Source organism: Leptosomus discolor, chromosome 4, assembly GCF_034619465.1.
Source record: "Leptosomus discolor isolate bLepDis1 chromosome 4, bLepDis1.hap2, whole genome shotgun sequence".
In the NCBI taxonomy this organism is placed as follows: Eukaryota; Metazoa; Chordata; class Aves; order Leptosomiformes; family Leptosomidae; genus Leptosomus; species Leptosomus discolor.
Window position 1 is genome coordinate 35,929,106 of NC_141394.1, and position 144,179 is coordinate 36,073,284.

At 37.5% G+C, this 144,179-nt stretch overlaps 2 protein-coding genes across 3 annotated transcripts; one reads left to right on the forward strand and one right to left on the reverse strand.

Annotated features, from left to right (window-relative positions):
* The first annotated feature begins 27,247 nt into the window (after positions 1 to 27,247).
* On the forward strand, positions 27,248 to 43,089 carry AGA (aspartylglucosaminidase). Its single transcript, XM_009957720.2, has 9 exons — positions 27,248 to 27,392; positions 29,081 to 29,234; positions 29,879 to 29,991; positions 35,036 to 35,148; positions 36,123 to 36,237; positions 38,201 to 38,276; positions 39,130 to 39,237; positions 41,978 to 42,111; positions 42,941 to 43,089. The coding sequence occupies exons 1-9, from the start codon at positions 27,248 to 27,250 to the stop codon at positions 43,039 to 43,041; spliced, it is 1,059 nt and encodes a 352-aa protein (XP_009956022.2). The 3' UTR covers positions 43,042 to 43,089.
* Positions 43,090 to 63,653: 20,564 nt separating this feature from the next.
* NEIL3 (nei like DNA glycosylase 3) lies at positions 63,654 to 87,295 on the reverse strand. 2 transcript variants are annotated; one of them, XM_086464424.1, is made up of 10 exons: positions 87,179 to 87,295; positions 83,859 to 83,974; positions 79,387 to 79,521; positions 77,615 to 77,828; positions 76,433 to 76,507; positions 73,631 to 73,797; positions 70,244 to 70,413; positions 66,701 to 67,103; positions 64,655 to 64,787; positions 63,654 to 63,830 (listed from the first exon to the last, which is right to left on the reverse strand). In XM_086464424.1, the coding sequence occupies exons 1-10, from the start codon at positions 87,293 to 87,295 to the stop codon at positions 63,654 to 63,656; spliced, it is 1,707 nt and encodes a 568-aa protein (XP_086320550.1). The 2 variants fall into 2 exon arrangements, with proteins under 2 accessions (XP_086320550.1, XP_086320549.1); XM_086464423.1 differs by having other exon boundaries at positions 64,655 to 64,829.
* Between the last annotated feature and the right edge of the window lie 56,884 nt (positions 87,296 to 144,179).

Here is a 144,179-nt window from a genome sequence, read left to right on the forward strand (position 1 = left end):
TGCTGAAGTACCACACATACTAATTTTTCAACAATTGTTAACATAATAGGTGCCAAAGAAAAATATTTATGATGGTGAAAGCAAAGTAATAAGGAACAGCGATATTAAAGTAATCTATGAGAGATCCCTCTAGCATCCTAATCTATCTATCTTCCATGACATCTGTATTTATTTACATTATTTACATGTATTTATTTACATACTATTTAGAAAACTCAGAATCCATTATAATAATATAATGTAGGAATGGAATATAAAAGGAGAAATAGCCCCTACTGGCTGCTTGATTCAGTTTTTTTCATTTTCAAAGTATCTGTTGCATACTCTTCTGAGCTCAGAGTTAAAAGCAATTGCAAGTGACAATGTTATTCAGGATAAAGAAATTAATCTTATATCATTTAAAACTGTCTATTGTTAATCTTGTATTCCTTGTTTTGGGTCTCTGCTTCTGACAATGTCCATGACCTTGTCAGGCTTAGAAGGATACACTTGACTAGAACATGCAAAACATTTGACTCTCAAGGACAAGAACACTGAGTATCTCCAAATGCATTGTTTAGTGAGACTATCTAGAATAGCAACAACTGTTGTATCTTGAAAACATGCATTATTTCCAAGAAAAAAAGCATATACATACATGGGGTATACACTTACATACACATATATGCATTTACGTATGTATTTAAAAATACAAAAGAGTATACATTAAGTACATGAGCTGTACCTGGGGTTTTCTAATGAAAATTTGGAAATCTAAGCCTTGCATTGAAAACACATCATAGATTGTAATAGTAGCTCAATTTATAATTAATGCCATAGGCCTGGCTCCAAATGTTTTTTCAAGTACATGGGATATCAAAATAGCAATCTGAATTCTGCATCTTTTACACATTTTTTTCTGTTTTTTTTTTTTTCCATTTAGAATGATTTTGGAATCCTATTTCATTCATCTAAGCACAGTGATAAAATCTTTTTTCCTTACATATTTCTTACCTTCTGATAATTCCATGTGAAGAAAGTTACTTTCAAGTCCCCCCCGCCATTTTCCAAGATATTCAGCTGCTACCAAGAAATGACAGTCCTCTTTTCCCTGTTTCATTTTCACAGAACACATCCTGATCCACAATTTTCTTTTAAAACAAGTGGCCTTGCACACACTGTTACTCTCCTGTACAGTTGATTCTGTGGTGAAAGGTATTGAAACAATTCTCAGTAAAATCACCTTGAGTGTTGCTAGGCCTTGTTGCTATAATAGAAAGCTTGAACACATTAATTGGGAAAAAAATGATACAAATGATGTCTGCATAAGTACCTCTGTAATACGAAACGTTATCAGTTGTATTTATGAAGGGTCTGTTAACGAAAACATCACAATAATAATAAGTGATACACAAAAAGAATGGGAAAGGCCGAACATTGTTAAATACATATATACACGCTATTGTATAGAATATTGAATTGAACTGAGATCCTGAACTGATTGTATAATTATTTCCCAATTCAATAATTATTTTATTATTTATTCTGAGTTGTAATGTAAGTTTCAAACTTCCTATCAAAGCAGTTTACAGAAATTTTAGAGCAGAATTTGAATCCAGCTTCACCAGATGAAATCAGTAAGAGGTAAACAAAGGAGCACAGAGAATTTATACGCCGTTATATTTGAAATACCCACACAGTCTGCTGAGAGGAGCATCTTACGTAAGTGGAACTTATTTTTTAGTTGTGGCTAAAGAGGGTATACTTGTCTTCTTTTCCACCTGCCCTGGCTAGCCAGCATTTCCGAGAAAAAGAGAGGCAGGCAGCTGGAGCAGAGGCAGAGCTGGCGTGCGACCAGGCTTTGAGGAAACAGGGAGGGAAGAAGTACTCAGGATAAATGGAGCAATTGTCTCAGAGATGTGAATCTCAGAAATGGAGTAAAAGAGCCCAGGTATGTTCAGAGGTAATTGCATAGAATAATAGAGATTGGTTTCTCCTAAGTAATATAACCTTAGGGAAGAGAATGTTTTTACCATTGATAGCAAAAGCAAGGCAGGCTGCAGAGAAATTATATAAAGAAGGGGCGTGGGTTTGGGTTTTTCTTTTCCTCTCATGTGCTTAATCCAAACTTTTTGCAGTTTCTGTCTGAATTCAGGGTACTTCACTACGCCTCACTGTCTTCCCCACTTACAGTAGGATTGGGTTGTCTTTCCACTGCCTTTCAGTGGCACATTTGTTCTTGAGTCAGTTTTGAACGTCTGCTTCAGAAAGGGACATATCTGTGAAAGTATCTGTACACCCAATGATTTGGAGGAAGGCCCAGTGGAATTCCACCTGTTTCCCAAGAAAATCTCATCAAGCACTAAAAGAATCAGGTGATTCTGAAAAATTTCTGCTATGTACCCTATTTTGGGTTTTAATAACTCAGTTTTAAAAACTCTGTTTCTTAACCAGGCTGATAAAGCCAGAGGCCAAGTCAAACTGCGTATATGCTGGCTGTAGACTGTGAGTAAAGGGCAGGTGGCAGGGAGAGAAAGGAAGGGGGGGGGGGAAAAACAAACAGAAGAAAAAACCTGAAACAATATTGGTTTTGACTTTGCATAGACACATTCTGATAAGAATTTTAATACAACATATATGAAGCCCAAATTCCTCTCTTATTTGCACTGATAGCTAGAGGAAATGTTTTGACTGACAGGAAGTCAGTTCATGTTCTGATATAGAGCTTTTCATTACTACAGTGTTATACAGGTTCAGCACGAATCCCTGAGAGCAAATCCCCAGTATATCCTTGCACGTTGTTCTTTTCACTCCTGATGGCTGAAATCCTAATTGAAATCTTCTGTTTATTTATTTATTTTCTAAATCTTTCTTTCTCTCACTCGAACCTCAAGTGATTTCATTATGATTTCTATCTTTTAATGACTGCTTGACCAGCTCTGGGTTTCACCTTGTCCACGCTAATGGAAATATTCTGATGATTGTTATGGAGCCAACTATACAAGCAGTAAAGGCTCACTTTGGTGTGTTTACAGGACTGGTCTTTTCGTTGGTAAAGTATTCAGGTTTAAATATTAAAGAGACTTGTTTTTAACCAGCAGATTGGTTGAATGATATAACTGCAAGGAGCTATGTTTATTTCTAGTATAAATCCCATGATGAAATGGCTGGGCAACGAAAATCATCAGGATATGGCTAGGATATTGTTAGAGGTGAATCAACAGCTACAGAGTTCACTTGACAAAGGAATTGCAGTAAGCCAGCAGGAGAAAATTTCGATTGTATGGCAGAAAAGTGGGTGCCAGGGTGGCCAGTGAAGCATAATAAGAGCTCTTTCTATCAGCCCCCTGCCCCCCAAAAACCAAAACAAACCAACAATAACAACAACAAAACAGTAATTACACTCTCTTTTTTCACCAAATGGGGAAATCATTTTTCCAGCCAATCCACCACGGCCTCCCTGGAGTGCTAACCATTTAGAAATGTGTTAGGAAGAACCACACCTGAAAAGAAACCTGCATTGCCATTTCTACAAGTGGAAGAAAGCTCCAAATGTAAACAATCCCCTCTGCATCATCAGAGGGAGAACGTCAGGGAATTTTTGCTATGGATTATGGGGTTCCACAGAAAATCCTCTGTCTCCTCAAGGGTCTGAACTCAAGTTGAACCTCATGATTGATTGCTAAGCAAAAGGAAAAGTATGCCCTTTAATTATATTGTTATACTTCTGACTTGCCCAGAAGGAGTTACAAAATAATAAAAAACTCCACTATTTTAGAGGTTTGCGGTGGGTTTTTTTTTGTGATGGAAAGAGAAAGAAAATAAGAGCTCATGAGAAAGCCTCTTCTCATACTGTAGTCTCCTATAACCAAGGGGTTCAAAGGTTTGGATAAAGACTGACATTTTTACTCTTTCATAATCAGAAATTTAAAAAGCTATCTTATTTTAATTTCATGACCACCCTGCTGCTACTATAATTAATACATACTATTATACTGATATTCTAAGGCACAGTCCTACTAGGTATTAAGCAAGTCTAAGTATCTCACAGGAACAGATTATACTGTTGCGTGAGTTATTGGGATCTGTTTGAAAAGGCAGTACTGGAGAAGGCTGAAACAATAATAATGAAGGCCTTAAATTAATACAGAAGCTTTTTATTCCAGATGATCACAGTTTCTTCAGTCATATGTACACATGCATGTAAACAGATACAGGTACACATATACATGTATTTGGATACAGAAACTTTTAAACAGAGCACAAAATTCTTAACACAGGAAGAGATAACCACATCACTATTGTGAGGATGAAGAACTGCATCAGAGCTAAATTATAATATTTTTAAGCTTTTCAAAAGAAGAAAAAAATCTTTAAAAGTATGTCTCAATTCACCAACCTCTGTTTTTAAAATCTTACCCAACAGATAGAGAAGGCACCCAGACACAGAGTAGTTAAATTCACTTCTCTGGTAATGTAGTTAATTTTTTATTCTGCCAGGATAACGCACAATGAAGCAGTAAAACTGGGCTGCAATTCTGTAGCATTTAAAGGAGAATTTCTACTGCAGCTTACAGAAAAATCACACTATTGTCATCTTGATGAGGAGCTTGTTCATCTTTTTACGAAAGCCTAGAATGACCCAAAAATGCTGAATGTCTTCTAAAATAATCTTGATCTTAGAACAGGTATCTTTATTACATCAGAAAGAACCTTGGGAGGGGGCACCCATCTGTATTTTAAGGAATTTTAATTACACAGAGCAGACAACATTTCTATACTCTGATATGAGCAACTCATTTGCTATTAATTAGTGTTTTAAAACCTCAATAATAGCATGAAATGTATTATTTTTTGTATCAAACAGAGTATCTAACTCATGCACTTACTTTCAGCCAGATCTGTAAAGTTAAGATATGAAGCAAGTTGAGGCAAAGTTCAGTTGCTATCTCTCACTACCTAAAAACCACAGAAAAAGAAAGGTAACATTGTCAGTGTTTTCTGACTTTAACTCAGTTGGGAGGCATCAGTGGTAAGTTTCAACTGCCGAGATGCATTTGATGAAAATCTTAAAAGCAATTGAGTAGTCTAAACTGTTGACTTTTAAGAATTTGTATTGCGAATTACTCTTTGAAGGCTCTTTACCTGGCTGGCTTTGAACTGCCATTGTGCTAAGCTTCCTGTATTTGGAGATAACAAAAATTAACTTTTCAAAGATTCAATGGTCTGGAAACTGGGAAGTTATTTAAAAGGTTTAGTTCCAAGAGTACAGCAACACCCTGAACCCTTAATTATTGGAGACAATCTTTAATGCTTATCATCCAAATAAGAACGCGTCTATTCATCATTTTTTAAACAGATAATCTGAGCTCTTTCATTTGTGGATTAGTTGGACATTTGTTTTCACAGAATTTTATGGATGATTTGATATTACCTTTGAAAGGCGGTGGGCTACTGCTGTATTTACTTCATTTTCTTTTTATCCCTGAAGATTTTTTTACACAGTCATTAGGAGCACAAAAGTAGCTTCATGGTGAGCTTATCCCTTTCATTTTGTAAGGCATTCCTTAAAGGTAAGATACATATTTTTTTTTTATTTCTAAACATAAAGAGCCTGATCCTGCGTGATAATGAGTGCTTTTAGCTCCCTTCGAAGCTAACAGGCAGCAAGTCTGCTCAGCATACTGCAGAAGCTACCCAGTAGGATGCAAATCTGGGCTCCGAGTAATTTAAAAAGACAGTATGTGTTTCAAGTCCCATTCAAACCGTATTTCTTCACAAGAAATTTATTTCAACATGACTTAAAGACAAATCAGGTATTCACCTTCTTTCCTGTGGCATATGAAGCCACAGATTTAACAAACTCAGGACACGTTTACTGCAGCAAGATGGCCACTGCAGTGCTAGCCCATTCGATCTACCTAGTAAGAAACAATATTAATTACAGCACCATGTTAATTACAGCATCATGTTAATTACATCAAGGAGATGTGGGTATAAACCTTATTACTACCAGAATCTTGCCTGAACTTGAAGAAATGCAATTGTTTTTAACATCTGAAATACCAATGTTTGAGATTTATCCTTTGCTTCAGCATCCAGTACTGTTTGAAAGAATACAGATGTTTCTTATTATGATTAGGGCTCTTCCTACAGTATTTCATAGGAATCTTTGCCAGTTTTGCATAATAGAGGGCTCATAGATTGCAAACAGCTACCTACAAACTCAGACAGATAGCAGACAAGCCAAAGTATACAATTCAAATCCAGGTTGCAGCTTTTTGCCATGAAACATCAATACAATGTAAAAATAGGGTTGTCTCAGGAAACAAAACAAAACAAAACAAAAAGAATTTTTTGCAAGATACTTGTTTTAAAAAGACATAGTACCAAAAATGGACTCTAACTTTTCTGAGGAAGAATGACAGTTTGAAGCTGCATGAATGTTTCTATTAAAAAAAAATAATTATTGAAAATCGTTTTCTTTACAGACTCTCTACAGTCCGCAAATGTGAAAGAAATGTTTTGGTTAATCAGAGCCTACCTCCATTACTGAAAAGCCTTAATACTCTCAGCAGCCATAATACAAATCTATTCTCAGGTCACTAGCAGAGTCAGCAGAGCAGGGCTGAAAATTGCTAAATCAAACATCAGAACAGCTCCAGTTAACATCCAATTTGAGTAGGACAACATTTGTAATCTCTAATACTTTTCTAACTCTCCTAATCTACAGAGGCAATGTGGTATAGCATACACCAAGAAGGACAGAAGTCCACAAAGGAGTGGAAATCTTTTCCTCTCTAACTGACAGGACATAATGCCAGATGGCCTTGACCTTTAAACAACTCTTCAAACACACATGCATAGTTTGGGAGGTGAAGAATGGACAGCATGTAGCATTCCTAGTGATTTCTAGAGTTGTTGATGAGGGGAAATAAGATCATTTGAGTTTTCCCTTCCTTTCCCCTTACCCTGTCTCCCCCTCAGCCCGTAAACCCACTGCCTCATACTTTGTCTCTCAGAAGGGACATGCGCTTGGACTGGCTGGCAGAAAACATAGGAAATGCAGCCAAATACATGGCTATTCTGAACTAATGTCTTGCATTGTAATTATGTCTTAAACAAAAGGGAAATAAGTATGAAATATGTTTAGCACACAAAGACTTATGAATTTAGCTAGGTTTTATCATACCTTTAAAATAAAAAGTAAAAATCCAGGTTATGATTCTGACAAGCTGGCTCAGCACCATGATGGTTGGATGTCCACACACCTTAACTCCTGGACTCCCAGAGGTTCCCTGACCAGGGGTATTTCTGTATTCACCATGGCATTACTCTGAGCAAAGCAGACTAGCAGAAGGAAAAGCTGGAACAGACTAAACTAGAGATAGTCTAAAACCAACCAGACAGGAATATATTCAGGCAATGCCACAAGAGTAATAGAAATAAAAAAAGGGGTTTTATTTTTCTTTTCCTCCACACAGCTGCAAAATACTGACTGGCAGGGATCAATATCGATTCACTGGATGAAATGCTGGATTCACTAAACCTGGAAAGATGAAAATGACAATGATAAGAGTGAAAATATGCTTCTGAAAACTACTGGAACACTATTGTTCTTCTCTGTTGAAGACAATTGCCCTTTGTTCATCAAATGTAAATCTAATCCATGGCAACTTTCATAATAAGGACTCATGAGTAGGTGTAAATGAAAGAAGAGTCTCTGTTATTTAAATTGAAATCCTCTTGCAATTCCTTGGTATGTAAATTGCAGATTATGTTTTACACTGATAGAGATGGTATAAAAAGATCTGGCAGAGTCTAAAGGGACCTTTTGAATTGTTCTAAGATGCACAACTTCTGAATTTGGCCTTGAATGCAGACACAGAGGCAAACACAGAAAGGAAAATTTAACCGCTGGTGGAGAAACTTTGAATGTGTCTATAGGCAGTGTGGAAATGAACAAGCACAGCAAGGAAGATGATACATCCTCCCTTACATTCAGGGTCAAACAAGAATATCAGTAAAGAAAGACATTACACTTTATGTGGAAAAGAAAGTTTCACCAAACTGCTTAAGATCTGACAGGACTGCTAGCAGTAAAATGTCCCCAAATGACAGCAAGACCTAACACCTTGTGAAATCCAACTCTGCTTAGTACCACTGGAGATGTAAAGCACAAAAATCCATGAAAGTGACGTGACACAGGAAACCTTTAAGTCTATAATGGTGACAAGGATTTTTTTATCAAAAAAAATTCCACAGAAGTATAAGCTTGTTAGTCTTTAGGGACATAACGTATGGCCTAGCCTTTTAAAACATCCTTGTTTCTTAACTGAGAAACCAAGCACTTTAGACTTGGGAGCTGCAAACTTCAGCAGGTCTGCTAATAACAGTATATTGAACTTGTGTGAAAGTTTAATACTCTGGCCTTTCTTCACCTACTGCAGATGATACATGCTATGCTTGAGGATAACATTTTTTATATTGTCACAATCATAGAAACTGCAACTGACAAGAAGAAACTAGAGGGTGGGCTAAATAAAAAGGGTATGTATCATCCTGGCTTTGAAAGTACTATTACATATGCATGCAACAGAATACCTGTATTGAAAGTTAAACGCTAGAAAATAACAGAAAAGTAATATACAGTATCCTGGCTGTGAGCAAGGATGACAGAATGATGAAGCACTCAGGGATCAATCCATAACGTTATTAAGTTATCAAGCTGCCTATATTCATTCATTTCTGTGGAAAATCAGATACTAAATAGGTAGAAGCCAGTGTGGATGTAGGACTTTTTCTATTTTTTTTCTTTTTGTTTTTACCATGCCTTTCATAACAGAGCCTAAATGTAGAGATATTTTCCACTAATCATGCTTAGCAGTAGAAACATTGTTTCAAAATGTAGGCTCAGTACTAAAGGTGCAAATATATACATAGCATGAGAAGCATATAATGATCAAAAGAGGGAAGGATAGGGACAGAAGAAAGACAGAAACACAGCAGCCAATAAACCTGTGTAATAATTTTCAAAGCAAAACTATTTTTATAAGCCATTTTAGATAAAAAGGTCTTGTTTGCACAGCGAATTCTGTATGGATTTCTGCAAAATATGCAATCAATATAAACGAAGTGGTTTGTATCCTATTCCAAACTATAGAAGGAAGAACGAGCACAACTGCATAACTAAAGATGTCCTTCCTATCCTATCTGTGATATACAAAAACTGTAGGTAAGGTAGGTGTATCCTTTTGACAGAGAGCAACATCTGTATCAGAAACACTTCTGTTATCTTGTGAAATTTCTTTGTATAAAAATCTTCTTATGACTGAAATAATCAGAAATGCCAATGCTATTGCTGACATTAGAAAAGCCCTCTTGTAAAGTACAGGGATGCTGCAACTCTGAAATGGTTAAAAAAATAAAAACAAACAACAAAACAGAAGGCTTAGAACGTTCTATTAAATGTATCCTGACACAAACAGAGATGCTGGTGACAGAAAGAAAAGCAACCCACCACCACAGTCTTGACCTCGAGTCAATGACGAGACTGACACTCCAAATCTGTTCTGGCAAAGTGCATTCCATAGCTGCATGAAGAAGCTATAGGAAAGAGTGCTTTATAATTCTCACTCTGAACAAATGAAAGCCCAACATTTTTACAATTGAGTAAAATTGGGCCTGGACAATAGGGAACCAAAAACTCATTTGGATACATGTGGTTTTTTTAAAACACATCACCAGGGTCTTCAAATCGATCCAGTACCTAATGGCAGGCAGCACTGAGATCTCAGTACAGAGACATATGATGACTGGCTATTGTGCATGCTTAAAATCTCAGTGGTCACATTATTGTACAAGTTCTTGTTTTGTGAAAGGAGGGCTGAGTGAGACCTGCAAGCAGGGAATTACAGTAATCCAGACAAGATGTCACAGAAGCATGAATTAATGTTTCAGTACCTCTATGTGACAAAGCTCTCAAACTTGTTATATTTCTGGGTTGATAATAGGAGTTTTGTTCCCCCTGAATGCACATGATCTCCGAAGGAAAGCCCTCAATTAAAGTTTACCTCTACAGATGAAGACCAAGCAGTATTTATGTGTGGTACAGTGAAGGAACAAATCTTCAGACACAGTGTTAACAGCATTATTAAGCACAGTGGTCTCATCTTTTTCATGTTTAAAGCAATTTTGGGGCAGTCAGAACTACACTTCATAAGAAATGGGGATCAGATGCTCCTATTGAGTCTGTAGCAAAATAATGTAAGTCCAATAGCTGTGCAAGCTTTTTACTTCTACTCTTCTCATCTTCCCCTGGATCTTATTATCCGCTTTTGTCTACGATCCTTAATCAGACACAAAGCAGTTTAAACTGCTGTATGACCTGAGAGATGACTTCTTTATCACCTCTGCACTTTTATAACATAAGTAAGTGATGGACAAATTATATAAGAAAGCCTAGACTGTGACCTGAGCTAATAATTTTTGTGGACTAAGTCCTGGCATTGTAAGTCTTGCACAGTGCTTGTTCAGGTAAAATGCACACAGCAGTGAGAAAGAACTTTATGATCATCAAGTCCAAATAAAAGCAGAGTAGAGACCTCAAGATTTGGCCCTTTTTGATCTTCTACTTAGAATTTCTTGCAAGCATATTGGGACATGTTTTCAAAAGCATTCAAAAGAGTGAAAGTCCTCTCTATGCTGTTTTATAAACCACTAGAGTTCGGTGCCTACATTATTGGGATATTTTCCAAATAAATCCAATATTTTACATACTAGCACATCAAGTTTGTCAATAAAATACCAAAACCTTTAGCTTCACAAATTACTTTGGTTAGAAGAGGCAGGGTTAATACTAAAATATCTCTAATGCTTCTTGTCATTTTATAAGGGCTGTGCTTTGCAAACAAACTTGGTGGTGCTTACAGTACCAAAAACTACCATATATTCAGAGATACAGTCATCAGTCAACAGGCTTCACCGACAAAGCTAAAAATGAGCACAAACTTTTTATTTCTCTTAATCAGAATATCCCAAGTAAAAGGGCTGAGGGCGCTCTTTCCCAGAAGATCCTCAGCTTCAGTATCCAGGTGTGAAACTCATCACCTTTCAGACTACGGGGGGTTCACTATGTAGGGGTGTGGGACACACTATGGGATGCAACGAAGAACATTTTGGAAAGCAGCTCAGCAGGAAAAGACTTGGTTCCAGCGGGCAGCAAGCTGAACACCAGCCAACAATGTGCCCTTGCAGCAAAGGCAGCTAACAGGGCAGGCTGAGCTCCAGCATTAGGAGAAGTGCTGCCAGCAGGTCGAGGGAGGTGATCCTTCCCTTCTACTCAACACTGACAACACCACACCTGGAGTAATGTGTCCAATTCTGGGCTCACCACCACAAGGGAGACATGGACATACTGGAGAGAGTCCGGCGAAGGGCCACAAAGATGACTAAGGCACTGGAGCATCTCTCCTATGAGGGAAGGTTGAGAGAGCTGGGACTGTTCAGCCTGGAGAAGAGCAGGCTCGGGGGGGATATCTCATCAATGTATATAAATACCTGAAGAGAAAATGTAAAGAGGACAGAGCCAGGCCCATTTCAGTGGTGCTTGGAGACAGGACGAGAAGCAATAGGCACAAACTCTTCCCTCTGAACAACAGGAAATACTTTTTCACTCTGAGGGTGATCGAGCACTGGCACAGGCTGTACACAGAGAGATTGCAGAGACTCCATCCCTGGAGATATCGAAACGGTCCTGGGCTACGGGCTTTAGGTGGCCCTGCTCAAGCAAGGGTGTTGGACCAGATGACCTCCAGAAGTCCTTCCCAACCTCAACCATTCTGTGGTTCTGTGAACTGGAGCGGGGCTGCAGCCTCAGGAGTTTCTATGCTCAGGTCCTTGCAACTGGAAAGACTGGTATCCAGGAGCAGCTACTGGGCAGACTGAGCATCTGAGCCTTACTACTGGAGGGATCCACACAACACATATGCTTATATATATATACATATAAATTTCCACTAACGGACCTTTACCCTGCTCAGCCAGGGAGGGGAGCAGGATGAAGCCACTGGTGCTGTCTGTGTTCATGTGAGTGCTCTGTGTGTCTGTCTGTGGTCTGAGTGGACAGCCATGTATACACGCGGGTATGTGGTCTATCCAGGTGCTCTGTGTGATTGTGCATACTGGGAAGACATTTTCAGACTTGCTACTTGTTGGACCTGGGGGCTCTGCAGTAGTCTCACCACCCTCAGGCTGTCAGATCCAGCATGACATATTTTCCTCTAACACAACCAGTTAAGATAAATTCAGAGCTGTTAATTTTGTAGCTTCCCTTCATCTGTACCTCTGACTTAAGTCAGCTTTTTTTTTCCATTCTATTTCATCTCTTCTGTAAATTCATAAAGCTGGCAAGACGTAACAACAGCTCTGCTCAGCTCAATAAATATGGATCCAAATGTAGAAAAAAAACCAAGCAGTAGTTACTGTTTGTTATTACCAGTTACATGCTTCATCAAGAACTTCTGTTATCAATCCTCAAAAGCCCTAAGAATCCTGGCAGTAGACTCTGACCAGTTTCAATCCCCAGTATGCATAATGTAAATACCTTTGCTGCTATATTCTAGGAGTGTTAGCCGCTCTTAGGGGCATATGTTATGTTCATAGACTGTACAGTTTCTTTCTGTTAATTCTTTCGTTATCATAAAACGGCTGTTTTCTTATCAGCAGCTTGGAAAGTCAGCTTCATTGGAATAAACAATGCACAGGATAATTTTTGCCTGTCAGTAGTTTTGAACGGTTTTCCACTACTTAAAAGCTCTTTTGTCTGTCGTCTGAATGTCCAGGATTCAGCAATCATCCTCAATGCAAAACAGAAAGCTTTTCTTAATAATTTTCAAATAAATTTATCTTTCTCTTTTACCTACTGTTTTTAAAAGCCTTTTCGTATAGTCAAGTCATATTTTCAAACTTCCTTCTCCTATTAGGAAGACAGAAATTCATATTTTTATTTAGCTGAAAACTGAGATTTTTTCTTGATGACATGATTCTCAAAGTAAGCTTTTAAGAGAAACAACAAGTATTGCAAGATTCACAATGCAATAATGATGGATAGTGTCATGGCATAGGCTTTAAATTAACTAAATATATATGTATCTTGTTGCAGAACCAGGGCCACAGTCATTACAGTTTGGTGTCTCCACTTCATCCATGTACAGAAGAAGTGCAAAGGAAGCTGAAAACAGAGAGTAAACTTACTAGCAGGCATATTAACCCAAAACAAGGGACTACAGGGAATAAAAATACATTTAAGTCAAATCAGGAGCAGATTTGAGAAATTTATGTTCTTCTTGTAAAAAAAAATGTTTTGCATTTATGTTCATCCTGTAAAAACCATTTTGCACTTCTGTTGACCAACATAAAGCTAATAAAACTCTACTCTCCAAATATCCAGTTAAAAACTTTGTAAATTCAATCTCAAAAAGACTTATCCATGTATGTATCTAAAAACTATGTGAAGAAATGCCTTGCTGTAAAAAAAAAAAGAAACTTGGATAACCTCCATTGGGAAATCTTTTCCTGTTCTTCAGTGCAATATACCAAGATTTATATCCAGGTCAATTGCTCAGAGACAAAGGGTTAATAATCAGCTCCTGTGTAATGAAATTATTTCTAATTATTCACTTTGCAGCCAAAGTAGGGATGACTTGAGAACAAATACATTTTAAAGATTCAGACTTCACTCAGGTAAATAATCCAGGTTTCTACTTGGCTTTCCAAACGAAGCTACTGGTTATGTGACTGAATTTTTACATGAAAGCAAGCAAAAACACTACAAGTTACAGTTCCATGATATTCTGGTTTGGTTTGGCCATCTGTATGAGTTATTTTACTGAGTGATACATAGAAATTATTATCTAATCTACATAGATGTTAAAACCAGAAAAATTTCACACTATATAACATTCTGGATGGAAATGCTGTTGTAGTAACTGCTGTGCTGTAAGCCGGCATTTTGTAACAACAGCTCCTTCCTTGTGTCACTGCTCTTGAATGAAGCTGTCAAAGACAGCATGGGATATGAACAAGACCTCATCAGTCAAAAACATATTTCACAGATGTTGCAAGTAGTGGCAGCTTTAATGCTTGTTGGCTGGAGGGAATCTCAACTGAAAAACCTCTAGCAGGCTTCTGTGCAACTGCATGTGTAACTGTGCTTGCATGCATACAACTTAATGGAGACCTCACTCAGGGCTCAGGAGTGTCCTAAAACTGTGCATTCACGCTCTATCACATACATAGAGATAAAGATGGAAATTTATCACATATTTTAACAAGGTGTTACATGTTAGGAACTTCATTGGTCATCCCCTTTCTTGCAGAGCCTGTAGCAACTCAGACAACACAAATACGCTGTTCAGAGTTGTGGAAGTTTTGCAGAGTTTTTACAGGTGGCTGGACCTTTTTTTCTCTTTTCCAGTACTCAATAAATAAATATTGTTGGTTTGTTAGTTTTACCCTGATAATGAACAACCTATATTGTTCTTAAACTTCTGTTGCATTATGTTGCCACTGGACATTCCTATTAAAACAGAATGATGAAGAAAGGTTTTAGTAGGGTTTATAATGTTCTGGTGGGGTTGGACCCCACTATTCCCAAGGTAAGAGCCACCTCTGGTTGCAAAAGACTCCTGATGTTTTGGAGATTTGTTTACTTTTAATATGGACAGCAAAAAAACCCATGAAATATAGTACAAATTCTCCTGAATTGCAGCATACATTTTAATAATAGCTAATAACTATTTCTTAGGTGGTCCCCTAAAAAATACAAATCATAAGCATTGGAAATAACAGGGCTAATCCAAAACTAATTAAATGTCCCATATAATTATTGTCTACTTGACAATTACAGCAGGGGTACAATCTATCAAAGGAATGGAGGGATAATTGAGACAATTTGACAGAAAGTGCTCAGGACAAGAAAGTGCTGGGTCAGACAGACTAAACCATCAGTGTTATAAAGCACCATGGCAGCAAAATCTTCTGAATATAAACAGTACACAATGCCCTAGAGTAAAAAGTGTGGACAGCTTAAGAGACAACAGATTAACCAGTCAAGTCACATAATGAAATTTGAAAAAGCAAATGGTTGCCTACAGAGAACTGGGCAGACAAGCTGCCCCACATGAGGTCATTCTGAAAACCAGTAAAAATTGAATCTCCCTTATATAAAGTATTTCATTAATTCACAAGTCAAATGAGAAAAAGAATATCTTGGCTTTATATAATATAGTATCTATATTTTAACAAAAGGAAGATTTAATATTGAAATTATCAAATCATACAGGCAGCTTATCCATTGCATGCACAGTGAATCTTAAAACGGGAATTGCAACTATTCCTGCTGGTGGTCTCCATCTCTGCAGTGTCTTCTTCTGGCCCTGCAGTGCAGACCTTGTTCTGCTGCAGGTCTCCAGGAGAGCTGCCAGCTATCACCAGCGCCACTAGGCTGGTGCTCCTGCTACCTCTAGCCCACGTCCCAGGGTCTCCTCAGGGCACTTTCCAAAGCATCAGTGTTTTGAGAAAAGAGAGACAACCCAAAGAACTCAAAGATGAAGCTATCTACATTCTTCTGCTCTGAACGAGTCTCCACATCAGTGCTTAGAGCTCTGATGCAACCAGAGCAAGAAACACTTCAGAAACTCATCCTAATCAAGTATATCTAATTCCTGACTGTAATCAGGCTTCTCTCACTGACTGAAATTAACTCTACCCACTGAGTGATAGAGCTGCATGTGTTCCTTTTTGCACTACACTGCATTCCTGACACTTCACGTATAAGAGGTGATGCGGTCCACTGCCTGTCCTGAGCTACCTCTAAATATCTCATGTGACTCTTGTGGGCTCTGCAATCTACTGCAACCTCATGTATTTTCTACTTAAGGTATAGATACAGTATGAATTCTTACGAGCATAAAATCAAAAAGTAGGACTATGAATTAATCAACATTTCTTTATTGAAATCCAGTGTAAAACATTTATCTAGGGCAGTTATTTCTGATCAGTACAGCGCTGCTATAAACCTGCTACAAATTACGTACCACATTGCCACCTAGTGAAAAAATCTGGAAATTCAACTAAAATAAAATAACGTGTACAGCCGTATTTTTGTGTACGGGTATCCTGAAAATTCACATCTCTGTCTCCCTTGTGATAGTTATATGGTTCGTAAGTAGGTATTCACCGACCATCTCAATCTTTGTGCCTATGTGAGTGTTTGTGCATGTATACATTGCCCTGCCTAACCACAATGCACACATGCATAACTATGAGTGTATTCGCAATATATCCACTTCAATGGATGTAAGTTTTACCCTGTAAAATATATATATGCTGCCACCAATGTCAAGCAAGTACAGAAAACTTATGTGGTGCCGTCTGTCATGCTTATCATCAAAGTACCTATGCCCAGGTGATACTAAATCTGGTTTGTTCAGAGTGATGAGGAAGTCTAAACTCTGCTTAGATAGAAACGTAGCACCCATCAGACTGTGCTGGTTTACTTGGACACTGCTACCAACAAGCTGGCCTACCAGAAGATATGCCTTGGTTTCTAACACAGAGTCTGGAGATAAAAGATCTGCAGAGGAGCTCCTGGACTGACAAATTGCAAGTGATATCTTGACAACCACCGTATGAGCTTTCATGCCGTGCTCAAGGCAATTTAAGGACTTACATGGGACACAGCAATGCCAGACAAGAGTAGACAAGACGATAATGTGATCAAAGATTACGAAGGCATAAGGCAGTGCTGCACTGAAAATTCTTGAATGCACTCAGTCTCCCTGACTGTCAGTTGAGTTCTTCCTCACCTCTACTCTCCACCAAGCAAGCAAGGTCATGACCTGAGAAGTTTAAGGACCAGTTTGTCGTTATTTTTTCCAGCAGGAAACATCCAGTTCCTAAGCAAAAGATGACAGAATTAATTACATGACAGGGGTTGCTTGTAATAAATTTGGAATACTCTGCATCATTAAAGAAAGAGACTAATTTAATGCTATAGCTGTTGGAATATTTTGTGAGTGTGTCTATATAGAAGGATACACACAAAAATACAATTCCTAATAAATGTGAAACAAGTGTAAATTATTAATGGCATATATGTCAGTCCAGATTTTTTTCCTAGCATTGCTGAGTTGGTAATTAGGATTTCACATTACTGAAGTAGTAAAAAGCAAAGTATGCTTCACTAGCAGCTGGAAATGGAAGAAATTCCTCACAATGGTCATCGATTTTAAGGGGATACACACAGGTATTAGGGTGCAATTAAGTAGTAACCCATAATTTATAATTTTGGGGCTTCAAAGTCTGTTTGCTTGCATGCATAGATATATTTACAATGTTTATTGCCCTCTAGAACAGTAGTGGACAATCCAAACGCAGCTGATCCAGCCATGTACCTAATTACTAAGTCATTTGCTGCTCAAGGGTCATTTTCAGCAGCATATTTCCTCAGCTGGTTTCATTCTTTTGGTAAAAAATAATAAGAATGTAGTCAAATACATACACTGTATAGAACCAGATGTTGCTTATATTTCACAAGTTAAACAATGAAAAATGCTGCTTAAAAGCCCACACATATCTTACAATATCGAATGGCGAGGAAGTTCCACATTCCATCTGGTTTTCAAGGGAATTTTATTATATCTTTCAGATATATTTTTCAGCTTCTGGGTATTATGTTTATTACATGGTTTGATTTGTAATCTGTTTTTCTCCTTGACTGAAATCTGGTTTTATGACTGAGACACTGAAATAACATACTCTTTCATCTGCCAGTTCTTGCAGACTGTAGATAGAATCATAATTTTGTAGACTAGCAGGAGTCTGTATTTGCTACTTCAAAGCCAAATATGTGCAAAGTTAATGAATGTAGGCTCTTTCAACACAAGCAGAGGCATTGCCTGTAACTAATGCTTGTATAGTTCTAGGAGTAAATACTAGACAAAAACGACCCTTTTTTGGAATATCTTTTAATTAACAAAAAAATAAATTGCAGAAAAAAAACATGCCAAACTTTTAAAACTACAGACTAACTCATTACACACTATCTGATCTATTTAATATATGATTAATAGTCCAGATTATATATCAAATTGCTGAACAGACTTAGTGTCTATGTATTTTCACATACTTATGTAGAAATAGACGTCACATATGACACTATAGCAGTATACACATCACTATTACAGAAAAAATTGAATGATAAAAATAGTAAGTTTAACTGTGAATATATACATTACAAGAAAGAAAACCAAAACTGCTGAGGTGATAAACATCGTAAAATGAATTGACATCAGCCATTGTTTAAAGGAGGTGAATCCTTTGCCAGAGTAAGCACCTGAAAGAACGGCCCATCACTATCGTACATTGTTGGAGCCATTTTTAACAAAGCACTGGGCTGGTATTTTTAGTATTAGAAAATAACGCACTCCTTGATTCTGTACGCTTTTTTTGCATATAGTAAACACAATCCATACCTCTGATAAGAAATTATACACTATTAGAATGCATATTTGATCGGAGCAAACTCTGACAAGAACAATGAATAAAACATAATACACAATTTTAGAAATCGAGTTAGAGAAAGGTGATGGCACAGTTTCAGACACAGCTCAGATGACGGCAACCACCTTTATTCCCAGAACAGTTTTAGTGGTTAAAGTAGCTCCCAGGTGGTACATAGCCATGATCATATTTCCAATTCAAAGATTGCTGAAATTAACAAATGTTAGAGAAGATTTCTGAACAAATAATTAAATGTATTTTCTCTCAAAGTCTGTAACTAGTGTCATCATAAACAGTATTTGCTGGGATAGACCTTTTGGAAAAAAAAATCATCAAATAATGTGTCTTCATCCATAAGGTATTAAGTCAAAACTTCAAATTCACTGTTCATGGGAAATTCTTACAATTTGAGAAAGAAATTAACAAAATAAATGACAGGGAACAATCAGCCACATTTTATTCAGTTTGTTAAAACACAGGGCAGGGGCAGCTTCTCAGGATGCCCTGCTCCTCCTCCCTGCTGCCATATTCCTAATAACTTGTGGTTTAATGAAAAGACATGTATTCAAAAAACATTTTAGTTGTCATGTGTGGGTTTTTCTGAAGAAACTATGCTTTATCAGCTAATTATGTGCTTTTATCATTATTATTATTTCAATAGCTATGCATGCAATTCTTTAACGGTGTACAAAAGATTGTTAGACACATTTTTTGCACTGAGATCACACTGTATAAAATCCACATAGAAGAAAAAGACATGCACAATAGAAAAGAAAAAATATTTCAAAAAAGTTCATGTAAGGCAACTTTGGTAGACAGAAGTGAAGACTCCTAGGCTCTTAAGCAGGGTGGAGGTACCTCAGTTGTCCATGCCCCATTCTATATAGCTCTGCTCATTCTCTCTGTCTTCTCTAATGTGTACAGCTATTCCATAGTGATTCTCACAGCCACACTAAATCTCCGTGCTTCATTTGTCTTTCCTAGAGATGCTCTTTAGCTGTGCAGGCACTGGTGGATGCCAGGAGACAAGAGTCCTCTGAACGTATTTACATGTGGGTCTTACTGATGTGAAAGAGGCATGGGCTGCAGGTCGTTTTGCACATCTCTCAAAAGCAGAAGATGCAGATCTAGACCCAGTGTCCAGATAGTTCTACACTTAAGTTCAGGCTGTTCAGTTCAGAATTGTAGAAACATAGAACCATTTAGGTTGGAAAAGACCCTTAAGATCATCAAGTCCAACTGTTAACCTAACACTACCAAGTCCATCACTAAACCATGTCCCTAAGCACCACATTAATTAGTTCACTGCTGTCTGTTCAGGGGATTATATTTCAAAGAAACATTTTGAGATTTCAGTCAGATTTAAGTCAGTTGTTCAGAAACTAGCATAGGCATGGCCATACTTGCAAAAAGTTTTGGATTCCTACTTCCCATTGTGTCTGTAGTTTCACATAGTTGGTAGTTTGGGAACCAAAGCACGAGTCAGGACCTTAAAATATTTTTGTGGATCTGGGCTAAGTCCATGACTCTACTGCAAACTATCATGTACTTGAAATGTCATATGGTACTCTCTCTAAATATAAATTTGTAAATATAAATTATGTTTTTTCGCACTACATCTCTGGTAACTCTGCTTACAGGGGAGTCAGACATGATTATATGAGTCCTATTATGTGAAGCAACATAAGCATGAAAATCCTGGGTGTTTTCTGGTGAATGAATTGTCAGTAACAAGGGTTAATCCAAGCAGAAATACACCATCTATTAGTCTTAAAACAGATTTCACAAAAACAAGCTAATGGAGTAATTCCAGTAGAATAGGACACCCCTATATTTGTATTGCTTGTGATTATGAATTTGAATCTCCAGCTGAAATATAGTCAACTACATCCAGCTACCATTTGGTAATCCATAACAGATATCCCCCAAGCTGCACAGCTGTCCTTCATGTATATGAACGCAAAGAACACATGGTAGAATTATAAATGCATTTGAATAAACAGGGGAAAAGCTGTCAACATAGTTCCTCTCAGTAAAATATGTGTCGCATTTATGCACATATATATTTTCAGTGAAAGCTCTGGCAGATTCTCTTTGCACCCAAATCCAAAAAGCATTATTTCTATTTAGAAGCTTGATCACTTGTATTGAGTCACAATAAATCTGGTACCAAAGCAACTCACAATTAAGACCTGTTTGGATGGAAGTCTGTACAGTAACACCACAGTTCCAGTATGACATCATCCAAGGCTTTTCATCAAGTCTAACAGTTCCTCTAAGTAAAGTCTAAGTGATATTATTGCTGTACTGACTGACAAGGTTGTCAAATTTCAATTTTGGAACAAAACTAGATTTGCTTCTACATAAAGAGCAGCTAGAGAGCTACTTGGAAAATGAGCAGATAATAGAGATACTGGACTTGACCAATGTTAGCATTTTAGTTTAGTGCTGGTTTTGTTTAGTATTTCAGAAAATGTTTTTTTGAAAAGGTGTATATGAATGTTTTTATGAAAGTCAAGACAATGTAAAGATGACCACAGACTATCATAAATTAACTCAATTTATGTCTCAACTGTCTCACACACCATGACACGTACTGTTACAGACTAAGGGTCCTCTAGGTCAGAAGGTTAGATGTGTATGCCTTTTTTCTCAAAAGACCACCTAAGTGGTTGACCAACTTGCATGGCATAGAGCTCTGGGCAATTGCCCTGTGTGCCTTGTAGGTGAACTAGTTCTGATGATGAGGGAGTAGCCATTTATCAGATACTTCTCCAATGAAGCCAGTGGGGCCATCCACAGCAGTAAGGGTCTGAAAAGTCAGTTTAGCTATTATTTATTCACAATCTGAATTTGTATTTATGCTACAAAAGCAACGTAGCCTCCCCTTTCAACACAACTCTGAAGTCTAAGTCTAAAAGGGAATTGTAAAATCACAACCCTGGAGAGAAGAAAACATAGGAAGAGATATATTTTATTGAGATTTATCTAGGGTTATGTGATGAGTTTAACTCATAACATTATTCCAGAAGTGAATATCAACAATGACTGCAAATGCAACAACTCCTTTCTCTCAAATAAATTTGAGAGACATTTATATATAATGAAGACACACAAAATCTGAAGCAAAATTCTGCTCTTGTTTCAATCTACACAGTCTCCTTTGCATCCTTCAGTGTTGCACTTGTGTGACCAGGAAAGGTTGAGATTGTTATACTCAAATAATCAGACTAAATCCTTGCAAAGTAAGTAGACTCATACCTGCTGCCCTATCCATTGGCTTGCCCCCTTGCATCTAAGCATCATATGCTATGATTTAATCAGTACAGAAGGTTAATTTCTGGCACAAAAATGAACTTTAAAATGTAGAGGTACCTCGTAACTTTGTATTTCTGTGCTTTGTATCTCAGACATTTCATCTTAAAATATAGTTGGTAAAATGCTATCAAGAAGGCTTTTGTTCTGAGATTCTAGTTTGTCAGTCTGAAGCCCCAAAAAATGTATTTCCCACTTAATAACCCCTGTGGTTGGTATCAGAATCCAGTGGAACTTGCAAAGGACAGTAACTGAACGGTTGGTACACTGCTGAAACAGATTTTCAGAACGACATTGACCTGATCTGTACACTTCTTCAATGGCTTAGAAACGCTGCAGAGCTGTGGATACATCTAGTTCAGACACCATGGAGTAGGAACTAGCTCTTTATCACTTCTCAACCCTGTTCTCAAAATCTGTCTTCAAAGTTTTTCAACGGTTTTTACAGTGAACACTATGGAGCTGTGATACCTCAGCAAGCTTTATTTGGATGAGCTTGAGTGCGAGACACAGAAGCCAGTAGAAAACAAGGGGCTGGGTTTGTACAGACTAACTATACATGGAAAAACACAGAACGGTATTAGTGTGACCTAACAAAAACTACACAGAAAACAACTTGGGCAGAGGACTAGCCATAGACATCACACCATTTTCTTTTTAAAGTCAAAGTTTACACACTGTAAATTAACTCCCAAAGCAATTATTTATTGCTTTGGGGTGTTCTAACCATGAAAACATCACAGTCTGGCACATGCTGACACAACCTCTAGTCCTAGATAATCCTAACTCAGTGAGGATCCTGTTTAAAAAATTCGGTAAGTGTACCTAAGTCACATGAAGTAGATGTAGACATTCTAAGGTGACATATTTCTAAAATAGTATTTGTGTAATACAAGTTTCTGGTTACCTTCCTTTCAACATTGAAAATTTTAAGTATGCTCATTTAACAATGTCAAGATAACTTTCAGACTTGAGGGAAACAAGCAATAACTTGCTATATTTGTCCAACAACTTTATTATTGCAATGGATCACATTTACGAAGACATCATAAAGTTACAAGGAGTTGTAATAATAAAAGCAGTTCCAACAATGTAAAGGGGTCCACCACATGTTCCATATGATAACTTTATTACTGCAGTGGACCAGTATAACGATTACAAATAGGAAATACATTACATATAGCTTGTTTTGAGACAGAATGCTACAATAGGCCAAAATAATACTGTAAGAACATATTATCCTGTGACATGTAACAATTATTTTTAGGTTACCAAATAAGAAAGTAAGCTACTCTAACTTCGCAATCTGATAAAAAAAGTGGTAACAAAAGCAAGTGTAGCAATGGAAACATGACTATTTATTATTGTTTAGTTATTATTACTGGCTGCTTGGTTATTATAATTAGCATCTGTATTTTTTCTCATTATAGATATTAATGCTTATTAACATATTGTCAAGGATCAAAGAGTGAAGCTAGGACACACTGATATACGCTGTACAAACTAAAAATGAACTGACAACCCATACCTGAAAGACCTAACAGTACAAGTAAAAGGAACACATAACACATGGGAAAAGGTGGTTGGGGAAGACATGAAGACATGAAAACAGTACAGGAAGCAGAGGTCTGGAGATGATGTGATTTAAACGTTACACATTTTGACAGACCTCACACTGATGCTGAGTTTTACGGAGGATTCGGGTAAGGATAACTACGTTGCTTTGAAAATGTTTATAGATAGCTCTTCTCAAGCATGAGAGAGGGCATAAGGTTCTTTCCTAGAAGATTGAAGAGGTAGATGATGGAGACATTCACCGTGAATAAACCTTTTCATCCTTTCCAGTGTTGTTCAGTGAATGAGAGAATATATGTATTGTAAGAAGCCATAAAAAGGATCGAAAGAGAAAAAAAAAAAAGAATTTTAAAAACTGAGTGTAAAGTGCTTCCACAAATCTACCCAAAACAGAAAACCACAACACAGGGTCATTTAAAAATATATTTTAATTAGAAGCATGATGGATTCAAAATCCTAGGTGTCAAAAAATACCTCACACTTAAGTAAGCTGAAACAGTTGTAAATCAAAGAGTTGATTATTTTTATTAAGAAAATTATTCTCATTTGCTTTTTGTGTGTTTGTGTATGTTAATATCAGTAAGTGTAAGTAAAATCAAGATTAAAATGTAAACAAATTACAGCTATAACTACAATACTTAATTAGATTTCAAAGCAGACTTACAGAAAATTTGAGACAGCAAAAAGGAGGTAGGCTTGCATTTTTGAACAGATGGTGCTAGATAAGGTCACACAGATATAATTGAGGTCAGAATTTGGCCACTGTAGGAACAGGCACTCTCAGTGAAAGAGGTGAATTTCCTCTTGTGCTTTTCATTAATTACTCAGTGCCATTCAGTCACAGTGCTGCCTGTTGTAGATCATCTCAGTAATCCCTCGTCCACACAAGTCTGTCTCGAGAATATTCTTTCAATATTACGCATTTGAAGAAAAATTCAGTTTGTGGAAACACTGATTTGCTGCTTAGCCACAGACCCGAAAGTCTACTGATATCACCATTTATCTATCATAGCTACAGTCTCTAAGGTAACAAGTATTTGGGGACAGAGAGAAGAAGGTGCATTTTCACTTCTGATGTAGGAAGAACTGAGATCAAACAACAGCTAATAGCAAGTTTTAAATTCAAAGACAAATTTTAAAATACTTTATAGCAGAGACAGAAGGCAAATCAAGAACCTGGATGGATGTAGCAGAACCAACTTGCAGAGCTGTCTTGGACAGACACTGATCAAGTTCTGCTTTCAGCATGTAAAACCAGAGTTTTATCAACCTTGCTGTTGATTTTACACACTGTATCTGAGAGCAGTGTTTGCTTTGTTAGGTTTTGCACAATTAGCATAAAAATACATGATGTTAAATAATGTTGTATACAGTAAAGCACAGATTCATTATTGCATTTATTTCTAGCAGGAAGTCATTTACGTTTGAATGCCAGTTACAACGCATACCACAGAAATCAAACCGACCGAGTTTCTACTTGGGCCTCAAAGCATAATGTTATGCTGTTCCAAGTAGTACAAAATATTCTCTCCACAGCTGTGCAGGCTCAGCCTGCAGATGCAACCATCACAGTCAATACTTTCATTTGAATGACACCCATATCAAAGTGTTTTTCTTTCATAATGGTCTGTTTTATCTGACTAAAATATCTGAAAAATATCTTTAATATACCAATTTTAAGAACATTTGATTAGATTTTCCTTTTCACTTAATTACTAAATCACTTCCTTGAAAACATTACCCTCTGTTTTCTTTCAGCTAAGTTTAATTCAGAGCTGTACTTTGGCTCTTTTCCCTTCCCCAACAGCTTTACACAGAAATACATGACAGAACTAAGTAATATCAGAAATAAATGAGCTAACACTATTTACCTGAGTAAGGGTTTCTCTAGACTACTTGTAGTTTTGCTTTTGGGAACTGGCTGAAACCAAGGCCACGCTATTACTAAAGTCACACCCAATACTGTATTTTATTATTTTGTGACTTTGGTAATAAAGGATAATGCATTTCTTTTGTGACCACCATTTAATTCCAAATATATGGATCATATTGTTATCATAAAAATAACATGCTTCAGGCTTTTTAAAACAGCCTGGGTGCACTTACAATTGATGTATGCCTACAAGCTTGAGCTTGTCACACATGAGGTCCAAGCATCTCCTCTTACTACAAATATAGGACCAGTGACAATGCTGGTAAAGCCTAATTGAGTTTGGTCCATCATATATTCATAGAATCATTAGGTTGGAATAGACTTCTGAGATCATCAAGTCCAACCGTTGACCTAATACCACCATGCCCACTAAACCACGTCCTGAAGTGCTGTATCTACACGTTTTTTGAACACGTCCAGGGATGGTGACCCCACCACTTCCCTAGGCAGCCTGTTCCAATGTTTGACCACTCTTTCGGTAAAGAAATTCTTCCTAATGTCCATTCTAAACCTCCCCTGGCACAACTTGAGGCCATTTCCTCTTGTCCTATCACTCGCTACTTGGGAGAAGAGACCGACCCCCACCTCACTACAACCTCCTTTCAGGTAGTTGAAGAGAGCGATAAGGTCTCCCCTCAGCCTCCTCTTCTCCAAGCTAAATCACCCCAGTCCCCTCAGACGCTCCTCATAAGGGTTGCTCTCGAGACCCTTCATCAGCTTCGTTGTCCTTCTCTGGACACGCTCCAGCACCTCAATGTCCTTCTTGCAGTGAGGGGCCCAAAGCTGCACACAGTATTCGAGGGGCGGCCTCACCAGTGCTGAGTACAGGGGCACAAGCACTTCCCTGCTCCTGCTGGCCACACCATTGCTGATACAGGCCAGGATGCTGTTGCTCTTCTTGGCCACCTGGGCACACTGCTGGCTCATGAAAATATTGGAAAGGATTAATGAGAATGACCTGAAAAAGTAAAAAAAAAAATCATATTTTATATCAACTTCTGCCGGTAGAAGCAGAACACACCTTTTTTCACGTTTTTCAGAAATAATACCTGGTTGATGATCAGCAACTTCTTGGACATCATCAGCCCTGAACACAAATTGGTGCATTACACTGACAGCAGGTGAGCCTACGGACCTGACAACAGCCAAGACTACCATGGCAACGTGTCAAATGGCTTTAAATGATTGCTAATGGCTTATAATGAAAAGCTTCAATGGCAGGGGCAGAATTAAGAAATTACTTCTTATACATTTTATGATCTCTATAAAGCAAGGCTTTTTACAAATTCTTGCACAAGCTCTTCGCTACAGTAGATCCCAAACCGATCCCCTGGCAGAAACATCTCTGTGCCATTAAGGCACCTTTGACAAAAACATTGAGCGTTAACAAGGCGACACGTAAAGATGCCCCATGTGAATCCCACATGCATATGGTGAAGGTGGCTTTCAAACACACTTTTATCTAGTGCACTTGAAGTCCCTACTGGGACCCACCACCGCAGCTCTTCCCCGACACTCCCGCACCACGGGTTTCACGGAGGGACCCTGACCTCCATGCGAGGAGGCTGGCCTCAACGCGCAGCCGGCCATAACAACAAATACAAACTGTATTTTAACCTGCTGTGGGCCGTGGCCTTCGCTGGGAGGCATTGAGGCTTTTCCCCGCCACAAACACGCTCCTCAGGAGGCCGAGAGGGGGCCCCGCCCTCTGCTGACGCGGCAGCACTCACACGCCGCCGGGGCCGCATCGCTCCTCCGGGGCTGGCCGCGCCCTGCGCCGCCGCCCTCAACGGCCCGCAGCCGTATCGCTCCGCCGCGGCTGGGCCATGTGCGCATGCGCCTCCGCCGCCGCCTGATTGGTGGCGGCAGGGCTGGGTGGTGATGGCGGCGGGACTCGGCGGGGGCCGGTGGTGTATGGCGGTCGCGCCTCTCCTGCTCGTCGTGTTGCAGCTGGCGGGCGCCGCCTCAGCCGCCGCCCTGCCCGTAGTCATCAACACCTGGGCGTTTAGGAAGGCCGCAGAGACAGGTGCCCCGGCGGGGGGCCGGGCCAGGGCGGGCCGGGCAGTACCGTACATGCAGTACAGTACCGTACCGTACCGGGTAGTGGTGTACCGCTCGCTCGGTATTCCTCCTGCTGAGGGGCCGCGGGGAGGGCTTTGGGTCTTGGCTTAAAATAAGTCTTCTAGGCGTGCCCGCGGTTCTGTATGGCAATAAGTAGCGGGCTGTGACCCTGCTTCCGTTGAAGGGCTGGGGCTGCCGCGGGCCCGGGTTCCCTCCTGCCTGCTCTGCTCCGCCACGGCTCGGAGCGAACCCGGTGCCGGCAGGGAGTCTGCGGGCTGGGAAAGGGCCTAAAGAGGTTATGAGCTGTGGAAAAACTAGATTAAAAACATTCTTTCGCTAATAACGTGGCTTACACTCTTGTGGCTGTTTGCAGTGGTGACTTGTTTTTAGTGGTGCGCTGCTGAGATTCTTGCCCTCAAAGATTTAGAAAGCTCTGAATATTCTTTTTGGAGCTCTGTGTTGTTTAGTCGTGTGTTATTGACAGTCAAAACAGGTTTTTCCTATGGCAACATAAAGTAGTTGTGGATAGTGATTTTAAAAGACTCATAGGCTATCTTAGCATAGCTGAGTTGTAAATAACCCCTTGTTAGGGAAGGCTTGCTAGTGAAATGGGTTACCTATAAAGCCTTGTATAGGTCAGAAGTGAAATATGGTCATGAAAACTGCAAGGCCCTTGCTTTTGTACCTTTTGGAAGCCTGTGTTAAGGCTAATCACAGTAATAAAGGTAATAGGAATGGAAGCAGTGCTTCTCACACTGAAGTTCGTAGTCTTTACTATAGATGGATGTTGGGTATTAAGTCTTACCTTTTCTTTGGTGCAGGTGGTTTCATGCCACATTTATCAAGATGAGGCTTTTTGCGATGGTTGAGGTGGTGTAATAGTTCTGGCAAAAAGAGTTGGACTGTGTGCTTCTGCTGCCTCCCGTGTGCTGGGTCTGGCATGTCACGGAGCACCAGAGCCAGCACAAGGAGGAAGAAGCAGGATTCCAACTCAGTAACAGCAAGCTCACGCATCTTGGAAAATCTTGCCTGAGGTCTGACCTTGTGAAATTTCACATGTGCAAAACCTTCAGGCACCGTTTATTCAAGTCATGTCGTTTGGCACGTCCGTAATGTCTTATGAAATTGTACCATGAGCTAGATCCTAAAGAATAGAAGACTAAAGGTTGAACAGAAGAAGGTGGAGACTGAAACTTTTTATATTGTTTATATTGTTTCCACTTTCTTTTTGTTCTTATGTAGTTACTGATGTAGGTTTAAATATTTTTATTCTGCAGCTGGACACTTAGTATTCTCACATGAAGCTTTTGAGGGCTGCTTGTTATAACTTCTCTTTCCTTTTTTTTTTTTTTTTTGTAATTATATAGAAGTTGTGATGATTGTTGGTAAATAATACCTTTGCAGTCAGAAAAAAAATCTTCATTTCTCATCAGAAGCACTAATCAGATATGTAAGAGAAACAATATTTAGAAGAGTAATGCTTTACATTCTTTTGAATATAATTATATTTTGACTTTATTTCACCTATAACTTATAGTGTAATTTTTTTATCCACTTACATAGTGTGTTTTCATCGTGCCCGTCTTTACGACATTCTTTAAAGCAGTAGTGGAGACTTCACTGGTGACATTTAATTATTTGTGTTTACTACAGCTTGGAGAGTATTACAATCGGGAGGTTCCGAGCTGGATGCGGTTGAGAGAGGCTGTGGTCAGTGTGAGATTGACCAATGTGATGGGAGCGTGGGATATGGAGGAAGCCCAGATGAAAGTGGAGAAACAACACTGGATGCAATGATTATGGATGGGTAAGAAAACTGCATGGAGAAAAGAGGGATCCCTGTAATTTTTAGCACACTTCAGTGTAAGGGTTGTTACAGAGATCTTGTTGGTTTAGGGATGACTGTGGGACAAGTTGTGTTAACTTGTGGAACTAGGAAAAATATCTAATTGGTGGAAGAGTAGCTGAGCACGTTTGTTATTGAGTCTTTACATGTGGTGCAGTAATCCTGCTCTAGATACAGCAGTTGCAAAGCAGATGGCTTGTAGCATTGTAAGCTCTCCCTTTAGATTCATTCAGTAAATATTTCACTTCTGGAGCAGTTGTCTTCTATACTTTATTTACCATTTAAAGCTGTCCTGATTAAAAAGTAGCTGCAAATGTTTGCTTTGTGTTATGAGTTTATGTAACAAAATAGCTACTCTACTGAAAACGTTACTGTGGATCGAGTTATGGTTACTTGAGCAACATCCTAGTGCCTGTGAAAGGAAACAATGTATGTATGAAGTTTTTCCCTACTAGTGTGATGCCATCTGTCTATGGCATAGAACAATTAAAGCAATATGTTAAAGGAGAAAGCTTTCTAATTTAGATGAGAACAGGTTTTGTCTGATAAAAAATGTACAATTATTGTCATATTTTTAATAAGTTTAAAATATTTTTTGTTTTCAGCAACTCTATGGAAGTTGGGGCAGTTGCAGATCTCAGGCACATAAAAAATGCCATTGGTGTAGCACGAAAGGTCATTGAATACACTAAACATACATTATTAGTGGGAGAGTCAGGTAACTATTCCTTTTACTGTTTCCAAGTCATACTCTCTTCTTAAAATGCTTCCTGTTAAAATTGTCACATATTAATCTTGGTAATATAGGTGAAGAGATTCCCTGACAATCAGATGAATCTAGTCAAATAGTTCAGAAGCGTTTATTCTCTTATTCCATGTGTATGAATTAGGTTTTATTCCATTATTTGCACATGACAAGAAAAACACAATTTTATGGTCTTTCCACTAATTTAACTGCAAATATTAACTTGTAATCCCAAGCCTTTGATAATATCACTAATATGAAAGGTACTATAGAAGCTGTTAGATGTAAATATTTCATTTAAAACCATGGGGTAACTTTTTCTAAGGTATGACAGAAGTAGTAGACACTGCAGTTATATTCTACTATTCTAGTACATATTGAGCACGATTAGTATATTTCATAGTTTAAAAATATTGGTGAGAATTTGAATTTAAAAAATTACATTAGGGACTGTACTCCTAGGCATGCCTAAAGAGCAACAGCAAACTCAAGGGATAGTTGAGCTTTTAAAATATGAGATGCTGCTGTTAGAATAATACTGCTTTCAAGAGAGATGTACATTCCAGGGAGGTATATGAGTAATGAGTGGAAAGTTACTTGGCTCACAGTTAAGGACTTTTAAAATGTATGTGTGTGCTCAAAGAAATGTGTAGATAAGTGTGGAAATTGACATCTGAGTGTTAAGGGTGAGTCAAGTGCTTTGAAATTGATAAGAAAAGATAAGATTCTTGAATGAATTAATGTGTACAGAATGATAGAGAAATAAGGGCAACAGCAGGTTTTTTCATGGACTAAAATAAGGAGTAGAGGAAGGTGAGGACAGTGTTTGACAGAAGGTCTGAAAAAGAGAGGTAGATTTGCAGATTCTATTTAATTTGAGCAGTTGGCTGTGATTAGGTTACAAATGGTTTTGGTAAGAGATATTTCACAGGTGATGCTGAAAAAGAAATTGGACAGGTGTTAAATAGAGGAGGAAGAAATGATCATAATACTCCTTTCCCTGTCATTGGTAGGTACCAAAATATTTTTAACTTTTAGTAGAATTGAGCAGAAAAGATAAGGAAGATAAAGGAACAGAAGAATTAAAGTGCTGATTTAAAATATATTTTCCAGCATAAGAAGATGGCTTTTTGCATAATGGGGTCATGTGGACAAGGCTGTTAAGCTGAGTCCTTACTGTCAGTGAGAACTTCCTTAGAAGCCATGGTCTATCAGCAGTGGCAAAAGAAAGACACAAAAGCTGAAGATATAGAATCATAAAATGGTTTGGGTTGGAAGGGACCTTAAAGACCATCTAGTTCTAGCCCCCCTGCCATGGGCAGGGACACCTCCCACCAGACCAGGTTGCTCAAAGCCCCATCCAACCTGGCCTTGAACACTGCCAGGGAGGGGGCAGCCACAGCTTCTCTGGGCAACCTGTTCCAGTGTCTCACCACCCTCACAGTAAGGAATTTCTTCCTAATATCTAATCTAAATCTCCCCTCTTTCAGTTTGAAACTGTTATATCTGAGTAAAAATTGGAGATGGTCATAAATGTTAGTGAATGAATCAAAGCAGTGGAGAAATTGAGGAAGAACAGTATTTCTTGTGAAGGAATGTATTTTCTGTGGAAATAAGAACATGGATAAAGGAAACTAAACTTGGATAAACTTCACTACGAGGTGAAGATTGATAAAGAGAAAAAGCTATAGCTTCAGAAGAATACATTTAAACCTTCAAATCAGCATGCGAGAGAAATGAGTTGCTTTTCTAAAGAAAAGTATTTACATTTTCACCAGAAAAGCTAGCTAAAATAATAAAACCTTTTCATATAAACACTTATACTCTTCATGTTTTTTTATTCAAGATGCAAAATTGCTGAGGTTATTCCTTATTTTTTTCCCAGTAACTAAACTGCACTTTTATTTGAGTAAGTTTAGTGGTATAATCCAGGAAAGTCTTCCTGCCTCCTGAAATTTCATTTCTACGAGTGGTTGACACCAGAGAAGAGGACGCAAGCCGAGGCATGCACTGATTCTGTTTAGTTGATCATTTTTAAGTGTGCAACTAGTACATTGTTCCTGGCAGTAAAGTTTTAATGAAAGTAACATGACACTTTTGTTTTCAGTTTCAGTTTTGTTTTTCAGATTAAAACATCGATGGAATCTGTGATATGACACCTGAATAGTCCTCACATTTCTGCTTATTTTGACTCAAAAAATTAAAGTTTAGGTAATTTAAATCTCTATGGTTCACAGAGAACTTAAGGAAGAGGTGGTATTACAGAATCACAGAATGATTGAGGTTGGCAGGTCTTCTGGTCATACCCACCTGCTCAAGCAGAGGCCCCTAGATCCAGTTGCCCAGGACGATGTCTAGACAGCTTTTGAATATCTCCAAGGAGGGGGACTCCATAACCTCTGAGCAATTTGGTCACCCTCAGGGTGTAGAAGCCTTTTTTGCTGTTCAGAGGGAACCTCCTATGTTTCAGTTTGTGCCTGCTGCCTCTCGTCCTGTCTCCAGGCACCGCTGGAATGGGCCTGGCTCTGTCCTCTTTACATTTGCTCTTCAGGTATTTATATACATTGATGAGATATCCCCCCCGAGCCTGCTCTTCTCCAGGCTGAACAGTCCCAGCTCTCTCAACCTTCCCTCATAGGAGAGATGCTCCAGTGCCTTAGTCATCTTTGTGGCCCTTCGCCGGACTCTCTCCAGTATGTCCATGTCTCCCTTGTGGTGGTGAGCCCAGAATTGGACACATTACTCCAGGTGTGGTGTTGTCAGTGTTGAGTAGAAGGGAAGGATCACCTCCCTCGACCTGCTGGCAGCACTTCTCCTAATGCTGGAGCTCAGCCTGCCCTGTTAGCTGCCTTTGCTGCAAGGGCACATTGTTGGCTGGTGTTCAGCTTGCTGCCCGCTGGAACCAAGTCTTTTCCTGCTGAGCTGCTTTCCCCCTAGGTGGCCGTAGCATGTACTGGTGCATGGGGTTGTTCCTCCCCAGGTGTGGGACATTGCACTTCTCTTTGTTGCCCTGTATGAGGTCCTTATCAGCATATTTCTCCAGCCTGTTGAGATAACTCTGGATGCCAGCATAAACCCCTGGTGCTTCAGCCTCTCCTCCCGGTTTTGTATTATCTACAAAATTTGCTGAGGGTACATACACTCTGCCCCATCATCAAGATATTAATGAAGATATTGAACGTTAATGGACCCAAAATTGACCCCAGTGGTATACGGCTAGTTACTGGCTGCCACTGGACTTCCTACCATGGATCACCACACTCTGAGCTAAGCCCTTCAGCCAGTTTTCAGTCCATGTCACTGTCTGCTCATGCATCCAATACTTCATCAGCTTCTCTTTCAGGATCTTAGAGGAGACAGTGTCAAAAGCCTTAGAGAAGTCAAGGCAGACGATATCCACTGCTCTCCCCTCATTTACCAAACCAGTTGTTTCAGCGTAGAAGGTTATCGGGGTGACCAAGCATTAGTTCCCTTTTGTGAAGCCATGCTGACTACTCCCAGTCACCTTCTTGTCCTTCATGTGCTCAGAAATGGTTTCCAGGGTTAGTTGTTTCATCGTCGTCTCGGTGAACGAGGTGAGGCTGACCAACCTGTAGTTCCCTGCTTCCTACTTCTTGTCCTTAATGTAGCTTTTGTTGAACGGATAGAGATAACAACACTGATCAGTTTTTGCACTGTTAAAAGAACTTCTTTCTCCATTCATTGTCTAATTTCTTTAGGACAGGTCTTGAAAAACTAGCAACAGAGGCCATATATACTAATGTAGAACTGAGTCTGGTGAGGGACATTCAGTGCAAAATTGTGAGGAGAAAAAGAATTATTTTGTTTGTCATCTGCCGAGAAATTTTCAGGTTTGTCTCTAACAAATAGGACTGTTTCATAATCGCAGTGTGCCTGACCTTTTCCCTTTTTGTCCTAGCAATACTTAGACCAATAATCCAAGTTAAAAGTTCAGGGAGTAAAAAGGAGCAACTCTGCTTCCTGAAATAGAAACAAGGCTTCAAAATTCATGAAATAATGACTGACAAACATGGACAAGCACAGTTTTGCCTTAAAACCAAAACAAACAAAAAGGAAAACCAACAAAAAACCCCTGCCTGTTTGCTCTAGAAATGGGAAAATAAATATCTATTTGATTGAAGCTGTCAGTTTTCTTACCCTCTGAGTGCAGAGACTTTAATTGTGTCAGTTTTTGAGAAAAACACAGAAAAGCTGTCTAGAAATAATTGAAGGTTTTTCTTAATTCTTGGACTAGAGAAGCTTGTTCAGCTGTGTCTTATAGTGACATTATTATCAAGGATTGGTAATACAAATTATTCAAGCATCTGAATCTAGCAGCAATGTCTGTTACTAGGTAATATCAAAGGTATCTACAACTAAAAGATGAGAGAACAGTTCTGTTTCTTCTTTTCCCTTTTCCCTAACTATAAAAGCTGTTTTTAGAAGTGCAGCATTCTTCCATTGCTTGTGTTGGTATTTCTTTTGCTCCTTTGACACATGCTGAAGAGGGAAGCAGTCACTTTTAAAGCTGCAAGGGAAAAGTGTAATATGATGTAAGCTGGTGGATTGATTTCTGCAAATGTCAGTGGTTTAGTGGCAGATGTTGTGACACTGTTACTTTCATTTCATAAAAGACTAGCTTTTTAAGGAAAATACACTGTTAATTTGTATCGCTTATTTAAATATTTGAGACACAGCTCAGGTCACTCTTGCGCCAGGTATTTGTGTCCAGTTGATTTACAGAGTTGAATTTGTTTCTCTTTCAATGTTAAACCTGCATATGTTAACATAGTTTCAGTGAATTGCGGAAATTTGATATTGCCAGTAAAAGGAGAGTTTGTTACTGCAATTGTACATCACTATAATGGCTGATGCTGGCCTCTGAAGAACTATTTCTCATCTCCATGGAGAATATAGGATTTCTTGATTTCTAGATGAGATTACATGAATGCATTATCGTAAAATATATAAAAATGTGAATAAATTAATGGTTTTGGTTTTATTGTTGCTTTTAAAGCCTCCCTGTTTGCTGTAAGAATGGGGTTTCCATATGAAGATTTAACTACCCAAAATTCTCTTTCGGAGTATTCGAAGTGGCTCAATGAAAGCTGTCAGCCAAACTACTGGAAGGTACAGTGCAGTGGTGGTGAAGTGGGGGGTTAGAAAGTCAGTAACACAACATTATCTCTTCCTTTCAGCTTATGTTGAAGTTGTGCTTTACATGTGAAGAAAAAAAAAAGATTTGTGTATTGAACAGAACAAACTTGGAGTTACCAAGCATTTGGTAGACTCGGGAAGAGTATGTGTCTAGCTCTTATTTCTTAAATCCTGCTGGTTTTGACGTTTCTGCAGTAGCATCTGATGGGGGAATTTGTTTGTTTGTTTTAGCTCTAAATTTAAGCAGGACTTTTCAAACTGAACAAAGTAGTGCATGTGTTTCTTGATGCATATATAAATTTCTGAAAGAATATCTTACTGTAGCAGTTAAGGTCCTTAAATAGAGTGGCTTTATGCAGACATGTGAACACATCAGATTAGTGTAGCTGTCCATGTTAAACTTGCCTATTGTGTTGAGGCTTTTTTGTTTGGGATTGGTGTTGGTTTGGGATTGGTGTTGCAGATTTCTGCATGTTTGTACACTGTACGTTGTTTCTTGGATATGAAATGCTGCATTGCTGAACCGTTTTAATTCAATATGTATTCCGGTTTTCGGTTGAGAAAATATCTTGACTGTGATACTGACTTGATGTAATATTTTGACTTGACATTAGTAAAACAAGCTCAGTTCATCTGGTTGGGTTTTTTTATTGAAAACTTTCTTATTTTGCTGAAGAATTAGCGTTTTTTTTTTTTTACTAGTCTATTGAGCTAAAGAGGATCTTTAATTTGAACAACATAACTTTCTAGAAGGAAAAACTTTTTACCTGAAGTCAGTCTTTATTCTTTAAGTGAAACAACTTGCAGTATTTCAGTACGGTTGTGTAATTTAGGTATTGGGCATTTGATACATGTGTAGTAGATTGTAACTATTGATTGTAGTATTTTTAAGTTTATATGTAATGAAGCATAATATATTATTCATGCAAATAACAAAATAATTACAGAATGTGGTACCAGACTCTTCAAAATCCTGTGGACCATACAAACGGCCTGAAAAAGTAACTTATAAAGAAGAACAGACCATCTCACAAAGAAGCGTTCATAATCATGATACTATTGGTAACAACCTATAATGACTCCGCTTTTTTTTTTTTTAATCCCTCATTCCCTTGCAGATTAAATCATACTGAGTTTAAAGAACGGTGTTCCATATAGGCATTATTTCCTGTTTATAGTGTTTTCAAGATTGGGTTACTTATGTGTTAGGATGGACTGCCTGAAAGTAGGATTTTGGGGGGGGGGGGAGTTTCTTCTAGTGCACTGGCTGCTTGCTTCATTTTTTGCCCTTAGCTATGTATTCATTGCCCTACTGCTCTTCCCTTGGATATCTTGGCGTAATTGCTTGGGCAGCTATGGATGCTTAGAAAACTGATCAAGGTTAAAAATAATTATTTTTATCTCAATTGTGGTTAACTTAGGTCAAGTCTCCCGTGTAGCTGTCAGACCAACTTAAAAGGCTTTGCAGTGGTGAAAGAAATGAGTAAACGGTTAGTCCTGTTGCCAACTAAAAACAGTGTTTGTCAAACAGTCCTTAAACTTATAAAATAAAGCTTAGTTTCATTTTCCTTCTCTTCTGACTTTTGACTAAATCAATAAATTTCTACAGAAACTGCTATGCATAAAACAGGTTAGGAGTAGTAGTCCCTGAAGACTTCTAAGAGTTTACTGATTGAGGACTGTTAATTACTAAGCCTATAAGCTGATTAATGAGCAGATCAGACAAAGGACTGGAGCAGTTAGATTCATGTCTTTCAAAGCTTTATACTTTGTAGTTTTGAAACTTACATTTTTGTTTTAATCTGGATTTTTCTCAGTTCAGAACTTTTTGTCTGACAGTATTTGCGATACCAAGAATTAACAAGTTGTTTCAAGTATGAATCTTTCTTCTTTGCTTCTCGTCCACCCTACTAATAACCAATTAATGTTCTACAGGAGCCAGGCAACCTATCAAATTCTTAAGTTGGTAGCTAGCTTTCTTTACTGGGATATGCAGTCTTTGAAATGTTCTAGAAAACTCAGTTAACTGTGGAGTGTCAGGATGAGAGGGGAATTGCTAAATACGGTTCAGGAATTGAAGGGTCATTAAGTAGTCCTAAACTGTGTTGTAGTAAATGATGACCCTTATATTTGTACTTCAGGTTCCCCTGCTCCATGGTTTTTATGTATGAAATGTCTCCTTGTCTAACACATTTTGAGAAGAGTCTTTATTCAGAATGCGTTTGGGAACTTGGTAGGGACTGATGCCCTTCCAGTCTTTTCGTAGAGTCAGTACGTCTCTGCTTTTAGCTTCTACTGGTTAGGAAACTTTTCTAGGAGAAGGAGGTATTGCTTAGTGAGATCAGAGAATTTGAATTCTGCTTCTTGGCTTTCACTTTGTAGTAGAGTTTGATGTCAGCAGCAATTTCTACCCTCTCTTAAAGAGATGAAGTCTTGCTTTATGGAGAAGCAGCTAATCTCAAATCCTGTTCCAAGTGCCAATCTAAGCTAATGGGGCTGTGGCTTCCTTATCAGCAAAAAATTAGCAAGGAGTAGGCTCATCCACACATTTCACTGCATGTCATGTAATTCTTGTTACTTCGGTAGGCAGTGTTTCACCTTCTGCCAAATTTAAGTTCAGTCTGACTTTTTTTTCAGTCTCACTCAAGCACCATTTATAATTTCCAGACTTTGTTGTCCTGATGGTACCAGTGCAGGATGTGATGACACCAGGTACTGGTTAACATAGGTGTGAATTTATATCAGAAGATAATGGCTGCTTGGGCAGCGGTAGCAGACAGCTCTGAACAGTGTGACACTCACTGTTCTAGATTCCATTCTGAGCTCTTCTAATACCTCCAAAAGGTTTCCAAATGTGTTTTACAAAGAACTTTTTTTTCTTTAAGACTATGATTTTTCTGTGTTTCAGGATATCAGTAATTTGGATAGTCTGGGTATCATGGTTCTGTTTGATAACCATAGTGCCAATTTAACAAATCTGTTAGGAGTGTTTCTGAATATGTTTCATCCCTATTGGAAATTTTAGGTATGGTTGTAATTGGTGGGAGCGGAACTGTTGCTTCTGGGACGTCTACTAATGGTGCAGCCCACAAAATTCCAGGGTTAGTATCTTTGTTTTTACCAAAAAAAAAAAAAAAATCTTTTTTTCCCTATCTCATTTCCTATGTTAAGCTGATCTAAAGGTTATATGTTTTAGATTGCGATGATCACAAAATGGCCTTGCTTATTTCTGTAAATCCTAACACTGAGAAACTGATTCAGTTGCAAGATGATTTATGTGTATTTGAGGGAATGCTTGGTTTTCAGCTCACTTAATTCACCATACAGAGACACAAACAACTGGTACAGTTGTGAGGCAACTTGTAAGGCAAGGCACCAGGGATGAATGAACATTCTGTAGAGGTGCACAGCCTCCAAAGCAATTTACATAGAATCAGAGCCACAGGCCTGTATTTTGTCTCTGAGATATTTTTTCTACCCAGTTAGGAATCTTGTGTGTCAACCAAGTTGGACAATTTCTGGATTTAGCAACAAGTTATTGAGCATACTAATGTCCCCGGCTACTTACTGTTGCCCACTGGCTAAACCTTACTGCCCTAATGATAGTCAGTATAATAACAAACAGTTGTGCGTTGGAGGTGGGTTAAGCCTCGGGTCAGTCAGGTTATCACAGATCACTTTTATCAGTAGTTTTAAGACAAGACTTCCAACTGCAGCAGTGACCTCTTTACCAGATCTGTTCTCCTGTGAGTTTAACACTAACCCAGCTGGAGGCAGTAAGATTGACAAAATTAAAAGCGTGCCTAAGTCCTAAGAACTTGCCAATATCAGGCCAAGAGCTATTACATCAATGCAATCCCACTGGAATTAGTAAATTACAGTTTTCTGTAGTTTCCACGTTTTGTTTTGGTTTTGGTTTTTTTTTTTCTTTTTTTTTTCTGTTTTTCACTACAGCCGTGTAGGTGATTCTCCAATAGCTGGAGCAGGATCCTATGCGGATAGTACAGCCGGAGGAGCTGCAGCCACTGGGGATGGTGACATCATGATGCGCTTCTTGCCCAGGTATGTCCTTAGGGCAGACTTTGCTAGTTTTCTGTAGCAAAATGTGGACTCATCAAATGAAGTAATTGATTAAAAAGACAGCCTCACTTACTGGCTGCTGAAGTGGGAGTAAAGGAAGGACTGGAAGGGTAAAGAACAGTAGCAGAATTCAATCATCCTTATGATCTGTCTTAAAAACAGTGACTTCTTAAATATCTTGATGACAGATCCCCTTAATACTGCCAAGCTGTGAGCAAACAGGCAGCAGGTAATGAGTATGTTCCCAACCTGCATGTTTTTTAACAGAACTGATGAGCTTTCTCCTCAAAAGTGTTTTGTTGTGTGGGAAATAAGTGTTATAAATTGTAGAAAGGATGAGGGACGAGTCTGGGATTAATTTGGGAGGGTGGGGAGGTGTTACTGTAACAATCCTATGTAATTGTATCTAATTTGAAACTGGAAGAGGTGTTTTAGTGCTGTAGTTGCAGTTGCATAGCCTGTGTAAAATCTGATGTTCATCATTGAGTCTTGACAGTCATTCTTGTGGGTCGGTCTCAGCAGGAGTGAGTTATGGAACATAATGGGCACTGATGCTTGAAGGAATATATAGCAGTGGCCTTCATACTACTCAGGTGCGTTTTCTGAAACTCTGGCAGTTATGAATGCCTACTAGCTGTTGCATATTTACAGATGTCCTCAATGAGGTTCAAGCTGTTACAAGCCAGTCTTGAAACAAAAGGCAATTGACAACTTCAGGAATTATCCTGAAGTATCAGATACCAACAGTAGTAGCGAGTTGAATTCCACTATGAGGTTAATCAGTAAAACCTTACATTACAGTTCAGCCTGAAGGATTTGGATGTAATGCTTAAAACATTTTGTGTTAGCACCAATAGGTTTTAGAAAACACCTCAGACTAGATGGTTAATCACAGGTTCCTTGTAGATACAGATCTTTCCTAGTTCCATTTATTTAGATAGTCCCACATGAAAACAAAGACTAGAGATGACCTGCCAGAAGTGAAGGAAGTGTCAAATAAATGGCAAAATTGCTGATATTTTCTGTTCAACTTCTTTCAGATAGTAGTATCTACTGAGTTTTTGGTTAGTGAAGGGACCCCTGTGAAATACAGTTTTATGTTCAGGTAATTATCTTCAGATAACTTGAACCTATTTGATGGTTAGAATAAATCAAAGATAATAGGGAGTCTAAAAATGCAGGAAAGTTCTCTTCTGCGGTACTTTGCTAACATCTATAGTTAATGCTATCTGTAGATGAGTCTTAGTGTAACAAGAGTTGGTCTTGGTATTTGTATCTTTCATCAAAACAAAATCTAGTGTTCTTTGCTTATAAGTCGTATTATGCCTTATCTTTTAATCTTCAGGTTCTAAATGAAAACAACAACAAAAGGAGGGTTTTTTTGCCTCAGAGTATTTTGGAAATGCAACTGATTCATCTCAAGCAGTGCCCATATAGTCACTTATCTAATGATACTGTAGATACAAAGGAAGCTCATTTTGATTGCTCTTCTATTTAGAGTTAAGATTTTTTTTTTTAATTGGCTTGCAAAAAATTTGAAAGTGCCCCAAAGTCTTGATCAAAACATTGTACTTTCTGACGTGGTTTAACCCCAGCAGGCAACTAATTCCCACACAGCCACTTGCTCACTCGCCCCTCCTCTGGTGGGATGAGGGAGAGAATAAGGAAGAGTAAAAGTGAGAAAACTTGTGGTTTAAGATAAAGACAGTTTAATAAGTAAAGCAAAAGCCTCACATGCAAGCAAAGCAAAACAAGGAATTAATTCACCACTTCACATCGACGGGCGGGTGTTCAGCCATCTCCAGGAAAGCAGGGCTCCATCACACGTAGCAGTTACCTGAGAAGACAAGTGGCATGACTCTGAATGTTCCCACTTGCTTCCTCCTTTTCCCCTGCAGCTTTTATTGCTGATTGTGATGTCATATGGTGTGGGATATCCCTGTGGTCAGTTGGGGTCAGCTGTCCTGGCTGTGTCCCCTCCCAACTTCTTGTCCACCCTCAGCCCACTCACTGGTGCAGTGGCATAAGGAGCAGAAAAGGTCTTGACACTGTATAAGCCCTGCTCAGCAATAACTAAAACATTCCTGTGTTACCAGCCCTGTTTCCAGCACAAATCCAAAGCAAAGCCCCATACTAGCGATTATGAAGAAAATTAATTCTACCCCAGCCAAAACCAGCACACCTTCGTATTCACAAAGTAAAGACAATGTGTTAATTTTGAGGTTTTCAGAAAAAAGTTTTTTATGAAAGATTTTTTTAATGCTTACTGAAATCAATAATTTAACTGACCTCCAATATTACGTTACTGATTTCTTCAAAAAATTATCTTGACATTGTCCTTTTTGAAAACTAGTAATAAATTTTAGTGTCAAACTTAGTCATGCAATGAAAAATAAAAGCCACTGTCTCGTAACTGCTTCTTTGCAGTTCTTTAACTGACCTGTTGCTTAGCCTCTTCTACTGCAAATGATTGGAGAGTTATCCCAGGTTCAGTCCTGCCTTAGAGTGATAGATGGTATAGATGACATCTTGCAGCCCCTTTTAGTCCTGTTTCAAGTTACTTTTATGTAGAACTTGAGTAATAATTGCCAATATGAAGTATGGCTAAAGATTATTTATCGTATGTTCTCATTATTCAAAGAGGTCACAATGTCTCAATGGTATTTTAGAATACATAACCTGAGTATGGCTAACTGTCTGGGTGTGGGGTTGGTTTTTGTAGTTATCAAGCTGTGGAGTATATGAGGATGGGAACAGACCCAGCAGTTGCCTGTCAGAAAGTTATTTCCAGAATCCAGAAGTATGCTCCAAAGTTCTTTGGTGCTGTTATATGTGCCAATACAACTGGAAGTTATGGTATGTATTTTGCATAACAGATGAAGTTTGTTGACCCTGACTAGGTCACAGAAGTACAAAACCGAAGGTGGATTTTAAAGCAGAAGTCTTTAGTTATTCTTTGAACACTGCAGCAATACTGGCCATTCATAATATCAACTGCTGGTTAGCAGGGCAACTGTGTCCTAGTGTGGACTTGAGATATTTTAATTTTTCCTCTGCATTTTGATGTCTTAGACTTTCACAAAGTTTATGCAAGTCTTAGTATAAAAATCAAAAATATTTACAACTTCATGTGTTTTCCTGGACTGTGTATGATTAATCTGAAGGTTTTAAAAAAGAATGCTTTGCCTCCCCTAGATACGGCATAAGGCAGGGAATGTGACTATTAAACATAGCTTCAAAGCAACCCAAGATCAGTCATTGTGCCAGGCATCTCATTAGCAAACTCTTAGATCAGTAGGAAGTACAATTTGCTAATCAACATGGCTTATTTAGTTAGACTGCTTATTGCTGTTCTTTGATCTCTTATTTCCCACAGTTCTGTGTTTAAGAGATTAGTGTTGGAGGAACTCATTAAGTTAATCAGGATTGAAAGAGAGATTTTCCTTACGTTACTGTTTTGAATTGTATTATAAGGGCATTAATTGCACTACAGCAGTCAGTAGCACTGCATATTTACTTAAAAATTAAATGCTTTCAAGATGTCTTGGGTTAAACAGATTGTAAAAGAATAATGACATCATTGTAGTAGAATTAGTAAGTGGGTCTTTAGATGATAAAGTACAATGACAAAGACGCTAATACTAAATGCAGCAAATTACACCTCCTTTCTTTCTTTCTTTCCTAGGTGCTGCATGTAATAAAATTCCAGGATTCACTCAGTTTCACTTCATGGTTTCTAGCCCTTTGCTAAGCCAGCCAACTGAGCAAGTAGTAGATTGCATTTAATTCTTTCTGTCCTATTGATGTCTAAACTAAGAGGAGGAAAGTGCTAAGGTTACCCAGGTGTTACTGGTTAAAAAGGTTGTTCACTTTCATTGTTTCATAACTATGTGAACAAATACAAAGGTATGTTGATGGTGCCTTATTTTCAATATCTTCTACTTCATTATGGCTTTCTGTAGTGCAGCTGAGCGTAATCTGTAGTTTCCTAATCTAATTATCTTGGTAATTTATTTTTATATGATTGTAGACTGGTACTATAATATAGAGCATGGTTTAAAAACCTGACTGTGTACTTTCAGGGAAGAGAGCATAGTTGCAAAATTATAGTTAGTGCTGACACTTTCACAGTTAGCATAGGCAATTCCTCTCTTTAAAAATCTGCATCTAAGTGAAATGGTTGAAATTGATGTGCTTCACTACTGAGTGACTTAAGTCGTGAATTTAATAGGTGTTTAATAGGCATCCCAACTCAATTCTTAAACTTTTGTGAACCTGACAATCAAACTGTGGTTCTAAATACCAAAAAGTTATCTGTTGTGTATGTACTTCCAAGTAATGCCAAGTATCACCTGCTTTTTGGGGAAAGTAAAAAATCTTTCAAAGAGAGTTCGTAAAGTGGACAAGTGGTCATATGTGTGCAAAGAGACCAAGTGTCCAATGGTTCTTTTAGTCTGCCCGTTTTCATAAGTAGCCAAAAGTGATGAATAGTAAACATTGAACTGGATTTTCACTTTGCCATTTAAAAGCATACTTGGCAGAAATCTGGAATAAAGAGAGCCCTGGGAGGGGCTCTGCTTCTACATGTGAGACTTATTTTGAGACTATTTAATTGCCTTTCTAAGATGTAGTCCAGGTTTTCTTTTCTCTTGAAAAGAAAATTGCATGCAAATGCCGGCAAGCCAGGAAAAAGGGGGTTGAAGAGTAGCGGAGAAGATTTCAGAGCTTTAATTAAGAGATAAGGAGCGTCTCCTTGTGGATGTTTCTAACTTGTTTCACAACAGCTGAGAATGTTTGAATAGGGAGGATATCCAAACATCCCTGGCAGTGCAAGCCTTCATGGAGTATTGCGTTGACTCTGGGTGTGAAGATGGGTGGAAATCTTCCTGTCACTTTTTTTTTTTTGTAGCGGAAGTTAAGTTATGAATCTTAATCACAGTGACTTCCTTGTCAGTCACTGGTGTGACTGTGTGCTTGCCCTTCCCTGTAGCCCATTTACCCCTGCAAAGGAACAGTTGAATACCTAGAGCATGACAGTTACCTACAGCTAACAAAGCTGGTTTTGTCAGTTTCTGTGTCTAGAGATATCAGGATGTGTTTGTCATAGAACTTCAGCATCTTGAAGATTGTTCCATAGGTATTTGAAGATCTGTTTTGATTGTTTTCTCAACTTGGTGGCTTACTGATCATTTGAATCTTTGCTAAACTTGAGCTAGGAAAAGTTAAAAGGGGGGAGTGAGTAAAATGAGCATGTCTTGTCATAAACACTTTAATTATCTTTGTCTACTTGAATAAAATAATTGAGTAATAAAAGCACACCTTAATGTGTCATTTATAAGTAAGGTTGTTTAGATGCTTGTGTACTGTGCCTTACATTCTGAGTTGGTATCTTTAAAAGCTGGAAAAAACCATTCAAACTGGAATAACCATGTTTAATGGCCTGTGTTGAACTTCATCAACAAAGTCATTTATTTGGAGGAATCACTTCTGCCACTAGATTCTTAGAGCATCTTATAGCGCAGAGTTCACTGCAGAGTTCACTGCAGACCACAAGCAACTCTCATCAAAGGAGCTCTTACCGAATGTACCTGTAGTCGTTCAAGATAAGTTTTCTACCTGTCCTACCTACAACCCTTCTGCCACGGCTGCTGTGTCTTCAGTTAACTCGGGCAATCAAGCACCGATAGGTGAATAAAATCCCAATGATTGTTACTTTGAAGATAGCACTGTGGATTGTGAATGTAGAAGATTCAGTACTGGCAGCTGAGTGGTAACATCTCAAACCACTGCAGCTGAATCCACCAGGATTCATTTTGGAAAGAGGCTGGGAACATCCATGGCTTGCTTTCTAGTGTGCTTATGCCACCCTGTGCTAGCTACTGTACGAGATTGAGTGCCCATGTTGAAAGATCGTGAGTGCTCTGTAACAGTGTACCCAAGAGCACTGTTACAGTCTTAACTGTGACTGCATAGTCAGCTCATTGGTATGTGAGAACAAAATTACTTGTCTCCATGAGATGTGTATTAATACATGTGGTTTAATAATGTAGGTTGCTTTGTGATGCTAAATTAGTTATAATAGAGAGGATTAGTTTGTGTAAACTATTTTTAATACACTGTCAAATTAAGAGTATATTAATTACAGTATTTATAAATGTACCATTCTGATGTTATGGATAGAATTCTGAATTTAAAAAATAATGTGCTTAATATTTTGTCTTTAAAATGTTTCTTTAAAGGTTGTAGTGCTGTTCTCTTATGCTTAGCAGACACGTGAGTTTTTTTAAGAAATATTTTTACATGTACAAACCCTTGCCAAAAGTAAGCAAAAATTCCATGACTGTTTCTGCTGGGGTTGCAAAAAAAAAAAAAAAAAAAAAAAAAAACAAAAAACACAACAAACCCCCAGAATCTTACTGTTTCTGATTTCAAGCAATTCTGTGGGTTTAAGTTCTTACTATCCACCTTTTACTACAAAAAGCAGAAAAAACCTACACAGAATAAGAGTATTTGCAAGTTAGTGGTACAGTTGATGCATCCTGTCTGTAAAGTTGTGGGGCTTTAAGTCTAACTATGTTTTAAGTTTATTAACTTCTAGCTACCCTACTTTTTTCTGTTTCTAAATCTTCCCAAATTATCGCTTCATCTAATGTAGACACGATAAGAATCTTAGCTCAATGGTGTGACTAATAAAGCAAACTGCCCTGTTTTTGCACAGCACTGAATTGTTCTTTAATAAAGTAATCTGTATGAACTGTGACAAAATTTTCTATGCACTTACTGAAGAAAACTTCCTTGTCATTTCACCATTTGTAGGTTACCACTGAAATATGTCCTTTTGTCTGCCTCAATCAGGAATAATTCAGAGTTTCAGAGAATTCAAGGTTGGTCTTTCAGATGGAATTTACAAGTAATACTATATAAACTGGAGTGAATCTATTGTCTTTTCACAGGGTAAAAACAACAGTGGTGCTGTTCGCTTTTTAACTTAAGTTCTTCTATTAGCATTTGTTGTTTGGGTTTAGTTATGTGACTGTTGTAACTCAACAACTCTCTTCATCCTTATTTTGAAACAGAGAACACGTGTAGGATTTCAGTGCTATTATCTGTAGTCTGTGTGGGTGACAACACATCAGTGATGCAGTTAAATTTACTATAATGGGTATGTTATACATTAACCACTGAACTACAGATGTTCTCACTGGGCGGTCTCTTCATTCATTCGTGAAAGTTCCATTAAATTTACAGCACTTACAAACATTACTGAAATGTCCACGGAGCAGATGTGGCAGAATCTCTGGATTTTGTGTGTAGTTTTGGTGTCATTGTTTAAGCTGCTGAGTCAGGCAGCAAACATTTTTAGATGTTTGTGCATTTAACAGTATTAGTTGTGTTTTCATTTTCTTCTTTCCCACCCCCACCCCACCCCCACCCCACCCCCCCCCCCCGACAGATGGAATCAACGTAGGTAAATACACTTGCTGGTGCAGTGCTCTCCTGGTCTGATTAGCTAAGTTTACAGTGTCAGGTGGTGGTCTGTGAAATAAAAGCAATAGCAACTTCAAAGTGTGCCAGTTATTCAGGGAATTCCTGTTACTGGTGACTTTTTTTTTTCTAATAGAATAGGGCAAAATCTTTTAAAGTTTCTGATTATACTTTTCCCAGGTAGAGCTTAAAAAAAAACAATTGCATTGTACATGTCAGGGTTTTTTATTGGTTAGAAATGGTGATTTCGGAGGTCTGTGTGGCAAAAACTTTTATGTGTTAGAAGAACAGGAAGGTTTCGCATACTTTCCAGGCAGCTTCAGAAATGCGTTTCAGCTCTAATTCTGTTTGTTGCTAAATTATTATTTTTGATTGCTGGTGTGGTGTAAAATATAAAAGTGGTGAGCTCTGCCACTTGAATGTAGTTGTGAAGTGGGGTTGCATTTTATATTTCTGCTTTCTTAGCATTTCTCATTTAAAGATCCTAAGGAGTAAGAAATTCAATTTAGCAAGAAATCCAGTGGCCTTGGTTTATTTGAATATTCTTATGTACAGATGGGAAGAACCTGAAGTTGTTACTTTTCCAAGAAAAGCATACAGAGATTGTTGCAGAACCTAACCCTCCTAACAGGAGAAAGGCTTTTTGTGAAAGAGTGTCCGCTTAAATCTGATCTTCCAACTGCATTTGCAGACTGTATTTAGCCTTTGTAGGATGTCAGGGTAACTGAAGAGGAAAAATGCACTGTGATACTCTGACTTTGGCACTTTAGGTTTTTGTTGTTACAAGATCAAAACCTTTTACGATACTTCTCTGTTGAAGGGTTAGTACTTGAATTCACAAATATATATGGTCTCAGTCACAGATGAGCTTGTCAAATACTGACAGATTTTTTGTAAATTTCCCCTACTGATTAATTTCTTGTAAAAGAAATTAAATTACATATTTACATATAGACACATGTTACAGTAGTATTTCATAATATATTAAGCAACCATAATATTAGATCAGCTTGTACTTGCAAAACTTAAATGGGAAATATAAACTACATGATTTCTCTCACAGAATTTTAGAATCTGGATGTTTTGTTGTTTGAAAGTCTGAAGAATGTTTGCCTTCATGTTAACTTCCACAGGCTATGTTACCTCATTAATTTTCCTCATAGCCTTCATTTAAATTGCTGTATAGGTTCTCTGTTGTTGCACAGGAACTTGACAAATTGGATTCTCTTCAGCTTTTCAGGAAAAATAAGTTTTTTAGGCAAGTTGTTTTTTCTTGTCACCCAAATTCTCCTGCACCCCTTCCTGTCCCTCACTCCTGCCCCATGCAGAAGTAATTTAATCTGAGGCTTAAAGTAGGTTTTAGGATGACTTTTGCTAAGGGCTGGTATCAATGCTGAATCCATTTCACAAAAACTTCACAAAATCACCTCTAAACCAAGTAGATGTATTGCTTATACTTGCTACAAACTACAGACATTTCTGAAGTTCTTTCTGGTCTGTCTAAAGCTGCCTTCTCTGTATAGACATGCTCCTTTTCCTACCTCCCACCTCTGAAATCAGAAGAATATTGGTAGGGTTTTTTTTTTCCTGTTCTCCTGCCAGTAATGGTACTTTATACCTTTTCTTCAGATGTGTAGTTTGTTGTTTTATAAATGTCTTCTCCATGGTAATTTGCTTTCTTGTTGCTGTCAGCAGACCTGTGTCATTATAACAGCTTTCTTGACATACTCTAACTATACCCATCAGGATTTAACTGTTGGTTAATTTTCTTTCTGAAGTTTGCTTCATGCGTGATGTAGACTGTCTTGTGTTATTATTTTGCCAAGTAGTGTGTGGCGGGGAGTATCCAAGTTCTGGATGTGAAGACTTCTTAAAGGTGATGTAATTCCTCAAGAAGTTAGTAATTTTTCTTGATGTTTGAGAAGCCTACTGTCTACCTTTATTGCGGTGAGGTGGGAATTAAGGTGGGAGTTGGTTTTTGTATTTTTAAATACAAAAATTAATAGATAATACTGTGTTGTCCTGAATTAACTAATAGTGAGTTAGTGAGTTAGTTAAATGCTGGCTACAGGAATTCCATTTTTGAGGGCTGAGGGAGGTGTTACTCAAACTGAGAGACAGTATCACAGCAGATTCCAGTATCACAGTACTGCAGATTTAGGATTATACTTGGCAAGGTCATGAATGCTTGTTGTTCATAAGTAGATGCTTGATGGTGTATGTGGTTATTTATTAAATACAATGTGATAAGCTATTTGAAAATAAAAATGGTTGTGCTGCTAGCTTAATACTACTCCTGGGTATTCATTGTTATGAGAAAAATTCAGAGGCAAATTATCATAGATCGTCTGCGAGGATGCAGGTTGGGTTGGCGGGCTAATACATGAAGAAGTATAAAGGAACTGAAACTTCCCATAAATTAGTATTTTTATCTGCAGCACTTTTCCTGAGCATTGAGGAGCAACATAGAACTGACCGTTTCCTACTTGTGTTGCGTTCTTTATTTATGTAAGATTTTTTTTTCTGAAGGATTTACAGTAATAGATGAAGTAAAGCATTATAGATGAAAAAATGAATGTAAAAAGTGTTATGAACAAGTTAATTCACATGCAGACAAATGTCTTTGCTAATTTGGTTGCTGAAGACTAATTTGTATGTTTTAAAGTAGAAAATAAATTACATTGGAGTAGCCACAGTGTTAACAAACTAACTGTTTAAATTCAATCTATACCCATTCTTATGAATCTGTCAACATGAAAAGTCCTGTGATCTCGCATCTCAACAAGAGGTATGACAATTTTTGTTCCTGCTTAGTGAAAGTGCTAGCCCCACAAAGTGGGTCTTTGGGGGGTGACATCACTTTGCCACATGGGCTTAAGGGTGTTAATGGCCTTTACCTGATTTCCGCGGTGCTACTTCTCCCTGCCCCCTGTATCTCTTTGCTGGAGGTTACTGTTCCTGTACCAGGACTGGCAGACTAAAGCGTATGCATTCACCCAGGCAGCTTCGTGCCAAATCCAGCAGTTTAACCTCACTGACCTCCGTGTGCACTTTGCACTGAGAATAGCAGATGCCTGCTCCCCATTCCACTGTCTCTGTTGTGGAGTTCCTAACTTCTGATCAATGAGCAGTACAAACAGCTCCAGGACAATTTGACTGCAGCTGTTTGTGGGACTACGCATCAAAGCCCTCAGCTGTGTACATAATACCATCTTCACTCCTGTGAACTGAGCTGCTAGGCTCATAGTCACAGCAGTGGTAATAAAATCCACAAAAAGCAACTATACCGAACAGAGAACAATTAGGTAACAGTGAAGTGCTGGAGACAAGGTTATGTTTAAAGCTTTGCCCATCTCTGGAGTATGATTTCAGCTGGATAAAGATTTTGCTGCCCTAAAAGGAGTGGTGCTACCCATATCCTCCAGTATGCATTGTCTCTTCTGTTAAGCAATTGATTTTGGTGATTGTGCAGCTCCACAAAATGAATCAGCTTCCTGGTCTGGCTGAAAGCTAATCTTCATTTTTCAGAGCATGAGTAAGCAAGCTGTTCTGTTTTTACTGTACAGCCGCCCAGCTGCTGATACCAACACAAGGCAGACTGTAGGAATACACAGTCGTGCACTGAGGAGCACAGGAAATCATCCAGCTGATGACAGCACATACTTAGGTTGGCCAAAGAAGACTTCACAATTTTCCTGCAGACTGAAGTAAGGTGCCTGTCTCTGCAGGTTTCATGATTCAACCCTCAAGCTAGATGCCCATCCTACTATTTCTCCCCAGTAAAATTCAGCGAAAGACATGAGAAATCAGGATTTGAGTCCATGACTCTTGCTACTACAGGGAGCATTCTCATCAACAGGCTGTTGTCATGTTCTCTGTGTTCTCTCTTCTGTCATGTAAATATTCAATTTACCATGGGTTTCCCATCTTCAGGATGGGAAAGCAGAGTCTCCATACAACCTTTTTCTGATGGCCTTCTCTTTGTTAAAATGTGAATTTGAATTTCTTCTGACTGAGGAGGCTTTACAACTTCGATCTCATACTTCAGAGCGACTGCTCTTGCTACAATGTTTTGTGAAAATGTAAGCACTATGAACTCAATCTCCTTGACTGGGTATTTAATTGAAACTCACCATCAGATGTGCTTTGTGTTAACACCACTGTGTGTTGGACAGACTACTATATTGGGTTGTCACGGATTTCTGTCACAGGGTTGTCTGGTTACTGAATCACAGTGAGGTTTAGGCAAGACACAAGTGCCAATATGCTCAGCAGAGCTAAGATAACATCTCCAATCGCATTCAAGAACAGAGCTGTAACCCTCTCACTTAATTTGAAAAATCAAGTCTCTTTCAGAATTGAGAATAGAAGTTTGATCTTGCATAAAGTTGTATAACAATAATGTGGCACCTCACTATGACAAATGTAAGTGCTAATGCCAGATAAATATTCCAGCTGTCACTTATAATTGTCATTTTATGTACCTTTGGTCTGTCTTAGCTAGTCATAGTATGCCAATCAATGTTCTACTTAACCATTATGTTCTGTTTTGTAGCTGTGATTTTTCCGGATTTAGCATTTGGAAAGAACTTCAAATTCACTCTAGAAGTTGAGGCAATCTGGTCATATAATAGACCATCTCATATAAGCACCTTTAAAGTATTTCTCACAGTGAATAACAAAATCACTGAGCAATACAGAACTACTGAAACCTTTAGTCTCGGTATGCAAAGATTAGTGTTCCATCCTTAGAAACAGAGATGATGCCCTTTCTTTGGAAGATCCAAAAGTGACTTACGAGTCCAGTGTTTTAAGCTTTATGGGAACCTCACTACTTTATCTCAAGTGCTGCTTTCTAACCTCATAAGTGTCCCAAATCTTCTATACACATTTCTGTTAGTGGAGATTCATAAAACCAGTAACTCCTAATGCCAGGAAGCTAATAGGCCCTCAAGCTCTGGTCATTCTCTTAATTCTTCTAACCCCAGGGCCTGATGCAATGAGGATGCTGACACACTGAATGCTGCTCACAGATGGCTAGAGTGAGTTTGTGCATCTGTGGCTAGTTGCACTTGCTTGTTCTAAAGACTGTGTTATATATGAAACATGAAAATCTATGTTCAAATAGTAACCCGCCTGATTATCCTAGAACACTGAGGCTGAAGAATATTTTCCTTCTTATTTCCCCTATAAAAAGCAGCAATTCATTTACACAAGATGAAACAGTTTCAGCAAGAAATGTGAGATGGTGAGGAAGATAGCATATGAGGATCTGCTTCTCTAGGAAGACAGAAGTAAGATCCATGAGGATGCACATCCCGACATACATGTGTTCATCTGCCAGTATTGGTGAGGTAGTACACAGTACCAAGCATTCCTTGAATACCAGCAGAGCTCAGAAAATGGGCTAAGTTCCTGAGCATTTCACTAACAATAGGACATTAAGCACAAATGTGGATTTCTGACATCAAGGATCTTCTATCAGTGAGGTTCCTTCAAGTTCCCCTCTATTAAATTTTCATGGTAGTAAGTGTCTATTCCCAGGGATGTTACAAAGGGAGATGACTTAATGACAAACAGCAGCCCTGTCTCATGCTGAAGCACCACAGAGTTACAAGTTAGGTATTCTTCTCCAGTGCCCATGGAATGCAATTGAGTAGACTTTATTCTCAAACCAAATGCACAAGATTGCCACACTAGGCACAGTCTTTCCCTTTAAGCAATCACATTTTCAGGCCTGCTGTCCCCTATGTGTGGAGAACAATACATATCTCTTCCTTTTACACTGTTGTATAAATATCAGTGTTTTTAATGAAGTTGTGTCAATGTTAGCAGCCTATCCATGGGAGAACAATTTTAAAGATATCATTGTAATCAGAGTAATTAATTAGTGAACAGTAAGTCTTTCTTACATCCAGGAATGTTTCCTTTAGCGTACCTAAAGGTGTTACCAGGACCTGAGTTTGGATGTGATACTTCAGAGCAAGCTACCTAGTAAAGCAGTGTTACAGCCTGAAGAGAAAAGTGGATGTACTGCACACTGGGTAGGTGAGAGCTTGTGATTGCCATGTATGTTAATCATACGGCCAAGCACACAAGATACATATTTCATGATATTTTATAACTGTAAGAGCTACATTCATTAATTTTTATTTCAGGGAATAAGTGGGAATTGTTTTGTTTTCTTCTGCAATCTGAATAACTACTTTCCTGAATCTTGCCTGCCTTAACTTAACCCTTATTTGGGGAGTCTTCTGAAAGTTCTAGAGAAAGTGTAGTTTTACCTCTTATCAGTTTAAAAATAAACTAATTTAAAAAAGAAGCTTTGATTGTTCATGTACCAAAGTAGAGAATTAGGGGCAGCTGGAAGGACCATGAAGAAATTATAATGGAATAAATTATCATTATGGCAAAAATTAAGTGTGAATGGTCATATAGGGCATTTGCAGGTCATTCCTGTTGACCTTACTGTCTACTTCCAATGCAAAACTTTCTACTGTTTGCAACATCTAGGAAACAATATTTTCAGTGAATATGAACAGTATTCCCTAACTTAGCTGCTTTCAATAAAGCAAGATAAAAATTCTAAATAACTTGATTTTAAATACAGGGGGTTAGTTTGGTGTACCTTTCATTCTCAGAGTCGAATGCAGCGGTGCTTTTTTAGCACTTAACAGCTACTGTGAATGGTTCTTGACTTGCTGCTTCTTGACGGCTGAGCCTGCAGCACTGCCATAGAAGTAGAAGCTGAGAGCTGCAGATCATCTCTTCTTGCCCAAGTGTCATTCTTGCTCCTGGGATACAATCCCAGCCTCAGTTGCAAGTTTTTCATCAGTAAGTGCTTCAATTAAGCAGCCTAAGCAATCTGTAAATATAGATTGAATATAATCACCTAAGCTATCATTAATAGATTCCTCTCAATCAGCAGAGCCTGCTGGCTGATTGTCACCTGAAACCTTGCAATTAACACAATGACTAGTATTTTTGACAAAATAGCTGAGTGTGGCTTGATTAATAGGGCTACCTCGGGAATGGCCTTTTCTGGTATTTATTACCATCAAAGCTGTCAGTCCTGCATATTGGGTTATTTTGAAGAGGCTTTACAACAGGTACAGCTAAATGGATATTTGTAATATAGGTTTTATCTGGCTTCTGGATATTTGAGTAACAAAGTTCAATTGCTTAAATTTTTTCATGTGCTTCATGTATTGATACAATAATAAATTAAAAATAAATTTAATCTATCTTGTGCAATGAATCAAAGGCTTTAAACTGAATTAGAAATTGATGTATACTAGGTAACACCCAGATCTAGATTGTGTAGAGCAGTGAGGGGAAAACAAAGTTGGTCGAATTGCAGATGATTATTGTTATCAGGGGCTGTATTCAGTACTGCAAACCTAATGTATTACGTTCAAACTATTACATTCAGACTGGTCAGCCTCACCTCCATCCTTGGAAAGGTGATGGAAGAACATATTCTCAGCACTGTCTCTAGGCATATCAAGGATAAGAGGGTCATTAGGAGCAGTCAGCATGGCTTTCCCAAGGGGAAGCCATGTCTGACCAACCTGATAGCCTTTTATGAAGACATAACCAGGTGGACAGATGACAGTGGTGCAGTGGAGGTGGTTCATCTTGATTTCAGTAAAGCATTTGACACAGTCTCCCACAGCATCCTTGCAGCTAAACTGGGGAAGTGTGGTCTGGATGATGGGGTAGTGAGGTGGATTGTGAATTGGTTGAAGGAAAGAAGTCAGAGAGTTGTGGTCAATGGGACAGAGTCTAGTTGGAGGCCTGTATCTAGTGGAGTCCCTCAGGGGTTGGTACTGGGACCAGTACTCTTCAATATACTCATCAATGACCTGGACAAGGGAACAGAGTGCACTGTCAGCACGTTTGCTGATGACACACAACTGGGAGGAGTGGCTGACACACCAGAAGGCTGTGCTGCCATTCAGCGAGACCTGGACAGGCTGGAGAGCTGGGCAGGGAGAAATGGAATGAACTACAACAAGGGCAAGTGTAGAGTCTTGCATCTGGGAAAGAACAACTCCATGTACCAGTACAGGCTGGAGACTGAGCTGTTAGAGAGTAGCGTAGGGGAAAGGGACCTGGGCGTCCTGGTGCACAGCAGGATGAGCATGAGCCAGCAAGGTGCCTTTGTGGCCAAGAAGGTCAATGGCATCCTGGGGTGTATTAGAAGGGGTGTGGTCAGTAGGTCAAGAGAGGTTCTCCTCCCCCTCTCCTCTGCCCTGATGAGACCTCATCTGGAATAGTGTGTCCAGTTCTGGGCCCCTCAGTTCAAGAAGGACAGGGAACTGCTTGAAAGAGTCCAGTGCAGAGCCACAGAGATGATGAAGGTGGTGGAACAGCTCCCTTCTGATAAAAGGCTGAGGGAGCTGGGTCTCCCTAGCTTGGAGGAGACTGAGGGGTGACCTCATTAATGTTTATAAATACATAAAGGGCGAGTGTCAGGAGGATGGAGTCAGGTTCTTCTCGGTGATGTCCAATGATAGGATAAGGGGCAACAGGTGCAAGCTGGAGCACAGGAGGTTCCACATTAACATACAGAAAGACTTTTTCACTGTGAGGGTGGCAGAGCACTGGAACAGGCTGCCCGGGGAGGTTGTGGAGTCTCCTTCTCCGGAGACATTCAAAACCTGCCTGGATGCATTCCTGTGTGATCTACTCTAGGTGGTCCTGCTCTGGCAGGGGGGTTGGACTAGATGATCTTTCGAGGTCCCTTCCAACCCCTAACATTCTGTGCTTCTGTGAAGCTAGCATCGCATTGTAAGCTGGGATTTGCTAGTTATAGGTTAGTAACCAAACCACTTTTTTTGCTTCCCTCTGTGTGCACTACATTTTCAGGGTTTTATTTCCCCCTGCCTGAATTCCACCTTCTGTTTTGTCCCATAACTGCTTTCCTCCTGCTATTTTAACCCATAACTACATAATTCCTGTTCTAATTTATCAAAACAAGTTATAATTATCAAAACATAAACAGCTGAAACTGCAAATAACATGAGCTATCAGAGAATGCGAAGGACAAACTGTCTATTGTATGTATACGGTAAGGTAAAGAAAACCAATAGCAGTAAGTGCATTATTTTTTCTTTGTACAAATGGATTTTAAGCTTGCTTGTGCATTCTAGTATTGAGTGCATTTTTTACTTTTATATTGTTCACCTACAAAGCCCAGCATTTGCTTAAATGTCATTTCACAGTTACAATCAAAGCAAATTACACTGTTACCTTCAAGACCACTTCATGTGGAAAACCATCCTTAAGAAGTACAACCTACCCTCTTTGCCTTCAGAGTGGAACTTTTGCTAAATGTTTTTTTTCACATTCATAGACCTTCAGTACTGCTATAGTAATGAGTTTAAATTCTGTATTGTAAACTTGCTCTTCAAATGTAATCTAGATTTAAAATTGAAATTTAAATTTTAGCTTCCATTTATATTTTGTAACTTGAGTGTTTTTTTCTAACGACATTTCAAAAAATTAATTTTTATGTTTAAAATCATCCTGAAGTTCTAGAACATATTAATTTATTATTAAGTGCTTGAATTTTTATTTAACTTGTTTCTTTTTGATTAAAATCTTAGGTTTTTGCTGGTGTAGAATTATTTATAGCCCAAGAAATGTAGTCTGAATTATTTTTATGAGAGATTTTACACTGGTTTTTCTCTCATTCTTAATGGACATTGCCTTAGGTTTGAAATAATATCAGCCTAGGCCAATATTCTGCTTTCCCACAGAATCAACTAGCTGGAGTGAAAGTGCCTGGCAAATGCTGCCTAATTGAATTGGGGGTACCAAAGCTGGCTATTCCTGTGTGGGGCTGCATTGTGTTTTCTGGATAAAGCTTAAAATACATTTGCATGTTTTCCCTATTTCAAGTCTTTTTTTAACTTTTCCATGCTACAGTGTCCTGGCCTCTAACAAATGATGAGGCTTTTTTTTTTTTTTTTTTTTTTTTTGCATGTCAAAACATTACTGTCACTGTCATTGTGATCAAGTATTTCCTGGGCCAGAACAAGAGAGAGGAGTTATGTTTCAAGGAAATAGCCACAAAGAAGTTCTAGAATAAGTGTACTCAGAGGAAGATGAGTGGACATTAATACACTTAAATGGATTATAGGAGCATTATAATCCACCTGGTTTCTCTAAAAGGGTAGGCATTAGATGGTTACTGTAATCCTTTCTAGATTTAAAGATATGTGAATAGATCCTTCTGAGGAATATGATTCTGTCAAAAGTGCGATATATAGAAATAAATTTTTCATTAATTATAAGCTTCTTCCCCATCTGTCTTCCTGGATCCTATGACCAAAATGTGAGGGCAACTCCTATTCAGGTTGCTGCCCAGTGCAGGATGTATACACAGATTTCTCCAAAAATCTGCATTTGCTGTGCATAAACCACAAACTAGTGGAATACAGGCAAGTTCTTATCCAAAGATGTGATGCTCAAGCTGCTGTGGTAAGGCCCACTTTGAGTACTGTATCTTTGGAGCTGGCTGGAATCAGCCTGGAGCACAGAACTGTCAGTAAAATTTATGCATACGCCAGTTTTTAATCTAGCAAAATGTGCAGTTGGATTTACTCATAATCTGAGATTAAAACTTGTTTAATCTAAGCACAGAGCATTCACTTCTGGAACTGCACATTGCAGTTAACTTGTTTAGTTGATCTAAATACAGATTGAGATAATACAGGTAGGTGTGTGAAAGACCACGTAGACATATGATATCTGAAGGTTTCTGATACAATATCTGACTTAGGTTTCTGGGCTGCCTTCTGCCAAAACAGAGGAACTCTTGCTTCACTTTTCCCTTCAAAGTTCCTAGCTACACAGTTTCACCCCATGTTTAAATCAGGCTCTACTGCTTGTCAGTGCCTCCTGAGAGGTCTGTCTTTACTCTGCCAACACTCTGTTAAGGTCCCACCTGAAACCTTAGCATTGAAAGAAGACTAGTGTTAGGATCTTTTCACAGTACAATCACACGATGTGACTAATAGCTAGAAGACAGTCATGTTGACTGAAGTTGATTTTCTAATAAAAATCATAAAGCATACGAACTCTGCAGAGGCCTGCACTGCGTATAGGAATGGCAATTCAGTAAGTAACTAAAGCACTATGTTTAGACAATGCTGTGTACACTTACAATCCAACTCAGCCATAAGTGTGCATTTTTAGTAAGCTTTTATCTGGAAAATAGTTTTATCTTTGGGTTCTCTCCTTAGATTGGATTTTATTTCATTTTTCCACTAAAATAACGTATAGCACACTTCCACACTTTTCTAAATGGATTTTGAATGTATGTTTTGAATATTCAAGTAAAAATTTGACATAATAAACAACCTTTTAGGCATCAGAGGAATAAAAAAGACAGATATGCAGCATATTAAGTTACACTAGATGCTGAACTCTGTCATCAGCAAATGTCAATACAAATGTAGCTGACAGCAAGTTAAATTGCACAGTGTAGAAAGGTACAAGAAAGATGTCGAAAAGAGTTTTAAATCTTCTAGAAATTTTGTTCGGAAAGAAGGCCTGCAGTTGCTATGAAGTCCATGAAAGATTTTGCCATACCTTTTGATTCCATGTGAAAGATACTTAGCCACTAATGATGAACATTCATACAGATATTCCACTTCTTTGAAAGTCCCCTTCCATCATCAAGCGAAAACACTCTTACGTTTTCCATTCCAGAAAAGCAAGTGAGGACTAGAAACATTTTAGATGGAAAGGTAGATGCAGAAATAGTTGTATATGTGTAATTGTAAAGGTCTGTAGTCACAGCTGTGACATAGTCATGTCTCAAAATTTGAGTGCGTATTTTTGATGTAAATTTATTTCTCCCTCAGAATTACTCATATAAGACCACTGCTTCAGCCCTCAATCTATTTGCTGAATTTGCATTGCCATCAAATGGTAGTTGTGCACGTATAGGTTAAGAAAAATGCATGTCTGTCTTTAACAAATAGCTGGTTATAAAAGTATAAAGGGTATAAAGGCATAAAACTGGGCATAAAATTTGTTGATTCTAACCCGAATGTCACAAATTGGAAAATAAATGTTACTTTCAAAGTGAAACACATACTCTGCCTAAACTTACTTAAACTGTAATAGTAACTAAAGTGCTACCATTAAGCAGAAACTGGGTATGGTATTAGCATTTTCTAGGTTTAAAATTTTTACTTCACAACTCGTGTGACCTTGATTTGATCCTCCAAAAATAGTTTTACATAGCATCTCAGCTGAGTTCAGAGAGCTTTATGAGGTTAGCTTTGTGGTACATAAAACCAGAAAAAGTGTTTTCTGCATAAGGTTCAGGAAAGGTTTCCGTTATGAGTCATGCTATCACTTTGTAATATTAATGTCTAAAAAAAGCTCCTAAAAATTGTAAGTAAGGGTACTTAGAAGTCAGCTTTACTGGAAGACTCCTTTTTATTACAGAGCTGCCATCACCACCTTGTTCAGAATGCACCTAGTCAAAGCGGCTTCTATGAGCCTGTCAGTCCTGACAGCCTCCTGGCAATAGCAGACGCTGGCAATACATCCTATTTCTCTTAGCTGTACAGGTTAAAGTACCAACTCTGCATTGGAACCCTAAGGCCTTTAAAAGGGGCTGTATTTTTTTAGAAGCTGTTTACATTGACTTTCATAAGGAATATAAATGACAGAAATGTTTGGGATAGACAATTCACTCTTTTAACTTAGGCTTTGTTATCCTCTTTAGCCTTTGCAGTTGATTGTATGCAACACAAGCCATTAAAATGTGTAAGCCAGATATGAACCTGAAATAAGTGTGTTCCATCGCTTGCACTGTAATAGATGAATCAATGGGAAAAAATAAACATGTTTGTAAACTATTAGGACAAAAGCTAAAACTCAGGACTTTTATCTGGAGCAAACACAAGAGATCCTTTCAAGAACTGTCTACTGTTTTGCACCCTTGGTTGCAGATTCTTTTTGAAAGGTTGAGAGGGGGATCTATTCCAAGACAAGTTTTCTTGCCAGCTTTCTAAAATCAAAACCTTTTATAACCAGCTATCAGCCACAGCTTGTTAAACAAGTTACATAGTGCTGTCCTCTCCAAAAACAAGAGAGGAAGAAAGAAAAGTAAAAAAATGAAAAGCCGTGTTTGCAAAACCAGTAAGTTTTGCAGAGGCTGCTGGTGAATTAGCATTCTGAATCTCCTGCTTAGTCTACTTCACTGGAGTGTAAACGTGTCAGATCTCTCCACATGCCAGTTCACTGTGGTGAGCTCAGAGTATCCCTGCCCTTCATTATTTCCATTTCTGCCTTTCCTCACCTTGTGATATTATACAACCAGGATGTATCACAAGCAAATTTAGGTAGACAGAAATATACCACCCCTGCAAAACAGATGCCCAAGGCAACACACTCTACAAACTTTTGAATTTTATAGCTTAAATGGGTGGTATTTATAGGGGGTACTTGAGATTAGAATTAAATAATTTGTAATCTTGTTATTTGCATAATAGCCCTAGCAATGTAAAAGGGCAGTTCCCCTCGGTATTAGCATTCCCTACTTTCATGAGGTTTAGGGAAGAGGTACTAGTCCCAAAGTTGTTTGAGTGTTAGGCAATATCCTAATTTCTAAATTTAAAGTTTTGTTTACAAAATAAATATTTCTCCATAAACATTTATTCCATAAACAAAACTTACATGTTGCACTTCTCTAATGGCCATAACTTGCCCTGTGGCTCCTGCCTTATTTCCTGTTTAAACTTCTTAAATTTATTTTTATACATTTCAGAATTCTTCTCAAACATTTTACATTTTATCTGCTAGATGCTGTCTCTTGCCTGAATTTATGAGCTAAATATCCATTTCCTGAAGCAACTATTTGTCCAAAGCAATGATATCATCAATCAGTGATACAGCCATTCTGAAATATCTTTAGACTTAGATGCTTAGAATTCTTGTTTTATTGCAACTTCATGCACAATCAGAGACTATAAAATCTCTAATTTGCAATCTCACAGGTAAATAGTGAAATAGAGCTGTTCAAGCTACTTATCTGCAGCCAGCTCTGGTTACTTCAACTGGCCAGCCTATGCTAGCTATTACACTGTGTTTGAGATAACAAATACAAGTTATTGCATGCTAACATTTGTACTTAGGCTGAAAGTAGCAGAAATGAGACAATACAGAAAGTCACTTTTTAAAACACAGCTTTTATTCAAGGTGAAACTTCTATTATTGTAATAGTAAGATTTTAATGTAGGTTATTTCTCACACTTCTAAATTATGCAAGCTTGTGGAGAAATTACTTGTTAAATAGATTAACTAATTATCAGGACAAAATATTTTATTTTAAACACTTTTCCTTTGTTTAGTCCTTAGTTTAAGCAGGACATACTACTCATTTCTATAAAGAATTCAGATTTTGCACCCTCAGAGGGTAAATGTGCTTTAGACATCACTATTCTACTGTCCAGGTTAACTTTCCATGATGCTTTTGTTACTTAAAAAAAAAAACCAAAAAAACAACTATACAACATGTTCTAGAAATAGAAGAACAGAAAAAGGAAAGTGATTGCAGTAGCTAATGAAAGCAGTTACTCCTTTAAAACTTCTGTTCTATGTAAACAGATAATCACTTCTTGTCTGGCTGTTAAGATAAAAAAAGGCATAGCAGCTCAACTGTTATCTTTGAAGTGTCAAAGTTTGAAAAAATCATTTAACTTCCAGCTTCAATAAGATCTTAACGCTTGTTGAAGGCAAATAATCAAAAATATTGTATTTCTTTTTGATTTTTCACGTTTAGCTGAACTAGTGAATATTTATCTCTGTGCAAGTCAACCCAAAACACGTACAACTTAAAAATAATCACTCTATCACAGTAACCAATTGTACAAATACAAAAGTGAGGCATTGGTTAGGTTAGCAGTTTTAAAGATTTAGATGTATAAGCACAAGCTATCAGTGACACATCATTGTAACAAGCATCATACAAAAAGATAGAAATGGAAAGTCTGTCTTTACCATGCGAAGTGGCTTGTTTTGTTCTCAGGTGGAGTTCTGTACCCCACTTCAGGAAAGATATATATTATGTGGAAAGAGTCCATTGAGCAACATAAAGATTATAGTTTCTACAAGCTGATTAGAAAAGATTTCCTTCACATAAGGAGAGATTTAAAAGGTCTCAAAGCTATCAAAGGCTATTGAAAAGAGGATGAAGAAAGCCCCTGTATTTGTGTTGGTTAGGACAAGACTTCATCAGTTTCACTTGCACCATGGCACAGAAGATTTAAATTGGACTGAAGTTCCACAACTTTCTCAGGGAAATTATGTAATCCTTCCCACCTCAGGGAAAAAAAAAAAAAAGGCAAAAAAAGCAGTTTGCTTTCAGAAATTACACAATTAATTCTGAACTATTTACATAGCCTGAAGGCCCATTTACAAGCAGCTTTTCAACTTGGTTCATCTCACACATTTTTTAGGGGGAATCACAGAATGGTGGGGGTTGGAAGGGACCTCTGGAGATCATCTAGTCCAACCGCGCTGCTAAAGCAGGTTCACCTACAGCAGGTTGCCCAGGACTGCATCCAGGTGGGTTCTGAATATCTCCAGGGAAGGAGACTCCACAACCTCCCTGGGCAGCCTGTGACAGTGCTCTGCCACCTTCAGAGCAAAGAAGTTTTTCCCTGTGTTGAGGTGGAACTTCCTGTGCTCCAGTTTGTGCCCATTGCCCCTTGTCCTGTCACTGGGCACCACTGAAAACAGCCTGGCCCCATCCTCTTGACACCCACCCTTTAGATATTTACAAGCGTTGATAAGGTCCCCTCTCAGTCTTCTCTTCTCCAGGCTAAAGAGCCCCAGGTCTCTCAGCCTTTCCTCATAAGAGAGATGCTCCAGGCCGCTCATCATCTTCGTAGCCCTCTGCTGGACTGTCTCCAGCACTTCCCTGTCTCTCTTGAACTGAGGAGCCCAGAACTGGACACAGCACTCCAGCAACACTACTTCCCATTACTTTCTTTAACAACTGACTGTGATTCAATAATTTATGAAGTTATGATCATATCTTCATTAGACTCATTTTCCTTGTTATCTACAGTAGGTGCTCCAAAGATCTGAAGAATTCTGTTTCTGCTTTACTTCACAGTTGAAAGCTTAGCATATTCTATTTACTTTTCACATGCTTCATCAAATAGGGGTAAGACAAACAAATGAAAACTGAGTTTTAACCACTTAAGAGGTATGATTTTGTTATGCATTATACATGGATTGGAGAAAGAAAGTTCAGGAGCAACTGGGTTTAAAATGTGTTATTAAGAAAAAAGCAGTCATGTTATTAATTTTAGGACAGTTTCTTTGTTTTCCAAATCTAAGCAAGGTTACACATTCAGCTACAGTAACATTTGAAGTGTACAGTCCGTTGCTGTTTCATTTTAAGCTCTGAGGAAATAAAGCATGAAGTAGTATTAAAAAAAATATACATGTTGACTTTTTATTCATTTTTATTAGAGACCTGTTTACACTCATGAAGTTTATAAATTTAAAATACTAATTTAGATTAAAGTTATCAATTCTATAAATCACATATGCCTGAAAGTATGCAGTGCTGACAAACTTCAGTGACATGTACATGAAAAAAAGAAAACAGTTCAACTTTATTAGAAATAGAATGGTATGTTACAATATATTGCAAGCTAGGTGTTTACTTCAAATTAGTATGCAGCATACAAGCAGTGTTTAATTTTTATAAGACTATGTAAATTACTCTTTCCAGCTCTGCAGTTCTTTATGTTGTTGGAGCTATTTTACGAATTAACCAGTGAACACAGAAAAAGACAGAACAGAACAGAAGTGACTGGGAACACTGTATGCACTTAAGACGTCCTGAGGAGTAGATAACTATAATGCCGACATCAAGGAATAACCTGCATACCTGGCCCATTTTTGGCCCACTGGAAAAAGCCACACTGTTTTTCCTTCCCAAGAGGGCACACAAAAAAGTTCCTTCCATTATTTGGACCAATCTTCAAGACAGTCTTCATAACACATCGCTTGCCATGGTTGCAAAACGGAAAATTCAAGTCAGCCCACTGCCAAAAGAAACAGGTTTTAGACACAGCTTTAGCATATCTGATGGCTGCAAATTCCTTATTTTAAAATTGGCAATAGAAACATCTACAGGGGATGCCCTAGAAGAAACTCTTCCTAGTAGTTTAGATAGTTTTATCTCTTTGTGATCACTGATTTTAGATTTTGCTTTAACATTAACTGCACACACTTTAACTGGTGTAACTTCAGTTGATGTTCACGCACAGTATTTTTCAAATTAAGGCACTATAGTCATTACTGTCTTGAGTTCATTTATTAACTGCCTGGTAGTAGGTGACTGAGTCAAACTCTTCTCAGCCACGTATATTCATAGCAAGGAGCAATGGCCACCCATTACAGCTACAAAGGTTGGGTTAGGTATTAGTGCAGCAGTGGGAGTCACTGCCCAGGCAGGTTATAGAATCTTAATTCTTGGAGGTTTTACAGATTTTTGGCTAGGCAAAAACATGGCTGATGTCTAGATCTAGTTTGCCATAGTCCTTTTTTGAGCAAGAGGCTGATCTAAACAACTTGTACAAGTGCCTTCAAACCAACATTTCTGCTATGCATCTGTTTCATGCCACACAGAAGCAGATTAAGAGCATTTGCACAACCAGGTGCCTTCTCAGAAGTATGAGAAGTAACTACAACTAAGTAAGTTTATTACTACTATTATGCTCTTAGCTTCAATTCAGTGAGCAAAAGCATTTTAAATTACCTCAAACTTTAAATGGATTGTATCTGTCCACAATTACAGATTACTGGGGCAAGGAGGCTGCAGGAGCAAGTGCTCATTAGAAAACAGGCCCTGAAGTCTCATACGTACTTGAAAGTAGTCACACTGAGTTTCTCTGGGTAGGGAACAGGTGTAAAACTGCCTGCCCTTGTTCTCTCCATCCTTTCTCACAACTCTGAGGCTGCAGAGACGGTTGTGTTGACTGCAGCGAGGATGGCCCGCACTTAACAGATTGATATCATCTGTCATATTAGCTTGAGGTGTGCTGTAATGACAGGTTATAAAATGACTCCTGGTAATGTTAAAGGGATTACCAACACCACAGCCAAAGAACTCTCTTCTACCATTACAATAGCTCACTTGGTGTACTGTTACACACAGTGACAGCCAGAGAACTTACTTTTCCAGCGTAGCCTATTGTGCCTTTAAAGCTGAATGGTTGCTAGTAGTGAATAGACAAGACTGTGCTTTTCTTGCAGGTTATTATACTAGTTTTCCCCAGCATTACCCCATTTTTTAAAGTATTTCAAAGTACTCAAATTAATCTACAAAACAAAATAAATACTACCACTGCTATTATACTGCCCATCCCAAATTCCAACAAATTCTAAGAGTATTCTGCTTTCAGTGGGAAAAAAGACCAATACCAAGTAATTACTCCAGGGTGAAGGTATCTGTGTGCTTCACAGAAAAGACTCCCACTCTCTTTACTAGTAAATTACAGTAATGCTCCAAATTATATTTGAACAAGAAGTAATCCAGCTGAGGGGTTGGAACAGCGTTCTCTGAATGGGATAAACTTTCTTTCTTCCTCATGATTGAGGTAGTCAGAGATTATCTGAATGCAGTACACAAGGCTTTATTTAAAAATGGCAACATGAAAAAGATAAATACTCTAAAATGTATCTTCCCAATATATTTATAAAGCAGAAAAGCAGTGATGAAAACTTAGTGGGGGAAAAAAATAATTAATTAATTAATTCTTGTTATCAGCTTAGGAATTTTATGTTCTCTTTTATGTCTGGAGGACTGCAGTCCTGCATACATCATCAATTTTCTTCCAACACCTTGTTAAAACAAAAGAAAAAAAGTTGGGTTTTGTTACAAAGTACTTGGTTTTGAGTTTTGTTTACTTTTTTAAACATTTAAGTTGATGACTTGCTATGTCTACCTGTTATCATGATTGATACTCTCTCATTTCTTCTCTGCACTCCTCTGTATTCTCAGTTACCCTCCCTACATCCTTGATTGTCTCTAGTCCTCCAGTACAGCAAGGAAAAAGGATATTCATACAGGCTAACCTGGCTAGCCAGTGAGATCCTGTTTCAAAACTGGTGCTTCAACAATGCAAGAAATAATTTCTGTATTTCAAAACAGACACATGACCAAGAATTCTACAGCATATCATTAATATTTCATATTCACCTTGCGTAATTTACCACTGTAAGTGACATCTACCTTGCACTCCCATTACTGTTGTGTATGTCTGCCCAGCTTTTCCTTGACAACTCTAATATGTTCTCACATTTCTCTTAACTAGGCAATGGATGTGTCTGAATAGGGCTGAGTACATAAAAATTCAGGATGGGTAGAACATTGAAGTAATTACATATAGGATGGGAAGGAAAGTTAAGAGAAAATAGTGATGGGAGGTTCAAGGTACCAGTACAGAGCTTTGCATCATGTTGAATACAGCTAGCTGACAAATAACTTTAGTTAGAATATATTCATTCAGCTACCTTTCTTCTGTCATCTTCCACAATGACTTCAAGAGTTCTCTAAGCAGATAGCCACTACAGTGCTAAGATCAGATGACTCCTTAGATAGAACTGTGTTTGTGGACCTATTAGAGCTAATCCCGTCCTATTCCATGGGAACAGCTGAACTATGAACAGCTGTTTAGTTAACAGCAGTACTGGTGAGATGCCAAAATCAGGACTTTTACAGTGACAGCCTAGGCCTTTCAGTGCTTTTGAAATCTGCGTGTAATTTTAGTTACCCGAGAGTAACTTAACCTCTGGCAGAAATCCAAAGACAACAGTGTCTGAACCCACAGCACAGTATTCCATTAATCTTCAGGAATAAAGTTGGTTTATGGGATTATAAAAAGACTTGTTTACATTTTAGAATACATACCTAATTGCTGTATTACATTGGTGAACCGAGGGTATATGATCAGTTTTCTGTTTTTTCTGTACGTGTTTGAAAGACAGAGGTTGCTGACAGGAGGACAAAGCCTTTGCAGTTATGTGTGTTGAGCAATCCTTGCCTGTGCTTCCCCCTGACTCGTAGGCATTGTTTTGAATTTGATTACAATTGCTTTTTGGAGCAAAACACTGAAAGTGTCCATCAGATATTTGGGTATCATTTCTCAAAACAGCTTTGTTACCAAGATCTGTTAAGACAAGAGTTGTAGTTCCAAATACAGCTTTCCTATTGATCTTTATTTCTGTGCTTGGTTTTCTGAAATCATTACAAGGGTACTTCATTAAGTTTATGTTAAAGGCTGCAGAATCTTCAACATTCTTTGTCTTTGGAACTAAGGAAAAATAAGTTATTGGTTATAATCCATCTGTGTAGAATGACACATCATAGTTCTGATCTGTATTCATAAGTCATCATACAGGAAGTGAAAGAGTAAACTTACCATACGATCTTGAAAGAATCTCAGAATCTGTCACAGATTAGATATAGTACCAAATTGCTTACAATAAAAAAAGCTCATGCACTTTTGGAGTCACATACAACATGTGTTTCAAGATAACGTTACTATTGCTTGAATAGGACCAGATATGAATAGTACTCTGTAAATGAAAGCTACTGGAGAATTAACCATACAAAATTGAATTTGGCCCAAACACAGGGATTAAAATATTTAATTTTTTTAAAATAACTTTTTAAAACCCCAGCCTGGGAGATGGCAGGGTATGGTACCTCCCATAGCAATACATTATCCATTTTTAAAGTACTGTTTTACTATTGACACAAAAAGGAATATTAATTTTTCGGGTTTTCTAGTGCTTTCAGGGTTCCCATCCTTTCCAAACATTGTGCACATCCAAACTTACCCATCCCTTACTGCAACTGGCTTCAGAAACAAGCAGTTCAGACATTTACTTCACATTTATTTCCTGACATGAACAGTATGTTTCTTCACAGACTCAAAGTCCCACCTAGTGGGCAATAATCATTCCAAGACAGTGGACATAATTTATTAATGCCAGATTAATAAATAAGGTGCCTGTAGGGAAGGGTGTCTGAGAAAAGCGTGAAAATAAAAACTTTATGGGGACCCTATGTGCAAACTTTGTTAAGTAGCTGTGAAGCCAGTGTTCAAGAACAGAGTCCTTTCTTTTCTGCCATCTCCAGCGACTGTCTCCCTCCTACATCCTCCCTCTCGTACAAGAAAAAGGGAATTAAGCAGAAGAAAAATGGGTAGATAAGGCATACACAAGGGCAGTATCTCTCCAAAGTTATTCCCACTCAGAAACGAAATAAGAATCCCTACAGTTTACTCTGAACAATTCTTGTTTACAGGCTCCTTCCATTTTGCCACTGCTGCACAATGAAACATACCTGTTCCACTGCATTCAGATTTGTTAAAGAAAGAATAGGGTCTTGGCCAGGAGCAAGGAAATGGAGATGTAATGGTAAACAGTTATCTCTGTCTACAGACGAAATTATTTTGGCTGTATGGCCAGGAGCTAACTTTACATAGTAGGTATTCTGTCCTCAAAAACTCAAACGTTTCTGCTGACAGCAGTTAATTTTAGTAACAACACAAAGGACAAAAAATGGACAAAGTGAGAAGGCAAGGAATCTTAGTCTGAAAAGTCTGAAAAGAGAGAGGTAAACAAAACCAAGTTTTAAAAAAATCTTGAATACCACACTCCTATGATGCAAAACTGAGTCTCTTAAAGCATTTCTGTAACAGTATTCCATAAAGTCTAACACATCTTCACATTTTAGGCCCGTTTTCAGTAATGGCATATAGCTAAACAAGTGAGACCTAGAAGTACAGGAAGAGGAGCAGGATTTTGTTACAAAGCTTAAAATAAAGCATTTGTGCGCATACTGTTAGATATTTTAATGTCCAGCTGACAGTATTAATTCCATGATAAATGTTGGTAAACCTGAGTCTGTGAACAGGTTAAAACTTTCAGATTTCTGGCACTGATTTTGCAGGAGAATTATGCAAGATTAGCCTCTGCTGACAACAAGTGTCATGTGAGGCACAAATATATACTTTCATTGACTCCTGGCCGGAAGGAATGGACTTTAGCTAGTGTAAGATATGAGTTTCATACACATCACTCTATTCATAAAAGGAATAACTGAAATGAAGCAATACTTTAAAAAAACCCACAAACAACCCACATTGGAACTTACTTTATAAGATCAGAGATCAGTACCACACAGTCACTTCTTCACAGGCTAGGAATTTGGGGGCACTTTGGAAAGCATGGCTCGAAGTACCATAAAAAGCTATGGGAATGTGATCTTTATTTCCAATTTCAGCATCTATACTTTGAGTCATATAGTTAAACTCAGTGCACTTTTAACAATAGGTCCTGGAGCCTATGTAAAAACATTAATTGTTCCCAGATACAAAAAAGCCTGTATATTGTTTACAAATACCCTTTCTTTCAGTTTTGCAGCACTGGAGATTCAAAAATAAAGAAATAAGTTGTAGTATGTAGATTTCAGCCACTTCATTGAATAATTCACTATATAATGTGAAATAAGTAGAGTAGTAGCTTTTAAGATAGAAAAGTTTCAGTATGGAATTGTTATAGCATTAGCTGTAACCCTAAAAAGCCACACGCATGCACACCTCTAGACATTGTTTCTTGGAGTATATGTAGCAACTTAAAATGGTTTGGAGCAACAGTCTTGATCCAAATAACTTCCTGTAACGCCCCCACCCCAGAGTAATTTACTCACTTTTTCTAAGTGAAGAAGAATACAAAGCTCCTCTTCACAAAGAAAATAAGTCTCAGTGGAAAGTCTGTTCATTACCTCACTCATCCCTTCTTAATAGCTACATTTCTATACAGAAATCTGGAGAGAAGCTAGCATGTTACTCATTCCTGTCCCTTTCTAGGTCTCATTCACAGCTGCTTCTGCTCACCAGATTTAGAAGGCAGCAGCATTAAAAGCTCCAGTAAGAGACAAAAACCAAATTCATGTAAGTCGTCCAGAATCATCCTTACTCTGAACTGGGAGGAAAAACCTAGCCCCCGAGAAACTCGACATCCTTTTGGAAAGGGTACTGAAATATATTGCTTTTGTTTACATGAAAGAACAATAATTACTTCTCTGACCCCTGGTGATTTCTCTATCAGACATATGCTGCAAGCTTCTAATGGTTTTAAGGGGAGGGGGAAGAATGGCGTTTTGTCTCACTCTGTACCCCAATAAAAACAAAGAGTCACTGCAGAGGCTTGTCTATAGAATCCCACTTGCACACAAAACTGGAAGACAAGACACTTTTAGGTCTTGTCTTAAGACAAGACAATTTCCATGATTACAGTTTCTGCAAATCTGACTTTAAGTTAGCTAGTTATATAAATACGATTCACAATGAGACACTTCTACAGTTCTATAGTTCCAAAAACTGCACGAAAACTACAATCCTCCCCCCTTTCCCAGTAGAGGTTCCAGACAACCTTTCAATACCTTCAGGCCTTGAAGTCAAACAGGCATCACAAATTTCAGCAGAAGGCTTGTTTATTAGGGTACAGCGCACACACGTCCACTCCTCTTCAGATTTCTGAGCTACACGTTCATTAGAACATGACCCTCTGCCGTATGCCCAGCCAATTAGGCTATTTCTAGTTGGCAGTTTGCTGTGAAACATAAGAATGATGTTAGTCTTTTGTGACGTTTCTTCTACAAATTGCCTTACACCGCTATGGGCAGGGAGGCACAGGGCTAGAGAACAAGTAACACACAGTGTTATGCCTGCCTATCATAGCTTGGACAGCATGTCACGGTTTGAGTTTGTTGGTTGGTTTTGTTTGGTTTGTTTTTTTTTTTTTTTTTCCCCTCTCTTTACCTCAAGAGCAAATCTTTCCCAATGCTGCAAAAGTTAAACAAATAAAAATATTTAAATGAAAACAAACAGAAAGTTAATTACCAACTGATGTACTCTCCTGCACAATGCCTCAGCCTCTCTCAATTTCCCTACCATTTTCAAGTATCGCAGCAAGAAACTTGGTGAGAAAGGGAGACTGTTTCAGTACTTTTCCCCCCATCCCTTGTACAAAACATTTATTAATAAACGCATTACTAGATGAAGACCTGTTCAGGAGCTGAACTACAGAAAGTCACATAATCCAGCAAACAAGTTTTTTTGCTCTCATTTTAATGCTACCCATTAGACCACTTTGTTATCGCAACAGCCAACAGAAATGAAAACCTTAAAAATTAGAAAGTCTTTCTTGTGTGTCAACATTTGCTGGAAAGCCTTTTAACATTTAGCAGCCTATTCAGAAGGAAGGATTTTGGCGTTTTTTGGTGCTTTTTTTTCTCCTCATCAGAAAGAGTTTACAAACATCCTAGCTGTGACTGGTGAGCCAAAGATGTACTCCGGACACCTCTGTAGATTTAATTTTATTAATTATCCTGTAAATGATAATACCTCCTATGTTGATACACTGATTTAGAATCATAGTTACTATTTTACAGTCACTACATGGTACAAAGGATGAATTTTGTCATAGTATCCAAACACTGTTAGCATGTTAAATATAACTTGAATTTACCTGTTCAGTAAGATACGTACATAAATTTTTAAGTACTATGGCTGATAAGTCAGCAAGCATTTTTTTTCCATAGTTTTTGTGGAATTATGCACTTTTTGAGAACCTTTTTTTTTTTTAATCATAAGAATTCAAGCTCTTCAATTAATAATGCAAATGCTGTACTTGGGAACTATTGTGACACTCCTTAGACCTATCATTTATTCTGTAATTATATCTCTCCTTAGCAGGCTAGATTTCTAAGATAATGGTACGGACATCCACTACCTACCACATCTCTTCCACAACAAGAAAACTAAGGAGGATAATGAGAACTGCTGACATACCAGAGATCCTGTGCTGTCAAGAGGTAGAACAGATATTACAGTAGCATTCACCAAAATACTGTGGCTAGATAACAAAACAGCTGAACTGGAAGTGTTAAAAATGGGTATTTTCACTTTATTAGATCAGTTTTTCTACTCAGCTATCAAAAATGCATTACTAGACCAAATATATTCAGCATGTCATGTTTTGGAGTTCCTGTCATCCCCCAGTCTGTCTGTCATGTTATGTCCCCCATCCCCACTATTTTGGAACACAAAATATGGGGGGAGGAAGTCTGTCTTTAAGATTCAAGGTGGAGTTTAATTCCATGTCATCCCAGTCTGTCTATCATGTCATGTCCCCCATCCTTCCCATTTCGGAACACAAAAAGAGGTGGGTGGTGGTGGTGGTGGTGTCTGTTTTTAAGATTCAAGGTACATTTGAATTTGAGAAGGTAAGCTTATAATGGGTATTTTCTTCATTTTCTCAGTTGAGTAAAATCGTAAGCTACTTGACTCAAGAACCATTGGGTTAAACTCTGCAGTTTGTGATCTGTAGCAAGTCAGTCTGATCACAAGGGCTCCTTTCAGTCTTCAAACATGAAAAGCTTGGAATGGCAGATAAACCACTTGAGCTACACATACTTTTATTTGGTAACAGTTACTGCATAATAGAAAAAGAGCAGCAGAACACAAAGACCTGACCATTAGGAAATGACCTTTTTATTTTATAGCTACCATATCACTGTTTAAATATATAACTGAAATATATCACTGTTTAATTGTTTAAAAAAAGAAAAACAACAAAAAAACTCCAACAAAAAAAACAAACTAGAAAGAGATATCTTTTCCCTTGCATCACTTTCTAGTTATCTGACTCGATGGAACATTGCTGTCTCCCCACTCTTCTGCAAAACATTTCTCATTATTACTCTTTGAAAATACAGCAGATTGGGGTTATCGGCATGTGAAAATATTTATCTTCCATGCCGGAATTTTGTATATTTGATCAGTACTCAAAGACTATCTTTAAGTTTTAACCAAAATCCCGTCAGCCATCTGAATCTTGAAAGAAGACTGGAGGTAGGAGAGGGATTTGCGTGTTCTGTAAATCTTATTAAAAATACATATAAATACACACACACACTAATGAAGGCAAAGTTTGCAAAGCGAAGCAGTATTAGACTGACAGAGCTCAGTATAAAAAGGCAAGATTCTGAAACCTCAGATGAAAACTTCCAAGAATAACTTAGGTATGTAAGAGTCTGAATAAAGTGCTTTTGGAACTTTTACCTTTTGACCCTTTGTGATATCAAATGCATTTTGTGCTTTTCTAAAATAAAAGGAGGAAAGCTGCTGCTAGCACAATTTATGCGGAACTGAAAGTGTCTCTGTGGCATACCCACAGTAAAAGCTTTCCAAACCCAGTAAGGAGGAAGAAAAAAAAAAAGTCCTAAGCCCTACAATATTTGCTGTACTCTGAATTTACTGAAGTTTTAGTTATCCTCAGTGTAACTCTACAGCCAGAACAAAATGGCATAGATGCACAGCCATCTAGATATTCCAGGACTGAAGACGCTATCCTGTGAAAATAGACAGGCACACAAATTCCTACCTTCCCTATGCTATTCAACTCAGTTGTGTGTAAACATCCAAGCCTATTACATTGATAGCACCAAGAAAAAGGGCCACTTTTTCCAGAAGCAGTAAATAATTCTGAGTACTCTGAATTGTTTTATAATTCCTACATTTGATTAGAGTAATAGCTATTTCATAACAGACAAGGCCTTTGAAAGAAATAGTATCAGAATTAAAACTTTTGACCATTTTTAAATACCAACAGCCCAAACATTTTTCTTTCACAAATTCAAGTGAATCTCTATATAAAATGCACAAGGATCCATTCTATTTGGGAAGTGATGTCCTCTTATTGTAACAGCACTTTGAGGTGCTTAAGCACTTTGATGCTTACAAATGTCACAAAGTTACCATCATACCTAATGTTGACAAGCTGTGGATCCGCCATTTGACATCGAGAGCAGAAGTAAGTCATCCTGTTACTCTCTCCTAAACGACACACAGTGATCTTCCCGTTGCACTGACCACAGGCTGGGCGCTTGTACACTCTGTAGTGTTTGTAGAGTGGAGACCCAATTTTGCGGCACTACAACAAAACACGTTTAAAACTCAAGCTAGAGACCCAGTATAAATTTATGTCAGTCCTACAGTTCAACCGAAGCTAAAATTAAAAAAAAAAAACAAACAACAAACAAACCACCTATGTAAACTGCCAGCTCAATGACCACATAAATATATTTAAGGCACACTCATAAGGGCTGTCATCTGTATTTCATATTCTTTTATGAAAAGAATTTACATTAAATCAAGCATAGCAGCACCTGGAATTCTCCATATAACAGAATAAAAGACAGAAGACAAAAAAAAAAACAACCAACAACATACTAGCATGCTGCAAGCAAATACATGCTAGGGACTCCCTAAGTTCAGCTGGACCAGCTAGCTCTGACTCAGCACCAGTCATCTTTGACCTGGCACATGCAGGAATGTTCTTAAGGAGCTGATGAGCTCCAACCAATGCAGTGTAGAAAACAAAAATAAAACACAAACCCAACAGCATCTTCCCTCACCCCAAAAAGAGTCATAACCACAATATAAAGCCAGTTCAGACCTTAACACTACAATCTGGGTCAATCAACCTTCCCAAAACCTAAAGAACAGAGCAATGCAGAAATATTCCAGAAATTCTGTAGGAGCCAGGTAGCACCCAGTAAAGTTGTTCAGCTTCATCTTAGCACTGGCCATACCAGACAAGTTGGCTCATGAAAAGCCACTTTGCACTATGGCAAGCTCCTGATCCTGGCAGAAAGTCAAATTAAGTACAGTACAAGCCCAAAGGGCACAATGACTAAAGAACCTCCAGAGGGCGGACAAGCAGGCACCTTTCATGAGACAATTTACATGGAGTCAACATAGACATGCCCCAGCTAAAACTGGTAGAATAACAAAAGCAACACTAAAAACAAGCAAGAAAAGCCCAGTAGAGGTACAGCCAAGCCTGCAGAGCCACATGAGTTTCTGCACTACAACCGCAGTTCCTTGGGCACAGTTCAAACAATGTCACAGCTGGCACAGCAATACCAGCCCAGCTCTGGCAGGCTTCAGTAGCTCTAGCTCCATAATGCATGAACACCCTTGGAGTTCTCGCAAATACAGGTGTCTTTGAGCACAGCATATTTGCTTCTGCTGTGCTCTTATTCATCAGCCTTGCTTAGTGAGAATGCTTTTGCCAGTACAATCTAGTAAGTAAATCAAAAGGAATTCCTAATATATATTTGCATGAATATTCATAAGCTGTTTGCTTTCTCCTCAAGGTTTACAGTTAGGTTCTTATTAGTAGCTTCCTCCCATCCAGTTATTTAAAAAACAAACAAAAGCAACAGCTTTTTTACACAAACAAGATTCCTCATCTTTGCATCTGTAAGATGCTACTACAAATTATATAGTATGATTACTATGAACATTCTATAACTATAAATGTCTATAAAAATGATCAAGCACTACCCCTCTTATTAACCTATTTTCATTGTTTTTATCTTAAAGAGACTTGGGGTGGGGGGGTGGCTAACTCATCTTTAAAAGCACTTGATTTGTGATCTATACATAGCAAGTATTCGACAAAGTTTTGAAAATGGCTAAACTGAGCTACAGGAAGTTTAATTTGTTTGTTTATTGTTGGTCTAAAAAGCCCATGACATGTTTAAATCTCATAGTATTATAGCTGTTGCAGAGCTGGATGCTCTCTCTTTACTGTTAGACTATGAAGTTTGGAGGATGAAAAGATTTGCCTAGCCAGCAGACTAAACTACTCTTCGGTGGGCTGGGGAAAAGCAGACGTTTAATCAGCACAAATTACATTTTTAACCTATATGACTGAAAGACAGTATTAGGAAAGTTAGGTGCCCTCCTCCTAGCTTACCAAGAAAAGAATTTTTAGCAACACTAGCTCCTTGCCTTTCATGAATACCAAGAGAAACAGACAAGAATTTCACTGCTGCTGTTCATTTCTCTGCATACAGCTTAAAGAAGAAAAACATACAAGAATTAGGTCAAATTCTCTCTTTTTCTATTTTGGAGAGTTAAAGAGCAACCAGGAATTATAGAGTTTACAGAGGAAGAAATTAAATCCTACTGAAGTTGTGGCAGTAGGGAGAAGCTGGAATTTATTTCGCTTTAGCAACCAAAACAGTTGTTTCACTTTGAAGAAAAAAGTTGTTAGAAGTTAAAACCTATTTAGTCAAATAAATATACTTGCTGTTTCAAGTTTCATAAAGAAAGCCACGTGAATTATCCTCATGCTTCCCTGGAGCAACCTCTAGATCCCAGTTTGAAGAGTGACCTTTATGTTATCTTACATGTAAGTGCGTGCTAAACCTACATCAATTCTGACATGTTCAGAGTGACACTGCAACACATGCACAGCAAAACTGTACTGACCCTCAGGCAGCATCTATCAAGCTCTTCTGCTGCAACTGGGCCAAGCTATGCACATTCTTACAGTCTAGACTCCCCCACTTTTCCATCATTTGACAATGATGGAAATTAATAAATTATTAATTAATTAATACAAGACACAATTAATAAAAAGCACACAAACTAACATTCCTATTCATGGAAACACTTGACCTGTTGCCTCTTTTTACTGTTTTCACTAGATTGTGACGTACAGCTAACAAGCCAAAGTCAAGTTTTGCAGGTTTCTCAGAAACGTGTGCCAATACCTTATAAAAAAGCAGGGTAAAATCACGTGTCATTTTCACCAAGTGACTTATATGCTCATCTGTCAGTTGGCAAACCTGCAAGACAAGAATGTTTTTTAGAATATAATGATGCTAAGGGACAACAGCAGAAAGACCTATAAGGGTACTTTAAACACTTTCAGCTGATGTGGAAACGCATTTCTTCCTGTTACGATAATTCTCTGACTTCACATTATATGTAGAACAGTACATTTTCACGTTCTATACTATACAAACTCACTGTGTGAATACCAAAGAATATACTTTGCCTTGTCCATGCAAAACATGAGGTAAAAATTTCAGTTGCCTTCCTCTGTATTGACCTAAGATTTCCTGATCACAGGAATCACGTGGAGTTAACAACTCTTAGTTCCCTCTTAATTTCATCAAGGATTATGATAAAACCTACAACCTACCTACCATCAGAGGCTGTTTCAAGAATACTTGAGCCAAAGGAATCACAATTAGAGAGATGTAGCAGCCAAATACATTTTTGCTAAGAACTCAAAATTTTAAGTCACATTTTTCTTTCCTTTGCCAGCTCACATTGCAGATACAATTAAAAGGCAGGCTGATCCTATGAAGAACTTTCAGAAACAGTACGTTTAAAAAAATCTTTCAGTTACTATCTTCGCCAGGTTTCCTTTACATTCTAATGTAAATTCTCAATCTGTTTTGCAAACATCAGACTTTTTTTCAACCATAGTTTGAACACACGCTTGAGGATCTTAACCAAAAAAAGTATGGTAAACAGTGTTAGAAAAGCAAATGACGCCAGCTAGCAGGACAGGAAATGGAAGAAGCAGCTGCAAAAATAATCAATTCTACCACACAAACTATTTTGAATAGTAACTGAACAAATAACACCTAGACACTCTTAGTTTTCCTTTATTTATAGGCTGAAATTTAATGGTAGCACAACAGGATGCCAAACAAAGTCAGGATTTGACTGTAAGGTGGGAGTAGCAGCAACAGGTTCCAAGGAATGCCACAACAAATACCTCCAGTTTCAATGATAAAACATTAATTTAGTGTCTTAGAATAACTTGAGAAATGACAGATGATAAAACAAAGGTAAGAAGATGTCAAAATGTTACATAAATATGTATTTACATTCTTAATACTTCAGTGCCATTAAAAACAATCTTGAGACATTACACCCACCGTAACAGCTGGATGAAGACCACTGTCAAACAGTGCTTCATTTTTTATGATATTTCCCACTCCGGGTAATACTGCTTGATCCAGTAACACATCACACAACATGCGGGTGTTCTGCTGCTTAATCTCACTTTCTGCTCTTAAGAAGCTAAACTTTGGAGAACAGACATCCAAGCTTTCCATCATTCTCACTTTCTGCTCACTCTCAGCTGCATCTCTGGAAGAGAAAAATACATTAAGATTTATTTTTATTTTAATTATATGCTAACATAGCAGTACGGTTTTAAAAGCAACACATAAAAGTATAATAGAACATTATATACAGATAACAGAAACTACGAAAATATCAGTGACAGGCAGAGGCAAAGAAACTACATTAATCAATCACCCCTCTCAAACACAGGTCAATGATACATGCAAGGAACATGCATCTGGTCCAAGATACAAGAAATCATCCTCATTTTGTTTTGAAAAATAATTGCCAGGTCCTTGCTTTAAAACTGCTTCCAAAATGGAAAGACCATGTGTTTAGACCATCAATCATAACTAACTGTATGGTTACACAGTCCAGTAGTTACAACATGTCAATAAAAGTTATATTTTCTTAAACCTTGATTTTACTAGGTTAAGCATAAGCATACATTGAAGAACAAATAGTGTGAAAATAACAGAGTACAAGAAGTCTCAGGTTTACATAAGCTTTTATGCTTTGTTATATTAAATATGTAAATATGTTACTTGAATTTACACGCTCCCTTTCACCAAAAAGCCTCAAATCTTTTAAAATGAAGCTTGCTATGTTATTTTTACTAGCAGAAGTACAGCGCTGATGGACAAAAACATCCACTTAACATGAATTATAATAATTATACCATCTAGCTTCCAAAAAGGAAACAAAAACAAAAACAAAAGACCACAACCTTGGGAGCACAGAAATTTGAAACCAGTAATCATCACAGGTCTTTTTTCGTGTTAAGGAAGCAAGACTTGCATGGAAATTAAAGGAGCTATGGAGTTCAGCATCCAGATCTAAGGACAGAATTGAATCCAACTTTTGTTCCCAGACTTGACACTAGCTAATGAGACTATGCCATGGAACTACTTTAACTTTATGTAAACTCTGATACAAAAGTAAAAAAATTAAATTAGTATACCAATAAATATAGCATCATAGAATCATTTTGGTTGGAAAAGACCTTTAAGATCATCAGGTCCAACATTATCCTAACACTACCAAGCCCACCACTAAACCATGTCCCTAAGCACCACATCTATACATCATTTGAACACCTCCAGGGATGGTAACTACACCACTTCCCTGGGCAGCCTGTTCCAACGTTTGACCACTCTTTCAGTAAAGAAATTCTTCTTCTTGTCCAATCTAAACCTCCCCTGGTGCAGCTTGAGGCCATTTCCTCTTGTCCTGTCATTAGTCACTTGGGAGGAGAGACCAACACTGGCCTCACTACAACCTCCTTTCAGGTAGCTGCAGAGAGCAAAACGTTTTCCCCTCAGCCTCCTCTTCTCTAGGCTAAACAATCCCAGTTCCCTCAGCCGCTCCTCACAAGACCTGTTCTTCAGAACCTTCACCAGCTTCATTGCCCTTCTATGCCATATGATATGTTTAGCAAATTTTGTTTTGTTTCTTTGCGTGTGCGATGGCTTTCCTCCAAAGCACTTAACAATTAGTGTCTGATTTTTCACTATGTTTTGAAAAGAATGTTATAAAAAGAAATAAACAAAGCTGCGTTTAACTTTGTTATTTTCTGCTTTACCTATACTCTACTGTCACGTCAAAAAACCAAACAGTATCCTCTGTAAGCTGTATCTCCAAAACTGGTAGTGCTCCATTTCTGTCTTTTCTTCCATCAGGATTAATGCGCATGGAACCGTTCATACCAAAGTGAATCCTCGGAGACAGAGAGAGTCCTTATGAGTATTTTATATCAACAATGTTTCCAAGCATTACATTAGTCTATTTTTTGCAGTTATCAACTATTCCTACCTAACCAAGTCAGTATGTATATACATTAAGAGTAACACAGCAACAAACTACTTGCTTACACAGTGCTCAATTGCCAAAGAGCCCTCCCCAAGTCAAAACCACTTCAAAACATAGCAGTTTTCCAGTGGTCTTCATAATTCATTATTCAGAAGTTAAACCTGATCATTAAGTAACACACTTTTCTGGTGTACTGCACTTAGAATTTTTTCACTTGACATGCTGGTCTTCCAACACAGGTTCTTAAGTCCTCAGGGAGGCTGAAAGAAATGAGGTTACTTTACCAGACAATTTTCTGTTAAATCAGGCAGAAGTCACTTGGTACAAAAGGAAATATTTCAGTCCCCGGCTTGCCAAAACTGTTATATCAAAGCTACTTCCAATAATGCCATAAACAAAGTAGCTAACATCTGCCATATGTTGTTTTGTGCTTTCCTTTGCTTACAACCAAGGCAAAACCTGCAGGTCAATTAAAAATTAATAAAAGAAATAAACTGAAAAAATGCACAGATGGCAAAGGAGTGGAACAGACTCTTTCAAGCATTCCTTTTACAGATCACTAATGCTTTAAGAGGTCTTACATTTTATAATATGTTCTACTGGGAGCTAGTATACTTGAGCAAAGGACAAGTTTGACTATGGTCTCATACATTTTATCTATCACAAATTCATCTAGTACATTCCAGTCCAAAAAAACCCTTAAGACAGAGGAGGTGTCCTACTTCTATACATTGCATATCAGAAAAGGTGGAATATTTTGTATCTACAAAAGGATTTAACAGATTAAACTACACAAATGACCAAAGAAACACATCATCAGATGTATATTTCCTTTTAACCCCTCTTTGTTACATTTCAAATACAGGCATTTTAAATATTTACAGCTAGGTTAAATATTTACATTTCATTAACCATAGTCTTAAAGTCAACTCTTTATCTAACTTCCTCATAGTATTTTTTTTTTTTCCAATTTTTAAAAACCTGTGGCTTTCCAAAACTCTCTTCTTGACAAGTCACTTCAGGTGATACAGTTATTTCAGCCACTTTTATTTTCAATAGACATTTCCAGTTCTCAAGTGCCACAAATAGTACTACACAGGCTTAACTAGCCAAATTTTGTCTTAAACCTAGTCAAATTTCTTTTTAAACCAAACAGTAATGCACTAAATGCTTCCAGAAAGTTATTTTCAAATAAATATCATTCGCATTAATAACTGATGGTTTCATTTACCAAGCTCCAGTATACAGTTTAAAAGGAGCAGTAAGAATCACAACTATTAGCTACCTTACTGACTTGTCAGTTCATGACTAGAAAAAAATAGTCAACGCTACACATTTACATGCAAAAGCCTTAAGAAATTTACAAAATTTCACTACAATGTGTTTCATTACCTTTGATGTCCCGAAATAGGGCAAAACAGAAGCCTTCTCATTTTAATTACAAATAGAAAAGCCACGCTAATTAAACCTAGGATCCTTATTCAACAATAGCTAGTAATGAGTTGATGATTTTTTTGTTTTTAAAGTAAAAAGCTGAGGTTTTAGAATTATTCAGTGCTACACAATATTGTAAGGTTCTACTTTTATTTAAAACATTTTCCCCATAAAAAGAAAAGATTAGTAGCAGCACAGCCAAACTATTGTATGGAGATGTAAAAAACAGTGACAATTCACATTACCAAGTTCTAAAGGGCCAAGATGTCATTTCCAGTCAAGACAGTGGATATCTTTCCTTTAAGGGATTTGGAGTCAACAATTATCTCTTTCCTAAGAATATTTTTGTCCATTTTCAGTTATGCAAAAACATATGTGCATTATCAATTTTCAGAAACTTTTCTAAACCATTTATCACTCCAAATTTACATTAATAGCACACTACAGAAACCAAACCCAGCACAACCTGTCTCGCATAACTATTATTTCAATGCAAAACAAGCAGTCCACACAAACCTCTCCTGTGCAGCTCACAAGTATCAGAGATTTTTTTTCAACTTTCATTGATTAAGTGACTTTCAAGGCAAAATTGAAAAAAACCCCTCAGATTTTCCAAAACCCCTTGACTTTCTTCAGTGACTTTAATGTCTTTGTTTAAATGGACATCAGAAACTAGAAGTACTTTTTCAGAAGGTGCCTTTGCTCATTTGTACTCCCAAAACAAAGCTTCTACTGCCCACCATGGATTGCAAATATACTGAACTTTGTTGGCTAATTGCTATCCACTACATGGCAACACTTCAGAAGTATCCTCCTCGTTTGCAAGTCAAGCAAACGGTAGCCAAACTGTATAAAACAATTTCATGGCCAGGTTATCTTCTCCCACCAGGCAGTCATTCCCCACTTCAGAAAATCCAGGAGCATAAAATCAGTTAATTACTCTTCATGGCCCAGTCTTTCACAAGACACATCTGACTAATATTATTCCAGCATGACAACCAGCTTTTTACAGGTGAACTTAGCAGAGGAGAAAAGCTGGTTTTATGTTGAGAAACTATGTACAGATACAGAATCTGTATATCAGTAATGCTCCTCATGACGAGAAAGTCTTATATTTGAGAGTTAACTTTAATAAAGAAATAATACACCTTCTGCAGGGGTACTCCTCATTTCCTCTCCCCATAACAATAGTGGCAGCCAATCTTACACTGCTGTAAGATGCATTTTCGGAAGCCTTCCTCTACCTCCCCTCAACATCTTTAAGATGCACAACATACATTCTTTAAAACAAGAGAATGAAGATCTTTATTATCTGATAAGTAACTTCTGCCTCCCAGTGTAGAAAAGACCTTTCCTGTATATAACTTCTACTATGTTTCCAATCAAGTAAGTTACATGACTAAAGGGACTTCTTGAATAGTTTCTAGAGCTACAAGAACTGATGAACTGATGAAACTTTTAAGCTTATTATCAAACAATAGCTGAAGGTTGTTTTCATTAAGTACAGTAAGTTATTGCATTGGCTAGAAAGCTTAAGAATTATTTAAGCTCTTTCAGGGTCAAAGGATTGTATTTTCTGTACCAGAACTTGGCCACATTTTCTTTCTCTTTGAAGAGAGCTTTTGCAAAATGCTTACTTACACTCCTTAATAATAGCTTTTTTTTCTTCGGATAGTGTAATCCAGTCTGTTGTAACAATGTTGTCTTATTGTATAATTTACTCCTTTGCTTATCCAATCAATTTGCAACACACTCAATAGTCATTTAAAAAAGGCTAATATCTTTGTCATTAGGTGACAAAGACTACGCTGAATGTAGAAGTGATGTTGTTTTCCCTTTTAAAGATTTAGAAAGATTGGAATTATGTTGCAAGTAGAAGGTAAAAGAAAGGCATCAAATGCAAGTCTTACTTATTAAATACAAGGGCCTTACTTATGTATTCTACACCAATCACCATAAAGAATGAGAGGGGATTTTCTTAATAATCCATTACACTGTGCATTTGGTTAGTTGACTTGGCAGTGCAGAAGCGTATTGAACTAGAAAAAGCAAACTAGATTCCAATTACAACCTTGGTGGCTAATACAAGATGATGTCCAAGGAGTTAAAGCATATGACAAAACCCAAATATGCCAACAACCCCCTAATAAGCTCTGCAAAGCATGAACAAACAAAAATTTGGCAGTTTTACCACTTGCCTGGGAGACATGGTTTCACCAAAACACTGAGAGCTACATTTATGATACCCAAATCATTCATCTGCCAAATTTCAAACCATACTTCCAAACCAAAGAGTTGTTAATATTGTTTAAAGAAAGAAAGAAAGAAAGGCAGCATAAATGTATACACACAGAATATTTTAAGTTTGGCAATTTTTTCACACAAGCTTATTATCAGAGAAATTGAATCATTAAAAATTAAATACAGAATTTCCATCTAAATTTCTTAAGGAAAGTTAAAGAAATTGCAAGTACAGTTTGTAGTGGAAGATATTAAGTAACTAACTGCATGCACTTCTCTGAATTTTGTCCCTAGAAAACACAATTTCCTGTTTGAAACAAAGCATTTCAAGGAACAACTGTCCTTTTCAGACACCTTTACATGGAATCTTAGACTAAGAACAAAGTAATAAATTAGCTGAAAACTTAAGTGCCTATATCCAGTACTTCCAGCACTGCAGAGAAGCTGCTGCTGAGAAGTTTCTCTGTAACACTAACTTTCAAATCTCTGAAACCGATGCTAGCAAGAACAAGACAACCCCCCAAATATGTACAGCCTGAACACATAGGAAGCCTTTTTCTCACCTCTTACCTCAAAGCTTTCTGATCAAAATACATAAAAAATTCCTTTCCCAATGTCTCCACACCCCTGTAAACACATCTGACAAGGAAATCGTGACTAGAGGTTCTCTCCTCACTTGCAGCAGTCTGAAAATGAGTACACACACAAAGATTAAACCAGAATTTATACTACTTTGATTCTAGCATCAGTACACGTTCAGCAAGTAGCTGTATGAATTATTTTCCAGCTTGGACAATATTAAACCTTTTCTCCTTAAGCAGCTTTATCAAAACCAACGAGACTATTAACCCAGGAAGCCGACAGTCACTATCGATAACGCTTGTAACTTAGCTCGTTCTTTTCCAAATTGAAACAATACGTCTTTTTTAACAGGGTATTTTATGCCTTTTTCTTCAAGTCATGAATTCACTGTAAGAGTTTCAGGCTGATAAAAACTAAACAGACATAGTTTGAACATTAAATACTTGTCAGAGAGTCAATTCTGCCATTTGCAGATCTACACCCTTCTCCAAATGCCTCTTGCTGGAGTTCCTATCCAAGCTGATAATATGCTTTCAGGGTTTCACATATAGCATTGTGTATAACAGAAAAGCCTCCACTGAGCCCACAAAGATACTTCTCTCTTCCTACTAGCTGAAAGTCTAATCTCAGAAGATGTTGAGTAGCAGGTGGGACACTACTAGAGGAAAACAGAGATAATCGTGAGATTGAAGCAGTAACCTTTTCTTGCTTACCACATGAAACTTCACTGAAATTATAAGAAGGGACCTCTACAGGTTACCTGGTCCAAACACCTGCTCAAAGCAGCACTGCCTTTGATCAGGCAGCCCAGGGCCTTGTCCAGTCAACTTCAGAGTAGCTCCAGGGATTGAGACTCTCATCTCTCTGAGCCCTTGTTCCAGGGCTTGACTACTGTTGTGGTGGAAAAATTTTTGTAATACCACATCAAAATTTCTTCTATTGTCACCCGCATCTGCTGCCTCTCATCCTACCATGCACCTCTGACAAGAGTCTAGCTCTGTCTCATCCATACCTTCTGTTCAGGTGGCTGAAGAGAGCAATTCTATCACCTTCTCCTTATGCATCATGTGCTTCAGCCTGCTAATCATACCAGGGGACTCACTGCAGTATCCTTTTCCTACTAGGGAGTCAGGAGACGGTAAGCCAGATGTAGCCTTGCAAGTGCCGAACAAAGGTAAGAATCGCTCTCCTCAGCCTGCTGGCTACACTATAGTTAGCACAGCCCAGTATGGGGCTGACCTTCTTCCTTGGAAGGGCATGCTAGTGACTTGGACTCAGCTGGTATAGGGCCCTAGGTCCTTTTTTTCTGTGGAGCCATCTTCCATCTGACCAGCAGCCAGGCCTGTGCCATTGCATGACATTATTCTTTTCCTAGTGCAGGACTTCACAAGTCCTGCAAATGCTGAACTTAAGTTTCTGCCAGCCCATTTTTCTCAGCCTGTCAAGTGCCCCTGACTAGCACCTCAAGGTCTCCAGAACCTGCTGAAACCTGCACACAGTATATTCACTGTCATCGGAGCCTTAGCTGCAAGGCACGGGTATGTGTGCCGGTGCTTCAATCACAACACTCCATTGCAGTGCAAATATGGATAAAAGCAGCTCTGGTAAATGAGCAAGGCTTCAGCTAGTTAGTGAAATTTCAGAGCTACTCTCTATACAATCTCCCACTGTGTTATTACCTTGAAATGATATACATTTAGAGGGTTTTATGGTTATTACTCTGTCAAGTAGAAAAATAATTTTTTTTTGCATAGTTTACATTGCCTATTATCAAAATAGGAAGAAAGCAAAATTTTGCTCTCACATGAACACTTCATCCCTTCCATTAAAGTAAGTCAGAGTGCCACAAGGTTTATTTCAGTTTTAAGCCACTCAGGTTTGTTTAAACTAAACCAGAGGAAGAAGCAACCAAGATGGAAAACCAATTTCTTTTTTCAAAATATTTTAAGTTAAATTCATACCCCTTTAGTATCAGATGAGCCCTTACAGTCACTGTAGTATGGATTCTCTTAAATAGTGCAGTCTTCAGCAGCAGCCAAGGCTTTGGCCATGGTTAGCAACCATTGTGAGATCTAAAAAGCCCAAGACCCTTGTGATGGTCATTTGCCAATGAATAGAGTCTGCCCTGATGTGACCTTTACTGTACAAAGTTATGAATATCAATATATTTGAGGGAATGAAATTTCAAAAAGCTTAGTCCTGAAAGACAGGCAAACCTTTACAGGTTTCTATCTTAGACGTATCTTGAACCACATTCTTCCTTAAATTGTTCTTTTGTTGAAGTACTATGAAGCCATAATCTCAAACTCTCCTAGGCTGCCATTTATATACTAAAGTGGGGGAAAATTTCGCAAATTTCTGCCTGGAGGCATCCCATACACTTACTTGGGACACAAGCAATGCACAATTTCTCACAGCTGAGAAAAACCAGGCATGAAAAGAAAGCCCTAGCCACCTCTGTAACCAAAACCAGAGGACAGTATCTTCACAGCTCATCAGCTGGGCCTGCTCATTGACATCCCAACTGCTTCCACCAGGTCTCCCAAACCCTGGCAGTTTTATGTTGGTGAATTATTTTATGCTGCTAACAGAAAGGACAAAAAATAAAAGAGAAATTACATACTGTGCACACTGAGAGCAGATACCACAATCTTTATTTCTTTAAATAGTTGGTCTAGTTAAAATTATTTAGAAAAAACAAAGTTTTAGAATGAAGAGCTCCTTTTCTACAGGGCAACATGTGCTTTCCTCACATCACTTTTCATTCAGACTTGTAAAGACTTACAAGATTGTGAAAAAATTAAAATTAGGAACTGCTACTATAATTTTCCTTTTATTGTAGCTTTCCTAAAGCTAAATGATATTAAGTTTACCCTAAGAGTAACTCTAAAAGCTTTCCCCCATTATTTCCAAAAGCCCCTATGTATCTACAGCTTCAGCACCTCTCCACGCATACGACTATTCTGATGACAACAATATTTTAAAATTTAAAGGAAGACAAAAATAGCAGCCGCGGACACTCCCCACCCCAGAGGGCGGCAGCCGGGCCGCAGGAGCTCTGCCGCAGCCGGGGGCCGAGGGGAGGCCGCGGCCGCCCCAGCCGCCCTGCCCTCTGCTCAGGCTCGCCAGCCCCGCGCTCCAGCGACGACCCCCACGGCCCCGAGCTTCATTCCCCCTCCCCCGAGCCTGGTGGCGTTAACCACCGCGCACAGCCCGGAGCTCAAGCTCTGCGCCCCGCCGCCGGGCCCTGCACTGCTCCTGAGGGAAGGCGGCTGCCCCTACCCACCCGTCCCGTCCCGTCCCCTCACCGCGCCGCCGGCTGCGGCTGGCGGAGCGCGGCCCCGGGCGCTCCGCACCGCTTGGCCTCGCCGCACCCGCGCCCGCAGCCTCTCCCCATAGAGCGCGCAGCCCGGGCCCTCCACCATGGCCGCCGCCGCCCGCTCCGCTCTGCGCCGCCCGCCGCTCCCGTTCAAACTTGCCGCTCGCTCGGGGGCGGTACTGCCGCGCCGGGGTCGCTCCTCCTCCGCCCGCCCTGGTGACCGCCGGGCTGGTGCGGCGGGGCTGTCATGGCTACTGGGGGGCGCCCGCGGCCCTTGGGGGAGTTGAGGCCGAGGCTGACGGAGAGAAACCCCACGGGCGCGCCTGACTTGCCCCTGAGGCGCCGCGGGGCTCGGTGAGGGGTGTCCGGCGGCGGGTACCTCTCACTGGGGCGGGCAGGGGCGGCCGCCGCCGGCCTGGAGGAGGGCAGAGAGGCGGGCCCGGCCTAACGCGCCTCTTGTTTCTTTTCCGATCTGGCTAGCTGGTGCTTGAGCTTCGGCTGCTTTTTGCGTGGACGGGAGCGTTAATCTTTGTTTTGTTTTGTGAGACCCTTCAGGGAGAACACTGTATATCCTGTTTATTTTTTTCTTAAGTGTGAACTTCTCATGTCCTCGAATACCTGATTAACTGTCGCAGGCTTCCTGGTATTCTTTGGAACACCCTTGCAACTACATCTTCTTTTGATGCTTACTCCATGCACAACTGGAAGTTAATTTAAGCCTTTAAAAAGTCAATATTTGATAGTTTTTTGCAGACAGTCCAAATTTACACAAGGGAAATTGTCTTTTCGCTGCTGCATTTGAAGTAGGGATGAGTGTAAAAAGCTCTGCAAGCTTTAAGAAAATCGAGGGAACTTGCATTTGAAGGCAGAACATTAGACACAATTTCCTAATGTCCACCTCGCAAGATATACTCACACTAGTCGAAATCTCTCAATTAATACTATTTCTTATATAAACTGTCCATATCCAGTTAGAATATACATATATATACACACACATATATCCCTATCCAAGGCAGCTAGAAATTGATATGTAACTCGGGTTCCTATGTTCATATGCAAGCACCTTAAAAAGTACAGACAACAACAATTCCTGTAACTTGGCTATCAAATACAATGTTTTTCATGATAAAGAATTTTATAACTTGATATTTTTCAGTAGATGTTTTGTGCAGTGTTTAACAGCGGATTGGGTTTTCAATTCCACATTAATTCTGCAGGTGCATCAGAAGCTGCAATACTAACCATTTGTAAACAATTAATTTTAACTAGAGATTCTGTAGTAACTCACCTTTTGCATGCACTTTTATTTCACTGAAAGTTGAATTCCAGGTAGGTCCAAACTTGTTGGTGAGCTTTATATTAAAGTGTTTGGTGGTGGTTGATAAACATTTGGGAGTTTCTTCACTTTAAGAAAAATGTTTAAGAATACATTTTCAACAAAGGGAACAAAGGTGATAGCACTGTGAGAGATACTAGTCTGACAGTTTTATAGTTTGAAACAAGTGCCCAATGCTGAAGTCTGTATCAGAATGGTTTTTGGTTAAAAGTACCTAAACGACAGCAGCTGAATGAAGAACAATTGTTGGGAAAAATTATTGCTGTTACAATTTTTTGATGATGCAGTAATGCAGCCAAGACAGAAATATGTAACTGTGCTTTACACCATTCCAAGCAGAATAATCTTAGCTGCTTTTTTAACAGTAATACCTTGAGTCAGGAAATCTCAGTTGCTGCCATTCAGTTGCAACACTGCAGTTCCCAGGCTGTAAGGGAATGTGTTTTGCCAGATGCAAGTTTTAAAAGGAGGCTGATGGCTTGCTTTCAAAGTAAAAGCTTTCATTAAATTTAATTCAGGGTTCTTTATTAGAATATAACATTTCTTGGCAGGTAATTCCATCAATAGCTGTTCGCACCTTATTTTGACTTTGAAAAACCCAAAGTCCACAAGAAATAATTTCTCCCACAGGTAATTAAATGTGCAAATTTCAAGAACAAACAAGCAAATAAATCTCACTGGAGTATAAGTTAACATTTGACTATTTTTTACTTCCTATCTGCTGCTACCTCAACAAAATCATAGCATTCTACTATACTATGATAATTGATATAGCAAATAATGGCAAATCACCTGCAGTGAAAGGTAGAATCTATTTTTAAAACAGAAATTGAGTACATCTGCATGTGCTCATAAATTTGTCTCCTGTAGCTGTGTGCACAGTTGGCTCTCTTCTTTTTCCCAGTGGTGTTCTCGGGCACCATTTCTTGATTTGTTTGTGCGTTTGCAATATTTACATTCAGATAATAGCACACAATAGAACAGTGAGTTTAGAACTGGACACTCATATTTTTGCTGACATAGCTGGTGCATTATTGCAGTTGTGATCTCATTAGGAAAAAAACAAAAACCAAGTACATTTCTTTCAAAAATTTCAGGTTTCCCAGAATTATGAAAAGTATATAATCCTTTTTTTTCCTTCCATTTTCCAGAATTTGTACAGGAGCCCCGATTCCCTGCCTTGTTGTACCAGTTCATGTTGCAGGACATTTGGCATAAAATTGAGGTGGTTGATTTGCAAGAGTGGAGCTAGCAATATCTGGTTGCTCAAACTCTTTGTTTTATGTGCATTTTCTCCTTTGGGTTAGTGTGTTAGTCTTAGAACATTAGTGCACAGTTTAAATACATAAGTTAAATTTGCAATTAACAAAGCTTTGAAAAAAGATGTTGGCAAGGGATATTATCATATGGCAAATGTAGACTAGTTTAAATGGAGTATCGTTTTAGACCAAATAGTAAAGTTACATTTCTCTGAAGGCAACACGAGAGAACAGAAATATGCAGAATACAAGCACACGCTGTTTTTCTAATACAACAGTCTGAAGAGCAATGTCATCACTGAGATTCTCGCTAAAGGCATAGTTTTTCTCTTCTGGCTGGTTGAAGTATACAGTGAACTGCAAAGACATTCCCTTTATGGTGACAAAATCTTGGATAAGAATTAATGAGCAGTGGATGACTGATCTGCTTCATGGTTGCCTAGAGAGTTAAAGTGAACAGTTAAGCACACTCAGAATTGCTCATCATGTAATCCTAATGAAATCCTTTCTAAACCTTGTAAAAACATTCCCAAATCCTTCTAAATTAAGTCTGTTAATACAATTAATCCGAATAGTTGCACTGTTCAGGGAATGTGGTCTGGTTATGAATTTCTGGTCTGTAGTGATTTTTGATGGTCATGTATAGTTGAAATGGATGCATAGTTACATTATTTTTTGTCTGTTATCTCAACATAAATAATGCCTTGAGTGCTGAGATCCTTTTATTGGTGGAAAGTTCTTACTTTCCATTACAGAAAACATAGTATTGAAACTTTGTTTTTTACAGCTGTGATTATTGTAAAGATTTAAACCAAGGGAGTTCTTTGGAAATTGCAGTAGAGTGTCAATATAAAATTATTATCTAGGTTGTGAATAACAGTTTTAGTATGGCAGTTTCTTGCATTTATTTCATTGTTGCAGCCACAATAGAATGCTACAATGTAAGGTACTATTCTCACTGAACATGAAGTATATGCTGAAAATACTTCTAATTAATGGATTAATGGGTTGGAAGTAAAAGGGAAAGTTGAAACTTCATAGTACCATCCTAATTTATACCAATGAAAACTGGTCACAGATAAGCGTATTCCTCAGCTTCCAATTCATATACTAAACCAGAAAGTCAATTTCTTGTTTATAGGTTTAATACTTTGTACTTTATGTTGCCAAAGCAGTACATGACTTAGAGTAAGACTGAGGATGAAAAAAAAAAAAAAAAAAAAGCCAAACCCCTTAATTATGTGTGCAATTGTACTTTTAAAAATTACTAATATTTTGATATTGTTGCAATATTACCAGGATTTCCCTGAGTACTGTCTAACAGTATGACAAATTCACCTGTCAATGACTGTTTGGCTGTAAGCAGGTCACCACTATTTTAGAAGTAATATCTTCTTATCTCTGCATCAATTCTTGATTTCCCTAGTGATGAAAAAAATAACAATCATTGAAAATCTTGGCTAGTTTGACATGTTAGTTTTCAGCAGAGTAATTTTGCCATTTTCAATCAGAAATTAGATGTGGATTGCTTTCAAACACTGGAAATCATACTTCTTTCCTAAGAGATCTCTGTACTGTATTAATCTCTTGGCCTTTGCTGGGGGAAAGAAAAAGAAGAGCAGAACTAATCTATCTTAAATCTGAATTTTTCTTCTGTTCAAACCAAAGGGTTAAATGCACAAGAGGGAATTAGACTTAAAAAGAGAGAGGCAAACTATTCACTCTGCCTAAAATTCAGTAATAATTGAGGTCCATCGACTATACTATATTTGTAAGGTAATGGAAACTCTGAACTTACTATCTAATCAATGGCAAAAGGTAGGCATCTCACCAGACAGTGATTTAGAGCAGAGGCCTCATTAGGTGTTTCTCTCTATTAGCTGCACAGGGAACAATGCCAGTTCCTGCTACTGGATACCCTGCCGCGTAACTTCAAGCGGTCACATATTTTCCTTGTGCGGTGTAAGGGGAGAGTTATGTCTAAGAATAGGAGTTGCTTGTTCGCTGAGCTGGGTACTGTCTGGAAGTGCCATGGAGTTGCCTGCATGCCATTCTGCGCTTTGGATACATAGCAGTGAGCCACCTCCTTAGGTTGGATATCCAAGCAAAGCAGTTTTTTCAAAGCAGAGAATGTGTCAGTTTCTTTAAGCTGCTATAGCAATCTGCTGATACCTGGGTAATCAGTGGTCCATCCTTCCCCTGGGAAGTTGAGAGCAATTGATCCTAGAGTTTCTAACTCCCGAGAAAGTACGCAGAAGACTAGACAGTGTTCTGAACTAGGGCTAGCTCCGTCTCTCTTATCAGAGTGCTTTTACTTTGCATAATATACTTTATTTTTAACTAGGCAATGACTGGAACCAAGGTCGTTTAGATTAGCTTGGAATTATCAAATCTAATTTTCAGCATCTGACTGCTGAACATAGCCACCTCAGAATTCCTATTTTGTAATATAACTATCTCTGGAAGGATGTTCTGATCTTAAGCTGCGATCTTGCCATTAATTGTAACAGGAGCTTTTGAGAGTATGAATTTAATTTTGGTTTGTTGGGAGTGAATCTGCGTCTTAATGGTGTAGTTATTAAGTTATGTTATTAAGTATTCAGTATCTATATACATCCATCAATTTTTATTTTATTTTTATTGAAGGGAAATGCTTTACTACTAAAGACATTGCTCTTGCTTCCTTTCTCCTAAGTACCTAATAACCCAGTGATAATGGCAGTTTCTTTGGTGGCAGGAGATCAACAGCCCATGTGCTGCCCCAAATCAGATTGAGTGCTTTGAACCTAGCTGTATTACTCCTTGCGTGACTATTTTAAGTCAGCAGGTGAGAGAGTTGTGGAGACTACTATAATATTCTCCTCACCATGTTTCTGTTCAAAGAGTTGACCTGGTGAACATTACCAGAAACAACATCTCTTGGAGCAGACTCTGAAAGCGAGATATGTAGAAATGGTCAATTCTGTCTTGAGGTATATGAGGTGTAAAGAAACTGGTATCTTCAAGTCTTGATGCTCGTGCACATCCTAGGGGCAGAAAATTGCCTACAGCAGAAACTTAGCTTCCTGGTAACATGAGTATGTTCAAGGCTAGGTAGCAGTGATGTTGAGTGTGGGAAGCCATAGTTTTTGACAACTTATTTGTCAGTATCAGACCTCTGAGATCAAACTATTATAGACCAAGTATTGATTTTTTTTGTGTGTTAGAAAGCAAAACTGCAGAAAAAGATCTGAAAATATATGGATTCCTTCAGAAAAGTACAGAGAAGTATACAAATTACGACATTTCAAAGTTCTATAGCCATGTTAAGCAATATCAAGTTTATTTCCTGAATGTTTCTTTCAAAAATATTATGTTCAAAGGAGAAAACATGTTTTGCAGTTCTTAAATTATAGAGTAACATTGGAGAAGAATTGACTAAGACACAGCCTAAATTCAGAAATAAAATTTTTGGAAAATAATTGAAAAAAACAAAGTTATTTTATAAATGTGTACTGAAAATTATACGCTCCTTAAAGGCTCTTACTCCCTTCCCAGTTAGATCTTCTGCTTGCTTTTAGATACTTGAATCCATCAGCATAGGTGCTTCTACCCATTCACAATAGCATAATCTAATTTACAGTCATAGTTTAACTTCATCTGGAGAAACAAGTTTGACAGCAGTGTGCAACTGCCTCAGGGTGGGAAAAGCAGATCTTACTGAAGCTGGGTATTCATGGGATAAGTACAGACAACCTACCTAGCAACATATGAGCAGCGCTCATAACTTTACTGCATCTTGAGACACAGTTCAGTGCCGGTTGTTTACCCTGTTTTGTTGATGGATATTGGCTCGTCCTAAATTAAGTAAAAGTTACTACATTTGTCTGGAGGAGAAAAGAAAACATTTAAAACTTGCAGTAGTTTATTCAAAGGGTAGCGCCTTGAAAAAGTGTCCAGCAGTGCCTCTAGGCTATCTACATGCTAAAACAGATGAAAGGAAAAAAAGGAGCAAATTGGTACCTGGAGAGAGGTAGCAACATTCTGTGTAGCCTTCTTGCCAGTATTGCATTTAAACATACAGTGCTCTGAGGTGTAGTCTCTTACCCTGGATGTTTTACATTTAAGATTAACGCCTCAAGAAAAAATAAGATTTAGAAGAAGGTGATCTTGGCATGAAGAACTTGCCATCTTTCCTTCAGGTTTAGATACTGTACTTTAATACTGTCCTGAAAAACATTAGGGTAATATTTGTTGAAGCATAGACAGTGTTGTAACATCCATGAAGCTCTAATAATGGACAGAAATAGGTAAGGTTTGCTGGGCAAAATACAAGAAGGGCCATAGCAAAAACTGTCCTAGCAGATGCAACCAGTTTTTGCTTCTCTCTTACACAAATAGTATGATTGCTAATACCTTGCTGCAAGCCTTTATCAGCTGCATATGTATATGCAGCACTCCATTTTAATTAGCCTGAAGATTCAAGGCTTGGAAAGAATAGCGGGGTTCTCTAATTATCTTCACAAACTACTGATCTGCCCAGAAAATGAGGAATGAATAAGCATTAAGCAGTCAGAGGCCAGTATTCAATCACAGAGAGAGGCAGGAAGAGTGGAAGATAAAGAAAGGCAATTTTCACTGACTTGTATGGGCCTTGAAAATGACTAAAAATAATCCTTCTTTAGTAAAACACACAATTCTAGACAAAGAGATTTTTGTTTCTTATCAGTAGTACTGGACTAGATGTTTTAGGATAAATTTTTTTTCTCATGTCTGTGCCGTATTTCTGATATTTTTATTTTAAATGTGTTTGTTAAGGCATCAGTAGCATTTCTTGAAGGACTCTCAGGAGAAAAATATTTTCCAAGCATCGTTTATAATTTTTCGGTCCCAGTTCCAGGGAAATAAAGACTGTTATTTCCTTCCCTTAAAAAAAAAAAAAAAATTATGACATTGGGATTTAAATCATTGCTATTCACAAACTGGCCTTGACAAAAAAAGGCTGAGGATTATCTCTTTAGCAACTTTTGAATCAAAGCTGCATTACTGATATGAAGCTAAAAAGGCTTTGCAGTTCTTTATATAATTAAAAGCAACTGTTATGGAAATTTTTTGGAACAGCTGTTGTATTGGAAGAAAGGTTACACTCTTCTTTATCAGTAATCCCTTTAAATTTCTGACATGATTCATAGCTCCTCAGACAATGCTGGTAAATTAAGCAAAATGGATGCCTTCCATACATACATTTATTACTTGCACCTCTATCAGGAAGTCATGTAAGAATGCAGTAACAGAACACAAACTGACTAGTGAAAGTGATGTAAATGTTCCTTTTTAGGAACTTTATTTCTATTTTTGTTTTCTAAAATACTCATTTTGTCCAAAAGTGGTGTCCGCATTCCTGATGAAGCCATACAAGCACTGGCCCAAAGGGTTTATAATCACTGCTTTATTCCTGAACCTCAGCCAAGGGTAACAGGTTGGAAGGAAAGGATAGACTTTGCTGAGTTTGGTAAAGGCTAGAGACAGGTTTAAAGTAGGATAGAAAGCTTTACCTCTTTATGAATTTCTGCCTTTCGTTGTGGAGACTGGAAAAAAAGATTTTTCCTCCTGTCTGGAAGGAAGCAGCGTATCATTACTGCAGCTGAGGTTTTCATTTCATTCCTAGCTTTCAAGCCAGGGAGAGCTTTGGAAAGGGGAGAAGGACCAGCCAAGATTTTTTGTTCCCCAAGGGGTAAGAAGTACTAAGGAGGGGAAGGAAGTAAAAAAGAAAACAAATGTGGGCCTCAAAGACCAGAATTGGTTAATGACTTGCTGAGTTTCAGTGTGTATAGATGTAGGGTATTTTGTAGATGTGAGGGAACTCGGAAACAAAGAAGCCTGGGCTTGTATAGAAGCAAGAAGATGCTTCTTTTTCAAAGTCCGGCTACTGGGCTGGAATAACCCATGAAACAAATGCTGGCCTAGGGACTGTCTGGCAGAGAAACAGCCTTTGGGGACGGTTTTGCAGGCTTCCTGTCGGTCAAATGGAAACTGAGCCAGGAGTGCACCCTTGTGGCAATGACGGCTGGCCGCATTCACTGCTACTGCAGGTGGCGCATAGCCGTCAGGTGAAGGGAAGCGATTATTTCTGTTTTGTTAGCGCATGTGAAGTCACATCCAGACTGCTCAGCACAGGAAGACATTGACAAACTAAAGAGAGTCCAGCCAAGCTGCACTAGTATGTTTAGGGGGCTGGAGCACATGATGGACAGCAAGAAGCTGAGAGAGGAGTGTTTGTTTAGCAGAAGAGAAGGGCAAGGCTTTCTACACTTCTCTGATTGCTGTCTTCACCTGCTTAAGGAAAGGCGAAGTTGTTAAGGGTACAGAGGCCCTTCTCAGAGGCACACAGTTAAAGAGCAAGAGGCAATGCAACACATTCAGGAAAGGGAAGGTTTTACTATGTAATAAAACCAAAAATTCATTAAGAGGGGTTAAGCACAGGAGTAGGTTGTCCAGGGTGCATATGAAACATCCACCATTGGAGAATTCTCCTGGGGAAAACCCTAGGGAAAACCCTAGGGAACCTGGTTTCACTTTGAATATTGCCTTGGTTTGAGTGGGATGTTGGACTAGGTGAGGTCTTTTCCAATCTGCATTTTTCTGTGAGTCTTAAGATCCACACTGTCAGCCAGATTTCTCTCACTGCGCTTTTGAGTTGAGTGAAATTCTTCGTGTTACAGAAACAATTTTCAAATTGTATTTTCACATGCCGCAGCCCTTATTTATTTTTTCCCCTTCTGATAATGAAATACTACATCTAAGAGATGCTGGCAGAGGACTGTCAATAAAGGGTTGCTGATTAAACTGCTATAGCAGTGAGAGGTGGCCTTCTGTACAATAAGGTTTCGCATGATTTGTGAGGTGGGGAGAATGTTGATTTGGCAGCAGTGTTATTTGGCAGGGTATAACCTGATGGAAGCTGATGAGGAAGACATTTGCCAGGAGTACTGGAAAGTTCAAAAAGGACAAAACCTTGCTTTTGGATGCACTTTTTCAATTTAAGGGTTGGCAACACTGCAGTACTAGTAATGATTTATTCCTTTTGCCTTGAGATATTTTGAACTCTCTTTTCTGTATTTCAACCTTTGCCTTCATTTGCTTCATGCAGACTTCATAAATGGTGAGAATTTTGTATTAATAGAGTGTGGTCCATCACAGGCTCAGGAAGGTTGTTGGGAAACTACTTGTGAACTGTGCCTGTTCCACTACCAATCTTAAGTCAGATATAAGGAAAAGAGAAGGTGTAAAGGTAAAACAGTGAATAAAAGAGTCAGCATTGTAAAAGATTTTAGACAGTGGAGTAACTAGGGAAAGATTAACATTGGTTACTACTAAGTAGAATCTGAAGAAAAAAAAAAAAAGGGAAGAACTGCATGAAATAAACCAAAGACAGCCTCTAGCTGGGCTTCAGAAGCACCCTGGATGAGGATTTCTAGGATTTATAGGATTTCTAGGATTTATATCTACAAACAACATGAATAATATCTGAATCATGGAATTACACAAAAAGAAGCTGCCCAAAGACATAACCAACTACAGTAGTCTTGGGCGTGAGCAAACTTGAAAAGTAGGGCCCCAGAGTCCTTTTTTAGTAGTGGCTTCCACTATGGTTTACACTATGGCTTGCAAGACATTGTGTAAAATATTTACACAAACAAAATAAAAACTGTTGAGACAGTGACCACTAAATGTCTTAGTTTACATTTGTTTTTTCAAAGGGGGAAGACCTTCTTTTGACCATCTGTAGGCTGATTTACCAGAAAGGAAAACAAACCACTAAAAAAGATTCAGTGATACCATCTAGGTGAGAAAACATTGCCTAGGTCATAATCTGGGGGAAAAATTATTTTGAGAATCCTCCATCTGTAGAAGTCTCTGTCTAAAGTAACTTAAATACAGTTCAGCTACTGCTAAATAGACTTTTCTCTCAAAGATGCAGAGGAAGCTGACTTCTCATAAGTCACTTTCAGCCTAATATGCTCTGGTTTCGGAGCACTTTAAGAAAATTGGGTTGCTTTCTTCTTCTTTGAGTTAGTTTTCTTTTTTTTTTTTTTAAAAAAAAAAACAACTGAGAGTTTATATCCCTCTATCTCAGTTAATTCAGTAGGGCTTCTTTTCAAAAAGTAGGGATTTGTTTCTATGAATTGTCTGTCATCTAGAGCATTTATGGTGATCTGGGTGCTGAACGGTCTCTCATGTATCAGGAACCAAAAGTTTTAGAGCTCTTCTCAAGAACCTTGTCGACACTTCATTTTCTGACTTGCAGCAAGAAGCAGATAAAGACAGTGAAGGTTTTCAGTAATTGGTGTAATATGTTCCCTGTGGTTAACATAGCCAGGAAGGTGGGCAGCCTCCTTTTACATCAGCTGTATCATCCAAACAATCTCCAAACAAAGGGTATGATGAATTATGTTGTGAGGAGAGGTGTCTGCCAAGGCACCATGGGATTACTGTTAGAACTGGTCTTATTTAACATCTTCATTAATGATCAGGAAGAGGGAGTAGGCAGACCATTAGTTAAATTGGCAGATACTATACAGAAATAATTCTAAGATCCTAGCTAGACTAGAAGCAAAGGCAGACTAAACCCAAAGACAAGTATTAAGAAAATAAGAGTAATTTGGGTAGACAGTTTCTTTGGCCACAGCCACATCTGGATCATTTTACAGATTGTGATTGCATGTACATTTGTATCATCTGCACATTTAAACACTGTTTATTTTACAATTAAATGCTCTCAAGTAATACTTGAGAGAAGTAAGAGATACATAAGATAAAGGGTTTCCTTGTTTTTAGCAGGGATAAGGGAGTAAGGTAGAAGAAACATATGTTTTGGTTTCTTACTTGATAAAAAGAGTGCACTACGGCATATCTTTAGACCAAGTTTAAGTGAGCCTGTCTACCCTGCACATTTACCTGTCAATATCAGTATAGCTTTTATCAATATAGTAATGTTTGTCCATTCCTGAAACATTGAAGTGAACAGGGCTAAGGGTAGCACTTCATAGACCACCCTTCTACAGACATACCAACCTGATCATTTTAACTTTACTTTTTTAGATCTTTTAGGTGGTTTAATTTACTTTGTATTTTTACAAGCGGCTTTTAATCAGAATTGCATGTGATCTAATAATGTCACCAAGCTTGTTTGATTATGAGATTTTCTAGAAATAATGTTTTTTTGGAATTAATTCTCCTTTAATTCCTCACTGAATTAATGTTCTGTCAGCAGTTTCATTATTTTGATAGGGTCCAATATCAAACTATCCATGCTGCAATCACCACTATAGTCTAGTTGCCTTTCTAAAATCTATTTTAAAAGAAAAATGAAACTTATTTGTAATACACCAGTTTTATACAAGGTCTTGTAAAGTACACAAAAGAATAGCTGTGATTAGCAGCTCTGAAAATCAGGCACATACACTCAAACAACACAGAATACAAATGTGCTTAATTTTTCAGAAGTTATGAATGTATTTAGTGTGTAGCGGTCTGTATAGTCTGTGTACAAATAGTGTGTATTCCCTACCCATGTCAGTGAGACAGCTGTCTAGGCTGCAGTAACGTGGGCTGTATGCATTTCCCTTGGAAAAGTCAGTTGTTTCTGTAAATCATGGATAAATCTGCACAGCATGGGTTAAGTTGGAAATAAGCAGCATATCTGTGGGATGCAATATTGCAGTTCTTGTGGTGCTTGGAAGTCTGCTTCAGTTCTACTTGCAAGCACAGGAAGCAGGCTCCTGATACAGCAGCGCTCTCAGGAGGAAGCTGGCAGTATAGCAGAATCTGAATAAGTCAAAAACTAGAAAGTATTACTGCAAGTGCATCTGTCAAACCAGGGGATGCAGGAGAAAATGGGGTGGTGACAGGCTGGGCAGAAAGAGAAATAGCATAATATGAAGTGAGTTAATGATGCCAGCAATTTTTAGCAGTTGAGAAGGTAAGGGCTGCAAAGGCAATGTGGCACTGTATGATTTATGTGCAAGAAGTAGGCAAGGTGATATTTTTTTAAGTGTATGTTTTAATGCTAGTATGCTAGGCTAAGTTCAGATGTTCAATTTTGCTGTTGTTCAGGATATAATTATAAAAACTGTGTTGCTGGAATTACCTAGTTGTTCGGTGATTTGCTATCTCTTGTGTTCCAGTCCAAATAAGATAACGCGGTATTAAGAAATACTTACTGAGAATCAAAGGTTTTGTTTTTCTTATGCCAGTTATAGGCTAAAAAATGTCTGTTAATTTCAATTGAATTATTACTCCTCACTTACAGTAAAAGTTAAAAATTTTAACTAAATTAGAAATATTTATTATACAGCCACATTTTTTGAAGAAGTCATTTGTCCTCACCCAAGATGCATGTTATTTTCATCCCACTCATAAGAAAATTTAACAAGTGCTGGACAGCAAAAATAAATCATGCCATTTCAGGTACCTGAGTTGTTATTCTTACTAACAGGATAAATACTAAAGGAAATGAAAAGCAGCAGAACACTTCATTTGAGCTGTGGTATTTTTTTATGAAAATCAGTGAAAATGGAAGAGGTATAAACTTTGACTAAAAGCTACAATATAACTCTAAAAATGTTCTAATAATGTGAAAAATCAAGGGATTTATCACATTTCCTTGTCACATTTCCTTGGCAATATTTTTTTTTTCAGTGTCTGTTTCAAGGCAATTTTTTGCAAGAATGAGTGTACTTCTTTGGTCCTATATGTGCAATGTATATTTTGTGAGCTAAGCAAGTATTGTTGGGATGAAGTGTATGTTATAGATATAAAATATTATTAGTGTGACCTAGATTTGAAGACTTCTAAAATATATTAAAGAAGATGAAACACAGTCCTAGGTATAAGCTGCTAAAGCTCTCACTTTAGGTGGTGACTTCTTACTCTAGAATGAGTTTGATATCTCTTCTTGAATGGTGCCTAAACAATGTTTAATGATGAAACATGAAGCTAAGGAAAGAAGTTGTCTAGAGGGAACAGTGTTCAGTGCATTGTATATTAGGGGGCATTTAAAAATAATAAACAACAGCTGTCAAAAGAAGCTTGTTGAAGTAAGTTTGCAGTAACAATAATAAATAATCTTGGAGCACAGCAGTTAAAATTTTCAGTAGGTAAGCAAGTGGTCAGGTCAGCTTGTAGTACGGTAGTCACTGGTCACTGTGAGGATAGTAGCTTTTAAAATGGCAAAGAAAATGGGATGTGCATTCATCAGTGTATGACTGATGTGCTGACAGAACCCTAATTATGTCATGAACGCAAGAATGCTGTAATACAACTTCACCATAAGGGTCTTAAGGCCATAAATATATTCTACCAGCTGCTGTGTGGAAGGAAACTCAATTGCAAGAACTTGGTTTTTATGGGATTACCGAAGAGGTGTTGATCATTGAATCAAGTAAGGAATTCTCAAGATCATGGTAACCAGAGAGGGCTAAGTATCTATTTGTTGTAGGAAACATCTGTTAAAAAATTTCTCCTGTGTCTCGTCAATAGTTGGCAAGTCTCCTTGCTTTGGCACTGTTTCATTATTGCTGTGTCTATAAAATGGCATAATATGTTTTGTAATACTGGTCTTGTCTGGATTCTCAGTGAAAATTAATAACAGGTATTTTAATTCCATTTAATCTGTTTAAAAAAAAAAATCAAAAGGTTTTTCAGTTAAGCTGAGACTGAAGCTACTGAAATTACCTTTTCACATTGCCTGGTATCTCTTTAAAAGTATTAGTGCTAGAAAACTCAGGCTTAAGAACTTTAATACATGGATAATTTATTATTTTTTGTGATTAATTTGAGGTCACTTTACCTTTAGGTCATTTTAAAGCAATCTACAGTTTTCTACACAAACCTCATGGTCAAAGGAGGTGCTTTACAGTAATACCTGTAAAACATATCCTCTTAACGGATGGTTTGGGCTGTGCCAGTCTGCTGAATGAGGGCTGCACACATGTACATACACACTTAATCTTCTTTATAAGGAACTACACATTTTCATCAAACAAAGGAAAAGATTCATGTGCAGATGCTGGTGGACAAAATACTTAGCCATTATGCTTCTGTTTCATCAAATTTAAGCAATGTTTAAAGAAAATACTTTTTTGGTGTTTAGAATAGTTGTGCATTACAGACCATGCACCACAACATTAATTTTGCCTGTCAAAGACACCGCTTTCTATTATTCATTCTCCATTTACAAATCTTCACTGGACTAATATACACAGCAGAACTGAATGAAAAAACCCAAATGTACATGTTTTTCTTAGAAAAGGAATAGTGTTGAAGGGAAGGCAAGATCTTGATTAAGAGATGTGTGGTAAAATTTAGTCATCAGAATTTGAGTTGTGATGTGTGATCTGTTCTGTATAACAGTTGTGGTAACAGTGAAGTTTGAATAAAGGGATCTATGTATTAGCATTATAAAGCATTATTTTTCTTTCATTTCCTTTTATTGGTTTGTCATTATATCTGGCAATACTCTAGTAGCTTTACAACTAGCAAAAAGTATTTTAATACTCTGTCTAGTGTAACACTTTTTTCATTAAATATATACTTTTTCTGTCTGCTACTGTCACATCAGTGTTATTCTGTGGTGGAGAGTTCAACACGTTAATTATATGCTTTATAATAATATTCTTTTTTAACTTCAAACCTGTTGTCTTTCAGTTTTCTTGAATGGCTCATTGCTCTTTTATTATGAAAGAGGATAAATAGATGTTCACATTTACCTCTTCAGATTCAATTTAGATTCATTGCTTTTCAGAAATTCTAAGCAGTAGCAAAGAATTTCATCTAGAATTGAAAGATTTCAGAGAAATGAACTTAAAATATATGCACATGTATGCATTCTTGTTTTCCCTACAGCTTATCATACTTTAGGAGCATGACTAGGACTCCAGTTGACCTGGCTGTATGTAACTGCCTGATACTTCATCTTCTTTTTGTCCCTGTTCTGTATTGGTCACCATCTTCCAGTCCTCAGTAGTTGTTTTTTATGCATTAGACTTCAGCAAACCAATATGTACTTTTGACTATGTATGGAGTGTCATCATCTTTATTTGTATGCTGTGTTGTCTCTAATATTCTCTTTCTTTAGAATGACTTTAATCTGACTTTTGCTTCTCTCAAAAACAACCCTATATTGAACATACTCAGGATCTTAATATAAGAAAGTTCAGTACAGCTACACAGTGCTTGTCTTACTTTGTTAATAAGTGAACTAAAATCAGTATTCCTAAAGTAGTGAATAATAACTTCATCTCTAACAGGTAAGGTTTTGTTGCTCCTGCAACTAAATTGCAACTGCAAGGTCACTGACCTGGCAATGGACCTGGCAGATACAAGTAGCTGTCTGTGTATAGCTGTGCTGAATTCTTAAAGGTAGGAAAATTACTTAGCTAAGCACTTACGCTTGGTCTGAGGTACCAGATGTACAAGTGGAAAAGGCTTAGTGTTAACATGGGAACCCTAACTGTACCATTAAAGATGTATCAACTACTGTGAAATGTCTGAAGAATTTGTTCCAAACCTGAGTTAAAGTAGCTCTGGTAGAGGAAGGGAGGGATGAGGCTGTAGAAATTATCAATATTATAAAAATGACAAAAACTTCAAAAAAAAGAAAAAAGAGGCAGACAGAGTGTCAGGTGTCATCTTTGGATCTGGAGTACTTTTTTAGTCATCTGACTCATGAATTTCTCCCATTTATTACTATCAAAGAGAGGATGAAACAACTTTGCTTCAAGGCAATACCAAAGCCCCTTACATCTAACTCCAAGCACCTGGCTCTCTTCAGAAAGAAAACCTATTCATCTGTCAGTCTCCAGCTTGAAACTGGCAGTTCCCAGTCACTGTTTGCCAAGTACGATTATGTCAATTGGCACAAGACATTAGGCTCACTGTTAAACCATCACAGAGTTCGAGGGAAGAACTAAGTTCCCTAGTTTTAGGAGTTAGTACTCTGGATTTCTTTAAATGCTGAGCTTAATATTGCAGATAGATTGACAGAAAAGGATATCATAATGAGGTGGTGGTAGTGGTTGCAGTCTTCTAGAATCCATCAAAGTCCATAGCAGAAGCTCTTCCTTAAGACCATTATGATTTGTTCAGCCTGAATTCAAATGATGCCATACATTTATCATTGGATTCCCAGATCATGTAGAGATGCATTGAGACAGACAATGCTAGAAAAATGGGAAAGTTTTTCCAGCTAGACAAGCTAGAAAAACAACAGAGTGAGGGTTTTACTGAATGCTATTTCACTATGCGTTAGAGCAAGCCAGCAGTTACCACGTCTCCCTATCTCAGGTGAGGTGTGGTAATTAACAGCTGAGAAGTTGCTATCGCCAGCTGAGCTGTAACAGGATATTCACAGATTATTAGCTTTTCTCAAACCATTCTGAGAAAGGAGTGTTGTTTATAGTGTTTAACAGTACCTAACCTGTTAAAAAAAATGCTTCAATTTGTTGTCCACAGAGTACTTAGTGCAGCATAGCTAGACTCATAAAATTAGCTCAGAAAAGGAAAAAAGGGTCAAATATATTGTTTGCAGTAAATAGATCCCAGGCGTACCTCCTTTGACTTTATTAGGCATACACTAGGGATGAACTTGGCTCACTCTTTCTCTGGTTGATACTAACCTCCAGTTCCTGATGCCATTATTAAGTTAATTGTTTGGATCATCAATCTGTGTCAACGAAGCTTTCAGAGTGCTTGATGAGATTTCAAGCATCAAGCTGTGAGGTATTAAAAAATGATGAATTTACATCCAGGTAAAACGATGCCCTTCAGCTATAATAATGAATCACTACTTTGTTTACAAATGGGTATTGATCATGAGACATGGCATGCACAGACATTTTTGAAGGGGAAAGGCATTAGCACAGTAAATGATCTTTGCAACTAAAGCTGGATACACAGCAAAGTGAAAAAGGAGAGCATGTCAAATTATCTTTTCAGAAAAGAATTATGAATGCAAATTCACACTGGTGTTTCCTGACCCATATTTAAATATTAACAAAAGATACAATTCAGCATTAAGATGTCCTTTTTTGGTAGAGACAAATCAAGACAATATACTTCTTCTGAAAGTTTCATTATTTAATAGAATTTCTCAGTATACACTTTTAGATCCTGGAGTAAATGCTTAATCTTTTACTCAAAATGAAAGGCTACTTCCTCTAACTGGCAGCAGATGCCAGTGGTCTACCTCCCACCATTCTGGCAGCCAAGGAAGATTCAACTATGTTGGCTGTCCCTCCCCATGCTGCTTCTACCATGGCCTGGGAAGACTGATATAATTTTGTTAGGCCTGTCAGGTCAAATAACTGTGTGATCACATCACAGGTAAATTTAGTGTCATTAGTCTCACAAAGGCAGTGAAGATACTACTGCAGAGGCTCAAGCAGCCAGAAAACATGCACAGAATTGCCAGACGTCTGATACTGTGATTTGCAGCAAGTTACTAATGCTGGGCAGATTATAGTTATCACAAGTATGCCCACCTGTCTTGTAATCATACCTGGATCATGCCTTACGACTCTATATTTAGAATCTAATTTATTAGTGTTACAACTCCAGGGTCGTCAGTGCCGTCTAGAGAAGTATCTTCCATGCCATAATGTCTGAGTTCTTATGACACATTTCTAGTTGTCCAGAAAACCCACTGCATTGGTATTTTACCATAGGTTATTCAGACGAGCAGTTATTGAACCAATATTCAGTACTGGGAATGTGTCAACGCAAAGAATTCCACAAAGCTAGAATGTAAACCAGAGACACATTAATGCCCCAGCGATAAGCTGAAGATCTGGATAAGGTATTTGTTAATCTGAAAGCAGCAGGCCTCTCACAATCTGTTATTCAGGAGAGGAATACGCTGTGCAAGATGCAAGCATGGCAAAAGTCTGTAATCGAATGATCCAGTCTGGTTACCATTATGCTTATCATTAAATCCTAAGTCTCCTGAAGCAGTCTTCTTAGGATGCTCTGTGTCTGAAAGTCCTTAGAATAGTCTTGGAGGACCTCTTCAGCAATTAGGTAGCGATTGTCTAAATAGCACAGGTTGAGAAGAAAACAGAGCCCTGGTCAAATTTTGATGGAAGTTTTGGTGTAGAGGCAATAAGTATTTCTGCTGGATAACCAGTGATTCTGAAGTTAAGGAAAATTTGTTCTCTCCTCAGGGCATGAGGAAGGAATTTGTGAAGTCAGTGTGCTACCAGCATTCATTGTTCTCCTTTCTCTGTGCAAAATGCTTGTCAGCCTAGCCACTGAGGAGAAGGGGAAGAAAGCTCAAAATAAACAGTAAGACTTCCATGTTAGTTACCTGTAACTTTAATCACATCAATCCCAGGGCTTGATTTAAAATTTAAAATAGAACTGACACAAACTTCAAGATAGAAGGTAATTTTCCACCTTAAATTTGAACTGTCCTGGCAAAAGTTTTTGTTTTTGAAAGGAAAGGATAGGTAAGGGATGGCTTTGTCTTCTTTAGAAAGTACAATGAAATTCATAATCTTTTTCTACAGCTTCAAGGCAGTAAGTAATATCTGCAGTGACTATATGTTAACAGTGCTCACTACCATCATGCATTATTGATTTTTTTTCATGAAGAAAGGCATTTTTTCCCCTTAGTTGAGGAGCTGTCTGCCAACATTCTGTGAAAAATTACAAATAGCTTTAGGAATTATTTACATAAGGCGGGAGTCTCCTTGCAAACATAGACTGGAAATGTTGTAACAGTTCCCATTTCTACAACACATCACTAAATAATCACCTTTGTGTTCAGAATTTTAATTTACAAACACAAATGATTGCAGTTCATTTGGCTGAAGCAATTACTGTCTGCCTGGCATTGTTTTGGAGATTATTGCTTCTGCAGCAGGAACAACCACACATGAAACAAGTTAAGAACAACCGCCGTTTACTACCCAGGATATTAAAGTAACCCTAAGAAGCATCAATATAATTTGGTATGGTGATCTGGGTGAGATGGAGAACCATCTGTGGTGGTTCGGGAGTTGTTCCTGCTGTGGGAGCAGAAGCTTTCAAAGGGGAGCCAGGGAAGGCAGCCGAGACTGATAAATTTTACTGTCATCTGACTGAAGCAATAATAATGAGCCTCCTCAGTTGTTTCTTATTAGTCTGGTTTAACTTACCTTCAAGTGGAAGAGTTTGCGTGTCAGAAACTAGGCATCATCTGAAATTCTAGCCCTGTATCTTCAATGGCCCTTTACTATCAACTCGTTTAGTGTAACAATCTGACATTTTTTAGCTTGTAATTATTCTCTATATTTTACTGGAAAAACTGTTTCGGTTGAGTGCTGAGAACTCTGATTTTTTTTTTAATAATTTTTTTGATTTCTTACATGCACTATTCATATACACAATAAGACCTGTAAAATATAAAACAAATGTATCTATAACACAGTACAACAAAGTAATGTGTCCAGAGTTACATAGAGGGAGCTCTTGCTTCGTTTTTCCAGTACAGTAATGCAATAAATATTTCTGGGCAATGACACATTCTAAGTCAGGATGAAGATTATTTGTTATAGGTTAAAGCAATAGCACCCAACAATATTGTGGCGTTTGCTGACTTCCTCATTTATCTGATACAGAATAATTAATTTTCCTTAAAATGCAGATGTTTTCAGCTGCTATTTGTTTCAAATACAGAAGTTAAAAGAATAAACTCTGTGTGACATTGAAGCTTTATGATCCCCCATTGCTCAAAGAAGAAATTTCTCATTCTAGGGTGTATAAAATAAGAACAGTAACCCTACAAAATTATCTGTCGTAGAATTAATACTTGTGATGAACCCTGTGTAGTTTGGTTCCTCTCTTTATCTTGTGTTTGTAACTATGTATTTGGTTCCCATCATTGTTAACCTGTTATTTAATCTGCAGATGCAGTTCAAAACCTTTCATCTGTTCAGTGTGCTTGTTGTGTTTCAATTTTCCTTTTCCTGGAGTTGTTTGCTTTTCAGAGAGTGTTTGAAGTCTAGCTGCTAAACAAACACTAGAAAGAATGAGGTTTCCTTCCCTGTTACTTATATGGGAACTTTAAAATTCATTTTTATCACAGATAGGCAAAAGCATTTTCTTTTGTAGGGAATCAGGGAGGAGAACATGCTTCATAGACCCTTAGGGTGGCAGACATACTTCTGTGCAAGGAAAAGAGAAATTTGAATCAGAATCTTAGGCTGCATGTGCTAAAAAAACAAATACTCTTACGGGTGTGATTTTCTGAAAGTGGCTGACCTCTCTTATGTACCAGTTTTCTACCCAGCATTGCATTCATCGTATAGTTGTTCACAGTCTATAAGCTTGACATAGAAGTATTTTTAAAAGTTGTTAGTTACACAGTGGTTTTCTAAGAAAATGACACCTGCCAAATACAGCATAGCTTATGAAATAATATTGTATAATATCTAGCTTTGACATTCTTTACAATTCAATGTGCTGGGTTATTTTTGTTTGATAAACTAGAATATCTACGTGAACTGGCTGGCTATCAGTCCTGAAGGGCTAAATAAGCTGGATGCTCAGACAAGATGCCCTAGTAAATAGTGCTATCTGTGTTTTGAGGTGCAGGTGTGTAGCGTTCTCTCTCATTGCTGTTCTTCCTCTCTGAGTTATTCCAATAAATCTGTAGAACATGGGAGATTTAACACACATCTAGAATAAATAAAGATAATTTCAGTAAGGTCAATGAAGCTCTTGTTTATAGAGGTAAAATTCTATTGCAAATAGAATTTTTTGTCATGTTAATGATTTTAAAACTCCTAGAAGTAGGTTCACTACTTTACATGTTTATGTAAGTTTACAGTAAAGGTGTCTATACTTGCATATCTCTTTAAAATATTTTATGGGTCTGTAAATAGGTAGTTACTGTAACAGACACAATCTGAAGCTTTAACTGATTCGGCAGCATCAATAAAGCAGAGTCACTGGTAGGAATCAATGTTGTTGAGGGTCAAATGCTGTTCACTGTTAGCTGATCGCTGAAGAGACTCCTTCTGATGTTGCTTGTCTGAGAAACTGTTTTCATCGTTTGGGAACAAGAGCCCAGTACTCCTGGGCCACCTAATTTCAGAGTACCCCAGGAGAGGAAGACAAGGTCACCTCATGCATTCCTTGTTTGTTTGGGGGTTTTGAGGTCTGCAATGTATTGCAGCCCTTGAAAAGCAATTATTTGGAGGCTGGTTATAAGGTCCTGTTCTTTGTAAGCCCTGAGGAAGGATGTTTTGGCTTGGGAAATGGCAAAGCATATTCCTGGCTTTTAGCAGGAATAAAATGTGTGTCTCCTGACTCTCCCCAAATTTTACTGCTCTTCCCCTCTTACACAAACTAAAGAAGGATTTCTTCCTACTTGTTCCTTGCAGGTGGCCTGCTCTGGACCCCTGTGGTGTTAAGTTCCGTAGAGTCCAGGTTAGGGTTTGTAGATTCTCTTTAAGGCACAGGCTCATACAGCCTGTCAGGTGATGAAGAGAGCCTGCGTGTGAGGCAGGCTGGCATGCCTTACCTCTGCAGAACATGGGTCAGCTTGGGACAGGGACAGAAAACTCTGTCCTCTTTGATGTAGATACTCCACAGGCCAGCCCTGTGAAGACAGATGCAGGGCACTATACCTCATGAAGGCTGTTAGCTCCCAGGATGTAGAAGGGCCTTGGGAGGACAGTATAGACAGCTGCTAATGCAGAGGCACTGCCCTGGCCCAAGATTTCCACCACTTTTGCTATAAGACACTGGTGGGGTAAGGTAGAGCTCCTTACGTAGTATGGTTGTAGGATGGCTGTGATGTAGAAAGGTTGGAACTGGAACAAATCCTGGAAGGTCTGCTGTGTGAATGCAGGAAGGACACTTGTGGAGAGGTGCTTATAGGGGTGCCTGTACTAGAATAACCCTCAGGAAGGCTGTGGACATTATCACTGACTAAAAGGCAACATACCAGGGATAAAATTCTAGTACTTTTTCTATATCGATTTATCCCTGAAAAATATTGTAAGAAAAGTAAGCTGTTAAATGGTGTTCTTAGAAAGTGTGGGATTTGTTTTTTCATAAATTGCAAAAGTGGAAGGCAAAAAGAGTAATAAAAAATGAAAGCTTTCCTACAATTTTTCTTTTTTGTCACTGAAATGAGATTTCCAGTTGGTAAAAAGCAACATTTCGACCAATGCTACAGGATTTCTGGGTTTAGCTGAGCCCAAACATACTGTTCTCCAAAAGGTCTTTACATTTTGCAGTGAGTTTGCAGTAAGCTTTATTTTATTATTGTGGGCTGGATGAGCTGTCAAAAAACCCCACAAAATACCACTAAAAGAAAAACTGAAGAACTGTAGCCAGTGTATTTTACACTCCTGCACTGATATGCAGAGATACTTTCATCAATATAGATACATTTCTAGTGTCAGTACTACAATTCTTTTACTTCTGAAAAAAATACAAGATTGTATTTTGGTTTGTTTCTAACATATTTGTTTTCTAGTAAGCTTATAGTCTATCCTTCATTTTTGCGATTGTATACTGTAAATCGAGTTTCCCTGAGTGCAGTCTCTGTGCATTACTGTTTGTTAGAAAATTATAATTGTTTGTAGAGAATAGTACTAATAACAACCACATTATTCCTGGAGGAAAAAAACAATGTTTTCTTGAACTTGACATTCTAAGAGATAATATTCCTTGACCAATTGTCATTGATTTGCCTGGCTAAGCAATCGAAAAAACTACAACTCTGTCCTATAGTAATGCCATTTTATAATCATGCAATCCACAGTGTTTGATCCCAGGTGAGAGAAAATTCATCTTTTTCTACATACTCTTACTGATAATTGTGTCTTGAATATACACATATACATATATATATAAGTGTTACAATGTTTCTGCATTAACAGTGTAACCTTTTAAAATGCTTGCATTTATAGTGTCTATTTTGGAGAGAGTTACAGTAGTAACTGAATTTCTTGTGTGTACCATGACTCTTACTTCTGACTTGACATAGTTTTTGTTCCAGCTGAGTGTTCTCTCCTGAATTTACTAGTTTGCATAAAGAATAAAACACAAAATGCTGGATTAGGGATATTTCTGATTATCCCAAGGTATTGCTTTGCTTTTGTTTAGAACCCCAGTTATGTATACAGAATATTTTGGCAAATGCTGTCCTATTTGGTGCATATGTACTCCTCAGAGTAGCAAAGCCCAAAAGATTTGAAACAGAAATTCATGCTGGGAGTGGCAAGTGAAATAAGAACATTCCTGGGTCTAGAAAAGGGATAGAAAGGATCATGCTAGAGAAATGCCACTTTTGAAGCATAACTTTTAAGCACTGTTGGTCAAGTTGCACTGCAGCTGTGGGTCTTGAAAAGGTCAGAAGTAGCTGATGTCAAATCACCCTTTCTTGAGAGTTCTTGGCATGAAGCAGGCATTTCTTATGACATTCATTCAGAATAGCCAGTGAATTATGTCATGCAAACTTGTCACAGGTGAAAAAGAGTGATAACTTGAGCTACTTTTATACAACTAATAATAAAAAGTTAAGAATGTCACATGAAAATATTGTCACTATACTTGGATTTAGTAAACCAAACTGTAATACTTTATATAATTTTGTTTTACATGCTGAATTTCATTCTCATTGATGTACATTGTGCAAATCGATGCAGTATTTACAGTCAGTAAAAAGTTAAAATATATATAAATCCAAAAAAGTAGGCTCATATTCAAAAGAGATATTGTAAAAGTAATCTGTTACATACCCAATGCCCTAACATTTACTTATTCAAAACTGAACAATGACTGGAATCTATCCAAATGCAGACAAATGCTAAATACTGCCAGTATACTGCCAGTATAAAACCAGTCTCTCTTGCTAGTGTTCAGTGTCCCTAAGGGAGTAGTGACCCGTACATTGCCATCCATAATAGCTACTTTCCCAGGAACAGAGGGGAAGAGAATGTTTGTACAACCAACTTTGGTAAGTTGAATTGCTTTTTCTTCGTATTTTATTGTGGTTTAGTGGCAATCAATGGACCCGGAGAGAGGACTGTCTTGCTAATTGAGGTTTCAGAGGCAGAGGCAAATAATCAGTCAGAGCAAGTGTTAACTCTCTAATCATCTGTTATGCTACCTGATTTTCTAGTTTGCTTTTATGTTGTTCTTTCTGTCCAGCAGTGAGTTTCTCATTGCTCATTTGATTTTGCTGTAACTTACAGCTCTTTATCAACTTATTTGGAGTATCATTACACAGCTCAGTTTAAATTTGGACCTTTTGAGCACTAAAATATGAACTCTTACCACAACTGTCCAAGAGCCAAGATTGTATATGGGAGACAAAGAAGAAGAGTCCAGGAAGTCTTAAATTAGGATTTTCCCCATCTCAAACAAGGCCTACAAGACAAAAATACCCCCAGGGTTCTTAACAGAGGAGGATGTTTCTGATAGCAATCATCTGATTCAGACAAATTCTTAAATAAGGATAAGCAACATAACTCATTAAATAAGAAGTCTTCCCCTTTGACACAAGTTCCACATTCTCTCCAGGGTTTATGACCATGGGAAAGGAAGTACAAATGTTCCTAGACTTTTATGGGACAGACAGACAGAATCTGAGCTATTCCAGAGGAGCCTTATCTTCCTCTTCCATGTCACAGTTCTGTCCTCTAGTTCATGAAGACAAAGAACTATTCATAGCATGTCTAGAAAAATTCAAGTGTTGAAGAAAATCCCATGCACTATGAGAACACTGTGGATGGACAAGGCCTCCTTCATTACTAGTAGCATACCTATATATCTAGTAGCAGGAAAGGATTTTTTGTCCCTAATCGATATGTACAAGTGCATCAATTAACAGAGATGAATTGTAAGATTTTGCTTTAGCAGAGCAAGAAAATTTCACTGATGCCTCATCTGTTTGTTTTTTTTTTTTCCCTCTTGTACTTTTTTTTTATTATTATTTTTGACTAGAGCACTCGTCTGTACCTTAGTAGGTGGAAAGAAAGCAGCAGAAAGCAATGTGAAAGGTAGGGCTGTCAGGAAGAGGACACACTGTTACAAAGAGAATGTTGACTTAGATTTACAGAGACCGACACAAAGGTTCCTTGGTGGGGTCTGTAGCTGAAGGCATACATCAACTTTAATGCGGAAAGCTAATTCAGGAGAGAAAGTGTGCAGCAGGTTGTGATGATGAAGGATGAGAAGATGATAGCAATGACAATTTTACACCACGCTGTTCCTCTAGTACTAGATACTTATCATGAGGTAAACTCAAACTCTCTACTAGTTGTTCTTGTTTCTGATGCTATTAGCAATGATTGGAGTATGCTAAATAGATACAAATGTTGCACTCTGATTGGTTGATATGTTATTGAATAATATTTACTGAATATTTAAATAATTATAATCAACTTTGTTGTGCCCGTTGTTGTGTGTTTTGATTTTATCTGGAACTAACTAAAATTTACAAAATAAGAGGTAAGGAACAGGGAGGGAAAGAATGGTGATTCTCTTGCTGGTGGTAGTTGCTTCCCATGAGAACCTACCATGAAACATGTTTGATGACAATTGGACTGAATCTTCCAGTTGGGCATCCTCTGAAAGGAGAGAAATTCTGTGATCTGATCCAAGGCAAAGTAAATAGGGCTGATAGGGAGGTTCACATGAACAGTGTACTACAAGTCTAAACTAAAACCTGAATGCAGATATGTCCTATGAAGAATAGTTTGGTGCCTGTTTGGAGACAGTCAAAAGTCCAAAGTTGGTGTCAGGGAGGAAGCAGATATCTCAGAGAATCATGAGTTGGACAATTGAAGGTGCAAGCTCTGATTTCCTCACTCCTGATCTGATGGACGTGACTGCATTCCTTGTTTCTCTCCACAGACGTAAAGCAGTCACAGCTGGAGCTTGGAAGTAGGTTACTTCTGCCAGTGCATGGTAGGTGTGATATGAAAACACCTGCTGGATCTGGACTCTGGATTTGCATGGTGCTTGTTTTCTGAATGATATCAGGCTTACATGGAAATTAGGAGCGAATCTCCACCAAGTATATCAGTTCTGGGTTTGAACAGGAGCCTTTCATAGAAATGCTACGTGCATAGCTCAAGCAGGGTGGTGCTCTGTGAGTCAGGCACTTCCGGTGTTTGTCAGCAACAGATTTTTGTTGTGATTTTTAATTTAGACATTTTGGTTATTTCTGTGTGTTTACAGTTCTTTCTCAAGAAGAACGGAATTCGTAACTGACCTGTATATTTGGTAGTTTTGTTAGAACTGTTCCTAGTGATTGTAATCTTAAGGAGCTGTCCTGTTAAGCACTGTACAAATATGATAGGGTCAGAGCTCTGAAGAATATAGTATCAGAAAGGTGGAAGAAAAAGAGAAGAGGTGAAATATCTTATCATGTTTCAGTAGTGGAACAAGGAAAAGAATGTTTATCTCACTAGGCTAATGACTCTTGACTCCATGTTGCTGTGCTTCTTAATAGACTTGTTTATTCCCTTTGCTCCTGGTATGTGACGGTGATGGTATCATGATGCATCATTTAATGGTATAACTTCTGTGTATATTGTTTGCTACTTTTTTTTGCAAGGTAACTTGTTTTCAAATATACTTCATTCTTCTACCACCTCTGGCCCTTCTTGTGCATAACTGTTTGGCAACGAAATAGTTTGCTGTCTTAGGCCTAATTCTGTAAAGTATTGAGTTCTGTTAACTCTACTAATTCAAGCCTTAGCTCCTTTCAGGATCAACTGTTGTCTATCTGCAACAAAAATGATCCAAATTAAAGACTGTAATACAATGGTTGAATTACATTTCACTAAGTCAATGAAGTTGCAGCTGTAGAAGTATTCAGTAGTGTAGAATTCCTAATCATTCTTGCTTAATTATTATAAATATTGATGTTCAGTCTGCACTGATGTAAGTTCATAATCTGCTTTCTGAGGTCACCTTATCCGTCTCTTGTAATACCATTATTTGCTCTGTTTATTAATAAAGAAATTCCATTCTCATATGTTTGACTTAAAAGTTGATAAGCATGGACTGTGGATAGTGGAAGGAGCTGCCAATTCATTATTGTAAGAAATGGAGAGTAGAGAATTATCAAGAGAAAATGTTTACACAGATAGCCAAAAGGAACATTTGGACATATCATCTGTATTAGCAGAACTAATTGTTAAGCATGACCCAACTCCCTTCAGTCTAATTACACCAGTCCCCAAATTCCGTGAAAAAGCAACATGAGAAATGCACAGCTGGAAAAAGGGCTTCAAATGCAGCTGTCTTGCTCTTTTTACCAGAGGATTAAAAAGATTCAAGAGATCATTATGATAAACAGAAACCTTTTCCTCATGTAAACTGTGGGGTCAGTCTGCTTGTTCTCTGCTTTCTCATGAGTGTTCAGAGATAATGAAAGCATGTTAATCTTTTCTCCAAAAACTCTATGTAAGGCAAATGTATGTAGGCTTTATTCCTGAATGCCATATCATTCATAGCTCAGCAGATTCATTATTGCTCTGGTGACTCTAACTGAAAGCGGAACCTATTATTTTGTTGTATCAGAATTTTTCTTTAGACTTAAACTGTTTTGTTTGAAATTACATTTTTTGTTTCTCTTTGAAATGCTTCCTATAAATTTTGTAAATCTCTTAAAAATGAAAAATACTGGCTTTTTTTGTTAAATTCTTATTTCGAAAATACATTTCAACTGACTTATTACATGAGGTTTAGGACTAATGTTTTTGAAAACATTTTTTATGGACTGATCTGAATCATATGTACATAAATCAGTTTGATTTCTGACTTCTTTATTTATGATATATTCATTCAGTATGACTCATTCCTGTTCATTGACATTTCTGTTTTCTCTTATCTATAGAAAATTATATGAATATGACGAAAAATACATTAATCACTTAAAATATTTTTAGCAAAACAAAGAATTCTGTTGCCAGGAAAAAAATATTTCATTAATCTTCTATCTGTCAGCATTCCTTTGTTTTGAGATTTCTCTTTTTAGTGTATAAATACTATGCGTATTGTACAGATATCCGGTACTGAAATGGAGCTGTTAATGCAGTTTACAAAGAACTGGATTTTACTCAGCGAGAGCATTAATTAAGTCAAGGTACTACTCAAAAAGTAACATGGCCTTTAAAGCAACCTGAAACCTAAACATCTATAGACATGAGTTGAATATAGGAAAATCTGCCACTAGATTGCAAACATGTCATCTTTGTATGATGAGTAGAATTTTTAATTCAAGCTGTCTTATTTTGTCATCTGCTTCAGGTGACAGTATTTGGCAAGGAATTACAGCATCAACTGACATGCTGAACTGGTACAACAAACAGGGGAGAAATCTGAAGTGGGAGCTGAAGTGTCCTTGCTCCTTTATGTACCTGATGATAATCCTGTGTAAGAATATGCTGCGTAAGTCTTCTCTTTTTTACCTGATCTTCCATTAAAATATGATAGCTTGCATTTAACACTGCAAGTTTTTTTGAATTTCACTCAGTACCGAAATAAGATATCTTGTGTCCTTTGGGAAGGTTGGCAGTTTGGCCTCTACAATCTGGAATCCCATCACAGTTTTCTGGAACTTCTAGAGTTAAAAATGCACAATGTCCACCATGACTTTACACCTTTGCCTGTCTGATGAGTTTTCTCATCTGGCCTGATCTTGCCTTTTCATATGTACTGTTTTGCTATGATCATGTACAACTGTCTTCTGGGATCCTTTCAACACTAGCACACATTGATGGCATAAAACCCCCAGATAAGTTAATTTTTATTAATCCTAAAAATGCTGAATTTTGAATAGAATTCTGCTTTGATTATGGTATTTTATGTACTGCTGTCTTACCAACCAAACTATTTCAACTTGGCCTTCACTTAATAATGGCAAACCCACATGCTGGTTCTCTTTGATTAACACTTGTGTTTCCTCCTTGCTCAAAACTTTGTAGTAAAGTCTCATTCACGCCTTGGTAGGTCATAATACCTTCCAGATACAATAATTTGTGACTGAATACTAGGTAAAATGGAAGGCACTTGATAGCATAATTTATTATGATACTACTCAGTTTTATTGTAAGTGGATATTTTGCAATAATTTTGTCTTTATTCTTTGGTTGTTCAACCACAGTTGAAAAAGTCAAATCTGGTCCAGCTGAAAAGGTGCTTTCAACATGTTTTCTTTTTTAGAAAATGCTGAAGGTGAAAACTTTTAGACTACTTACTAAATCTTTTCCTTTTTAAAAAAAAAAAAAAAATAATTTGAAACAATTTTAATACCAGATAGTATGTCTCATCCATGTAAACATTTTCAATCTAGCAATTATCTACTTTGAACTGAAGGACATATTAGAAACATATCATAACTACTCGCTGACAAAAAATAGAAAAAGTCTTTCTAAAATATGACTTCTGTTTGTCATTTGCTTGAGATTCCAAAATTTGATGTCCTTCTGGTCCTAAATGAAAGTATGTAAATTATTAGTAAAAAAAACCCCGACCCTTTCTCTGGGACAAAAAGCATCAGTCATTTTAGAGTTCCTAGAGTCATACTTAAGAAATACAGAACCCAAAAGCCTAAATACTCTCACCTTCAATTCAAATTTTGTGCTCCTGCAAATTCTTCAGGACCATGGAAGACTTCACTTTTGTCCTCCCATGTAGACCAAAATTGGCTTCTCTGAAATAATGGATTTAGGAAACCTAGGGATTTTTGTGCTGAGGGCTAATGGAGAAAAATTTGTATAACTTTTATTAGAAACCAGAGGTTTCTGAAAAAGTGTGGTTCAGTCAGAAGTTTGTCGAGAGCTTCTACCAGGTGTTTTTAATTTGATGATTTAGAAAAATCTAAAGCAAATGTTTGCAGTATTTTCTCCTGTCAGGTTCAAAGAGTGGACTTTAAATTTGTACGTGGAAGGCTGTGTTTGTTTCAGTTAGAGCTAACTCCCACTGTACTTATTCAATCACATTTTAAGATCTAGTATTTGTGTCTAAATTGTATTTCTCTGATCCACCCTGTGCAAGGGGGCAGTGAGAAGCTGCAGAGTCCTTGAGCACACCAGGAAATTGATTATGACTCAGAACCACAATTTCTCTTGTGCTTTTCCCTTTCTGTTGTGTGGGACTGTGGGGCTATGCCGCTGGATTGTACAGAGCAGATTACTTGCTGTTGTTTAAATGGCCAAGTACTTTGGCTAGCAAGCATCAAAACCTCACCCTCAAGCATGTATATGGGGAGAGAGAGAAAGAAGAAGAATGAATATTCAACCTCCTGATAGATCATATTGCTAATAGACTTATTCATGCAAAGTAATATTCTGCTTGTGAAGGCAATAAGATGATCTGTAAAGTATGGTTCCTTACCAGTAGTAACAGAACCTGCCTTTGATCTGATATTCCATACTGTCATTCCCGTGATCCAATATTCAAAGCAAGGTATTCTTTATTTTTCAAAGACTGCAGCTCAAACATGAAAAACATTTCTCTTGAAATTATTTCTTCATGCCTAGGAGTTAAATGTATTGGATATAGTATCTCACTGTCTAACATCTCATGTCAGTTTTGGTTCTGAACAATACTTTACTTTCTTTGTAATTAAGTTAAATATGAGAACGTTTTCATACATCTCCTTAAGCATTCTCCTTATCTCCATAAGGATATCTCCTTATCTTAGGATTCTCCTTATGCCCGTAAGCACAGTCAATAAAAAGTCATAGCAATATATGCGTTTCTTCAATAGTACAAGGAAAAAACATTCCAGAGCTAAAGGAGCAAGAGAGTACATTCTGTAGAAGACAACCTTCATTTTTTGACAATTACTTGCTGCCAACCCAAGCAGGGCAACAGATTAAAAAAAAATCCCAGATTACTCTCTGTATTCAAAGGCTATATTTCAAAATGAAGTGAAATTAGATAGTCCTTTTGTTTGCTTTGTTACATGTTGGAAAGCATTAAGCCAGTGTGAAAACCTTCAGAAACATACCCACCTTGATGCATGCCACATTGTACTGGACATGAAAATTAATAAACATCTTAAAGAGAACAGCTGATTTTCAGCAGCTGGACTTTATTAAAAGCTTACCCTATAGGTGACCTCTAAAGATTAAGCAAAATATACATTGGAACAGGTAGAAAACTTTCCATTCTACTAATAAATGTGCTGTAACTACAGCTAAGGTCTGCATGAGTGGCATGATTTTATAGGCACAGTGGGGCCTTTCTAAATGCAATACAGTGTAAAATAGAAGGGCAATAGTAAGATTTGCTTTTCTAGATAAGTATAATTATTCTTGTAGGAAATAATGTGCAAGCTATAGAAGTCTAGGCATAGATTTACACAAGTTTATTTATCTTTATTTAGACCCTGGCCTACATATACTACTTTGCAACAGAAAGCAAGCTGATTGATTTCCATGGGAGGAAAATGCTATTTTTTTTTTTCCTTTTACAGAACAAACATGTAAGCAAACTCTGCTTTATGTGACTGTATTACGCCAAATCAACATGAGAGTTAGTGAGGTCAAGATCACTTTTTATGCAGTGTGAATGCATTCAAATATGCAGTCTGCATATCCACTTCCAGATAAATTTTTGAGAATTACAAGGAAGTACTAGTTCAGAGCTGATTACCCATTGCATGTGTAAGAACTGATAAACTAAGCAGGGTTTTTAATCACACAAAACCAAAGAAACATATTGAGACAAAGTGATATATCAGCCTTTTCCTTCTTTCAGTGATTAAGCACAATTGGCCTTCTCTCTTCTACTTTTTTGTAATAAAATGCAAAACCAGTCTGAACTAGAAGAAAAACTCAGGATCTAATTGCTGATTTTTAGTAAAGCTTGATTAGTTCTAGTCAGTGGAATCTTTTATTGACTTTGCGAGGGCTGAGAAAGGAACTTTGTCACATCCATCAGAGTTAACATGAAGAAAGAGAGATTATTGTCTCTTTGGACTCAGTTTGGTTTTGGCTTTCACTCTTGTTTCCCAAACATTTGTTTGAAGTTCAGATGGAAGAAGAGAACTGAATAAACTGAACAAAGGGAGGCCAATATTGAATACAGAGGAGTGTGTGATTGCTGGTCTTCCTGTGAGCTTGATTGTTGTAGGTGATGAGAGCATAACTGGACATCTGAGCAGCTACTCCCACAGAGGGGATACTAGTTTTGATTTTTCTTTGCATTCTTCTGGATGGGAGAGGCTCTCAGAAGAGACAACAGATTCTGTTCCAGCTCTTCAGAGACCCCGTAGCCACAGAAGGCTCCCTCCATGGAGGCTTGCACCTTGCTGTTTCTCTTTGACAGTACACATATTCCCGATGGAAACATTTTGATATAAACCCTCCGTTTCTTCTGGAAGCTTTCTTCTAAGAAGCATTTTTATATTGTGAAAAGTAGATTTTAGCGTATAAAAAGCAGTTAAACTAACAGTCCACTTTAACTTACCCATTAATGTTTTATTGGACTCATGAGGGTGTATTACTGTGCACAATAGTTTTCACACTCTCAGCATCTATGAAGTTTTCTTCAAAGCATCATCTTTGTGGTTGAGAATCGCGTGAATAATGTAACAGCTGCTCTTTCTAGCTTTCATATCTGAGACTCATTCATATACACATATACTGACTGGATAGGTAGTCTGAGTCAGAATTTTCAATCAGAGAGTACCTCTGGATTGTTTCTAAGAGTTATTCAAATCAGTGATAGAAGGAAAAACATACATTAAACTGAAAGGGGAGAGAAAGTTGAAAGAATGACTGGAGAGAAGGAGATGGTAGTACTATAAAAATATTTATCTTTCCATTTTGTAAGGTATGATGAAACAAAAAATATTTTGCTATTGCACAGGTTTTCTCAGCAATGAAATATGATATTCTGAAACATCCAAAGAAAAATATTTTTTGTAGAATTGTTAATTTCTTATCATGATAGTTTTAGCCAGAAATACCTTTATACGTTCACTTATTTAACATGGTGAATTTTATGTGAAGTTTTCATACTTTTGGCATTCCAGGCATGTGAGCATATGTCCTCAAACTGTTTGGAGACTGAATGGCACAAAGATTGTTAATAGTGCACAGGCACCTTCATTTAGACAATAGAGTAATAAATCTTCAGGTTCTTTTGCCCATTTCCTAGTAAGCAGAGGCTTCGAGTAATCTCCCAAATAAGGTTACTTCTGTTGCTTGTTTTCACATATATCTGTATTTGAATTTGAAATGTACCTTTTCCTTAAAAAAATAGGGAAACTTTTTTAAAATCAAGGTAGTAACTTTATATGTAGATATAACTGTAATATAATGTATGGAAATGTAAACTCTTATTTATCATATTGTATTTAAAAGCAACTTATGTTATTTTCCTATTGATTTATTCCAATTAGTTCAAAATCATGAAGCTCTACAAATATTGAATATTGTTTACACACTACTGGAACTAGCTTGGTTTCCTTACTTGATAAGTGCTTGGGTATTTTCACCATTGATACTGTGGGTATCCATTTAGTATCTACTTATAGAAATACTGGTGATAGCTCCATGAAATTGCTTTCTACTCAAGACATTGTTTATGCAAATCTTCTCTGAAAGTGAACACGGAAAAATAAATTATTGTAACTGACCAAAATTCTTCCAAAACACAGGACACTGGTGGGAAAACAACTAGTCAGAAGGCCACAGTAGAAATATTTTCTGAATAAAATAGCTTCACCATCTCACTGTGTGGGAAACTTGATAGAACTTTGAATTCGTAAGTGTTCCTTTTGTTTAAATGACAGGTTCATACCTAGGTTTCTAATATACCACGTGGTAGTTTTAGTTTGTGAGGTAGAAACCAAATAGGCTGAGTATGCAGAGTAAAATTATTCAGACTAAAAAAAGGAATAATGGGAGAAATGTTAACTAGCAGAAGAACATCCTGCCTTTTTCAGATTTAGGTATACCTAGGATAATATGGTTAGAAAGTATTACCTCATATTTAACTGGTAAGAACTTACCACGTTTTAACTTAATTTTTCTGTTATATAAAATAAGATACTGCTAAACAGGATGTTTTTCTGTGCCATGAAATCTAGGAGAGACTGCCCTGCAGAAATCAAAACTGGTACAAAAGAAATGTCTTTTGTGGTGTAGGTGAGGTAAACAACTTAAGAAAACGAACATTCATACATTCATAAGTTGTATATACTTTTATTTACACTGATACAAATATGAAATGGTTTCATATTATGAGCTGCTTGCTAACATTTTCAACACAAAAGATGTCAGAGTACAACAGTGATTCTGTGCTGGCTCTATGAGTCGTGAACCCTTTATGTTTCAGTCTATGAACACAAAAAAGTTGTGAAACTGCATCCAGTTACATTTGATAATGCGTTTTACTGGAGAAGGGTGAGTATTGAAAGTATTTTTCGGTCTCATTCAAAGGAATGTGTTTGTCCAGTTCTCATCATCTTATAATACAACATTAAACAGTAATAACTAGAACCAGTAGTAATCTCATAACAGTGGACGTTAGATATGACTGATATTATGTAATGCAAACATGGTTACCTGTTTTCCTGTCTTAAATAGTAATAAGAGGGAATAGGGAAAAAGCTGTTTCCCTGTAAATTCTTCACATCCTTGCAAGTGTCCTTTTTCAGGACACCACTTGTTTGAAAAGTCTACCAAACCCAAGGTTTTTTTGATTTAGTTAAATCCAAACATGAACTTTTCAAGTCATCTCTGCATTTTGTGGTGACATAGTATTTTTGCACCCTGAAAAGGTTTAGAAAAAAGAGCTTCATAGCATGTTTTCCCATTGAGGAAAGAAGTTACTTTATCTAAAATAAAGACTGAGGAGGGATCAAGAGAGCCATCAAGACTATACTCTCACTTTGAGAATTAGTTTTTATTTGCTTTATTTATCTCTTATCTTACCACTCTCACAAAAAAAAAAAAAAAAAAAAAAAATTCAAATCAGAACTAGTAACTATTTGTAGGCACATAGCAAATAGCTGACTTCAAACCTATTTCTCCTTGCTTGAGTTCTTTGAGCTTACTTAACCAAGCTTATTTCTGCACTGACTGGAACCTCTAAAATCCAGTTAAAAATGCACAGAACAGATGCAGGCACTAGAGGGAGATATGAACACATGAACTTAGCCACTCTGTTAACATCATAATGTTTTAAGTCTTCTGAGAAATTACTATATAGACCAGATGAAACATTAGTTCTGAAGAAAGTCTCTAGAAACAGACAGTCTAAGGATTTAAGGTATGATTGGTAATGATTTTGAGTGCTCTAAAGAACAAGATCCCCTCCAAATTTAAATCAAGTTGCTTACTGCTGAGTTACGTTTTCACTAACATACCGGCAGTTAGAAATATTCTTTCAAATTCACTTCTGTATGCTATTGTAAACGCTAACACTTACAAAAGTGCAAGGTAAAGAGAGTATATTATTGATAGGTCCCTTACAAGCTCTCCTGTTTAAATCTGCCTGTATACCTGTTACTGGTCTAGGCACTATTTGAGAGGAGATATAGACTGATGCTAGACAAATATATGATGTTCAGACTGAGATTTTATCATGGAAGATAACTTTCTGTTTTCTTTTGCAGAGTATATTTAGAAGTGAGAGATGCATGTTTTCATGTAGGTTTATGATTTAATATAAAATGTCTGGGGTTTTATTTTTATAAGCTTGTTTGGTAAATAAAAGTATAATAAATGCATTGTATTATTATTGTAATTAGAATTATTTTTATTTTTTTTAGACATCACTTTACATCCAACTGTCTAACCCTCTAATGTTTTAGACAACATGGAATGCAATGTTTATAAGAACTAAATCTTTTGCTGGTAAAGCAATCAATTAAGATCCAGGTATTTTGTGACCTGTAATGGGATATTGAAAGATAGGTACAATTTTTTTTGTGCTAACTATCTGTATAAACTCAGGATGTTTGTCCAAAGGTATGCTCAAATCAGATGTTCTTCTCAGCCATATTCAACTGTTTGGGAGTGATATGCTTTCTGTGCTTTTTCCAATTCTATAGGCAACAGTGATTTGTGTGTGTAGAATATGGATCATACACAGCCTTTTAAAAATGTAATGTGTTTATTTGATATCTTTTTATGGTAGTTATTTTGGGTTTTTTTCAGGGTAACAAAAATATATTTTGCTGATAAATTACCCATGTTAAATTTTTATATAACACAGTGTTGGTAGGTAGCATTGCCTAATGAAAAAATGTGGCTTGGGAACTATGTGCTTTAAAGAGAAATTTAACTCTTGCTGCTAGCTCTCTGTCCAGCTTTGGATAACTTCTTAATGCTCTCTCAGAGAAGATTGTTGTAGTAGTTCTGGCTTCATTTCCAAGAAAGCAGATTCTGTGTTCTCTCTGGATAGTGCTAGTTTACCAATTCTTGAGCTAACATCCCTCAAGCTCAAAAACTATTACTGGAAAGTAAATAGTTTATTCATGTCTCACATATCAGCTGTCACTCAGAAAAACACAGAAAAGAAAGCAAAGCAAACAAAACAAGAAGGCTGGAGGGGCCTCCTTTTGACAGGAAGATGTGCTTTTTCCACCTATAATATGTGCTTTTGCCTGTGTGTTTGTGACATTTTGATTACCAAGATGTGTTCTGTTCATGTAGTTATAGGGGAGACATTGCACATAAGTTTTTTTGTCTATCATTGTAGTATAAGAAAGTCTTTTTCAACAGATTGGAAAAGTAAATTAATATGATTTGTGAATCCCACTCTGTCTCACCTTGCTATGCACTGCTTGCATAGGTCAGAAAACAAGTCCAAGACTCTCACTAAAATATTGACAGCACATCTTGTCTTTATTTCTGTAGTGGCAAAGTGGGGCTAATAATATGTACGTCTTTTAACTATGAGTAGTCAGCAATGAATGTCTTTACATCATTTTGCAGTTGTCAAAGCCCCTGACCATTAGGAAAGTTTTAATCAAATTAAGAAATAGGCCATAAAAATATATACTATAATGTTAGATTGTTGAGTTGTCATTTTAATAAGGTAATCTTTTTATATTCAAAACATATGTGTAGACAAATACATATATTGATATTTTTATAAATGAAGTAGTTGCTGGCAAGATCATAATGTAAATTTAATGTTGTTTCTTTGCAGTCTCTTTCTCAGTAGTCAAATACTTTTGGTTGATATTTCCCTACAAAAGGTATTTCTAATTATTCAATTAGAAAGCAAGAATAAGAACCATGAAGAAAGGCTCAGAATGAGGTAAAACCATTCAAAAGGCATTAAAATATCCCGGTAGAATAAAAGACTACAAGCCTGTTGTATCAGAGCCAGAGTCTACATGCCTGAGGAAAAACGCCATATGAGTAATTTTTAGGCTTTTGCATAATTATGTTTATTCTTGATGTTGCCTCTAAAACACTAACTTTTAAAACTGTGAGATCTACTTTATGTTCTTAGTACAAAAGAGCTTTTCGAAAAGATCCATTCTTTGCACCCAGAGTATAGATACTTCTGTCAGAAGAAATAGAAATACAAATAAAAAGAATTAAGATATATAAAATATTAACTAAATGATGCATTAGGTTTCCAGCATCCTTGGTAAGCTGGGATATACTGTCATTCGTACATTCATCCTGTATCTTGATGACCATTTAGTTACTGACATAGTCAGTAGGAGACACTAAGAACGTTTTCCCTTCAGTAGTTCAAATTACTGCTTGGCATTATACAAAACGCAGCATTGAACCTGTTGTTCTCCATCTAGGCAAGTCCTCTAGTTGTGTGGTTTGGGGAGTCCTTCATACTTTCTACTTTGTAAAAGACCTTCAAAAACAAATGAGCACCATTAGGAAACAAAATTCGGGATGTTTTTGATGAAAACCACAATGGAAGGGAAGCAGTTATTTCATCAGGCTAGGTAGCTAAGCCTTACTCTTTCCTACCTTGCATTCCCAGCTCCTTATCAGCTTCTTATGATCTTTTCATATGTTCTTAATTCATGTTGTGCATTACGTGAGGAGCTCAGATGTCTGGTTTGGGGTTCAGAATTTAACCTCCATGCATTTTCATTCATCTTTTTACCTTGTGTCTTCCATACCATAAATTCTGTTACCTTTGTTTTCTTTTTCAAATTATTCAACTGTCATAGAAAGCATCTCAGGCAATACTAGAACACATTTCAGTAATAATAAAAACATATTTAACAGATGCATAGCAATCATTATGGTAAAAATGTACTGTGCTCAGTGGAAATAACTTCTATATCTTTTAAAGCAAATATCCTCTGTCTTTGAAAGTGTGCATTTACTGTTTATCTAATGCTGTACAGAGGAAAGCTTCACAACAGCGGGGTTAGGTTGCTGGGTTTTTCATTCATTCTTTTCTGAAGAGACATGAAAAACAGAAAGCTTCTTTAACGAATAGATTCATTATACTTCTGATTAAAATAAATGAAAACAGTTTAACTGCCCTCTTTGAGTTAGAAGCAACTTCTAAAGCATCAACAATTCTCCCAGTGACAGCTTTTGCTCTAAGATAAGTATAGTATACTAGGATCCTAGCTTTTTCACTATGAGGTGCATTCACACAGATACGTTATAAAGACCCTATGACAAATACCTGCAGTTAATTTCCACAGTTATGATTACAGTATGCACTAGCACAGTGTACATCTCACTAATGTGCCCTGTCAGCTCTGGGAAATTCCAATAGCATTGCAGATATTTTGGCCAGATGCCTCTGAGGACTCACTGGATTTTTAGGTGACTTGAGTTTACTCTATATCTAACTGTACCTAAGATATTACTTTATTGTAACAATGATTGGAAAGATGCTTCATAGTAATTGTCTATTACAAGCTTGCTTTCTTCCTGAAATATAAGCTATTTGTAATTCAAGATATTATTTATCTGGTGCTGGGAACCTTATGCAGCAAAAGGCTGTTGATTTTGATCTAATTCACCCTATTGAGTTAATATGGTTGCCTTACAAACTCAGCTAATGTCAGGAAAACTTGATTCTTAACTTGCTTTACAGTATAGCTCTATGTAGGGTCAACTTAAAGTCACAAAGACTGACCCAATTAGGTAAACTCTTGGAGGGATTACATGCTTATTCTGGACACTTTGAAGTTTGAGATCCGTAAAGCTGAAGAACAGCTAAATACAGGCTTTTGTATATCTCCAACATGTTGGATAGATTAGTCTTACTTAAACACTTTATAGTTTTATAGGGCTATTTTGGAACAGCTGTTTTGAATGCGACTACTAATCAGCTTGGAGTTGCCTAAGCTGTTATTTGGACCCTTTAGTTTTTTTGAAAAATGGTAAAAAAAACAGGCTGTGTGTCACATGCAGGGAATTGCATTAATTAATCTAGGTAAAAAAAAAAAAAAGAGATGTTTCAAACACATAAAAGGAGTATAGTAGTTTTGAACTTATTCAAATCAGAACCTGAACTAAAGTTTATGCTTTTTGATACAGTGCTTCCATAATTATATGGCAAGGTAAAAAATACAGAGTAGGTTTTTAGAAGACAAGATAAATGAAGACTATAGTAAGTGAGACTTTTCTTCATAGCATTCCAATCTCCAGGAACAAAATTTTCAGGTCTTTGAAACTAACATTTAAGTGTTTTCTAGCTAAGAGTTACCTTAAATTGAAAGGGGATTTTTGTAAGAATACACAGTCAAAAGTCAAACATTAAGCCTTTGAATTTCTTATTGCTGAGTTAACTTTGCACACTCTTGACTAATAATTGCCATATTTGAGAATTTTAAAATAAAGTTGAGACTTCCAAAATTATGAATTAATCTTAAAATAATCTTTTGATATGCTATTTATTCATGATGATTTTAAAATTTTGAAAATCATGGTTTAGCAACGTAATAATCACTATGAGGGTTAAAAACATCGTTTAGTGTTTAAAAGAGAGATTTTCTCATTTTGTTTATTACTGGTTATAGAGAGATTTGTAATAAAACAATCAAACTTGTTTAAAGCACTGTAGTGAAAAAGATGAATGTCCTGTCTCAAAATACTTACAGTGAAAATTAAACTGAACAAAAATTAGCATGAGGAAAAATACTTAAGAATGAAAGTTGTTTTCAGGGGATACATTAAACATATCAGCAAGTGCTTCCCATTTTATTCTTAGCCAAAAGGACCAGGGAGAGAGTACAAAAATCTCTTAAGGCTTCATTTCAATAATAGAAAACTGAATTATCCCAGGAAAATAAGAAAGAAGTTGCTTCAAAGTAGATAAAACCTTTTCTCCCTACTGCTTTTTTGGGAGTCCTTTTGAAAATCTGTAACATATTGTGTTTAAATATAATTAAGAAAGGAACTTGTGTTTACCTCTTGCAGTCCAGTGCCAAATCTAACAGGTCACACATTTCATTGAGAGTACAAGGTAAATCGAATATTGAGGAGAAAACTGGTAGACAAGGCAAATTCAATTGCTGAGTCACAGTGCACTTCTGTGTCTGTACCAGAGTGACATAGCAGACAAAAATTGTGTTTAGAAAAGTGAAGAATGAAGTATTAGATCAGATCGCACACGTATTTTTAGTGGTGTCGTCAAGGGACACTATTGAAAGAGAAACTGGTAAGGATAGTTTCATTTGAAGCTATCACTTAGCTATCAAGGTTATTTGCTTAATTTTCTCTGAAAATTTGGGTTTCTTTGATTTTGGTGATGAGTGATTTGTGACACTATTTCTATACTCAAAACAAATGTTAGACAAAAGGAAATTATTATAACGTTCAAAAATAATATTTGCTATCATCTGACATCATTTGCCTTCTGCGGTGCCAGTTTAGCTTATCTAGCCAGAAGAGACTCCTCTATTTAAAACATAAAATTGTCATTATTTTGGACAGACAAAGAAGTGAGCATTATTTTATGTAGGAATTCTATTGGGAGCTCATACTGACATTAGCAATAGTCTAGCTATGAATATGCTTGGCCTTCTTGTCAAAGCAGAAAGTAGGCCTGGAAGAGAAAGGATATTTACACAGCCACGTGGCAATACGCCTTTTGTTTCTCAACAGACAGAGGACCCTTGCACACAAAAGAACGTGAAACTAGAATGTGAGGCAGAATGTTCAAAGTAATTGGAAATAGGATCTGGTGGCTGTAAAAACTAATTTTTCTCCACTGGCTGTACTTAGTGTTTCTTTCACACTTCAATGTATTATGATTGTAGATGTCCTAGAAATGTTTTTATGCCATATAGTTTGTATGCTATGTAGTTTATCACCTGTCATAAGTTAAATTGAGATATTAGTTGATCATATTGCCAGCTCTTACCTTGTTTAAGAGACAGGCTGAGAAAGTTGGGGTTGTTCAGCCTGGAGAAGAGAAGACTCTGGGGAGACCTTATAGCGGCCTTCCAGTACCCGAGGGGGGCCTACAGGGAAGCTGGGGAGGGTCTGTTTATGAAGGCATGTAGCGATAGGACGAGGGGCAATGGTTTTAAACTAGAAATGAGTAGATTTAGATTGAATATTAAGAAGAAGTTCTCTACCATAAGGGTCATAAAGCACTGGAACAGGTTGCCCAGAGAGGTGGTGGAGGCCCCATCCCTGGAGACATTCAAGTTCAGGCTTGATGGGGCTCTGGGCAACCTGATCTAGCTAAAGATGTCCCTGCTCACTGCAGAGGGGTTGGAATAGGTGACCTTTGAAGGTCCCTTCCAGCCCAATGCATTCTATGATTCTATGAAAATGTAAGTAATATTAGCTGGACAGTATAATTCCCATCATTCATGTTTTGGTTTTGACCCCTTAGGAACTAGAATTTCCGGAATTCATAGAATACTGTAATCCCTTATACTTCAAGTCTATCTCTAAAGTTTCTGTCACCTGGAGCTCCTCCACTGGATCTTTACCCCTAACTCTGCCACTAAAACCATGTAAAAATAAAGATAAGCAACACATTTAAACATTTTTATCTAATAGCTCAGCTGAAGTGTTGTCATACAAATTTTACTGGATTCTGTGTTGCAGCTGGGGAAAAGAAGGAATTGTTTTTTCATTTGCTTTTTTGGAGGGGATTATTCTTTTAATAATGTAAGAAGTATGTTCTATTTTCAGTCATATTTTTGTTAATCAAGAGCTACTCCATTGTTTTAGTCAACTGGATTTAATCCAGTGAGAAGACAACATTAAGTGTATTTTTAATTCCTTCTGAACCATACAGTGTTATTTTGTGTGGTTTCATGTTTGTCAGACATTTTGCAAAACAAGTACGGAAGGAATAAACTAGAATATAAATGTCTCCCTTTAGAGTTCTGCTTTGTTGCATATTGTCTTGGAAGCTAGATTATGCTGTGTACTATGGAAAATGTTTGTTTCCATAACTTTGCAAGAAGAGGTAACTCTTAACATTTTTGAGGAATGGAAATCACACAGATCACCAAAATGCAAATTATTAAATTAGAGGAATCTGCAACTGCCATGGAGGTTCTAGTTGATACTATGAATGCAGTTTCTGTGCCCCCAAACATTTAAAATGGTGCTGGAATAGGAAGGGTTTGTTTGTTTGTTTTTCGTTTGCATTAAAGTGAAAAGATTTTTGTGAGTGAATTAAGTCTATGCTTTAGTAACTTTGGCACCAGGCATGGATTGTTCTGTTATTATTTTTCAGTACATATTTGTTGCATGTTACATTTTGTATCATCCTTAAAATTCACAATACTTGTATTTTCTTCTATATGATTCTATGCAAAGACACTGAGAATCTTCGGCAGTTCTTTCTTTTCAGTATTGGTCTTATGTAGAGCATCATATATTCATTATGAGCCTGACCAACTGTGCTAATAGAGCCTTATTGACTTGGATGAATCATGAGCTTTGGATTGTCCAATAGGAACAAACACTCCAATTCCTAAATTCCCTTAAGCATTTATATATTAAAATTTGCTGGATCACAACACTGACAACAAGAAAACTTTATCTGGTAATTTCTGTTAACTTTGATAAGACTGGTCTAAAAATTATAGTTGTAAAAACTTAAGCTGCTAGCAGAAATAAAATATGGCTTCAAGAATAAGAATTTGAGGCATTTCAAAGAAAACTCATCCATAACACAGCACTAAACAAAGAACCTGTAAGAAAATCAGATTGGTGTTGTCTTTCTGTATTTTACAATTATTTTTTTTCAGTTAATTAAAATGTCAGATTGGTAGACCGGTATCTGAGAAATGTTGCAAAACTTGTTTTGTAGTTCTGTTCCTGAAATCTCTGTTATTTGATGTTAGAGGACTGTCCAGATTTTCTGAAATTAAATGAAGGCAGATACTTGCTTTGAATTTTTATGACTTTAGCCAATAAACACGTTTCATCACCATGGTTGCAAAAAACAAATACCCACTATTGCAGTGTATTTCATAGGCCTATAAGAATTAGATGACATGGAAAGATTTGCTCTCTGATACTAGGTTAAAACCTGAATCCTTGAGAGACAAAGAGTGCAAGTAGGGTGAATTGATTGGATGAAATCTCAGATATAATATTTCATTCTTAATGTCAGTTTTGTATTTGATCAGCTTTGATGTATTCTTTTAAGGAAAAATTCTGCTCTGAGACCCTGCCTTGAGTGTATGAACAGTGCTTGTACAATGGCAGATAAAGTGTTTCATGACATCTTTTTCCAACTGGCATAATCATTATGTTCTCTGTGTACCTGCTCCCTAGAGGGAAAAAAAGCATGTATGGGAGAGTAAAAAGTCCTGATGTGGAATCCATGTTAGGTAATTTTGAGGTGGGTGGAGGAGGGCAGGAGTTAATCTGCTGGTTGGAAAAACATTGCAGTAGAAATATTAATGTTGCAAAGCCAAGAATTTGAAGATCAACATTTAGGTTTCTTGTGCAACTTCAGTGGAACTGCACATACATTATGATACAGATTTTAATTACAGAGTCATGTGCTAACTTTTCTTAAAAAAAAAAAATCCTAATATCATTCAGTACACCAAAACTCAGTATTTGTTTAAACTCCTCCAATAAAAGTGGTCTAGAGCTTTTCCTAAATTCATTCAAACCCCACTTAGGAAAGCATCATATATTTCTCTATGGACTTTTCAGCTTTCTTATTTCCTCAGGCATTTATTTTAAATATATGCTATGTGACATGAGATGATATTGCTGTTCCTATTTTATGGGAATAAACTTACAGAATCAGATTATAGAATCAAAATAGAAAGTACTCACTAATATTTAATATCTTCATCAGTCACATAGGCAGTGGGATTGAGTGCAGCCTCAGCAAATTTGTGGTTGACACGAAGCTGAGTGGTGCTGTCAACACGTGTGAGGGAAGGAATGCCATCCAGAGGGACTTGGTCAAGCTTGAGAAACAGGCCCATGTGAACTTCACAAGGTTCAAGAAGGCCAAGTGCAAGGTCCTGCACCTGGGTCAGGGCAGTCTCCAGTATCAATACAAGCTGGGGGATGATGTGATAGAGAGCAGCCCTGCTGAGAAGGACTTGGGGGTGCTGGTGGATGAAAAACTGAATATGAGCCAGCAATGTGCCCTCACAGCCCAGAAAGCCAATCGCATCCTGGGCTGCATCAAAGGAAGTGTGGCCAGCAGGTCGATGGAGGGGATTCTCCCCCTCTGCTCCACTCTGGTGAGATCCCACCTGGAGTACTGCGTTCAGCTCTGGAGTCCTCAGCACAGGAAAGACATGGACCTGTTGGAGTGGGTCCAGAGGAGGGCCAGAGCTACTGTGTTCAGAAGGTGTAATTCTCATTTTGAACACCAAGACAAAAACTTCGTAACTGTCTAATTCTAGAAACAGAAGATGAAGGTATTCCTGCTAATTTATGGCACAGATGAATGTGCCAAATATAGTCAGTCTTCCCTATTAGGTTATGTCTGCATAAGAAAGACAAAATCACTGCTCAGCCTGTACCTCAGCTGCTGCGTGTTCATTTATTTCCACATCTACTCTGCTGAAAACTGTACCAGAAGAGAAGCAGAATAATCTACACAGCTTGTCAATTTACTAATGTTTCTTTTTTCACTTTAATACTGTAAAAGAGGAAAGATGTAGGTCATGATATCCAGTTGAGCACTGTATAGCACTCTGCAGGAATATGGAGGAGATATGGGGTAGCTTAGCATTAGAATAGTAAAGTTTGTGATAGCAGAACAGAATATAGATAGTGGGCAAATGAAAGAAGACAACTGGATAGTAGCTAATCTTCAGTAATAATTTCCCCTAGATTCATATAGTCTTCAAGTATACAGATAAAACTTTGAACACAGTTATTTTCCTTCCCATCTTCTGCTCTGTTTTTCCCATTTGAATTCACTTCATCCTTGTTTTGAACAGGTGTTTCATAGTCAAGTATATGAACAGTCTACACAAGCCTTCAGTCCTCTTAATTCCTTTTCTGCTTTAGCGTCATTGTGATTACCTACACAACAAAACCCTACAGCCTCTAAGAGAGAACTGTCTTAAGAACAGAGTAGGAGCATACTGTTTGCTCTGCTGAGCAAACTGATAAAAACCCCCTGGTTTCTTTCTAACCAGTCCATAATGCCAGTGACAGAAAAAAAGGTTGATCCAGTATGCTCTGCTGTCCTGGATGTGTCCACTTTCCTCACCTGAAATCTAGAAATATTCTTGTAGTACTGTCTTATGCAATTTAACTACCAGTACCTGTAACCTGTTGGCTGTTGGCTGAATACTACAATCCAAAAGGACCCTAGCGAGACCTATGACACAGATAATAAGCTAGTGAGAATAAAATCCATTTACAAAACAGATTTCTGGTAAAGTTATAAAATAAAATATGTCCCTAAAAAAATAATTTTAGAAATCTCTTTGCTTACAAGAAAATAATGTTAAAAAATGTAAGTTTACATGCAATGTTTGTTAGGTGAAGAATGTCATCGTTGAAGAAAATATCTTCAGTGTTCTGCTCAGAGGGAAAGCACATATTACACATTTAGGTGGCAGAATTCCCACAGCAAATTAGGAGTCTAAAATTAGGAACAAATGGTCTGCTTTGCTGTTTCTAATTGAAGATTATTAACTTCTGGGAATGCTTTGTCTCTTGAAATGATGACCTGTGCTGCTGGGAACTTCGTTTATAAAGGGAAAAACTGGATCCCCTGTTAAGGACATAGGAAAGTGAATAACCAGGCAAACATTTATAATGCACAATTGTGGAGCATTCCTTAGAAAATCAGGCCTCAAGTGTCTAATTAAAGCAATCTGTGAAAGCCCTTAGCTTAGAGCTCATGGAATTCTATGGAAGAAATCCAGACTGGTTCAACCACTATTAAGCAGTAACTGTAAATCACAGATTATTAAATGGCTGCTCTAGATACTGCTTTTAGTGTTGGTAACACGCAAGCAAACATCAAATCTATAAGAAATCAAGTGTTTATCCATGTTCGCTCACTTTACTATTTTAGGAATGTAAACATTTCCCTACTGCAATACTGGAAGGCATTGGCATAGGAGTTTGATTTTTCTTTTAAATATAGCAAAGGACTTGGTTGGTAACCATGAGGAATATCAGAAATATAACTGAAATATATAAACATGAAATCAATTTATCATTTGAAGAGATACAATACATGTAAACAGGCCTAAACTTTTCTTGAATCCCTTAACCTAAAGGTATTGCCTGTAAGTATGAAAGTGGTGTAAGTCTCAACGCCTCTTCTGTTTTAGTTTTGCTTTAGCAAACCAAAAGAACTCAAATTAGTTACAAACCTTACCAATTAGTTTCAGTTAAGACTTTTTCATGTGGGAAATTGCAATGTGCATGTAAATGGATCATTGAACACCAAGGTTTAACAAGCTGCTGTCATCTTTGTTAATCCTGTTTTCTACTGGTGTCACGTGTGAAACTAACCCAGAGAGAACACAGCTCACGTAATTTTTGCAGAGTGAGCAGTCTTCTTGTACTGGCTCTTAAAAAACCCACATAGGTAAGTCCAGGTCTGAATCGGAGATTACTGAAAAGCAGAGACACCTTTTTTTTTCCTTTTGAGCCATTGTGTACCCTTTTGAACTTCAGATATTGCATATGCATTTTAGGTGAGTTCTGCTTCAGATTTAAAAATGTGAAATTGCCTTCAGTAAAATGAGTGGTCGTGCCTGCAAAAGATGCAGAAGTGTGGTGAGGAAGACAGGTAGTTACTTCCTCTAAATTTTTACTTAGAAGCGACAAACCCAAGCCTATGACTATGCCATTACGTTACTGAATGTTCATTATGTTATTAAGTATTGTGTGTGGTTCTGGTTCCCTTACCCCCTTGCTCTCCCACCATGGTTCCTGCTAAGAAGGTAGTAGTATTAAAAAAGATAAGAGAAAAGTGGTAAGGAAGATTGAAAGAATAGAACACATCCACAAAGCTATGGAAAAACAGGAAGATAAGGCTTTTCCACCTGGAAAGCAGACAACTGCAGGGTGATATAAGAGAGGTTAGGAGTTGTTGGAAGCTAGAAGTGCAATTGAGAGAGCAGTGTTTACTTTGTTGTTACATTCTCCTCTGGGTATCTGGTTTTGGTTACTACCTGTGAAAAGATAATGCGCTAACTGGACCTCCATGGCCTTCTTATGTTCTTGTGACACCTCAGACTGAGACAGTAGCAGTTTGTGATCATGAACGGCATGGACAAAGCAAGGAAGTGGCCTGATACAAATGCCTGTACCTTAAAATGCAAACTACCCACTTATAATTTTTTTTTTTTCTAGAAGGAGCTAGGTACAATACAGAAGTAAGGCAAATTCTAACAAGAAAAACACTAAATTATTGCTGAGAGAACTAGAAATCTGTTTGCTGTGTGAGATCTTTAGTAGGATTAATCTGTCAAGCATTTTGTAAGTGAGATTATAGTCTGCAGACAGGTTTCTCCTGATTTATAATTTATCAAGTTTATAGCCCCAGTTTTGTGAATTCTCCTGAGGTACTAGCTAGCCCATCTTTCAAGGCATGAAAGCAGTAAGAAGGAAGCAAAGTCATACTGTTGCCCCACTTGGATTTGCTGTTTGGCTTTTAAGGGTGAATAACATAGTAACCTTTTTAAAAGTGCATTCTTCTTGAGTGTCCAGGGACCTAGGAATTCTCTAACTTTCTGAAGCACAGGAACCCATGGATTATCTTAGCTGCTTCAACAAAGTGCCGTTTAAAATGCATATTTAGCTTTATTTTGTCATAAACCTGTATGAATAAAAGGTAACATTTATATGAAAGATACTGTTAAAACAGCTTGAACCAGATACTGATCATTTACTCATTTTTTGCCCAGGTGAAGTTCTCATTCATCTCACTAAGGCAGTCATTTAAGCAATTCTTGCATATTTGTCTTTGCATATGCAGACATATAATTTGAGGTTTCAGAGACATGGAAAGAAAATGTTGCTATTTCCAGTCTATAATTACCTGAAAATAAGCCTATTTGCAAACAATTTAATTTTGCTTTATTTATATGATAGTAAAGGATGACAGCCATAGTAGTTAGTGATTTGATGCCTATGGCTCCTTACCACTTTAAAAAATAACTCTAAATTTTCTCTTACCAAAATAATCAAGTTTTGTGATTAAAATTTTGTGATGTGAAGAGATAAGTGAATGCAAACAGAAAGTATTTACTATTCATGAGGAGTCTCTACTGATAAAGCAACATGGTCCTTTTCTATTGATTTGAAAGATCAAATGAGGTACTCGGGTTACATTTCTGTTTTGGTTAAGTAAGGTCAAATAACCTTCACCTCTGTACTCTCACCTTCCAATTTTTGAATGATTGTGCTAAATTAGTTGTTGATAGAGATTAGTCTTACTGAAACTGTGACTTTAAATCTTTCAGAATAAATGTAGATTATTTTGTCAGCACTGCTTACTATGCAGACTGCAAGTGGAAAAAAAGAGATAATTATTGTGTCAATACCATGTAAAGATCATAGCAAAAATTAATTATTAAAAATTAAGTTATTAATTTAATAATAATACTACTAATAAGTAGTAGTAGTAGTAAACACCCATTCAGAGCTCTGTCCAGCAAATATGTTATACATGAACAATGCTTGAATTTGTTTGAATCATCAGAATGAGAGTAACACTCTGGAATGTATCCAAAACAGTATTTCTGTGCTGTAGTGGTGTGGATTGTACCACTTCTGTTCTAGGCACCTGCACTACAACCCAGTCCAAATTGAGTTAGACACTGAGCCTTCTTATTTGATGCATGGACAAAATCAGGTGTCTCAAAGAGGAATCATTGCATCTCGGACAGCCATGCTACTGAACATTTAGCATAAATATTCCCAGGCCAGACTGCTCGAGCAGATATCCAATCTGAAAGATGTGGGTTGAGCTCTAAGAAGATTGCACGGGATGCAATTTTCCCTGTTAAAAAATGTTCATGCCCTTCCTTTCACCCAAAATAAATAATTTTGGTATAAACAGGCAGTGGCGGTACAGGCAAGCTCATTTTTGCATAGCTGATATTTTCTCCTTTTTTTCCTGTTGTTCAAGAGATCTCATCTAGTAGAACTAATTCAATTATTTCCCCTCCATGAGTGAAGTAGTCTGCAGAGAATAGCTCAGATTCCTTAGACTTCTAACTTTCTCAAGAATGCCCTTTCTACATGGACCTATATGCTGTCCTGGAACAAGGTATAAACCAAGTTCCTCAGACTATGACAGCATAAGGCAGGGATGAAAGTCTAAACAACAGGCAACATAGGTAACTGCTTGGGAAGTGACGAGTGATACAAAATGTGCCCTTATTTTCCTCTAGCCCATAAAGTGTTTGAAATAAGCGTTGTATAATGATGTATTCTAAAAAAAAAAAAGAAAAAAAAAGAGGAGCTTAATCTGCATTTGAACCAGATTTGAACAGTATGCAATAAACAAGCCAGGCACATGCATTGAGCATTGAAAATAAAACAGCATAATTAGGAACCATTCTTTAAGAATTAGCCATTGATAGAAGTCCCATTGGAAAAAATAGCAGGTAAGTTAAAGACTATCATACATAATCCAGTATGTATTTTCCAGGGGAAAAATTCAGTACTTAAATTTCCTAACATCTGAGTAATTAAGTCTCTTGTTATTTTGACATGCTCTTAATGTAATTGGGCATGTAAGACATACTAAATTAATTAGTCTTCCTAATTATTATCTGGCAATAAAGTACAGATTATGAGGTAGGTTTTTTTCTGGGCATTTTGACTGAAAAATTCACACTATTGCTTGTCTGGCAGAGATACCTTATATTAATGTATCCCAGCTTAAAAAAAAAAATAAAATTGGATTTGTAGGGATGGAAAAAAAATGGTCTATACCCAACTTAATGGAATTAGATCATAATATTATGTTCTATAGTCTACTATTTTTGAAAGCTTTTATGAAACCAACAATATTAAATTAAGGCACTTACATAAACTTCAGAATTCCTATGCTCAGCAATATAAATTAATTTGAAAATGTTTTCCTGGATAAAGAATTAAATTTGAACATAATCCCATTTACCAGTACTTGGTAATTAAAATTGACAGGAGTAGAAAAGCTCTTAAGTAAGGAGTATAAACATATTCTTGTAGATTATCTCTGAATCTGTCTCCACTTCTTTTTTTTTTTCTCTTTTAGTTCTAACAGATGATTCAGCTGTAAATCTTGATGTAAACTTCTGTTAGTGTCTTCTAAGAGTTTATCTTACTTAACCAAAGCAAACAGTTCTTAAGCTGCCTTCCAGGTGGACAACTTTTCCTTAACAGTCTTGTGACAAATACTTTTAAAGAATCAAAGCCATCAGAGAAGATGGAGATTCGTTCTTGAGACTATACCATAGAAAAGAAGGAAAGAAAAAGGCAGTAGAATTACTTGAAAGCTTAATTAAATCTTATGTGTTTGTAAATACAGCATTTCTGTAGTATCAAAGCATCATATTTATTGATATTTCATGGGTTTTGTTCTTTTTTCCTTAAAAGCACTTTAAAGTGCCCATATATTTATACATGTTCCAAATGCTAGTTTTGGTGAAGTACATACTGCTTCTTTTTAATGTCTGCTTAATGTTGATACTTACTCTATTTACAATATTTCAAATTAAGAACTTGTTGGATAGTAGTAATCAAAATATGTTTGTTGTTTGTTCTAAATGATCTATTGTTTGTTGCTTTATAAAATCCTTTTTTCAAACTCAATGAATTAACAGGTAATTTGAAAAAAACCCCAAAAGATCTGAACTTAATAGAAATTGTAACTATCTATAAAAGCAAAGCTAGCACTTCGAAATAGAGTTCCTAAATGCATTGTTTCCTCAAGTTACTAATCAGAGAATATCAGCCAAGTTCAGTATAATAGAAGTTTGTAACAGGAGCTACAGTTTTAGGTTCTTTCATTCTGTATTAAAATTTTCAGTAGTTCAAAAGCATTTTCTTAAACTTGGTGTTGCTCATGAATTATTTCATAATAGAAATAATGTTGTGTAGCAATTTTTCCTTAATAAAGGTGAAATCTTGAAGTACTCAATAAGAAGAATGTACTTAGACCCCAGTAAAATTAGCATTTAATCACTTATACGAGGGGCATAGTGGAAGGTGCATTCAAAAATGCTGTTAAATGTGTGCCTACATTAAGCAAAGTACAGATCTTACTTTCATTAGCATACTGGAAGAAAGGATTTTAAGGATCAAGTGTACAAAAGACACACCAGCCATGGAAATTAAAATTAAATCTGCTCACAGTTTCATGCATCTATCAGAATTAATTCTCTTGTGAAATCCTGTAAGGTCTTTCTAGCAAGGAATATTTACTCATACGAAATAAAGAACAATCATGCATCTAGTTTTGAATGTGTCTGAAATTAAATGAGAACTGGAATTAAATCAGTTATATTGAGAAAGATTGCCATATGAATTTAGGGATATGTTCTTTTTCCTTTCGTTATCCCAAGTCAATAGCTTTCAAACTGTATAGCACTTTGTTATGTTTGACTTCATTTTGCTTTCTATTTTAAGGTATCTTAATTCTGTGTCTAGTACAACATGAATTATACTGGATACCTAAGGGAAGAACTTGACTTATGGAACACGAATTAAAAGATGATATGTCAAACATAAAAGAGGGATCAGGCACATGTCACATGTCACCTGCTGGAATGTGGTTTATAAATCAGGTAAAGCTCATAATGTAAGGAAGATCAATACCCTATTTCACATTTTTTTAATCGTCTACATGTTTGTTTGAAATCTGTCATGAAGTGAACCATGCTGCGTTGATCAAGAGCACTTCAGCATCCATCTCACACTTTCTATACTATTTCCAAGTAATAAATCACATAAGGTCTTTCAAGAGCTCCTTTAGTATACGGTCATTTCCTACAGCTTTCTTTTTAGTATTATAATTGGACAGTTATTGAATAAAAATGTCAGAAAAGAAATATAAAATTAAAACTTTTCACAGTACCTTTATTCACAACTGTTGTTTGGTGTTTCCAAATGCATTTCCAAAGACTGAAATTTTTCCCCAGTCAAAAAGTTACATTCCAATAAGCTGTTAAATCTGAATCACATGCAATTGTAACATCATTTATTTCTACATTTCTTGTCTAATTTTTGAGCTTTACTTGACACTTCTGCTTCATATTTTTATTTCGGATACAGTTGCGGTCACCAGTTCTGAAATATGGGCTAACTCTACTCTTTTTTGAACTTGAATCTACATACATCTCTTTTGTCCAGCTCCTTCAGTGTGCTGTACCATCACCACCAATGGACTGTGACAGAATGTGAACTGCTTAGTTTTCTCTTGAGATCTCTCCCATCCTCCTTCCTTCATTAGGAAAAATAACTTGTACTCTTCTCTTCTGAAGCTGTCATCCTAGTGTTATACTTGAATATCTCCCCTTTTTTTGCATTCACGTAGGAATGTTGCTTCCTTTTAAAGTCATGTTACTTTCTTTATAAAACAAATTTGTTACTCTGATCAGTCTATTCTTGCTGTCAAAATTGCTGGTTAGTAATCAGTTGAATTCCCACTGCAGTGTATTCTCCATTTCACCTATTGCCATGCTTCTTGATGTCCGAACTATACAAAATGTTTGCAACCATGCTTTTATGTCTTGAAGCTTATTGACTTTTGGTAACCTCTTTATGACAGGTCTTATTAAATACACACAGCTTGCCAGCTGTTGAACAGAAATCTGTATTTCTCTTCTTAATGTTAAAATATTATCTCCCTCATCACTTTTCTGTAAGGCAAAAGAACATTCCCTGTAATTTGATTCCACTTTGCGTGCAGCCTTTGACAATAAATGCATTATCAAACTTATGAAAATTCAACCGTTCTTGTTTTCAGCATTATACAACTTGCCCATATAGAATTAATACTATACTTTGTAACTGCTGGGACCTTTCTGGGTGTGTGTTACTGCAGTATCCAGGCAACTGACAATTTGAAGAAACTGAGCCACAGAGTATTTAATTATGCTATTATAATTTGTTTTGGCAAAGATGATTTATTTTCATTTTTACAGTCAGTGTAGGGCAATATTAGAATGTCATTATTTAAAAAAAATTCCTGTTTAATTAACCTGAAGAAGAAATAAAATAACTCTTTAACTCAACATCTCATCAAAATTGGCTTGTCCAGAAATTGCAGGAGTAGCTATTTGGTCTCCAGGACATAGGTTTGGCAGTCAAGGTCTAACTTCTCTTCTGGCTCTTGTTTAAACCATGTTGTGATCCTGGGAAATCCTTTATAATTTTTTTCTCCATCTGTAAAGTGAGAATAAACATAATCCTTTTTGTAAAATGTCATGTGGTATGCAGACAGCAAGTGGTGTGTAAAGGCTAGGTAACTATTATTCAGACTGTGTATAACCAACCATTTGTCATTTTATACTCTACCTCACACTTTTCTACGTTCAAGCTAACAGCAACCTCTCCCTTGCCTATCAGTCACATTTGCAGGACAGTAGAAATCTCACAACCTTTCTGCTTGATTTTGTCTAAGATGGGGGTAAAAGTTCACTGCTAAAGCAAGAGTACAGGCTGGAGGGCAGCATGTGCTGAAAGCAAAGGAAATGTGTTCCATGATCAGCAGCCTCCCAGAGATCCCAGGAGACCCTGGCAGAGTGTAGTTCATGGAGCCCCAGTAAGATTTCACAACACAGAGTGGAAGTTGCACAAATCACTGCTGTCTGCTGACAGCAAATTACACTTTTCTTTGCTACAGGTTTGCCTGTGAGGGAAAGCTGGATGAAGAGTGACTAATTCCAACTTGTTTTTTCACTAGTGTCATTAGAGCTTCTGTAGCATGCAGTTGTGCTCCCTGCCTTTGATTTTGGCCTCACAAGCAATTGTAGGTACAGGCTCTCTTCTTCCTTATGATAGTTGGTAAGTAGAGCGTAAAGACCTAATGGCATGGTATTTTGGTGACTTACATGCTACAAATAATTTCACTTTTGAACCTTTCTGCATAAGTTACTTTTTAAAAATACCTTTGCATTCAAGAACTGTGAGTTTTCTGCTACAATTCCTTAAAACGTTTTCTCAAGCAATTCCAGAAGCAGGATTAAAAGCATTGCTCTACTGTGTCTCAGGATACCCCTGATAGGAAAAGTCTGGAACTAGAGAATTGGGTTACAACCACTTCACCAACCCACCAGACATAATCCAAAAGCAAAAATGCAAGCCTCTGTTAATAAAAAAAGAGTAAAACAGCTTCCAAGCCCCACTTTTCATCTGAAAAATTATATCATGACTGCTCTTAAAGGTATGATTTAATTGCCCTCACGTAAGCATTTGGTGCCCCTAGATGTACTAGGGTATCCTACCTGGCCTTCAGGTGACACCCCAGATGGCACGGGTATCCCATAAAACTATAAGCATAATCTATCAGTGTAGCAGCGATGTCTCAGATATCCCAGGGCATTTCAGGTAGCAAAAAGTACATCTGTGTGGGCAACAGAAACAAGTCCCGTGTATTTTCCTTTACCAAAAGCATTTGCCATTTTAAAAGGAGGAAGGAAGCGGTCTACTAGGTCTTCTAAGAAAATCAGAGCTCTAGAACTAAAGCTCAGCTGAATGATAGTTAGTGAGGGTTCCATACTCAGTAATTCTCAGTAGTTTTGTAAGGATGAAACACCAAGAAAGGTTGCAAAATTCCAGCTGCCTGCCAGAATGTAGAATTAACCTTGTTCTCACCTTAAAATGACATGCTAAAGAAAATTTCATTGATGGTTTATTGGATAGGGAAGTTTTCCCATTCTCTTGCTGAAGAAGCAAGGTTTTTCATTCTTGTGTGTGTATGGCACTCATTTGGCAGAACATAAAACACATGATGGACAGAAGTAGCTTTGTACAATCTGCTTCTCCCCTTTTAAAACTGTTTAATCTGTTTAGAAAAACAGAGGTACAGTTTAAAAAACTCCCTGTAGCATATTTTGAACAAACTTTACACGTTTGTTATTCCAGTCTAAACCATGACATACTGGACTCCACAAAGTTTTTCAAAGCAGCTGGAAATACAAAACTTCATGTTAGAAGATTTTATTTATTTTTAATAAGCACTTATTTTGTTCTGAGTCACGGTGGTGATGGTATGAGGATTGCTTCTTGAGCACAGTCGTCATGCATATTGACTTTTGTTAAAGATTAATTAACATAGGGATGTGTCGACTGTCAAGATCATCACTGCAGGATATGGCAGTGAGCAGACAGGAGTAGTGAGTGTTACAGAATAGCAACTGTTCCACTGTGCAGAAATGACAAGCAAATCTCTTCCTGTTACATGAACATTGTGCTTTAATATTTTGCATTTTTGTGACATGTGCTATAAGTTTCAATTTTTTGCAAACACTCTCCAGTTATTTGGTAAAATATTCCAACATTTTGATTACAATTTTCTTTGTAGAAAAAAAGCCTAATTAAATTTGTCATTTCTTTCAGGGTTAGAGTAAGTGTGGGTGATAGATTTGGCTGCCCACTTTCATTTGTTTTGAAAAGACAGCAAGTTGGGTTGGCTGCCTGATGTATCAAAACCAAACGGCAAAAAAAACGCACCTAGCCTGTACACTGCAAGATTGCTGGCATTTTATTTCAGGCAGCTTAATTCAGTCAGGAAAATCCCAATGAATTGTCTGTCCCTAAACTGTTGGGGTTTTGTTGTTATTCACATTTATTATTATATGTATCAATTCCTAGTGTTTTAGGCAGTTGTCTTTCTTGGCTGTGTTGGCAGTGCAACGTATGATTATTTAATTCCTTGCAAAGGCAGTCCAATAGCAGTTTTCTGTCTCTTTTACAGTCAGACACAACAATATAGTTGCTCTTTAAAATACAAACCACTGTGCTCTGTGTGGGTCAATAGACCAGATTTCTTTTGCAGGTTGGAGCAGT

Excerpts from the sequence above, each read along its gene's own strand:
- AGA (XM_009957720.2), top strand. The coding sequence starts at position 27,248 with ATGGCGGCGGGACTCGGCGGGGGCCGGTGGTGTATGGCGGTCGCGCCT. Across the intron at positions 39,238-41,977 it reads ATGATGCGCTTCTTGCCCAG|TTATCAAGCTGTGGAGTATA; the intron begins GTATGTCCTTAG and ends TGGTTTTTGTAG. Across the intron at positions 42,112-42,940 it reads CAATACAACTGGAAGTTATG|GTGCTGCATGTAATAAAATT; the intron begins GTATGTATTTTG and ends TTTCTTTCCTAG.
- NEIL3 (XM_086464423.1), bottom strand. The coding sequence starts at position 87,295 with ATGGTGGAGGGCCCGGGCTGCGCGCTCTATGGGGAGAGGCTGCGGGCG. Across the intron at positions 70,414-73,630 it reads CCACAGCTTGTCAACATTAG|CAAACTGCCAACTAGAAATA; the intron begins GTATGATGGTAA and ends TATGTTTCACAG. Across the intron at positions 67,104-70,243 it reads TTTGACTTCAAGGCCTGAAG|TTCCAAAGACAAAGAATGTT; the intron begins GTATTGAAAGGT and ends ATTTTTCCTTAG.